The sequence below is a fragment of the Rhinolophus hipposideros genome, assembly GCF_964194185.1.
Source record: "Rhinolophus hipposideros genome assembly, chromosome: X".
Taxonomy (NCBI): Eukaryota; Metazoa; Chordata; class Mammalia; order Chiroptera; family Rhinolophidae; genus Rhinolophus; species Rhinolophus hipposideros.
The window spans coordinates 34,954,828-35,099,006 of NC_138046.1; positions in this window are offsets into that span (position 1 = coordinate 34,954,828).

The window sequence follows — 144,179 nt, forward strand, 5'->3', positions numbered from 1 at the left end:
CTTTCTGACTCTATTAGAAAGAGCAATATAAGAATAATGGGCATACCAGAAGGAGAAGAAAGAGAGAAGGGAACAGAGAATGTATTCAAACAAATTGTTGATGAGTACTTCCCAAACTATTGGACAGAATTGGATCTTCGAATCCAAGAAGCAAATAGAACACCTAATTACCTCAATCACAAAAGGCCTTCTCCAAGGCACATTTTATTGAAGATGTCTAAAATCAATGACAAAGAAAGAATCCTCAAGGCAGCCAAGGGAAAAAAAAGGTAACCTACAAAGGAAAGCTCTTTAGATTATCTTCAGATTTTTCAGGAGAAACTCCCAAAGGCAGTAGGGAGTAGAACCATATATTCAAACTATTGAAAGAGAGAAATTATGAGCCAAGAATAATATATCCAGCAAAGATATCCTTTATATACAAAGGAGAAATAAAGACCTTTCTAGACATACAGAAGCTGAGGGAATTTTCTAATACATGACGTGCACTAAAAGAACTACTACAGGAGGCTATTCGACCACCATCAACAGGGACAATGTGTGGCAACATTAAAAGGTGGAGAGTAAATGACTGAAACAGAATATGGGAACGGAGAAAGTAAGCGTGCTGAAGCAAATGGAATACTCTAAATATCAAACTTTTTTTTACATAATCTTAATGGTAACCACTCATAAAAACATCCAGAACTGAAATATATACTGTAATAAAAGAAGAAACAGAGAGAAACATCACAGAATACCACCACACAGAAATAGCAGAAAACAAGAAAAAGGCAAAGAAACAATGGAGACAAAGCCTTACAAGAAAACTAAAGATAGAATGACAGGAAATCCTCATATATCAATAATCACCCTAAATGTAAATGGACTGAACTCACCAATAAAAAGGCACAGATTACCAGATGGGGTCAAAAAACTAAATCCAACCATATGCGGTCCCCAAGAGACACATCTCAGAAACAAGGACAAGCATAGACTCAAAGTGAAAGGGTGGAAATTGACACTCCAAGCAAATGGTACCCAGAGAAAATCAGGTGTAGCTATAATGATATCAGATGAAACAGACTTCAGGGTGAAAAAGATAACAAGAGACAAAGATGGACATTTTGTAATGGTAAAGGGGACTATACAACAAGAAGACATAAGAGTCATCAATATTTATGCCCCCAATCAGGGAGCACCGAAAAATCTAAAGCAACTACTAAGAGAACTAAAGGGAGAAATTGAACAAAAACAATTAAACTAGGGGACTTAAATACATCATTGACAGCTATGGATAGATCATCCAAACAGAAGATAAATAACGAAATTGCAGCCCTAAGTGACACATTAGATGAAATGGACATAATTGACATATAGAGCAATTCATCCTAACACATCAGACTTTACATTCTTTTCGAGTGTACATGGAACATTCTCAAAGATAGACCATATATTGGGACATAAAGTCAGCCTCAGCAAATTTAAGAAGATTGAAATCATACCAAACATATTCTCTGATCACAAGGCTTTGAAGTTGGATATCAACTGCGAAAAGAAAGAAGGAAAAAACACAAATACATGGAGATTAAACAACATGCTTTTAAAGAACGACTGGGTCAAAGAAGAAATTAGAGGAGAGATCAAAAGATACATAGAAACAAATGAAATTATAAATACATCCTACCAAAATTTTTAGGATGCAGCGAAAGCAGTTTTAAGAGGTAAATTTATATAATTACAGGAATATCTCAAGAAACAAGAAAAATCCCAAATAAATAACCTCCTCTTACACCTTAGAAAACTGGAAAGAGAAGAACAAGTGGAATGCAAGGTCAACAGAAGAAAGGAAATAACAAAAATCAGAGCAGAACTAAATGAAATAGAGAACAAAAAGACAATAGAAAAAATTAACGTGACATAAACATGGTTCTTTGAAAAGATTAACAAAATTGACAAAGGCTTGGCTAGACTCACTAACATAAAAAGAGAGAAGACATTAATGGGATTTATAGACGATGTAATACAGAATTGTACACCTGAAATCTATGTAAATTTACTAACAATTGTCACCCCAATAAATTTAATTAAAAAAAAAATAAAAAAAAAACAAATGGCTAATAGACATGAAAAAATGCTCAACATCACTAATCATCACAGAAAAGCAAATAAAAACCACAATGAGATATCATCTCACCTCAGTCAGAATGGCTATCATCACCCAGACAAATAGTAACAAGTGTTGGAGAAGCTGTGGAGTAAAAGAAACCCACAGGCTGTGGGAATGCAGACTGGTGCAACTGTTATGGAAGTTAGTGTGGACGTTCCCCAAAAAATTACACATAGAAATACCATATGACCCAGCAATCCCTCTCCTGGGTATCTACCCAAAAAATTTGAAAACACTTATACATAAACACACGTGTGCTCCAATGTTTATTCCATCTTTGTTTACAGTGGCCAAAGCATGGAAACAACCAAAATGTCCTTCGATAGATGAATGGATAAAGAAGTTGTGGTATATATACACAATGCAATACTACTCGAAGGTAAGAAAAGATAAAATAGGACCATTTGTGACAACATGGATGGATCTTGAGTGTATAATGCTAAGGGAAATAAGTCAGACAGGAAAAAAGCAGATGACTATATGATTTCACTAATATGTGGTATATAAACCAAAAACAACGAAAGAACAAGACAAACAAATGAGAAACAAAAACTCATAGACACAGACAATAGTTTAGTGGTTACCAGAGGTTAAGTGGTGTGGGATGTGGTAGATGAGGTAAGGGGGATGAAATATATGGTGATGGAAGGAGAACTGACTCTGGGTGGTCAACACACAATGCGATTTATTGATGATGTAATACAGAATTGTATACATGAAATCTATGTAATTTCACAACAATTGTCACCCCAATAAATTAAAAAAATATATGAACAGACTTTTCAATGAAAGTAAAATAGGAATGGCAAAAAATATATATTTACAATTTCTGAGAATTAAGTTTGAGAACTCATCCTAGAAAAAGTGTTACATGCCTCTTTGGTGAATATCACTGTGGTCACCGTTGAAGCATTCTCCTTGGGATCAATGCACTGATGGTAGTGCTTAGTGCACCCTTCAAAGCAGTTTTGAAACTCTTTCTGGAATGGTATCAAAGCTCTCATATTATGCTTGATGTCCTGAATTTCATCAAAATATTTTCCTTTCAATATTTCCTTTACCTTCTGGTAAATTAAGAAATCATTGGGGGCAAGATCAGGTGAATATGGAGGGTGTTCCAGTAGTTATTTGTTTACTGGCTAAAAATTCCCTCATCAACAGTGCCATGTGAGCTTGTGAATTGTGAATCAAGAGCTATGAATTGTTGGCAAAAATTTCAGGTCGTTTAATTTTCATGCAGCTTTTCCAGCTCTTCCAAAGGGTAATCTTGGTTAACTGTTTTGTCCAGTTGGTGTAAATTTATAATGGATAATCCAACTGATATCAAAAAAGGTTAGCAGCATTGTTGCAACAAGTTCACAAACTTAATTGTCATACCTCATATGTTTTGATACTTTTAGGTTCAATCATTTGATTACATCCATCTTTTCATAGATAAGAATTATTTGCAATAACACACCAAATATTATTGATATTTGAATGAGGGAGACAGGAGCCAGATTATAGTGTGACTTATATGCCATGCTCAAAGCTTTATATTTTTTCCTGAAAGTCACAGGCTAATACTGAAGGGTTTAAAGTAGAGAAATAATGAGATCAAATTTTAGATTATGTTTTATATAAAGTTAATTCTGGGAACAGTGATAAAGGTGGCTTGGAGAGGGAAATACAAGTAGCAAAAAGAGAAATTTGGAGGTTATTCCCATATTCTTGTTGAAAAACAACTAATACTTGAAATTGTGCTAGTAGGAACACAGGAGAGGGGGTAGATTTAAGTGATATTAGGATATAGAATCACCTGAAAATCTATGTTAGGAGGTTGGATGTGGAAAATGAGAAAAGGAAACAAGTTTAAGATCCTTTCTAGTTTTCACATTTGAAGAAGTAGGTAGATGGGAGCTCCATTTCTGCACACTTGAAGGCCATGGGAAGAGGAACAGCTTTGGGTAATATAATTTTGGATATGTCGGCTCTACGATATCTGTGAAACGTAACAGAAAGGTTACATGTTACTTACATGTTAGATGTTAGAATTGTATTACTATTATTCTCTTCTAAATTTCCCCAGTGGAATTATATGATTAGTCTCCCACGAATCCAATCCAAATTCAGATACTGTGCAGGTGCTCAGTCGTAGTTATTGACATGATTTAATTTGTACACACTCTGCCTCAAACCACCCACAATAACCACCTAAGCAAAGAGAATGGAAAAGACAGGGGTGTTCATCTAGCCTGACAGAGCAGGGCTGTAGTCTACAAATTATCCCTGTTGGGATAATTTTGCAGCTTATTCCTTAAGCTGCAAAGCAGATGCCTGAAGAGAAGGTGAGCCTATACCATTTGCAGAGGCAATTTGGTTGTCATGACTGTGAATTGTGCTGTGGCAGAGCTGCCTTTCCTAAACTCCCTCACTTTTTTTTCTTCTCTGGAATTATGCTATGGCCAACACACATCTGTGGCCCTGAAAGAAAAATCAATGGAGTAGAGATAAAGGAACTGACTATTTCTTCATTGGAAATTTAAATAATAGGGAAAGCAGTTCTTCACTGCTGCACCCAATTACAGAACAGCCCAATCAACTTCCATTTGTTGGAGTAAATTGACTATTTAGGATGTATTTTAAAATAGTGCATGCGTCGTTTACTAAAATGTGTTTTATTGTACAATAGTGTCACATTTTTGCTGTATTTAAAGAACTCATTTTGAGTAGGCAGGGCCTGTGACAGCAACTTAGGAAAAACTTTTCCATTTGACACATCCTTCATAAAGACTAATGACCATTTTGCTTTCAGAATAGGCAAATAAACCCACAAGCAATTAACCTGATTTTTCATACTTTACAGTCCATCAGAAGCATATGTTGCCTAGATTAACTTCATCACCAAGCCATTTCATACTTCTTGACACTGGAGGTGGGTGGCCTTTCCACAAAATCAGATGTACTTTAATGGTTTGGCCTTTAAAGCCCAAAAGATGGCTTTGGTGGTCCAACGCAAAATTTTGAAGAATACAAACACCAGCAAAAGAAAAGCAGTGTGTATTTTGGAATGGTTGGGCATTTTTTTTACTCTCAGGAATTGAATCTTTATCTAGGGAGAATTGAGTCCCATTTATAGAATTCAAAAGGCTATAGTTCAGGCTATGAATGGTAACTTGATATGGAGGTTTTGGCTGCCTCTCTGTGTTTATTTCTGTGTATTAGGTAGTGATGCTATTTGTCCTGGCCTTAATAGAGTGGTGTTATGTATTAGGTGTCCTGTGGGGTCCAGTGATCCAGTCTCCGAGGTCACCTGATCCAGGTGCTACAGATGTGTCCATTGTGTGTGTTGTGTGTGTTCTGCTGTTGTAGTTGAGTTTCAGTTGCTGTTTGCATGTCAATGGAAGGGATTGATCCTTAGAATGATTGGTTGTGAGGACTGGCCATCACTATAGTGGAGGAGGTATTGTGCAGAGGCTGAGCCTACAGAGCAGGATTAGCTCTACAGTGCTCTGGTGTCTGCCCAGTCTGCCCTTTGGGTGTGTTGTCCATCAATACAGCTGGATGATTCTCTAGCTTGGTCTGAAGCTGGCCACTGGGTGTACCAGCCATGAAGCCTCCTAAGAGTCCAAGATAAGCTACACCCTGTGCCCTGCCCAGAGCCACCTGGCATGATCCTCAAAAGCAATCGGCAGATCGCGACCACCTATGCTAGTTTGAAGGAACCTTGAGAGGCCAAGCCACTATCTAAAGCTGGCTGACACTACTCTTGGGCTATGGCTGCACAGCCACAGTTTCAGGGAACACTGAAGCCAGATGGTGCTTTGTTTTTAATTTATTTTTTTTTTATTTTTTATTGGGGTGACAATTGCTAGTGAAATTACATAGATTTCAGGTGTACAATTCTGTATTACATCATCTATAAATCCTATTGTGTGTTCACCATCCAGAGTCAGTCCTCCATCCATCACCATATATTTGACCCCCTTACCCTCATCTCCCTCCACCCACCCTCACTTACCCTCCAGTAACCACTAAACTATTGTCTGTGTCTATGAGTTCTTCTTTCTCATTTGTTTATCTTCCTCTTTTCTTGTTTTTGGTTTATATACCACATTTCAGTGAAAACATAGGGTTCTCTGCTTTTTCTGTCTGACTTATTTCGCTTAGCATTATACTCTCAAGATCCATCCATGTTGTCACAAATGTTCCTATATCATCTTTCCTTACCACCGAATAGTATTCCACTGTGTATATATACCACCACTTTTTTATCCATTCATCTGTCGAGGACATTTTGGTTGTTTCCAGGTCTGGGCCACCGTAAACAAAGCTGCAATGAACATTGGTACACAAGTGTCTTTATGTATAAATGTTTTCAAATTTTGGGGGTAGATACCCAGGAGAGAGATTGGTGGATCATACGCTAATTCTATTCATAATTTTTTGAGGAACCTCCACACTGCCTTCTATAAGAGCTGCACCAGTTTGCATTCCCACCAACAGTGTATGAAGGTTCCTTTTTCTCCACAGCCTCTCCAACACTTGTTACTATTTGTCTTGTTGATGATAGCCATTCTGACTGGGGTGAGGTGATATCTCAATGTGGTTTTTATTTGCATTTCTCTGACGATTACTGATGTTGAGCATTTTTTCCTATGTTTATTTGCCATTTGTATGTCCTCTTTGGAGAAATGTCTCTTCAGGTCCTCTGCCCATTTTTCAATTGGGTTGTTTGTTTTTTTGGTGGTTGATCTTCATCAGTTCCTTGTATATTTTGGATATTAGCCCCTTAGGCACTGTTTGCAAAAATCTTCTCCCATTCAGTTGGTTGCCACTTTATTTTGTCGATGGTTTCTTTTGCTGTGCAGAAGCTTTTAAGTTTCATATAGTCCCATTCGTTTACTTTAGCTTTTACTTCCATTGCCTTTGGAGTCAAATTTATACAATGAAATTTGAACCCAAGGTCCATGAGTTTAGTACCTATGTTTTCTTCTATGCAGTTTATTGTCTCAGGTCTTATGCTTAAGTCTTTGATCCATTTTGAATTAATTTTGGTACATGGTGACAGATAGCAGTCCAGTTTCATTCTTCTGCACGTGGCTATCCAATTCTAACAGCACCATTTATTGAAGAGGCTGTCTTTCTTCCATTGCATCTTTTTAGCTTCTTTGTCAAAAATTATCTTGTCCATATTTATGTGGTTTTATTTCTGAGTTCTCAATTCTAAACCCTTGGTCTATGTGTCTGTTTTTCTGCCAATACCATGCTGTTTTGATTATTGTATCCCTGTAGTACATGCTAAAGTCAGACAGTGTAATACCTCCACCATGGTTCTTTTTTCTTAAGATTGCCTTAGCTATTTAGGATCTTTTGTGGTTCCAAACAAATCTGATGATTTTTTGTTCTATTTCTTTAAAAAATACCATTGGGATTTTGATGGGCATTGCATTAAATCTGTATATTGCTTTGGGTAATATGGCCATTTTAACTATGTTGATTCTTCCAATCCATGAGCATGGAATATTTTTCCATTTCTTTTTGTCTTCTTCAATTTCTTTCAAAAATATATATATAGTTCGCAGCATATAAATCCTTCAAATCCTTGGTTATGTTTATTCCTAGGTATTTTATTGTTTTTGCTGCAATTGCAAAGGGATTTGTTTTCTGTATTTCTTTTTCTGAGACTTCATTGTTAATATATAGGAATGCAATAGACTTTTGTACGTTGATTTTGTAGTCAGCAACATTACTGTATTCGTTGATTATTTCTAACTACTTTTTGGTGGAGGCCTTAGGGTTTTCTATATATAGCATCATGTCATCTGCAAAGCGTGATAATTTAACTTCTTTATGCCCTATTTGGATGCCTTTTATTTCTTTCTCTTGCCTAATGGCTCTGGCAAGGACTTCCAACACTATGTTGAAAAGCAAAGGTGATAGGGGACAGCCCTGTCATGTTCGTGAACGTAGAGCAAAGGACTGCAGTTTTTCACCATTAATTATGAGACTTTGTTAAGGTAGTTTCCTTCTATACCTATTTTATAAAGTGTGTTAATCATAAATGGATGTTGTATCTTGTCAAATGCTTTTTCTGCATTGATTGATATAATCATATGATTTTTGTCCTTCATTTTGTTTATGTGATGTATCACATTGATGGATTTACGGATGTTGAATCATCCTTGTGCCCCGGGGATGAATCCGAGTTGGTCGTGATGAATAATCTTTTTAATGCATTGTTGTATTCGATTTGCTGGAATTTTGTTTAGGATTTTTGCATCAGTATTCATCAGAGATATAGGTCTGTAGTTTTCTTTTTTTGTGTTGTTTTTACCAGGTTTTGGTGTCAGGGTAATATTGGCCTCATAACTGAGTTAGGGAGTACTGTCTCTTCTTCAATTTTTTGGAAAAGTTTGAGCAGGATTGGTATTAGATAGATCCTTTTTGAAGGTTTGGTAGAATTCACTAGTGAAGCCATCTTGTCCTGGACTTTTACTTTTGGGAAGGTTTTGGATGACTGATTCAATTTCGTTACTGGTGATCTGTCTGTTTAGATTTTTTAGTTCTTCACGATTCAGGCTTGGAAGGCTATATGTTTCTAAGAACTTGTCCATTTCTTCTAGGTTATTGAATTTTGTGGCATGTAGTCCTTCATAGTATTCTTGCATGATCCTTTGTATTTCTGTGGTGTCCATGATAACTTCCCTTTTTTCATTTCTGATTTTGTTAATTAGTGTCTTCTCTCTTTTTGCCTTAGTGAGTCTAGCCAAGGGTTTGTCGATTTTATTAATTTTTTCAAAGAACCAGCTCTTTGTCACATTAATTTTTTCTATTGTCTTTTTGTTTTCTAATTCATTGAGCTCTGCTCTGATTTATGTTATTTCCTTTCTTATGCAGACCTTGGGTTTCACTTGTTCTTCTTTTTCTAGTTCTTTAAGGTGTAACGTGAGGTTATCTATTTGGGATTTTTCTTGTTTCTTGAGATAGGCCTGTAATGTTATAAATTTCCCTCTTAAAACTGCTTTCGCTGCATGCCAAAAATTTTGGTAGGATGTATTTTCATTGGCATTTGTTTCTATGTATCTTTTGATCTCTCCTCTAATTTCTTCTTTGACCCAGTCGTTCTTTAAAAGTATGTGGTTTAATCTCCATGTATTTGTGTTTTTTCCTACTTTCTTTTCGCAGTTGATATCCAATTTCAAAGCCTTGTGATCAGAGAATATCCTTGGTATGATTTCAATCTTCTTAAATTTGCTGAGGCTGTTTTTATGTCGCAATATATGGTCTATCCTTGAGAATGTTCCATGTACACTTGAAAAAAATGTATAGTCTGATGTTTTAGGATGAAGTACTCTATATATGTCAATGATGTCATTTCACCTAATGTGTCATTTAGGGCTGCTATTTCATTATGTATCTTCTGTTTGGATGATCTATCCATAGCTGTCAATGATGTATTTAAGTCCCCTAGTATAATTGTGTTTTGGTCTATTTCTCCCTTTAGTTCTGTTAGTAGTTGCTTGGTATATTTTGGTGCTCCCTGATTGGGAACATAAATATTGATGACTGTTATGTCTTCTTGTTGTTTAGTCCTCTTTACCATTATGAAATGTCCATCTTTGTCTCTTGTTATCTTTTTTACCCTGAAGTCTGTTTCATCTGATATCATTACGGCTACACCTGATTTTTTCTGGGTACCATTTGCTTGGAGTGTCAATTTCCACCCATTCACTTTGAGTCTATGCTTGTCCTTGTAGCTGAGATGTGTCTCTTGGAGACAGCATATGGTTGGGTTTAGTTTTTTGATCCAATCTGAACTCTGTGCCTTTTTATTGGTGAGTTCAGTCCATTTACATTTAGGGTGATTATTGATATATGAGGATTTCCTGTCATTCTATCTTTAGTTTTCGGGTAATCCTGTGTCTCCATTGTTTCTTTGCCTGTTTGTTGTTGTCTATTATTTCTGTGTGGTTGTATTCTATGATGTTTTCCTCTGTTTCTTCTTTTATTACAGTATATATTTCAGTTCTGGATTTTCTTTTTTTTGAATTAATGTAAAAGAAAGTTTGATATTTAGAGTATTCCATTTTCTTCAGCACACTTACTTTCTCCATTTCCATATTCTTGTTCACGCCTTTACTCTCCCCCTTTTTATGTTTCGGTTGCCACAAATTGTCCCTGTTAATTGTGGTCGAATAGCCTCCTTAGCATTTCTTGTAGTGCAGGTAGTGTATTAGAAAATTCCCTCAGCTTCTGTGTGTCTGGAAAGGTCTTTATTCCTTCTTCATATCTAAAAGATATCTTTGCTGGATATATTATTCTGGGCTCATGATTTCTCTCTTTCAATAGTTTGAATATTTGGTTCCACCTACTCCTGTCTTGTAGAGTTTCGGCTGAAAAATCTGATGATAATATAATAGGCTTTGTTTGTAGGTTACTGTCTTCTTTTTTCTGGCTGCCTTGAGGATTCTTTCTTTGGTGTTAATTTTAGAAAGCTTCAATACAATGTGCCTTGGTGAAGGCCTGTTGGGTTTGAGGTAATTAGGTGTTCTATTTGCTTCTTGGATTCGAAGATCCAGTTCTGTCCACAAATTTGGGAAATTCTCGTCAACAATTTGTTTGAATATATTGTCTGTTCCCTTCTTCTTTCTTCTTCTTCTGGTATGCCCATTATTCTTATATTGCTCTATATGATGGACTCAGAAAGTTCTTCTTCATTTCTTTCATTTATTTTAGTCTCAAGTCTCTTTCTTCTTCCATCTGTGTAATTTCCAGATTTCTATCTTCGATGTCACTGAATATTTCCTCCATCTGGTCAACTCTACTACCGAAGCTGGTTATTTCATTCTTAATTTCTTCTATTGCGTTCTTAATCTCCAGAAATTCCATTTGTTTCTTTTTTAAAATTTCAATCTCTTTTGTAAAATGCTCATGTTGTTCTTTGATTGCGTTTCTGAGTTCATTAAATTGTCTTTCTGTGTTTTCTTGCATCTCATTGTGTTTTTTCAGAACTGCAATCTTGAATTCTTTATCATTTAAGTCACATATTTCCACGTCTTTAAGTACCTTTTCTGGAGACTTTTTACTTTCTTTCTGAGCTGTCTTGTTGCCTTTGTTATTCATGGCAATTACTGATTTATTATTTCTCTTCCTAGACATCTACAGGAGTGGTTTGTGTAACAGGTTGATAGGAAGAGGTCTTTCTTTTGTTTTCCAATATTTGTTGGTAGAATGTTTTATTTTCTCTCTGACTGCAGCCTTTTTTTTTCTTTCTTACACAATAGTGCTATATTTTCTCTGCACTATTCCAGCTTCTCACTCAATGAGGGGATTCCCTGGGAGACGGGCCTCTCCTCTGTTAACAATTCGCCTGGTTTATAGGGTGCCACGTCCCTGTGGAGGTGCGGAGACCTTTTGAAGTTCTAAAGGTCTTTCTGCACCAGATTCAGAGCCCGTATGTTTCAGCAGTTCTGTTTACTCCTACAGGGATCCGCCCAAATAGGTGGGGCCAGGTGTGGGGTGAGTTTTGAGAGGTGGCTCAGAGCAATGCCAGTGACCACCACCACAGCTGGCCCTGCTTCCACAGCTGTCTCCCCTATGCCGGAACTAATTAGGCTGTGAATCTGTGTCTGCGCTCCACAGTTCTCAGAACAGCAAATATTCTGTCCTTTTGATCTGACACTGCTACTGTTCTGCTTCTAGCACTGTGCATTTGGGGGCGGGGTGAGCTCTGGGAGGGTAGGGAGGGGGCAGCTAGTCTCAGTGCCTAAGGCTTCCATTCTTCGCTTGGCAGTGAGGACTTAGACCACCATTTTTAGACTTCTTCTGTCAGTCTTTGCTCCGAGGTCTCTGCCGTGAGTGTTGGGTTCAGCAATGTTATATTCTGCCCCCTCAGACCTGTGGGCCATAAGCGGAGCCCTAGCAGTCCGAGTTCTTCCCTTTTCCACAGCTGCGGTAGTTCCAGGATGCAGCGAGCTTGGAGCACTGAGCTAGGTCTGCGTCCTGTGCCCGATCTGCTCCGTCCCACACTTTTCCCTTCCCTCCTCCCCCGGTAGTGCAATTCGCCCACCTGGATTTGAATTCAGTAGTGGGCCTTTTCATCTTGTCTGTCTGCTGTGCAGGGAGTCCTTTGTGGAGTTATTGTTGTCGATTAGTTGTAAATTCCAGGGGAGCTTACAGCGGCTCACCTCAGGCCGTCATTCTGATTCTATTCCATATTCCTGATCTTAAAGAAACGGCTCTTTCAGCTTTTTATGTTGATTATGCTGCTTGCTGTGGATTTGTCCTACATGACCTCTATCATGTTGAGGTATATTCCCTCTACTCCTCCTTTGCTGACATTTTTTAGCATAAATGGATGCTTGATTTTGTCAAACACCTTTTATACATCTATTGATATGATCATGTGATTTTTAATGTTTATTATGTCTATGTGGTGTATCACGTTAACTGATTTATGATTATTAATCCAAGCTTGCTACCCAGGAATAAATCCCATTTGATCATAGTGTATGATCTTTTTAATGTATTGCTGTATTTTGTTTGCTAATATATTATTTAGAATTTTGCTTCTATGTTCATTGGAGATATTGGCCTATAGTTTTCTTTATTTTTCTAATTCTGTCTGGTTTTGGAATCAGGGTAATGGTAAGCTTGTAAAATGAACTGGGAGCTTTCCCTTCTCTTGAATATTTTGTAATATTTTGAGAGTTATAAGTGTTAATTCTTCTTAGAATGTTTGATAAAATTCTCCTATGAATCCATTTGGTCGAATACTTCTATTTGTTGGGAAATTTTAGATTACTGGTTCAATTTAATTAGTAGTAATCAGTCTATTCAGATTTTCTGTTTCTTCTTGATTCAGCCTTGGTAGGTTGTATGCCTCTAGGAATATATCTATTTGTTCCAGATTGTCCAATTTGTTGGTGTATAGTTGCCCATAGTATTTTCTTAAAATCTTATTGCTGTTGTGTCTGTTGACACTTCTCTTTCGTTTCTGATTTTATTTATTTCCGTTTTCTCTTTTTTTTCTTGATGAATCTGGTTAAAGTTTTGTCAATTTTGTTTATCTTTTCAAAAAAAACTACCTCTTATTTTCATAGTTATTTTGTATTTTTTAGACTCTATTTCATGTATTTCTTTTATAATTAAAATTTATTGGAGTTACAATGGTCAACAAAACTACATTGGTTTCAAGTGTACAATTCTATAATATATAATGTGTATACAAGGTCTGACAATTACATTCATAAACTTGCCACCATGCACTTACATTGGCAGCTCTGTACAAACAGCTCAGTAATGTTTCATAACTTTGGTATATCAATGTCTCACAACGGTATTTTGTGTTGACGTGTGGTGGTGTCTTGCTGAATGGCATTCACTCTTGCTGTTGCATGTTTTGTGTGCCATCGTGAGAATGTCTGAGCTTGAATTAGAGCAATGAACAAACATTAAATTTCTTGTTAAACTTGGCAAGAGTGGAAGTGAAATCAGGGACATGTCAGTCCAAGTTTACAAGGATAATTCCATGGGGAAAACGGCAGTGTGCAAATGGATTAAACATTTTTCTGAGGGGAGAAAATGCATCACTGATAAAGAGAGCTCAGGGAGGACAGTAACAAACATAACTGACAAAAATATTGCAAAAATTCATCGAATTGTGTGTCAAAATTGTCAGCTGACTGTGAGAAACATAGCAGACCAAGTAAACATTGAAAGAGAAACAGGAAAATCTTAACTAAAATCTTGGCATAAGAAAGGTGTGTGCGAAAATGGTCATGAACAAGCTCACTGATGAACAAAAGCAAAGGAGAGTCGAGGTTTGCCAAGATCTTTTGGAGAGGCAAGATTATGTGTTGGGTCATGTTATCACTGGTGATGAAACATGGGTGCACCAATACAACCCTGGAACAAAGTGTCAAAGTGCTCAATGGAAGTCAGCCAGTTCTCCACAACCAAAAAAATGTGCTGTCAGTCCAAATCAAGAGTCAAAATGATGTTGCTAAACTTTGTTGATATCAGAGGGACTATTCATTATGCATTTGTACCAACTGGACAAAGAGTTAACAAAGTTTACTGTTTGGAAGTGCTGAAAAGGCTGCATGAAAAAGTTACATGAAAATGACCTGAACTTTTCACCAACAAATCATGGCTCTTGCATCACAACAATGTACCAGCTCACACAGCACTGTCTGTGAGAAAGTTTTTAGCCAGTAAACAAATAACTGGTCCCCAATGACTTATTTCTTTACCCAAAGATAAAGGAAATATTGGAAGGAAGACATTTTGATGACATTCAGGACATCAAGAGTAATACAATGACAGCTCTAATGGCCATTCCTGAAAGAGTTCCAAAATTGCTTTGAAGGGTGGAGTAGGCACTAGCATCAGTGCAGAGCTTCCGAAGGGGAGTACTTCAAAGGTGACCATAGTGATATTCATCAATGAGGTATGTAGCACTTTTTTTTAGGATAAGTTTGTGAACTTAATTGCCAGCCTTATATTGCATTATGTGTTCACCACCCAGAGTCAGTTATCTTTCCTTCACCATATATTTGACCCCCTTTACCCTCTTCCATTCTCCCCTCCCTTTACCCTCTGGTAACCACTACACTGTTGTCTGTGTCTATGAGTTTTTGTTTCTTTATTTGTTTGTCTTGTTTCTTTGTTGCTTTTATTTTTATATCCCACATATCAATAAAGTCATATGGTTCTTCTCTGATCTTTATTATTTACTTCTTTCTACTCATTGTAGGCATTGTCTGCTTTTCTTTTCCTAGTTCCTTTAGGTGTAAGCTTAGATTATTTATGTGTGATTTTTCTTGCTTCTTGGGGTAGGCCTGTATTGCTATGAATCTCCCTGTTAGAATTTCTTTTGCTGTTTCCAATAGATTTTGGATCATTGTGTTTTCATTTCTCTCAAGTTATTTTCTAATTTCTTCCTTGTTCTGCTTCTTAACCCATTCATTGTTTAGTAGCATGTTACTTAGCCTCTACATGTTTGTGTTTTTTGAAGGTTTTTTTTTTCCTGGTAAATGATTTCTAGTTTCATACCATTATAGTTGGATAGGACACTTGATGTTTTCAATCTTCTTAAATTTGTTGAGACTTGTTTTGTGGCTTAACATGTGATCTATCTTGAAAAATATTCCATGTGCAATTGAAAAGAAAGCTTATTCTGATGCTTTGTGGTGAAATGCTCTAAAAATGTCAAATAAATCCCTCTGTTCTACTGTGTAATTTATGCCACTGTTTCCTTGTTGATTATCTGTCTCGAAGTTCTGTCTATTGGTTTCAATTTGTTGTGAGAGCCCCCTCCTATGACTGTACTACTATGAATCTCTCCCTTTATGTTAGTCAATGTTTACTTTATATATTTAGATATTTATGTGCTCTATGTTGGGTGAATAAATATTTGGAAGGATTATATCCTTCTGTTGGAATGATCCCTTTATCATTATGAAATGTGTTTCTTTGTCTCTTTGTATAGCATTTACTTTAAAGTGTGTTTTGTCTGATGATTGCTAGCTCAGCTTATTTTTTATTTTTGTTTGCATGAATTCTCATTTTCTATCCCTTTACTTTCAGTCTGTATGTGTTTTTCAATCTGAAGAGTATGTCCTGTAGACATGATACATATGGCTTTTGTTTTCTTATCCATTCAACTACTCAATGCCTTTGCTTGGAGGATTTAATCCATTTACACTTAAAGTGATTATTCATAGGTATTAATGGTTAGTTATTGCTATTTTTTATTCATGTTTATGTTATTTTCTTTTCCTCTTCTTAAAGCAGTCACTTTTTTTTTTTTTTGTAATACTGGTTTAGTGCTGATGAACTCCATTAGCTTCTTCATGTCTGAGAATCTCTTTATTTCTTTTCCATTCTAAACGATAGCTTTCCTGGGTAGAACAGTCTTAATTGCAGGTCCTTGCTTTTCATAACTTTGAATATTTCATGTCAATCACTTCTGGCCTGCAAAATTTCTGTTGAAAAATCAGCTGACAGTCAAATGGGAGTTTCCTTGTAGGTAACTGACTACCTTTCTCTTATTGCTTTTAGGATTCTCTCTTTGTGTATAACCTTTGCCATTTTTATTATGATGTGTCTTGGTGAGGGCCTCTTTGGATTTATCTTTTTTTGGATTCTCTGTTACCTGGACTTGTATGTCTATTTCCTTCACCAGTTTAGTTTTCAGTAATTATTTCTCTAAATATGTTCTCAATTCCCTGTTCATTCGCTCCTGCTTCTAGTACACCTATGATGCAAAGTTGTTATGCTTGATGCTGTCCCAGAGGTCCCTTAAGGTATCCTCAATTTTTAATTTGTTTTTTCTTCATTTTGTTGTTCTGAATGGGTGCATTCTGCTACTTTGTTTTCCAAATCTCTTCTCTTCATTTAATCTGCTCTTGATGAATTCTGCTGTATTCTTCATTTCGGTTATTGTATTCTTAAGTTGTGATTGGTTCTTTTGTTCGGTTTCTATTGTGTGTGTGTGTGTGTGTGTGTGTGCGCGCGCACTTGATATCAATTTCTTTCAGTTGTCACTAAGTTTTGAACTCTGTATCCTGAAGATTGCTTGCCTCCATTTTGTTTATTTCTTTTTCTGAAGTTTTATTCTGTTCTTTCACTTAGGTCATGTTTCTTTGTCTCCCTATTTTGGCTACCTCTCTGTGTTTGCTTCCGTGTATTAGGTAGATCTCCTTCATCTCATACTCTTGGCAGGGTAGACTTATGCAGTAAGTGTCCTGTGGAACTCAGTGGTTTAGTCTTCCTCATTACCTGAGCCGGGTGCTCCAAGTCTGTCCCTTGGGTGAGCTGTGTGTGTCCTCCTGTTATTATTAAGTTTTGATTGCTGTTGGCATATTAGTGGGTTGGATTGATGCTCTGTCTTACTGGTTGTGAAGATTGGACAGGACCACAGCATAAGAGTTGCTGTGTGGGGGCTGACCCCACAGAATGGATTTTCCCCAGAGGACTTTGATGTCTGCTGAGGCCACCCTTACAGTGTGCTGCTTTGGGGGCTAATTGGGTGGTGCACAGTTTTGTTCTGAAGCTGGACACCTGGTATATTGGCTCTAGTTTCTCTTGCAAAGGGTTCCAGTGCAAGCCAAGATCAGTCACTCTTTGTGACTGGTCTAGGACTATGCGGTAGGAGCTACAAAGTGATCCATCATTGGTAGCTGCCTGTGCTGGATCTGGAGGCATGTGGGAGATGCCACACTGCAAACTGAAGATGGCTTCCACCAGTACCAGGCCTGAGCTTACTGAGCCAAAGTCACAGGAGACCCCAAGACCTGTCACATCCTGCTGGCTATCCTTATGACCAGATGCTAAAAGAGCCTCAGGCAATATGTTAGTTTTGTGAAGGGGGTCTCAGAAAGTCACCAGGCAAGGGCATGTGGTGTTCACCCCGTTAATACATATTAAGATTTAATAACAGTGCCAAGCCTGAGACCACCGAGTAAGAGGCACACAGTACACTGAGGGCAATTTCCACCTCTTTGGTGCCTGTAGACATTTGAGAGCTTTTAAGAAAGATTGTAGCATGTGCCAAGAGTGTATGGCCACTTCTGAAAGAGACTCTGGCAGTGCATGACTTGGGTGGGCTGCCTTCTCAGGGAGTCATCAAGCCAATGTGAGTGATGTTCACCAGGTTAATTCAGATTTAGCTTTTGCTGTATGAGGAAGGGCTCAACACAAGAATGATGGTGCCTAGACATCAGCTGTGTTGGAGAAGAGTTCAAACATGGTTAATTGTGGCTGTCCCTCCAACTCTCACCTTGAAGTCACACAACTCAGTATCTCCCTTTGTATCCCTGGTTCTCCCTGAGCCACTGTCTCACCACTGGAACCCAGGTTGAGTGCCTGCAAGTGAGTCTTTGTGCAGGATATTTTAGAAGACACATGTGTGTTCAGCAGCCTTCTGTCTTATAGGGGGCGGGTGCCTGTAAGGCACCATCACATAACTGAGAAGCATGAGATAGAGGAAGTTACTTGGGTCTTTAGATAACACCCACATTTCTGTAGGGGCTGTCTGGATGGCTTAAGACTGCTAGCCTGCGGCAACCCTTCTTATGTTAATGCCCCTCCACCCAGCAAAAGAATGTATATAACCCCTGATTGAGCTGCAATAGAGACTTGATCAGAACTCCTGTCTTGTCTCCGGTCTTTGTGTCTCCCATTTTCCTCCCTTCTAGGTGCTTTGGGGTCCCTCGTGTAGTGTCCCACGGGTCGGGACACTGTCTCACCTGAATGAACAGAATCCTCACTAAGTTTCACAGCTGGATGTTGTGGGTGCCCCTCTTCTAGGCACTGGTGCTCTGGGTTGTGGAGCCTGATGTGGGTCTGAGACCCCAAGCTACTCAGAGGGGCCTCTGCAGCTGAGATATCGCTCCTGATTATCAACCAGCACATATGGGTATGAGGCCAGCTTGTTTCACATCTCCACTCCTCCTACCTGTCTTTATATGGCTTCTTCTTTATAGTCTTAGTTATAAAACTTCTGTTTGGCTGGTCTTCAGATGGTTCTTCAGGCTGACTCTTTTATAATATAGTTGTAATTTTGATGTGGGCATGGGAGATGAGCACAGCGTTGATCTACTCTGCCATCTTGACTGGAACTCTGCCCAATTAAATTTTTATAATGATGCCAAGTCCATTCATTGGAAAAATAATAGTCTCTTCAACAAATAGTGTTGTGAAAATGGATTTCCACAACAAAAAAGTAAAACTGGACCCTGACCTCACATAATATACAAAAATTAATTCAAAATGGCCAAAATTCATAAAAAAGTGGTAAACCATAAAATTATTAGAAAACAGCAATAACAAAGGGGTAACTCTTCATGACCTTGGATTTTTAGCTATGACACTGAAAGCATGAGTAACAAACAACAATAGATAAATTAAACTTTACAAAAATTGAAAACTTTTGTTCATCAAAGGACATTATCAAAAAAGTGAAAATACAACCCAAAGAATGGGAGAAAATATTTGCAAATCTTATACTTTGTAAGTGTTTAATATCCAGAATATATAAAGACTACAACTATTAGGACAAATTGCTCTAAATAATTCCTGTACATGAGTCATAACTCCACAGTTATATTCTCAGTTCTCAAAGTGCTGTAATCAGGTTTCCTGTGTCTACCATAAGACCGATCAGATAATAGGACCTTTAATAAGTGAGTGCTTGATGACCAGAACTAGTTAATCTTTTCCAGAATGTTATATTTCATGGCAAGAGTAAATCCTCCCATTTCATTGACATAAACAGCTTAGATTTCATGACTATTTATAGTCCCTCATTGCCTGCCTACATTGTTCTGGGCACGAAACTCCATCTTCTAAATGGTCCTAATTACAATTTTCTTAAACAATGATTACATGAGGTTTTAGTTGATTTTGATGATCAAACTCACAGGTGATACATAGATAAACTCCTGTTATACATTGAATGATGTATGCTATCTAAAATTGCCTGCACATGTTATAATTTTCAGCCAGAACCAAGATACTGCAATTTAACAGACACTGATATAGTTATTACATCATATTCAATTCTACTTTAAGAATCTCTCTTGAAAATAATCTGAATTAGACAACATTACATGTACAAAGAGGTCTATCACAATGCTTTTAAAATATGCAAATAGCTTTTTTAATGTCTAAACAATTTTTTAATTAAATGTATTCAGGTGACAATGGTTAGTAAAATTATATAAGTTTCAAGAGTACAATTCTATAATACCAACCAGAGTAAGTTCTCCTTCCATCACCATATATTTGACCCCCTTTACTGTCTTTTACCATTCCCCCCCTCTCTGCTTACCTTCTGGTAACCACTAAACAGTTATCTCTGAGTTTCTGTGAGTGAGCTTCTGTTTTTTGTATGTTTGTCTGTTTTTTGTTGTGTTCCTTTGTTGCTTTCAATTTTGTATCCTACATATGAATGAAGTCATATGGTTCTTGACTTTTTCTGTCTGACTTATTTCCATAGCATAATCTCAAGGTCTATCTATGTTGTCACAAATGGCACTATTTCATCTTTTCTTATGGCAGGGTAGTATTCCATTGTGTATATACCACATGTTCGTTAGCCAATCATCTATTGAAGGAAATTTTGGTTGTTTCCATACAATGTTGAAAGGTACAGAGTAACAATTAAATATCGCACAAAAATATTCCATGTAAAAATAATCAATGTTCATAAGTTAATGTATTGATTTCATTTTTATTACTATAATTTTTTCTTACAAAATAATTATAAATATTTAATATCTTCAATTCTGCTTTTCTTGAATAGCATAAAATTTTAGCATGTCCCCATTGCAATAAACAGACAATCACTAAAACTATGTTTTGAAGACTCCTACTGCATTCTATAATGTTATTTACACATTCTTTTAGTGTTCAGATTTGGTTTGGACTGAATATCATTATATATACATATATGTCCAAAACTCTTATTATTATCTTAGGATATATATATATATATATATATATATATATATATATATATATATTTTTATGTATTTCTTTTTTTTAATTAATTTTATTGGGGTGACAATTGTTAGTAAATTTATATAGATTTCAGGTGTACAATTCTGTATTACATCGTCTATAAATCCCATTGCGTGTTCACCACCCAGAGTCAGTTCTCCTTTCATCACCATATATTTGATCCCCTTTACCCTCATCACCCACCCCCCACCCCCTTACCCTCTGGTAACCACTAAATTATTGTCTGTGTCTATGAGTTTTTGTTTCTCATTTGTTTGTCTTGTTCTTTTTGGTTTATATACCACATATCAGTGAAATCATAGAGTTCTCTGCTTTTTCTGTCTGACTTATTTCACTTAGCATTATTCTCTCGAGATCCATCCATGTTGTCACAAATGCTCCTATATCATCTTTCCTTAACGCCGAATAGTATTCCATTGTGTATATGTACCACAACTTCTTTATCCATTCATCTATCGAAGGACATTTTGGTTGTTTCCATGTCTTGGCCACCGTAAACAAAGCTGCAATGAACATTGGAGTACACGTGTCTCTATAGAGAAATGCTTTTATATTTTTGGGGTAGATACCCAGGAGAGCAATTGCTGGGTCATATGGTAATTCTATTCGTAATTTCTTGAGGAACCTCCACACTGCCTTCCATAGCGGCTGCACCAGTCTGCATTCCCACCAACAGTGTATGAGAGTTAGTTTTTCTCCACAGCCTCTCCAACACTTGTTACTATTTGTTTTGTTGATGAAAGCCATTCTGACTGGGGTGAGGTGATATCTCATTGTGCTTTTCATTTGCATTTCTCTGATGATTAGCGATGTTGAGCATTTTTTCATATGTCTATTTGCCATTTGTATATCCTCTTTGGAGAAATGTCTCTTCAGGTCCTCTGTCCATTTTTCAATTGGGTTGTTTGTGTTTTTGTTGTTGAGTTTCATGAGTTCCTTGTATATTTTGGATATTAGCCCCTTATCAGAGGAACTGTTTGCGAAAATCTTCTCCCATTCAGTTGGTTGCCTCATTATTTTGTCAATAGTTTCTTTTGCTGTGCAGAAGCTTTTCAGTTTCATATAATCCCATTTGTCTGTTAGTAGTTGCTTGGTATATTTCGGTGCTCCCTGATTGGGGGCATAAATATTGATGGCTGTTATGTCTTCTTGTTGTATAGTCCCCTTTACCATTATGAAATGTCCATCTTTGTCTCTTGTTATCTTTTTCACCCTGAAGTCTGTTTCATCGGAAATCATTATGGCTACACCTGATTTTCTCTGGATACCATTTGCTTGGAGTGTCAATTTCCACCCTTTCACTTTGAGTCTATGCTTGTCCTTGTAGCTGAGATGTGTCTCTTGTAGGCAGCATACGGTTGGGTTTAGTTTTTTGATCCAATCTGCTAGTCTGTGTCTCTTTATTGGTGAGTTCAGTCCATTTACATTTAGGGTGATTATTGATATGTGAGGATTTCCTGTCATTCTCTCTTTAGTTTTCTGGTAAGACTGTGTCTCCATTGTTTCTTTGCCTTTTTGTTGTTGTCTGTTATTTCTGTGTGGTGGTATTCTATGATGTTTCCCTCTGTTTCTTCTTTTATTACAGTATATATTTCAGATTTGGATATTTTTTGAGTGGTTACCCTTCAGTTTATGTAAAAGGAAGTTTGAATTTAGAGTATTCCAGTTTCTTCAGTACGCTTACTTTCTCTATTCCCATATTCCAGTTCAGGCTTTGCGCTCCCCTTTTTATCTTTCGGTTGCCACAAGTTGTCCCTGTTGATGGTAGTCGAATAGCCTCCTTTAGTATTTCTTGTAGTGCAGGTTGTGTATTAGAAAATTCCCTCAGCTTCTGGATGTCTGGAAAGGTCTTTATTCCTCCTTCATATCTAAAAGAGATCTTTGCTGGATGTATTATTCTTGGCTCGTGATTTCTCTCTTTCAATAGTTTGAATATTTGGTTCCATTCCCTCCTAGCTTGTAGAGTTTCTGCTGAAAAATCTGATGATAATCTAATGGGCTTTCCTTTGTAAGTTACCGTCTTCTTTTCCCTGGCTGCCTTGAGGATTCTTTCTTTGTCATTGATTTTAGACAGCTTCAATACAATGTGTCTTGGTGAAGGCCTGTTGGGATTGAGGTAATTAGGTGTTCTATTTGCTTCTTGGATTCGAAGATCCAGTTCTGTCCACAAATTTGGGAAATTCTCGTCAACAATTTGTTTGAATATATTGTCTGTTCCCTTCTTCTTTCTTCTTCTTCTGGTATGCCCATTATTCTTATATTGCTCTATATGATGGACTCAGAAAGTTCTTGTAGAGTTCTTTCATTTCTTTTAAGTCTCAAGTCTCTTTCTTCTTCCCTCTGTGTAAATTCCAGGTTCCTATCTTCGATGTCACTGATTCTTTCCTCCATCTGGTCAACTCTACTACCTAAGCTGGATATTTTATTGTTAATTTCTTCTATTGAGTTCTTAATCTCCAGAAATTCTATTTGGTTCTTTTTCAAGATTTCAATCTCTTTTGTAAAATGCTCATGGTGTTCTTTGATTGTGTTTCTGAGTTCATTAAACTGCCTTTCTGTGTTTTCTTGCATCTCGTTCAGTTTTTTCAGAATTGCGATCTTGAATTCTCTGTCAGTTAAATCACAAAGGTCCATATCTCTAAGTTCCTTTTCTGGAGACTTTTCACTTTCTTTCTGAGCTATCTTGTTCCCTTGGTTATTCATGGCAATCACTGATTTACTATTTCTCTTCCTAGACATCTACAGGAGTGTCTTCTGCAACAGGTTGGTAGGTATGCGAAGAGCTTTTGGAGTTCCAAAGCTCTTTCTGCACCAGATTCAGAGCCCGTTTGTTTCAGCAGTTCTGTTTACTCCTGCAGGGATCCGTCCAGATAGGTGGGGCTAGGGGCGGGGTGAGTTGTGAGATGTGGCCCAGAGCAATGGCGGCGACCACCACCACAGCCAGTCCTGCTTCCACAGCTCCCTCCCCTTTGCCGGAACTAGTTGAGCTGCGAATCTGTGTCTGCGGCCCACAGTTCTCAGAGCAGCAAATATTCTGTCGTTTGATCTCACACTGCTACTTTATCGCTTCTAGCACTGGGCAGGTGGGGGCGGGGCGAGCTCTGGGAGGGTAGGGAGGGGGCGGCTAGTCTCCGTGCCTAAGGCTTCTGTTCTCCGCTCGGCAGTGAGGGCTTAAACCACTGATTTCAGCCCTCTTCCCTCAGTCTTTGCTCGGAGGTCTGCCGTGAGCGAGCGTTGGGTTCAGCGGTTTTGTATGCTGCTCCCTCAGCCCTGTGGGCCGTAAGCGGAGCCCTAGCAGTCCGAGTCCTTCCCTCTCCCTCAGTTGCGGAAGATCCGGGAGTAGCGAGCTCCGAGCACTGAGCTAGGTCTGTGTCCTGCGCCCACGCGGCTCCGTCTCCGCACTTCTCCTCTCCCTCCTCCCCCGCTCGCGCGATTCACCCACCTGGAGGTGAATTCAGTAGTGGGCCTCTTCGTCTTGCCTGTCTGCTGTGCAAGGAGTCCTTTGTGGAGTTATTGTTGTCCGATTTGTTGTAAATTCCAGGGGAGCGTTACAGAGGCTCACCTCACGCCGCCATTTTTTTTTCTCTCCAGGATATATATTTTTTAATTAAAGTTTATTGGAGTGAAAATGGTTAGTAAAGTTACATAGGTTTCAGGGTACAATTCTGTAATGCATCATGTATATATCACATTGTGTATTCACCACCCAGAGCCAGTTCTTCCATCACCATATATTTGATCCTGTTTACGCTCATCTAACATCTCCCCCAAACCTTCTGTCTGGTAACCATTAAACTATTGTCTATGTCTATCAGTTTTTGTTTGTTTGTTTGTCTTGTTCATTTGTTGCTTTCACTTATACATCCCAAATATCAGTGAAATCTTATGGTACTTGACTTTTTCTGTGTGACTTATTTCTCTGAACATAAAATCTCAAGATCCATCCATGTTGTCACAAATGCACTATTTCACCTTCTCTTGTGGCAGGATAGAATTCTGTTGTGTATATATACGACATCCTTTATTCAATGATCTAACAAATGACACTTTGGCTGTTTCCATGTTTTGGCCAAGGTAAATAATGCTGCAATGAACATTGATGTATACACAACTTTATCATATATGTTTGCAAATTTATTGGGTAGGTACAAAGAAGAGGGATTGTTGGGTCATACGGTAATACTATTTTCAATTTTTTGAGGAAACTCCACACTGTATGCAAAAGAGGCTGCATCAATCAGCATTCCCACCAAGAGGGAATGAACATTCCTTTTCTTCCATGACCATCCCAACACATTATTTATATTGTTAATGATAGATAGCCTTTATAACGCGTGTGAGGGAATATATCATTGTTGGTTTTATTTACATTTATCTGATAATTAGAGATGTTGAACATTTTTTCTTTTTTTTCATTAAAGTGTATTGGGTGAAAATTGTTAGTAAAGTTACATAGATTTCAGGTGTACAATTCTCTATTGCATCACCTATATATCATATTGTGTCTTCAGTACACAGAGACACTTCTGCTTCCATCACCATATATTTGATCCCCTTTACCATTATCTACCACCCCCTTCCCAGCTCCCACCAGAGTACCAGAGGGTACTCTGGTAACCACTAAACTATTGTCTGTGTCTATGAGTTTTTGTTTCTCATTTATTTGTCTTGTCCTTTTGTTGTATTTGGTTTATATACCACATTTCAGTGAAATCATATGGTTCTCTGCTTTTTCTGTCTGACTTACTTCGATTAGCATCATACTCTCAAGAAGCATCCATGTTGTCACAAATGTTCCTATATCATCTTTTTTTACCGCCGAATAGTATTCTATTGTGTATATATACCACAACTTCTTTATCCATTCATCTATCGAAGGACATTTTGGTTGTTTCCATGTCTTGGCCACCATAAACAAAGCTGCAATGAACATTGGAGCACACGTGTCTTTATGAATAAATGTTTTCAGATTTTTTGTGTAGATACCCAGGAGCGGTATTGCTGGGTCATATGGTAATACTATTTGTAATTTTTTGAGGAACCTCCACACTGCCTTCCATAACGGCTGCACCAGTCTGCATTCCCACCAACAGTGTATGAGGGTTCCTTTTTCTCCACAACCTCTCCAACACTTGTTACTGTTTTTCTTGTTGATGATAGCCATTCTGACTGGGGTGAGGTGATATCTCATTGTGGTTTTTATTTGCATTTCTCTTATGATTAGTGATGTTAAGCATTTTTTCCTATGTCTATTTGCCATTTGTATGTCCTCTTTGGAAAATGTCACTTCAGGTCCTCTGCCCATTTTTCAATTCGGTTGTTTATTTTTTCATTGTTGAGTGTCATGGGTTCCTTATATATTTTGGATATTAGCCTCTTCTCGGAGGCATTCTGCAAAAACCTTCTCCTATGCAGTTGATGGCCTCTTTGTTTTGTCGATGGTTTCATTGGCTGTGCAGAAGATTTTAATTTTGATATAGTCCCATTCATTTACTTCAGCTTTTACTTCCCTTGCCGTTGGAGTCAAATGCATAAAATGCTCTTTGAACCCCAGGTACATAAGTTTACAACGTATGTTTCCTTCTATGAACTTTATTGTTTCAGGTCTTATGCATAAGTCTTTGATCCATTTTGAATTAATTTTGATACATGGTAACAGACAGCAGCCCAATTTCATTCTTTTGCATGTGGCTTACCAATTCTGCCCACACCATTTATTGAGGATGAGGTCTTTCCTCCATTTCATGTATTTTGCTTCTTTGTAAAATATTATCTGTCCACTTTTATGTGCTTTTGTTTCTGCACTCTCAATTTTATTGCACTGGTCTGCGTGTCTGTTTGTCTGCCAATACCATGCTGTTTTCTTTGTGTCTTCTTCAATTTCTTTTTCCTGCAATTGAAAAAGGCATTGTGGTTGTTGTTTTTTTTTTAATTCCTTTCTCTGAGATTGCATTGTTAGTATACAGAAATGTAATGCACTTTTGTACGTTTATTTTGTAACCGGCAACTTTACTGTATTCATTGATTGTTTCTAACAGCTTTTTCGTGGAATCTTTAGGGTTTTCTATATATAGCATCATGTAATCTGCAAAGAGTGACAATTTAACTTCTCCATTCCCAATTTGGATGTGTTTATTTCTTTCTCTTGCCTGATTGCTCTGGCAAGGACTTCAAACACTATGTTGAAAAGCAGAGGTGATAGGGGACAGCCCTGTCGTGTTCCTGAATGTAGAACCCAGGGCTTCAGATTTTGACCATTAATTATGGGATTAGCTGATGGTTTGTCATATATGGCCTGTATTATCTTAAGGTGTTTTCCTTCTACCACTATTTTCTTAAGAGTTTTAATCATAAATGGATGTTGTATCTTGTCAAATGCTTTTCCTGCATCAATTGATATAATTATACGATTTTTGTTCTTTATTTTGTTTATGTGATGTATCACATTGATGGATTTGTGTATGTCGCACCATCCTTGTGCCCCTGGAATGAACCCCACTTGGTCGTGATGAATAATCTTTTTAATTCAAGGTTGCATTCGATTTACTAGAATTTCGTTTAGGATTTTTACATCTGTATTCATCAGAGATATTGGTCTGTAGTTTTCATTTTTTGTGTTGTCCTTACCAGGTTTTGGTATCAGGGTAATGTTGGCCACATAAAATGAGTTTGGGAGTACTGACTCTTCTTCAAACTTCTGGAAGAGTTTGAGCAAGATTGGTATTAGATCCTCTTTGAAGGTATGGTAGAATTCACTAATGAAGCTATCTGCTCTCGGAGTGTTGCTCTTGGGAATGTTTTCGATGACTGATTCAATTTCCTTACTGGTGATCGGTCTGTTTAGATTTTCCAGTTCTTCATGGTTCAGCCTTGGAAAGCTATATGTGTCTAAGAACTTTTCCATTTGTTCTAGGTTATTGAATTTGGTGGCATATACTCCTTCATAGTATTCTTGGATGATCTGTTTTATTTCTGTGGCATCCGTGATAACTTCCTGTTTTTCATGTCTGATTTTGTTTATTAGTGTCTTCTCTCTTTTTATCTTAGCGAGTCTAACCAATGGTTTGTCAATTCTGTTAATCTTTTCAAAGACTCAACTCTTTATAACATTAATCTTTTCTATTGACTGTTTCTTCTCTATTTCATTTCGTTCCTCTCTGCATTTTATTATTTTTCTTCTTCTGCTGACCTTGGGTTTCCTGTGTTCTTTTTCTAGTTCTTTAAGGTGTAATGGGAGGTCATTTGTGGTTTTCTTGTTTGTTGAGATAGGCCTGTAATGATATAAATTTCCCACTTAACATTGCTTTTGCTGCATCCCAAAAGCTTTGGTAAGATGTATTTCCATTGTCATTTGTTTCTATGTATCTTTGATCTCTCGTCTAATTTCTTCTTTGACCTGGTCGTTCTTTAAGCGTATTTTGTTTAATCTCCAAGTATGTGTGTTTTTCTTGCTTTCATTTTGTAGTTGATATCCAATTTCAAAACCTTGTGATCACAGAATATCCTTGGTATGATTTCCATCTTAAATTTGCTGAGGCTAGTTTTATGTCCCAATATATGGTCTATTCTTGAGAATGTTCCATGTACACTAGAAAAGAATATACAGTCTGATGTTTTAGAATGAAGTGCTGTGTAAATGTCAATAGTGTCCATTTCATCTAATGATTCATTTAGGACTGCTATTTCATTATTAGTTTCTGTTTGGATAATCTATGCATAGCTGGCAATGACATATTTAGGTCCTCAAGTAAAATTGTGTTTTTGTCAATTTCTCCATTTAGTTCTGCTAGTAGTTGCATGGTATATTTTGGTGCTCCCTGATAGGGAACATAAATATTGATGAATGATATATCTTCTTGTTGTGTAGTCCCCTTTACCATTATGAAATGTCCATCTTTGTCTCTTGTTATCTTTTTCACCCTGAAGTCTGTTTCATCTGATATCATTATGGCTACACCTGATTTTCTCTGGATACCTTTGCTTGGAGTGCCAATTTCGAACCTTTCACTTTGAGTCTATGCTTATCCTCGTAGCTGAGATGTGTTTCTTGGAGACAGTGTATGGTGTGTTCAGTCTTTTTCATCTAATTTGCTACTCTGTGCCTTTTTATTGGTGAGTTCAGGCTATTTACATTTAGGGTGATTATTGATATGTGAGGATTTTTCCTATCATTCTATCTTTAGTTTTCTGATAAGGCTGTGTCTCCATTGTCTGTTTGCCTTTTTGTTGTTGTGTATTATTTCTGTGTGGTGCTATTCTATGATTTTCACATTGTTTCTGGTTTATTACAGTTTATATTTCAGTTCTGGATTGTTTTTGAGCAGTTACCATTAAGATTCTGTAAAAGAATGTTTGATATCTGGAGTATTCCATTTTCTTCAGCATGCTTACTTTCTCCATTCCAATGTTACGGTTCAGGCCTTTACTCTCCTACTTTTCTTATTTTGGTTGCCACCAATTGTCCCTGTTGATGGTGTTCGAATAGCCTCCTTATGTATTTCTTGTAGCGCAGGTCGTGTATTAGAAAATTCCCTCAGTTTCTGTATGTATGGAAGGGTCTTTATTCCTCCTTCGTATATAAAGGATATCTTTGCTAAATATATTATTCTTGGCTCATAATTTCTCTCTGTCAATAGTTTGTATATTTGGTCCAATCCCTCCTGGCTTATAGAGTTTCTGCTGAAAAATCTGATGATAATCTAATGGGCTTTCCTTTGTAGGATACCGTTTTCTTTTCCCTGACTGCCTTCAGGATTCTTCCTTTGTTGTTGATTTTTGACTGCTTCAATGCAATGTGCATTGGAGACAGCCTGTTGGGGTTGAGGTAATTAGGTATTCTATGTGCTTCTTGTATTCGAGGATCCAGTTCTTTCTACAAGTTTGGGAAGTTCTCATCGACTGTTTGAATATACTCTCTGTTCCCTTCTCTCTTTCTTCCCCTTCTTGTGTGCACATTATTCTTACATTGTTCTTTCTGATGGAGTCAGAATGTTCTTGTAGATTTTGTTCATTTATTTTAACCCTCTAGTCCCTCTCTTCTTCCTGTTGTGTTATTTCTAGATTTCTGTTTTTGACGTCTTTCATTCTTTACCTCATCTGGTCAGCTCTGTTACCTAAGCTACCTATTTCATTCTTCATTTCTTTTATTGGGTGTTTAATTTCCTCAAATTATGTGTTTTCTTTTTAAAAAAATTCAATCTGTTTGGTAAAATGTTCATGTTGTTCCTTGATTATGTTTCTGAATTCATTAATCTGCCTATCTGTCTTGTCTTTCATCTCATTGAGCTTTTTCAGAACTGCAATCTTGAATTTTCTGTCATTTAAGTCACATATTTCCATATATTTAAATCCATTTTCTGAAGACTTTCCCTTTTTTTTGAGCTCTCATTTTGCCTTTGTTATTCATGGCAATTTTGTATTTATTATTTCTCTTCCTAGATATCTATAGGAGTCAGTTCTGCAACTGGTTGGTAGAAAGAGGTCTTTTTTTTTTGTTTGTTTCCCAGTACGTGTTGGTAGAATGTTTTATTTTCTCTCCAACTGCAGACTTTTTTTCACTCTCACACTGTAGTGTTATGTTTTATTTGCACTATTCCAGCTTCTCACCCAGTGGTGGGGATTCCCTGGAAGGTGGGCTTCTCCTCTGTTAACAGTTCACCTGTGTCAAATGCACCATGTCCGTGTGGGGATTTCGAGACCTTTTGAAGTTAAAAATCTCTTCTGGCACCAGATTCATAGCCCGTGTGTTCCAACAGTTCTGTTTATTTCTGCAGGGATCCACCCAGATAGGTGGGGACATTGGCACTGTGGGTTTTGAGAGGTGGCCCAGAACAATGCTGGCGACCACCATCACAGCCAGTACTGCTTCCAGAGCTCCCTCCCCTTTGCCGGAATTAGTTGGGCTGTGAATCTGTGACTGCAGACCACAGTTCTCAGAATTGGAATTATTCTGTTATTTTGATGTGACACTGGTACTATTCCACTTCTTGCCCTGGGCAGGTGAGGGTGGGGCAAGCTCAGGGAGGGTAGGGAAGAGGTAGCTAGTCTCAGTGCCTAAGGCTTCTGTTCTCTGCTTAGCAGTGAGGGCTTCAACCACCGTTTTCAGCCTTCTTCCCTCAGTCTTTGCTCCGAGGTCTCTGCCATGAGCATTGGGTTCAGCTGTGTTACATGTTGCCCCCTTAGTCCTGTGCGTCATAAGCGGAGCCTTAGCAGTCCGAGTTCTTCCTCTCCCGCAGCTGCAGTTGTTCCAGGATGCAGCAAGCTCGGAGCACTGAGCTAGGTCTGCGTCCTGCGCCTGCGCATCTCTGTCTCTGCACTTCTCCCTTCCCTCCTCCCCTGCTCGTGCAATTTGCCCACCTTTAGGTGAATTCAGTAGTGAGCCTCTTTGTGTTGCCTGGCTGCTTGCAGGGAGTCCTTTGTGGAGTTATAGTTGTTCTATTTGTTGTATATTCCAGAGGAGATTTCCAGAGGCTCACCTCACGCTGCCATTTTGATGACATCTTGAACATTTTTTCATATATCTGTTGGCCAATTTTTTTGTCCTCTCTGGAGAAATGTCTATTCAGGTCTTCTGGCCATTTTTAAATTGGATTGTTTGTTTTTTGTTGTTGTTTAGCTGTATGACTTCCTTATATATTTTGGATATTTGCCCCTTATCAAAGACGTCGTTTGAAAAAAATCTTCTCCCATTACGTTGGTTGCATCTTTATTTTGTTGACGATCTCTTTGCTGTGCAGAAGATTTTTAGTTTGATATATTCCCATTCATTTATTTTAGCTTTTACTCTCCTTGCCTTTGAAGTCTAATTCATAAAATTCTCTTTGAACCCAAGATCCACAAGATTAGTACCTATGTTTTCGTTTGTACAGTTTATTGTTTCAGTATTTATGTTTAGTTCTTTATTCCATTTTGAGTTAATTTTGGTACACGATGACAGATAGCAGTCTAGTTTTCATTCTCTTGCACGTAGTTTTCCAATTCTCCAAGGACCATTTATGAATGAGGATGTCTTTTCTCCATTTTATGGTTTTGACTCCTTTATTGAAAACTATCTCTCCATATATATGTGGGTTTATTTCTGGGTTTTCAACTATTTTCCATTGGTTTCTGTGTCTGCTTTTCTGCCAATACCATACTGTTTTCATTATTGGTTGTTCTGTAGTACAAGCTGAAGTCAGGGAATATGATACCTCCAGCAGTATTCTTTTTTTCTTAGAGTTGCTTTGGCTATTCAGGGTCTTTTGCTGTTCCATACTAATACAATTTTGTTGTTGTTGTTGTACTATTTAAAAAAAAATTCCTTTGAGATTTTGATGGGGATTGCATTCAATCTGTATATTGCTTTGGGTAATATGGCCATTTTAACTATGTTGATTCTTCCAATCCATGAGCACGGAATGTCTTTCCATTTCTCTGTGTCTTCTTCAATTTCTTTTAAAAATGTCTGCAGTTTTCAGCATATAAGTCTTTCACATCCTTGGTTAAGATTATTCCTAGGTATTTTATTCTTTTTTCTGCAATTGCAAGAGGAATCTTTTTTTAATTGTTTTCTCAGAATTCATTGTTAGTACATAGGAATGCAGTAAACTTTTATACATTGATTTTGTAGCCGGCAACTTTACTATTTTTTTTATTGATTCTAATAAGTTTTTGGTGGAGTCTTTAGGGTTTTCTATATAGAGCATCATGTTTTCTGCAAAAAGTGACAATTTAACTTCTTCATTCCTAATTCTGATGCCTTTTATTTCTTTATTTTGCCTGACTGCTCTGGGTAGGACTTCCAACACTATGTTGAAAAGCACTGGTGATAGGGGGCAGCCCTGTCTTAGTCCTGAATATAAAACAAAGGGCTTCTTTGTGTCCCCAAAACTGTTTCTGATTAGTTCATTCACATAGTCTTTTCTTTAGATTCCATATATAAGTGAGATCATATGGTACTTGTCTTTCTCTTTCTGACTTATTTCACTTAACATAATGTTCTCTAGATCCATCCATGTCGCTGCAAATGATAAGATTCCTTTCTTCTTTATGGTTGCGTAATACTCCATTGTATAAATGTACCACAGCTTCTTAATCCAGTCATCTACCGATGGGCATTGAGGAAGGTATTCAATAATGTTGTAAAGATTTTGTTGGGTATCCGATGGACATGCGTCCTATTTGGGAGACCACCTCAGGGATACTGTGGATACCTGATCATGGCATTGTACACCAGAAGCTAAATATTAATGAATGCCAACTATAATTTTATATATATATAATGTGATGGTTCAGTGTGAGGTCGGAGGGATAGTGGATGGGTGTAGGGGGGTTCACAGTGTGAGGGATATAGATGATGAACGTCTGAATATTACCTTGTCTTGTACACCTGAAACTAGTAAATAAATAAAAAAAAACAAAGGGCTTCCATTTTTCACTGTTAATTATGAGATTAGCTAAGTGTTTGTCATATGGTCTGCATTATGTTAAGGTGTTTTTCTTCTGTACCCATTTTATTAGTGTTTAGATGATAAATGTATGTTGTATCTTGTCAAATAATTTTTCTACATCTACTAAATCATATGTTTTTTGTCCATTATTTTGTTTATATGATGTGTCACATTGATCGATTTGCCTATGTTGAACCATCCTTGTGTCCCTGGGATGAATCTCACTTGGTCGTGATGTATAATATTTTAATGTATTGTTGTATTCGAAATGCTAGAATTCTGTTTAGGATTTTTTCATCTGTATTCATGAGAAATATTGGCCTGTGGTTTTCTTTTTTCTGTCATCCTTACCAAATTTTGTTGTCAGGATAATGTTGGCCTCATAAAATGAGTGAGGGATTATTGTCTCTTCTTCAATCTTTTGGAAGAGTTTCAGTATGAGATTCTTTGAATGTTTGGTAGAATTCACTACGAAACCATCTGGTCCCAGACTTGCTTTTCGGAAGGTTTTGGATGACTGACTCAATTTTCTTACTGTTGATCTGTCCATTTAGATTTTCTAGTTCATGTTGATTCAGCCTAGGAATGCTATATGTTCCTAAGAACTTGTCCATTTCTTCTAGGTTATTGAATTTGATGGCACATAGTCCTTTATAATATTCTTGAATGATCCTTTGTATTTCTGTGGCATTTATGGTACTTTCCCTTTTTTCATTTCTGATTTTCTTTATTTGTGTCTTTTTATCTTAGTGAGTCTCCTCAAGTGTTTGTCAATTTTATTAATCTTTACAAAGAAACAGAACTTTGTTGCCTTAATGTTTCTATTGTCTTTGTTTTTTCTCTATTTCATATAGGTCTGCTCTGATTTGTATAATGTCCTTCCTTCTGCTGACTTTGGGTTTCATTGGTCCCTCCTTTCCTAGTTCTTTAACGTATAATGTGTGAGGTTTTTTATCTCGGACTTTTGTTGTTTCTTGAGTTAGACCTGTAATGATATAAATTTTCCTCTTGTTACTGCTTTTGCTGCATCCCAATAATATTGGTAGTAAGTATTTTCATTCTCATTTGTTTCTATGTATCTTTTGATCTCTACTCTTATTTCTTCTTTGACCCTGTTATTCCTTAAATGTATATTGTTTAATCTCCACATATTTGTGCTTTTTCCTGCTTTTTTTTTTTTTTTTTTTTTTTTTTTTTTTTTTTTTTTGCAGTTGATATCCAATTCCAAAGCCTTGTGATGAGAGAATATGCTTGGTATATTTTCAATCTTCTTAAATTTGCTGAGGCTAGTTTTATGTCCCAATATATGGTCTAATCTTGAGAATGTTCCATGAATATCAGGGAAGAATGTATACTCTGATGTTTGAGTATAAAATGCTCTATAAATGTAAATTCTGTCTATTTCATCTTAAGTATCATTTAGGGATGACATTTCCATATTTATTTTCTGTTTGTATGATCTATCCATAGCTGGAAATAATGTATTTAGGTTTCCTACTAGAAATGTATTTTGGTCAATTTCTTTTTTTTTTTAATAGTTTTATTTTATTTTATTTTATAATGTGTTGGTCAATTTCTTGCTTTAGTTCTGTTAGTAGTTGCTTTGTATACTTCGGTGCTCCCTGATTGGTGGCATAAATATTGATGAATGCTATGTCTTCTTGTTGTATAGTCCCCTTTATCATTATGAAAATCCATCTTTGTGTCTTGTTATCTTTTTCATCCTGAACCCTTTTTCATCTGATATAAGTATTCTAATACCAGATTTATCTGAATTACATTTGCTTGGAGTGTCCATTTCCACCCTTTCACTTTGAATTTATATTTGTCCTTATAGCTGAGATATGTCAGTTGGAGGCAGCATATGACTGGATTTAGTTTTTTGATCCAATCTGCTACTTTGTGCCTTTTTGTTGGTGAGCTGAGTCCTTTTACATTTAGGGTGATTATTGATATATTTGGATTTCCTACCATTCTATCTTTTGTTTTCTGGTAGGATAGTGTCTCCATTGTTTCTTTGCCTTTTTGTTCCTGTCTATTATTTCATTGTGATGGTATTCAGTGATTTTTCATTATGTTTCTTCTTTTTTAGTGTTATACATTTCGTTCTGAATTTTTTCTTTTTTTTTTTTTTTTTGGAGTGGTTACCATTAAGTTTATGGAAAAGAAATTTTCACATTTAGAGTATTTCATTTTTTTCAGCATCCTTCCTTTCTCCATTCCCCTTTGTGGGTTCAGGCCTTTACTCTCTTCCCTGTTATGTTTTTATTGTCACAAATTATCCTGTTTATATTATGAATTGATTTCTGCATTGCAGTTGTAAGAGTTCTGTTCCTATTTTTTTTCTTTTTTAATTTTTTTTCTTCTTTACCCTGTATGTTATATTCAAGTGTATAGTGTCCTACTTGCTGTAGGGGTAGCCATTTCCTGCTTGTCTTTCTGTTCATAGTAGTCATCATGGTTTTGTGTTGTTTGGTTTTTTGTTTCAAGTCGAATAGCCTCCTTTAGTATTTCTTGTAGTGCAGGTCCTGTGTTAGAAAATCCCATCAGCTTCTGTATGTCTGGAAAGGTCTTCATATCTAAAGGTCATTCATATCTAAAGGATATCTTTGCAGGATATATTATTCTTGGCTCATAATTTCTCTATTTCAATAGTTTGAATATTTGTTTCCACTCCCTCCTGGCTTGTAGAGTTTCTGCTGAAAACTTTGATGATAATTTATTGGCTTTTCTTTGCAGGTTACTATCTTTTTTTCCTGGCTGCTTTGAAGATTCTTTCTTTGTTGTTAATTTTTGACAGCTTCAGTACAATGTGCCCTAGAGAAGGCCAATTTGGATTGAGGTAATTAGGTACAATATTTGATTCTTGGATTTGAGGATCCAGTTCTTTCCACAGGTTTGAGAAATTCTCATTGACTATTCATTTGAATAGACTCTCTGTTCCTTTCTCCTCTCTTCTTTTTTTGGTATGTCCGTTATTTTTCTATTGCTGTTTCTGATGGAGTGGGGAAGTTCTTGTAGAGTTCTTTCATTTCTTTTAAGTCTCAAGTCTCTCTCTTTTTGATCTGTGTCATTTTCAGATTTCTATCTTCGATGTCACTGATTCTTTCCTCCATCTGGTCAGCTTTATTTCCTAAGCTGACTATTTCATTTTTCATTTCTTTTGAGTTTTTCATCTCCAGGATATCTATTTGGTTGTGTTTTTGTTGTTGTTGTTGTTGTTTTTTAAATTCCAATCTGCTTGCTAAAGTGTTCATTTTGTTCATTAATTTTGTTTCTGAGTTTATTAAACTGCCTATCATAGTTTTCTTGCATCTTGTTGACTTTTTTCAGAACTGCAATCTTGACCTCTCTGTCAATTAATTCACATATATCCAAGTCTTTAAGTTCATTTTCTGGAAACTTTTCATTTTCTTTCTGAGTTACCTTGTTACCTTAGTTATTCAAGGCAGTTATTGAACTATTATTTCTCTCCCTTGGCATCCACAGGAGTGGGTTCTGGAAGAGGTTGATAGAAAGAAGTCTTTCTTTGCTTCCCAGTAGGTATTGGTGGGATGCTATATTTTCTTTCCCACTGCAGGCTTTATTCTTTCTCATGCTGTAACATTATATTTTCCCTTGCACTCTTCTTGCTTCTCACATTGTGGGAGGTGTCTCTGAAAGTTGGGTTTCTCCTCTGCGAGCCGGTTTCCTAGGTCTAAGAGTGCTGCCTCTATGGGGAAATGTGGAGAGCTTCTGAATTCTCAAAGCTCTTCCTACACCAGATAGAATGTCTGTGTGTTTCAAAGGCTATGTTTACCCCTGCAGGTATCCACCCAGCTAGATGCAGATGGAGGCAAGGTGGATTGTAAAAGGTGGCTCTTAGCAATGGCAGTCACTACCAGCAGAGTTGTTTTGCCCCTTTTACTGGAATTGCTGTGAGTCTGTGGTTGAGGGTATTCAGTTCTCAAAACTTTAAACATTTCTTTTTGATCTGACACTGCTACTGTTCTGCTTCTAACACTGGGAGTGTGGGGGTGGTGAGAGCTCTGGGATGGTGGGGAAGGGTCTGCTGGGCTCCCTGCCTATGTCTTCTGTCATCTGCTTGACAATGAGGGCTTAAACCACCATTCTCACTCTTTTCCCCTTAGTCTTTGTTCCGAGGTCTCTACTGTGAACATTAGGTTCAGCCGTCTTATATGCTGATCCCTCAGATGGAACTCTGGTCCATAAGAAGAGCACTAGCAGTCTGAATTCGTCTCCCTCCCAGAACTGCAGTAACTCAGGAATGCAGGCAGCTCTAAGCTGCAGTCTGCATCCTGTAGCCTGAGGCCCTCATTTCTTCACTTTCCCTCTTTCCTCCTTCCCTGCTTGCCCAATTTGCCCACCTTTAGATGATTCCAATTGCACATCTCTTAGTCTTGCCTCTATGCCACAATGGGAGTCTTTTGTTGAACTATAGCTATTCACTATTTTTGTATATTCCAGGGGAGATTTCAAGAGGCTCACCTCATGCCACCATTTCTGTGATATCATCTTAGCATATACTCTTTTTTTTTAATTTACTGGGGTGACAATTCTTAGTGAAATTACATAGATTTCAGGTGTACAATTCTGTATTACATCATCTATAAATCCCATTGTGTGTTCACCACCCAGAGTCAGTTCTCCTTCCATCACCATATATTTGATCCCCCTTACCCTCATCACCCACCCCCCACCCCCTTCCCCTCTGGTAACCACTAAACTATTGCCTGTGTCTATGAGTTATATTCTTAAAGGAGAAATTATTATATTAAAAAGTGTGCTTTTGTTTGAGGCATTTGATATATAGATGGTGCTCAACTTATAATGATTTGACTTACAATTTTTTGACTATATAATGGTGCAAAAATAGTAGACATTCAGTTGAAACCATACTTCAAATTTTGAATTTTGATCCTTTTTTTTTTTTTTTTTGCTAGAAATATGAGATGTGATACTGTCTCATGATGCTGGGCAATGGCAATGAAGCAGGCCCTGATTGGCACCCCCATAGTAGATGCCTCTCTGAGTCCCGGGCCTCATGTTTCTTAGACTTCCCTATAGCTTAACAATAAGTCATCCCTCTGTGGTTTGAGCCATCCAGTTCCTTGTTTTAGAAAATCCTTGAAATTTATGATTAATATCTTTAGACATATTGGTCACAATCTCTATGGTCTAGCATTCTTTCCAGGCTGACCCCATCATTGTTCCTGGGTTGCTGACTCTACCAGAAAATCATGTGACCAGAGGGAAGGCTCCATGCAGACCCCTGGAACCATCATATGGCCTCTGGGGGATGCCCAGATTTTTCCTCAAATACCCCAAGCTGGACTGAGAATGCTAAGGTAGTTTTTGAGGTGTTAACCCACTGCATTCTCAGACCACTTGTGCTCTGATAACAAATGCATGTGGCCCAATTCTTGTGTAGGTCTGTTGACTGAGCAGCACAGGCAGCACAAATCTTGGACTTGGTTGGCTTCCAGTTTCAGCAGTGGGCTACTGCTCACAGTCAGCTTCAGGATCACAAAGATAAACAACTGATATTCCACCAGGTACAGTGTTGTTAGTGTTTTTCGTACATTGGTTTTTGTGTTTTGATATATCATCATGTATACAAAACACTCATCTGTGTCTTCTGCTTCTGATGAAAAGAAGAGTAAGGCAATTCCTCTTGACGTGAAACTCAAGAGACTTGCTCATCTGTAGACACATTGAAAATAAGCTAGGTTAAACTGTGATGTTCAGTAGGTTAGGTATATTAAATGCATTTTTGATTTACTATATTTTCAACTTACATTGGGTTAATTGGGACACAACCCCATTATAAGTTGAGGAGTATCTGTATTGCAAAATAAATCCTCAGAAAGTTTTACAAGTTTATATTCAGTACAAAATACCTGATTTTTATTTTAATGTTGATTTTATAATTACTAGTAAGAAAGAACAGTTTATATTATGACTGTCTCATAATGTTTCCTATACATTATGCCACTAAGGTTTTAAAATATTTATTATATATTTGTGTGTTTTTTATACATTTATGAATACCAATTATTATTTAAAATGTTTTCTCACAAACACCATGTGCTATTTTTTCAAATATGATGTTTTTTGACATTCAGAATTTCTAATTTTTATGTAATCAAATATATCGGTTTTCCTTTGTGCTTTCTTATATGATTATGAGTTCTTTCCCATTCAGTGAAAACTTGATTATGTTTTCTTCTAGATGTTACTGGCATTTATTATTATATATAACTCTTTAATTCTTATGGAATTTATTTTGCTGTGCTCTGTGAGATATAAGTATAATAGTACTCTTCTTTAAAAATAGATAATATATTGCTCCAGCACATTACCTAAATATCTCAATATCAACATTATTTAACATATTTAAGACAGGAAAATTAAAAATATAAACTCTATCAAGAGGGAAATTACTAAATGCTGCTCAATGACAAATATAAATTATTGCAAAGTAAAGGAAATAATTTACCATTTTTGAAGTATTTTAAGGGCATGGAAATATTGTCTGACATAATGTTAAATAAAATAATCAGAAAATAAAATAGTTATACATGTCTTAGTCCATGTATAACTATGGACTGATATAGCAAAATATGCAGAATGGGTAGTTCATAAACAACTTAAATTTATTTCTCACAGTTCTGGAAGCTGGAAGTCCAAAATAAGAGTCTCAGCATGGTCAGGTGAGGGCCTACTTCTAAGTTTCAAACTTTTCATTGTAACTTCAGATGAGGAAAAGGGTAGGGATCTCTCTGGGTCCCATATACAAAAGCATTAATACCATTCATAAGGTCTCTGCTCACATAACCTAAGCACCACCTGACAACCTCAACTCCTGATACCGTCACTTTGGGCATTAGGATTTCAACATATGAATTTGACAGAGAGAGGGACAGGATAATTCAGACCACAGGGAGATAGACAACATCCATTATCAAAAGTAGAAGGAAATATACCAAAATATTATGACTATATAATAATGTATATTGTTAGATTATGTGGTTTTTCTGTGTATGTTCTGCATTTTACAAGTGACATTTAATAATATGCATTACTTACACTGTTTTCAGGTATTAAGAAAAATAAATTTTCTAATAACAGCTCAAAGGAAACCAAACTAGGCAGGGACTCAAGTGAAATAGATTCTTGGAGTTTTAATGATACAAGATTAATATAAAATATTTATCAATGTTAAGCTAGCTATCCAGGCATCTACATTAACAGAGATATACTATCCCATTCATGGATAGCAATAGTCTGATGCATTTCTGTAAACAAAGGTGCTGCTGCATTTGGTTCTGGGTTCTGTATCTTAAAGAGTATTAACAAATTAGAATACATTAAGAAAAGGTTTAAATAATATAAGTAAGAGAAAAATTAAACATGTGGGATTACATCAAACTAAAAAGTTTTTTTCACAGCTAAGGAAACCATCAATAAAACAAAACGGGATCCTACTGAATGGGAAAAGATATTTGCCAATAATATAACTGATAAGGGGTTAATATCACAAATTTATAAAAAACACACTGAACTCAACTCCAAAAGAGCAAACAACCCAATTAAAAAATGGGCAGAGGACATGAAGAGACATTTTTCTTAAAAGGACATAGACAGGGCAAACAGACATATGAAGAAATGATCAACCTCACTAACCATCAGAGAAATTCAAATAAAAACCACAATGAGATACCACTTCACTCCAGTCAAAATGGCTATCATCAATAAATCAACAAACATCAAGTGCTAGCGCGGATGTGGAGAAAAGGGAACGCATGTACACTGTTGGTGGGATTGCAGATTGGTGCAGCCACTATGGAAAACAGTACGGAGGTATCTCATAAATCTGAAAATGGAACTACGCTATGATCCAGCAATTCCACTCCTAAGTATCTATCCAGAGAAATCCAAAACTCTAATTCAAAATCTTTATTCACTCCTATGTTTATTGCAGCACTATACACAATAGACAAGACATGGAAACAACCGAAATGCTCATCGGTAGATGACTGGATTAAGAAACTGTGCTACATTTACACAATGGAGTATTACGCAGCCATAAAGAAGAAAGAAATCTTACCATTTGCAACAACATGGATGGACCTAGTGAACATTATGTTAAGTGAAATGAGTCAGACAGAGAAAGACAAATACCATATGATGTCACTTATATATGGAATCTAAAGAAAAGAAAAAGTGAATGAACTAATCAGAAACAGTTTTGGAGACATAGAGGAAAAATTGAGGGTAGCTAGATGGGCGGGGGGTGGGTATAAGAGAGAAGGTGAGGGAATTAGAAAATAGTTGGTAACCACAAGATGGCCACAGGGTTTTGAAAATTAATTAGGCGAATGTAATCAATAATGTTGTAAAGATTTTGCAGGGTATCCGATGGACACTTGTCCCGTTTGGGAGACCACCTCAAGAATGATGTAGATGCCTGATCACTGCACTGTACACCTGAAGCTGAACAATAATGAATGTCAACTGTAATTTTATATATCTGTATATATATATGTATATATATGTATACATATGTATATACATATATATACATATATACATATATATGTATATATATATATATGTATATACTTACAAGAAGAGGATTACAGCATTACGAATAGAGACAGTGGAAATGTAATGGCTCTGTGCGATGTCAGAGGGATATTGGATGGGGGAGGGGGGTTCACACAGTGTGAGGTATGTAAATGATAAACGTCTAAGTAAAAAAAAGAAAAGAAAAGGTTTACCAGAGTAGTTAGGGATATATATATACACGTGTGTGTGTGTGTATATATATATATATACATATATATATATATATATATACATGTATATGTGTATATATATGTATACATATGTATGTGTATATATGTATATATACACATATACATATATATGTATATATATACACATACATTTATATGTATATGTATGTACATATAAAGGGAAATTAATTTTCAAATATTTGAAGGCAGTTTTGTGTCACATCCAACCCCTAGAAAAAAAGACAGAACTGAAACTGAAGCTAGAGAAATAAATTTCACTATTGTAGTTTCAGACAGAAACTAGATTGTCACATGTCAGTACTACCGTAGAAAGATTCCTGTTGTAAGTGGCAAGGTAGACTCAATGACCAAAAATATGTATTTCAACCTTGAGATTCTCTGACTCTAAGATTATCTGATCAGTTTTACTTAGGGAAACACACTTCTTCATACCATTTACTATCGTTCAGAACATGAGAAATTCAAATTCAACTTATTTATTCATATGGCATTTCAATCTGTTTTAGGCTAAAAGTCATAATGTTCATGTCCTCTGCCATAATGACATATGTGCTCTGATGTTCACTGAAGCTTTATTTACAGAGAGCAAGACATAGAAATAACCAATGTGTACTTTGATAGATGATTGGATAAAGAAGATGTGGTATACATACACAATGGAATACTACTCTGCCGTAAGAAAAGATGAAACTGCTGTTTGCAACAACATGGATGGATCTTGAGATTATTATGCTAAGTTAAATAAGTCACATGGAAAAAGTCAACAACCATATGACTTCACTGATATGTGGGATGTAAAACTGAAAGCAACAAAGGAACAAGATAAACAAACAAAGAAACAAAAACTCATAGATACAGACAATAGTTCAATGGTTACCAGAGGATAAGAGAGGATAGTAGGTGAAGGTAAAGGGGGTCAAATATATGGTGATGGCAGGAGAACTGACCTGGGTGGTGAACATACAATGTGATATACAGATCATGTATTACAGAATTGTACACTTGAAACCTATGCAATTTTAATAACCATTGTCACCCCAATAAACTATAATTAAAGAAAAGAAAATATGAAATTAAAAAATGTAATGTTCATATGATGAACTACATCATATGAACTACTGATACTACAAAAGAGTTTCTAAGAAAGCAAAAAATTAAGTTAGAAAATGTGTTTAAATTTCATAACAAAATGCTCTGGAGAGTCGGGCCGGCCCGGTGGCTCAGGTGGTTAGAGCTCCATGCTCCTAACTCCGAAGGCTGCTGGTTCGATTCCCACATGGGCCAGTGGGCTCTCAACACACACATACACACACACACAAAAAAAAAAAGGCAAAAAAATTGTAAAAAAAAAATGTAAAAAAAAAATGCTCTGGAGAGTCATTCAGATAATGGTATTTCAATTAGTATAAGATGTATTTATTATAATACTGTTCACAGGATACTAATAATGCTCTACACATGACAGAAAATATAAATCACACACAAAACTCATAATACAATAACATCACCATGGTATCAATGGCTATGATTAGTCTCATAATTCATAGAGAATATATCATTATGATTTAAGAATTAAACGTTACTCAAACCTTTTTTATTATGATGAAAGATATGTAATTATACTTCTTGACAGGCATTCAATCTAATGACAGAGAGTGAAAAAAAACAAGGGTTCTACCAATAAGAATTTGAGTTATTTATCAATTTGGCATAAAACTTCTGTGTTCAGATCAGAACTGTGTCAGATTTGTGAATGTGTAGCCGAGGTGACAGGTTCCTTTTGAGTAATTTCAAAGCATATCAAAATATTTATGAGCATTACTGAAATTTTTTAGGGTATTTTCTTTTTTTTTTTTGATTAAAGTTTATCGGGGTGACAATTGTTAGCAAAGTTACATGGATTTAAGATGTACAATTCTGTAATACATCATCTATATACCACATTGTGTGTTTACCACCCTGAGTCAGTTCTATTTCCATCATCATATATTTGATCCCTTTTACCCTCATTTTCCTCCTTATCCTCTGGAAACCATTGTCGGAGTCTATGAGGTTTTGTTTCTTCATCTGTTAGTCTCGTTCCTTTGTTGTTTTCAGTTTTATATACCACATATCAGTGAAATCATATGGTTCTCAACTTTTGCTGTCTGACTTATTTCGCTTAGCATTATAATCTCAAGATCCATCCATGTTGCTGCAGCATTACTGAATATTAATGGATATCAGGATAATCACAGGATGGTTGGATATAGCCAATCATTCATTGTGAAAACACCTTGACTAGGCTAAGGTGGACAAAGTAATTCATTCATTAATCATTAACTAAGTTTCTAATATTTGCCATCTAGACCTTAATTATGGTACAGATATGTTATCCCTGCTACTAAGCACTTTACAGTTTAATCAACATTATGAAATTTGTGCAATCAACGTTACAAAATTTATGCACAAATAAATAATGGAGGGTACCAGGTGATAAAAACTACAAAAGAGGGGGAAATTAAAGTGTTTTGGGTATTCAGAGGAGGGAAATATTGCTTTCAGATAGGAGGAATGTGAAGGAAATGGTATTTGAGTTAAACCCAAAAATGATATTTAGGATTTGGACATGGAGAGAAAGGAGGACAAGATAGAAAAATATTCTAGGAGAAGGACTATAGCAGAGGGAGAGAGAGAGAGAGAGAGAGAGAGAGAGAGAGAGAGAGAGAGAGAGAGGAAGAGAGAGAAACTGCTGATAAGTAGAAAGCATATTCAGTAACCAAGAGTAGTGCTACATTACTGAAGTGAATGGCAGAAAGGAATGTACTGAGAGATAAGACTAGAATGATAAGTTTGAAGGAGACTGGGGGAGGGGCACCTAGAGTGCTTGGTTAAACAAATTTAAAATTATTTGGTACTGAGGTGCTTCTAGGAGTTGAGCAACTAGTGACAATAAGATGCCTCATTTTCCAGAAACGGATTCATGCTACATCTGACAGAAGGGGTAGATAAGCCAATGTTCTTTCATAGACTACCAAAAACTTCTGTTTGGCTGCAGTTTGCACTTAAGGACATCACTATTGAATGGTAATGAAATAACAAGTGGTAAACAAGGGCTGCCCTGAGAAAACTGAGATGCATAGTCATTCTAGATTTTTAAATTTAGCCTAGTTCTATGGAGATAGTATCTTAAAACTCTCAGTGTTCACAGTTGCATATGACCAAACATAAGATGATGTGAGTTGGAAAAAAGTAAGAGTTCTGAGAAGGAGCTATAATATCTGCAAAAGTAAGATTTGAAATTTGAACAGATAAGAAACTTTTGACTAGGCATAGACATCAAGGTAAAAGAGAAGTAGAAGCTGGAAGACTACTTTAAGAGTTGAAAGGCAGAACTGAAGTGGAAGTGAGAGGGAGCCTGAGAAAGTATGCCTGACCTGAGTCTATGCTTATTTTAATGGAATGGATATCTGAATAGAATTTTTTTTTTTTTTTTTTTTATTTTATTTTTTTTTTATTAATTAATTTATTTATTAGTTTCAGGTGTACAAAACAAGGTAATACTTAGACGTTCATCATTTATATCCCTCATACTGTGAACCCCCCTCCCCCCATCCTGAATAGAATTTTTAAAAGAATTACTTCATTGACTCTCATTGGCTCTCCTTGAAAAAACATTTTTAAAAGATAACACTCTTTACTTCTCCTTGTAAGAAGTTGTTTCCCTCTTTAGAAAACTAACTCCATTATGGATTTCATGCATGTCAGGCTCAATAAGCAGGGATATGATTATATCAGAAAGTAGTATACAATGTGTGTGTTTTAAAATTTCTAGGAGAATAATAATTTGCAATCTTTATTTAAATCATTAAGCTTTTCTGCCTCTATCACTCCCTCTCAGCATGACAAGAAAAGTGCAAACCTTATCCCTTTGTAAAAGAAAAAAAATGGCTGATGAAATATTAATAAAGATTACTAACAAAGTAATCACTATGACTCAGATTGTAGAGAGCCATGCGACTGAGTGAACAAAATCATTCAGCAACAGGGCAAGTTATTCAGATGTTTTAAAGCAGATGGCACCACCTCTAAAAACTGCAGGGAGCCTTTGGAATGAGGCTGTGTGGAACGTGGGGGCATTTCAAAGAAGGGAGTTGTATTATTAGGATTAAAGAGTAGGAAATAAGAAGGGGAATTTCAATGAAAAACTCATAGCATATCCACACAGTAGCATGGAGGCCATCATTTCCACACTAAAATGGTCACATTTCTCTCAGTCTTGACTTTATGACCATCACAGGAATTGATTTAAGCCATCCATGTTCCTCAGTACCAGGCAGCCGTGCTGAGGCTTTCAGATAATATGCACATGTAACTGGCTAAAGTGGACTTTATTTTAAAAAGCAAATAGTGAGACCTACTCTCACCAGGGCAGCCACACCAGAGCCCAGCAGCCTGGGAAAGTGATGCCCATTAAGCTCCTAGGAATTTTAGATTTTGAAAACATTCACTGCACAGGATTCAATATTATATGGTTCATTGGGGTCTGCGTTCCCTGGCCTTGGATATTTTTTTTTTTGTTGACTAATAGGATTAGAAGATCATGTGATGTTGAAGTAGGAGGATTTATCTTGGTGATCTTAGGATCCTGGTTCCATTGTAGGTACAATTATGCAAAGCTAAGAATACAGAAAAGAATTGCCAGACAATTAATTAAAAATAAGATTTTATATGAAAGTACCCACCTTCACCCTGAAAGAAAATCCAGACAACAACAACAACTGAACAGAGTCTTGAGCATAGAAAACCCAAACACAACTCACTGAAGTCAGTGTGAACAAAGTTGAGATCAACAATGGAAAACATTATGTGTATCATGAAAAGCCTTTTAATTAAGGATATAAAGTGTGTGTACGTTGTAAAAGAAAGAAAGAAAGAAAGAAAGAAAGAAAGAAAGAAAGAAAGAAAGAAAGAAAGAAAGAAAGAAAGAAAGAAAGAAAGAAAGAAAGAAAGAAAGAAAGAAAGAAAGGGAGGGAGGGAAGGAGAGAGAGAGAGAGAGAAGGAAGGAAGAAAGGAAGGAAGGAAGGAAGGAAGGAAGGAAGGAAGGAAGGAAGGAAGGAAGGAAGGAAGGAAGGAAGGAAGGAAGGGAGGGAGGGAGGGAGGGAGGGAGGAAGGAAAGAAAGAAAAAGAAAAAGCACATAGTGAGACTTGGGGCATTTCCCGTGATAGGTGAAACAAAGTCACTCAGAAACAATCTTACCCATTTTGGGGATTTTTGTTTTAGATTGCCTTTGTTTAAATGCTATAACAAAAGTCCATTACCAGGTAACTTAAACAATAGACATTTATTTTCTCACAGTTATGGAAGCTGGAAGTCTGAAATTAGGGTGACAACATGGTTAGGTTCTGGTGAGAACTTTCTTCCTAATGTGCAAACAGCCTCTTTCTGTGTGCTCATAAGGCCTTTCTTTGGTGTGTGCATGTGGAGAGAGGGGGCTCTGGTGTCTCTTCCTCTTTTCATAAGGCTTTGGTTCCATTATGGGGGACCTCATCTTAATTCTAATTATGTCTGAAAGGCCCTACTTCAAAATACCATCACATTGGGGGTTCTGTCTTCAACATATGAATTTTGAGAGGACACAGTTAGACCATAACAAAGATTTAGCTTGTGATAGAGTCTTGGAAAAAAGTCAGAAGGGAACCACTCTTTCTTATGTAGAATCAACACATGTCTTATGCTGCCCAAACTTCTCTAAACTCAGGGTCATTTACCTTTTACCTCTGCCAAGACACACACAGAAAGAGAGAGAGAGAGAGAGAGAGAGAGAGAGAGAGAGAGAGAGAGATTTTATGCTAACTCTAGCAATGTAGCTATCATATTCAACAAGCTGAGGGACTTATGTTTAACAGGGATGTTTAAAGAAGCCACTGCATATCATATCAAGCTTTGCAAGAATGACTTCAGGATGAGGGATTGCTGCACATGCATCTGTGGTATATTAGTTTGCTTGGGCTGCTATAACAAAATACCATAGACTGAGTGTCTTATAAACAACAGAAATTTATTTCTCACAGTTCTGGAGGCTAGGACGTCCAAGACCAAGGCATTGGCAGATTCAGCATCTCTTACGAACACACTTACTCTTTCATATATGGCTATCTTCTTGCTGTGTCCTCACATGGTAAAAGTCGTGAGGGAGCTCTCTGTGGTCTCTTTTATAAGAGCACTAATTCCATTCATTAAGGCTCATCTCTTATGACATAATTACCTCCGAAAGTCTCCACCTCCTAATACCATCACATGGTGATTAACTTTCAACTTACAAATTTTGGGGTACAAAAAAATTCAGTCTATAGCATGTGGTATTCAAGTTGTGCTATTGTTACCTTCTCCCTTCACCTTTAGGAAGGTCCTCTCATTATCAGTATTCCAACTCTACCACATAATAAATAAGCCATGTGCCAAAGGAGAGATTCTTCACATGAGTAAATTTCAACATTATTGTAGAAATAAAATTGGACAACATACATTAACCAGGTGATATAACCATTTTTATAACTGAAAAATTTGAGGCCTAGTGAGGCCTTCATAGATTTATTCAAGGTCAATAAACGAATTATCAAGGAAACACAAAGAATGATCCAGGTCTCCTGAATCCTAAAAGAGTTCCTTTCTTTAAAAGCATACTGCTGACTGGAAAAGACCCCTAGGGCCTCCTTTGATAGGTATAAGCTAGAAACGTAACTAAGGTCATTTTTATAAAGGAAAAGGAATTAAAGAAAGATAAAACTGCTGCTATTTCTCAAAGATGTGTAGTTCAGTAACATCTGCCACAGTGAATAACTCATGGAACAAAGGACATTGGTGAGAGTCCAAAGGGTAGAGTGAGGCCATCCTGACTTCAATTTTTTTCAAAATCAAAAGAGAAGCTTCATTACTATTTTAAATGATGTTGGAAGATTGATATGGTACTGTTGCAAAGTACCAGTAGATAAGAAAGCCAAAGAATAAACATTCTTTATAGCTCTGAGGGTTTAATAAGAAGGGAGACCAGGGGTGTCAAGGTACAAGTTTGCACTACAAAAAAACTGACTGACATTTGTTGTAAAACAATTAATTTCTATTAGTAAATACATTTAAAACTATATTGCTTTTACATAAAACTGTGAACCTTCTAAAGTACCCTTTATTCAATTAAACTACTGACATAGGTTCAGACCCTGATAAGCTGTGCAGTTCATATACATTGGCAATATTCAAGTACTGCTTTTCTTTTATTGACAAACACTAAAGACTAATGAATTAAGAGGAGCACAACTTCAAACATGAAGTATGTCAACATCAGAGGTGTAAACATGCCCCTAATTAATGAATTTAATAATAATTTCCATCTGGTTTAAGATATTAAACCAAATGTGATGTTTACAAAGTAATAAGATACATGTAAACAAAAACATAAACAAATAAAACAAAAAAATCTAGTTTCAACACACATATAAATGCAGTCACAAACAAGAAAATGAGACTTCCAGCAACTTCAGCCTGGAATCTAGAAATAGACAAATAATTAAATAAATAATTAATTAAATAAACAAAAACCTGAAATAGTTCTCCAAAAAGCTCAAGTAATTTATCTCATAGAAGTATTTTATCTCTTGCTCAGATTCATAAATTCATATATCTATATTAATATATCTATGGATATATCTGTGTATAAAAGCAAAATAAACTTACTCATTTTCCCATCTATATAAGATAAGAAGTAGCAAATTAGAAGCTACAAGTAAGTAAAAAAGTTATCATTTCAGGTTGACATACCACAATGAAAAATCACATTCTTGTAACAAGCGAGAGGATAAGAGCTCTAAGACTATACCCAAACTATTAAAAGCACTGCAGTTTGGGGCCATTTGGAGTATGAATGACATATTTAAATAAACACCTAGGACATGATAATGTGTCCTGATGTTTGACGGTCATATTGATACAGTCATCAACAACAACAAAAATTATATTCTGTTAGATTCTGTCTCTTATCTGGATATGAATTTATATAAAACATAATTTAATTTCTTGCTGAATTTCTAAACATTTCAGTTATTTTTTTCTGGTATGAATCTTTCTTTTTAATTAAAATTGATGTATATAATATGTCATGGAAATGGCAATGTGAGTTGAGACTATAGAACCCTCCCCTGGAATTTACAACAAATTGAACAACTATAATTCTACAAAGGACTCCTTGCACAGCAGACAGACAAGACTAAGTGACTCGTAACTGAAATTATCTAAAGGTGGGCAAATTGGGCAAGCTGGGGAGGATGATAGCGGGAAGTACAGAGACGCATGCCATGCAGGCCCAGGGTGGAGGCCAGAGCTCAGAGCCTCATGCACCCTGCATTCTGGAGTTACCTTAGCCATGGAAGAGGGAAAAATTCATACTGCTAGCACTCTCCTTATGACCCACAGACCCGACTGAGGGATCAGCATATAATATAGCTGAACCCAATGCTCACGGCAGAGATCGCAGAGAAAAGACTGAGGGAAGAAGGGTGAAAATGGCAGTTTAGGCCCAGAGCCTAGCCGCCCCCTCCTCACCCTCCCACAGCTCATCCCATGCCAACTTCCCCAGTGCTAGAAGCGGAATGGTAGCAGTATCAGATAAAAAGAACAGAATATTTGCAGTTCTGAGAACTGCTCACACCATGGACTCACAGCCCAACTACCTCCAGTGAAGGGGAGAAAGCCTTGGGTACAGGACAGGCTGTGCTGGTGCTTGCCACTATTGCTGAGAGCCATCTCTAATAACCCACACCACACCTGTCCCCACCAATCAAGGAAGATACCTGCAGGGGTAAACAGAGCGGCTGAAACACACAGAACATGAATCTGGTGCAGGAAGAACATCAGAACTTCAGAAGCTTTCCACATCCCACAATGGAGTCAGTGCCCTGAGACCCAGGCATTTGCTCACAGAGGAAAACCCACCTTCCAGGGAATCCCCCCATTGTGTGAGAAGCTAGAACAGTGCAGAGAAAATATAACAATACATCGTGGGTAAGAATTAAAGGCTACAATTAGAAATAAATTAAAGCATTCTAAAAACACCTACTGGAAAGCAAAGGAAAGACTACTTCCTACCAACCTGTGGCAGAACCCATTCCTGCGGATGCCTAAGAAGACAAATAACAATTTGTTAATTGCCATAAATAACCAAGGTAACATGGCAGTTCCGAAAGAAAATGAAAAGTCTCCAGAAAACGAATTTAAAGACATGGAAATATGTGACTTAAATGACAGAGAATTCAAGACTGTAATTCTGAAAAACTTAACAAGATGCAACAAAACACAGGCAGGCAGTTTAATGAACTCAGATACACAATCAAAGAACAACATGGACATTTTACTGAGAGATTGAAATTTTAAAAAATAACCAAATAGAATATCTGGAGATTAAACACTCAACAAAAGAAAGGAAGAATGAAATAGCCAACTTAGGTAATAGAGCTGACCAGATGGAGGAAAGAACCAGTGACATTGAAGACAGAAATCTGAAAATGACACAGATCGAAGAAGAGAGAGACTTCAGACTTAAAAGAAATGAACGAACTCTACAAGAACTTTCTGACTCCATCAGAAAGAGCAATATAAGAATAATAGGCATACCAGAAGGAGAAGAAAGGGAGAAGGGAACAGAGAGTATATTCAAACAAATAGTCGATGAGAACTTCCCAAACATGTGGAAAGAACAGGATCCTCAAATCCAAGAATCAAACAGAACACCTAATTACTTCAACCCCAACAGGCCTTCTCCAAGGCACATCGTATTGAAGCTGTAAAAAATTAAAGACAAAGAAAGAATCCTCAAGGAAGCCAGGGAAAAGAAAACGATAACCTACAAAGGAAAGCCCATTAGATTATCATCAGATTTTTCAGCAGAAACTCTACAAGCCAGGAGGGAGTGGACTCAAATATTCAAACTATTAAAACAGAGAAATTATGAGCCAAGAAAAATATATTCAGCAAAGGTATCTTTTAGATAGGAAGGAGGAATAAAGACCATTCCAGACATCCGGAAGCTGAGGGAGTTTTCTAACACAGGACCTACACTACAAGAAATACTAAAGGAGGTTATTCGACCACCATCAACAGGGACAATTTGTGTCAACCAAAACATAAAAAGGGGGAGAGTAAAGGCCTGAACCAGCGTAAGGAAATGGAGAAAGTAATCATGTTGAAGAATACAGAATACTCAAACTATGAAACTTTCTTTTACGTGAACTTAACGGTAATCACTAAAAAAATAAAAATAAATAAAAATCCAGAACTGAAATATGCAACATAATAAAAGAAGAAAAAGAGAGAAAACAAATCATAGAATACCACCACACTAAAATAGCAGACAACAACAAAAAGACAAAGAAGCAATGGAGACATAGTCTTACGAGTAAACCAAAAATAGAATGATAGGAAAACCTATCAATAATCACCCTTGTAAATGGACTGACTCACCAATAAAAAGACACAGAGTGTTAGATGGCATCAAAAAACTAAACCCAATCATATGCTGCCTCCAAAAGACACATCTCAGTTACAAGAACAAATATAGCCTCAAAGTGAAAGGGTAGAAATTGACACTCCAGGTAAATGGTATCTAGAGAAAATCAGGTGTAGTCATACTGATATCAGATGAAACAGACTTCAGGATGAAAAAAGTATCAAGAGACAAAGACGGTCATTTCATAATAGGGGACTATACAGCAAGAAGACATAAGAGTCGTCAATATTTATGCCTCCAATCAGGGAGCACTGAAATATACCGAGCAACTACTAACAGAACTAAAGGGAGAAATTGACCAAAACACAATTATAGTTTGGGATTTAAATACATCATTGACAGCTATGGATAGATCATCCAAACAGAAAATATATAAATAAATATCAACCCTAAATGACACATTAGATGAAATGGATGTAATTGACATTTATAGAGCACTTCACCCTAGAACATCAGACTATACATTCTTTTCTAGTACACATGGAACATTTTCAAAGATAGACCATATATTGAAACATAAAATTAGCCTCAGCAAATTTAAAAAGACTGAAAATATACCAAGCAAGTTCTTTGATCACAAGACTTTGAAATTGGGTATCAACTGCAAAAAGAAAGCAGGAAAAAACACAAATATGTAGAATTCAAAAAACACAGTTTTGAAGAACAGGGTCAAAGAAGAAGTAAGAGTAGGGATCAAAATATGCATAAAAACAAATGATAATGAAAGTACATCTTACCAAAACCTTTGGGATGCAGCAAAAGCAGTTTTAAGAGGGAAATTTACATAATTACAAATGTAACTCAAGAAACAAGAAAAATCCCAGATAAATAACCTCACATCACACCTTAAAGAATTAGAAAAAGAAGAACGAATGAAACCTAAAATCAGCAGAAATAAAGAAGTAATAAAAATCAAAGTAGAACAAAATGAAATAGAGAACAAAAAGACAATAGAAAAAATTAATGTGACAAAGAGCTGGTTCTTTGAAACGTTTAATAAAATTGACAAACCCTTGGCTAATCTCACTGAGATAAAAAGAGAAAAGACACAAATAAACAAAATCAGAAATGAAAGAGGGGAAGTTACCAGGGATGCCACAGAAATCCGAAGGATCCTCCAAAAATACTATGCAGGACAATATGCCACCAAACTCAATGAACTAGAAGAAATGGACAAGTTCTTGAATCATATAGCCTTCCTAGTCTGAATCACGAAGAACTGGAAAATCTAAATAGACCGATCACCAGTAAAGAAATTGAGTCAGTCATCCACAAGTTCAAAAAAAGAAAAGAAAAGTCTGGAACCAGAAGGCTCAACAAGTGAATCCTACCAAACATTCAAAGAGGATCTAATACTTGTCCTACTCAAATGCTTCCAAAAAATTGAATAAGAGACAGTACTCCCTAACTCATTTTATGAGGCCAACATTACCCTGATACCAAAACCTGGTAAGGATAACACAAAAATATAAAATTACTGACTGTCAGGCAGAGTGTCAGGCAGGGTCTCTGGTCCCGCTCCCCATATAAGAATGCAGGACACAGTGAGGCCAAAAAGGAACACCCACTGAGCCACAGATGGGGGAGCAGGGTTGGAGACACAGGAAGCAGGAGCCACTCTATCTGCAACCTGCCTGTCCACTTCTCTGCAATCCGCAACCCGCACTGCACCGTGCTAACTGCAGTTCGCGCTTGCCAGCTCAGCGACCATTTTCTTGCTAGCCCCCATTTTCTATTAGCGTAGCCACAGCAGTTATATTAGTGGTCAATGGCTCGTTGGTTACAGCTGACGGCCAACTAGCCACAGCTGATTGCCATCCAATCACAGTTGATGGCAATTTATTACCTGAGACAGCACCTTTCTATGTGAGGCCGAGAGCCTGGAAACTGCTCTCTGGGGCTCTGTCCCCACACTGACCAATAACTCAGATAAATACAGAGGCAGGGTAGGCCCAGTAACTCAGGTGGTTGAAGCACTGTGCTCCTAACGCCGAGGTCGCTGGTTCAATTCCCACATGGGCCAGTGAGCTGCACCCTCTACAGTTTAGATTGTGAACAATGGACTGCTGTGAGTGCCTGTGGGTTGCGGTGTGCTGCCATGTGCTGCATGTGTTACTGTGTGCTGCCATGTGGGGACAAAGCCCCCCCAAAAAAGTTTCCAGGTTCTCGGCCTCACATAGAAAGGTGCTGGCTCGGGTAGTAAATGGCCATCAACTGTGATCAGATAGCCAGCAGCTGTGGCTAGTTGGCCGTCAGCTGTAACCCGTAAACCATTGGCCACTAATATAATGGCTGTGGCAACTCTAGCGGAAAGAATGGGGGCTAGCAAGAAGATGGTAGCTGGCAAGCGCAGACTGCTGTTAGGCAGATTATGTAGATCCTGCTTCCTGTGTCTCCAGCCCAACCACCAGAGAGAATATATTGGTTTGACTTCCCTATCTATAGCTCTGTGGGTGTTCCTTTTTGGCCTTACCATGTCCTGCATTCTTATGTGGGGAGCGGGACCAGAGACCCCGCCTGACGTCCCGCATGACTAATGGCGCAGCGAGCAGGGTCCCCCGCACGACACATGGCGTAGTCGGCAGGATACGGTGCTGGCCAAAGCTTTCCGAAGGGCGTTGGAGCAGTTTGTGCGTATGAAAGGTCAGTCTGAGAAAGACCAGGAGTAGCAGCTGCAGGAGAGCTCGATCCCCATGGAGGGGTGGAAAGACGTGGATGGTTCCCCAACCAGCAGAGGCCGGAGAAAGGGAAGGTTGTTGCTGCCCTGTGGGCTGGAAACTGCTTGCTGAGGCTGCCCGGATGCAGAACTTGTCCTGGGAGGAAACACTTGCTGAGTCTTCCTTGGGAGATGAGGGTGAGGTCAGGGTCATCCCTCACCCCCAGGACAGCCCTGGCAAATGACTATGGACTATGAGGAATTGCCTTCTATCCCTGATTTAATGGACGCTTGACTGGGAACATATCACCATGTAGTGGGACTGGCGGATGTTTGCTTTTGTGTCTTGACTGGCCGCCATTGATAATATGTAAGCACCTTGATGTGAGCCGCTGTTGTTCCAGCACAGTACCCCGAGAGGCCCAGAGAGAGAGTGGCAGTGCCCTGAGAGGCCCTGGCTGTGTCCAGGAAGTCTGGCTGTGTCCAGAGATAGTGGCAGTGCCCTGAGAGCCCTGGCTGTGTCCAGGAAGTCTGGCTGAGCCCAGAGAAAGTGGCTGTGTCCAGAAAGTCTGGCTGAACCCAGAGAGTGTGGCAGTGCCCTGAGAGGCCCTGGCTGTGCCCAGGGAGACAGGTGGTACCCTAAGAAGCCCAGGAAGTCTGGCTGTGCCCAGAAGTACTGGTGGTGCCCTGAGAAACCCTGGGTGTGCTCAGAGAGCCTGGCTGTTTCCAGGATATTGCATTCACCTCCAGGCTCCTCGCACAGGGACACTCGCGGAAGACACTTGTCGAGTAGATTGTGAGGCGAGACCCTGTAGGGGTGGAGTGTGGGGACAAAGCCCCTAAAAAACAGTTTCCAGGCTCTCAGCCTCACATAGAAAGGTGCTGGCTCGGGTAGTAAATGGCCATCAACTGTGATCAGATAGCCAGCAGCTGTGGCTAGTTGGCCGCCAGCTGTAACCCGTAAGCCATTGGCCACTAATATAACAGCTGTGGCAACTCTAGCAGAAAGAATGGGGGCTAGCAAGAAGATGGTGGCTGGCAAGCGCAGACTGCTGTTAGGCAGACTATGTAGATCCTGCTTCCTGTGTCTCCAGCCCAGCCGCCAGCGAGAATATATTGGTTTGACTTCCCTATCTATGGCTCTGTGGGTGTTCCTTTTTGGCCTTACCGTGTCCTGCGTTCTTATGTGGGAAGCGGAACCAGAGACCCCGCCGGACGCCCCACACTACACACCGTGTGCTGCCATGAGTAGCTGGTGGCCAGCATGAATGACTGGCAGCCATCGTGAGCAGCCGGCAGCCTATGAGAGGTGCTGTGAGCCGCTGTGAATGGCTGACCGACAACTGCCAATCAACTGCTTCAGTCAGGAGGAGCGCAAGGCTCTTAATACCAGCATGGGTCAAGGAGTCGTGTCCTACACAACCAGACTGAAAAACAAGGTCTTGAACTGGAGTGGGCAGGGGGAGGTGGAAGAAGGGAGGAAAAATACAGATGCAAAAATCATGGAAAAAATTCTAGCAAATCGAATACAGCAATACATTAAAAAGTATATAAATTACGACGATGTGGGGTTCATCCAAGGGACACAAGGATGGTTCAACATATGCAAATAAAAAAATGTGATATAGCACATAAAGAAAATAAATGACAAATGTAATATGATTATATCAATAGAAGCAGAAAAAGCATTTGAGAAGATAAAAGATCCATTTGTGATTAAAACACTTAATAAAATAGGTATGGAAGGAAAATACATTAACATAATAAAGACCATATGTGACAAACCCTCAGTTAATATCATAAGTAACAGTGAAAAACAAGCCCTTTGCTCTATGTTCAGGAACAAGACAGGGCTGTCCCCTGTCACTTCTGCTTTTCAAAATAGTATTGGAAGTCCTAGCCAGAGCAATCAGGTAAGAGAAATAAATAAAAGGCATCCAAATTGGGAACGAAGGAGTTAAATTGTCACTTTTTGCAGATAGCATGATGCTCCATATAGAAAACCCTAAAGACTCCACGAAAAAGCTATTAGAAACAATAAACGAACACAAAAAATGTTGCTGGCTCCAAAATCAATGCACAAAAAAGTCCATTGCATTCCTCTATACTAACAATGTAACCTCAGAAAAATAATTCCTTTTGCAATTGCAACAAAAAGAATAAAATACCTAGGAACAAACTTAACCAAAAATGTAAAGAACCTATAAGACATTTTTAAAAGAAATTGAAGAAGACACAAAGAAACGAAAAGACATTCCATTTTCCTGAATTGGAAAAATCAACATAATTAAAACAGCCATATTACCCAAAGCAATATACAGATTTAATGCAATCCTCATCAAAGTCCCAATGGCATTTTTTCAAGAAATAGAACAAAAAATCATGAGATATGTTTGGAACCACAAAAGACCCCAAATAGCCAAAGCAATCTTAAGAAAAAAGAACAATGCTGGGCGTATCACATTCCGTGACTTTAGCTTGTACTACAGGGCAACAATAATCAAAACAGCATGGGATTGGCAGAAAAACAGACACATAGACCAATGGAATAGAACTGAGAACCCAGAAATAAAAAAAATATATATGGACAGATAATTTTTGACAAAGAAGCCAAAAACACAATGTAGAAAGACAGCCTCTTCAGTAAATACTGCTGGCACAATTGGAAAGCCACGTGCAAAAGAATGAAACTGGACTGCTATCTGTCACCATGTACCAAAATCAATTCCAACTGGATCAAAGACTTAAGCATAAGACCAGATACCATAAACTGCTTATAGAAAATAACATAGGTACTAAATTATGGACTTTGGGTTCAAAGAACATTTTATGAATTTGACTCCAAAGGTAATGGAAGTAAAAGCTAAAATAAATGAATGGGACTATATAAAACTAAAATGCTTCTGCACAGCAAAAGAATACATCAAAAAAAATAAATAGACAACCAACTGAATGTGAGAAGATTTTTGCAAACAACGCCTCTGATAAGGGGCTAATATCCAAAATATATAATGAATTGATACAACTCAACAACAACAAAAAACCAACAATCAAATTAAAAAATGGTCAGAGGACCTGAAGAGACATTTCTCCAAAGAAGACATACAAATGGCCAATAGGCATATGAAAAAGAGTTCAACATCACTAATCATCAGAGAAATGCAAATAAAATCCACAATGAGATATCATCTCTACACCAGTTAGAATGGCTATCATCAAAAAGACAAATAATAAGTACTGGAGAGGCTGTGGATAAAAAGGAACCCTCATACACTGTTGGTGGGAATACAGATTGGTGCAGCAGCTATGGAAGGCAGTGTGGGGGTTCTTCAAAAAATTAAAAATAGAATTATCACATGACCTAGCAATCCTCTCCTGGGTATCCACCAAAAAAAACTGAAAACAATTATCCATAATTATATATTTACTCCAATGTTCATTGCATCTTTATTAACGGTGGCCAAGACATGGAAATAACCAAAGTATCCTTCAAAGGATGATTAGATAAAGAAGCTGTGGTGTATATATGCAATGGAATACTATTCTGCCATAAGAAAATATGAAATAGTAGCATTTGCAACCACATGGATGGATCTTGAGAGTATAATGCTAAGCAAAATAAGTCAGACCGAAAATGTAGAGAACCATGTGATTTCACTGATATGTGGTATGTGGGGAGAAAACCCCAAAAAACAGTTTCCAGGCTCTCGGCCTCACAATAGAAAGGTGCTGGCTCGGGTAGTAAATGGCCATCAACTGTGATCAGATGCCAGCAGCTGTGGCTAGTTGGCCGTCAGCTGTAACCCGTAGGCCATTGGCCACTAATATAACGGCTGTGGCTACGCTAGCAGGAAAGGAATGGGGGCTAGAGAGAAGATGGTGGCTGGCAAGCGCGGACTGCTGTTAGGCAGATTATGTAGATCCTGCTTCCTGTGTCTCCAGCCCAGCCACCAGCGAGAATACATTGGTTTGACTCCCCTACTTATGGCTCCGTGGGTGTTCCTTTTTGGCCTTACCGTGTCCTGCGTTCTTGGGCGGGGAGTGGGAGCTGAGACCCTGCACGACATGGTATATAAAACTGAAAACAACAAGACAAACGAATGAAGAAACAAAAACACATAGACACAGACAATAGTTTAATGGTTATGAAAGGGTAATAGGTGAGGGGTGTGGTAGATGAGAGCAAAGTGGATCCAACATATGGTGATGGAATGACATCTGTGTCTGATTGGTGAACACACAATGTGATATATACATGATGTATTACAGAATTGTACACCTGAAAACTATGTAACTTTACTCACAATTGTCACCACAATAATCTTTAATTTAAAAAATTTTAAAATTGATGTACCCTGTTGATGATGATCCCAAATGCAAGTCTTTCTTACAGTGTGCAGAATAATGTAAACAATAATTTTTTTTCTGGTCATGTTAAATCTATCATTTAGAGTGTTTCAGTATAAACATATAAATACATCTTGCAATATTTTTTGAACACTCAGGCCATAATCACTACCAAATAAAATCAGAAAGTCCTGAAAATTCTCCTTCCAAAATATTTCTAAAATCTGACCACTCGGAAGAGAGGAAAAAAATGGCAACGTGAGGTGAGCCTCTGTAACGCTCCCCTGGAATTTACAACGAATCAGACAACAATAACTCCACAAAGGACTCCCTGCACAGCAGAAAGGCAAGACAAAGAGGCTCACTACTGAATTCAGCTCCAGGTGGGTGAATCGCGCGAGCTGGGGCCGCGCGGGCGCAGGACGCAGACCTAGCTCAGTGCTCCGAGCTCACTGCTCCCGGATCTTCCGCAGCTGCGGGAGAGGGAAGGACTCGGACTGCTAGGGATCCGTTTACGGCCCACAGGGCTGAGGGGGCAGCATATAGCACGGCTGAACCCAACGCTCGCTCACGGCAGACCTCGGAGCAAAGACTGAGGGAAGAGGGCTGAAATCAGTGGTTTAAGCCCTCACTGCCAAGCGGAGAACGGAAGCCTTAGGCACGGAGACTAGCCGCCCCCTCCTTACCCTCCCAGTGCTCGCCCCGCCCCCACCTGCCCGGTGCTAGAAGCCATAAAGTAGCAGTGTCGGATCAAAAGACAGAATATTTGCTGCTCTGAGAACTGTGGACCGCAGACACAGATTCGCAGCTCAACTAGTTCCAGCAAAGGGGAGGGAGCTGTGGAAGCAGGACTGGCTGTGGTGGTGGTCGCCACCATTGCTCTGGGCCACCTCTCACAACTCACCCCGCCCCTGGCCCCACCTATCTAAGCGGATCCCTGCAGGAGTAAACAGAACTGCTGAAACATACCCGCTCTGAATCTGGTGCAGAAAGAGCTTTGGAACTCCAAAAGCTCTTCGCATACCTATCAACCTGTTGCAGAAGACACTCCTGTAGATGTCTAGGAAGAGAAATAGTAAATCAGTGACTGCCATGAATAACCAAGGCAACAAGATAGCTCAGAAAGAAAGTGAAAAGTCTCCAGAAAAGGAATTTAGAGATACGGACATTTGTGATTTAAATGACAGAGAATTCAAGATTGCAATTCTGAAAAAACTGAACAAGATGCAAAAAAACACAGAAAGCCAGTTTAATGAACTCAGAAACACAATCAAAGAACACCATGAGCATTTTACAAAAGAGATTGAAATTTTGAAAAAGAACCAAATAGAATTTCTGGAGATTAAGAACTCAATAGAAGAAATTAACAATAAAATATCCAGCTTAGGTAGTAGAGTTGACCAGCTGGAGGAAAGAATCAGTGACATCGAAGATAGGAACCTGGAATTTACACAGATGGAAGAAGAAAGAGACTTGAGACTTAAAAGAAATGAAAGAACTCTACAAGAACTTTCTGACTCCATCAGAAAGAGCAATATAAGAATAATGGGCATACCAGAAGGAGAAGAAAGAGGGAAGGGAACAGAGAATATATTCAAACAAATCGTCGATGAGAACTTCCCAAACTTGTGGACAGAACTGGATCCTCGAATCCAAGAAGCAAATAGAACACCTAATTACCTCAATCCCAACAGGCCTACACCAAGGCACATTTTATTAAAGTTGTCTAAAATCAAAGACAAAAAAAGAATCCTCAAGGCAGCCAGGGAAAAGAAGACAGTAACCTACAAAGGAAAGCCCATTAGATTATCATCAGCTTTTTCAGCAGAAACTCTATAAGCTAGGAGAAAATGGAACCAAATATTCAAACTATTGAAAGAGAGAAATCATGAGCCAAGAATAATATATCCAGCAAAGATCTCCTTTAGATATGAAGGAGGAATAAAGACCTTTCCAGACATCCAGAAGCTAAGGGAATTTTCTAATACAAACCTGCACTACAAGAAATACTAAAGGAGGCTATTAGACCACCATCAACAGGGACAACTTGTAGCAACCAAAACATAAAAAGGGGGAGCGTAAAGGCCTGAACTGGAATATGGGAATAGAGAAAGTAAGCGTACTGAAGAAACTGGAATACTCTAAATATCAAACTTTCTTTTACATAAACTCAAGGGTAACCACTCAAAAAACATCCATATCTGAAATATATACTGTAATAAAAGGAGAAACAGAGGGAAACATCATAGAATACCACCACACAGAAATAACAGACAACAACAAAAAGGCAAAGAAACAATGGAAACACAGCCTTACCAGAAAACTAAAGACAGAATGACAGGAAATCCTCACATATCAATAATCACCCTAAATGTAAATGGACTAAACTCACCAATAAAGAGACACATAGCAGCAGATTGGATCAAAGAACTAAACCCAACCATATGCTGTCTACAAGAGACACATCTCAGCTACAAGGACAAGCATAGACTCAAAGTGAAAGGGTGGAAATTGACACTCTAAGCAAGTGGTACCCAGAGAAAATCACATGTAGCCATAATGATTTCCGATTAAACAGACTTCAGGGTGAAAAAGATAACAAGAGACAAAGATGGACATTTCATAATGGTAAAGGGGACTATACAACAAGAAGACATAACAGCCATCAATATTTATGCTCCCAATCAGGGAGCACCGAAATATATCAAGCAACTACTAACAGAACTAAAAGGAGAAATTGACCAAAACACTAGGGGACTTAAATACATCATTGACAGCTATGGATAGATCATCCAAACAGAAAATGAATAACAAAATTGCAGCCCTAAATGACACATTAGATGAATTGGACATAATTGACATATATAGAGCACTTCATCCGAAAACATCAGACTATACATTCTTTTCTAGTGTACATGGAACATTCTCAAGGATAGACCATATATTGGGACACAATACCAGCCTCAGCAAATTTAAGAAGATTGAAATCATACCAAGCATATTGTCTGATCACAAAGCTTTGAAATTGGATATCAACTGCAAAAAGAAAGCAGGAAAAAACACAAATACATGGAGATTAAACAACATACTTTTAAAGAACGACTGGGTCAAAGAAGAAATTAGAGGAGAGCTCAAAAAATACATAGAAACAAATGACAATGAAAATACACCCTACTAAAATTTTTGGCATGCTGCGAAAGCGGCATTACAGGCCTATCTCAAGGAACAAGAAAAATCCCAAATAAATAACCTCACGTTACACCTTAAAAAAAGTAGAAAAAGAAGAACAAGCAAAACCCAAGGTCAGCAGAAGAAAGGAAATAACAAAAATCAGAGCAGAACTAAATGAAATAGAGAACAAAAAGACAATAGAAAAAATTAATGTGACAAAAAGCTGGTTCTTTGAAAAGATTAACAATATCGACAAACCCTTGGCTAGACTCACTAAGATAAAAAGAGAGAAGACACTAATTAACAAAATCAGAAATGAAAAGGGAAGTTATCACGGACACCACAGAAATACAAAGGATAATCCAAGAATACTATGAAGGACTATATGCCACCAAATTTAATAACTTAGAAGAAATGGACAAGTTCTTAGAAACATATAGCCTTCCAAGGCTGAATCATGAAGAACTGGAAAATCTTAAGAGGCCGATCACCAGTAACGAAATTGAATCAGTCATCAAAAACCTTCCCAAAATCAAAAGTCCTGGACCAGATGGCTTCACCAGTGAATTCTACCAAACCTTCAAAGAGGATCTAATACCAAGCCTGCTCAAACTCTTCGAAAAAATTGAAGAAGAGTCAGTACTCCCTAACTCATTTTATGAGGCCAACATTACCCTCATACCAAAACCTGGTAAGGACAACAAAAAAAGAAAACTACAGACCTATATCTCTGATGTATACAGATGCTAAAATCCTAAACAAAATTCTAGCAAATCGAATACAACAATGCATTAAAAAGATTATTCTTCACGACCAAGTGGGGTTCATCCCCGGGGCACAAGGATGGTTCAACATTTGCAAATCCATCAATGTGATACATCACATAAACAAAATAAAAGACAAAAATCATATGATTCTATCTATTGATGCAGAAAATGCATTTGATAAGATACAACATCCATTTATGATTAAAACACTTACTAAAATTGGTATAGAAGGAAAATACCTCAACATAATAAAGGCCATATACGACAAGCCCTCAGCTAATCTCATAATTAATGGTGAAAAGCTGAAGCCCTTTGCTCTACATTCAGGAACACGACAAGGTTGTCCCCTATCACGTCTGCTTTTCAACATAATGTTGGAAGTCCTCGCCAGAGCTATCAGGCAAGAGAAAGAAATAAAAGGCATCCAAATCGGGAATGAAGAAATTAAATTGTCACTCTTTGCAGATGACATGATGCTATATATAGAAAACCCTAAAGACTACCAAAAAGCTATTAGAAACAATCAATGAATACAGTAAAGTTGCTGGCTACAAAATCAACGTACAAAAGTCCATTGTTTCCTATATACCAACAATGAAATCTCAGAAAAAGAGATAGAAAAAACAATTCCTTTTGCAATTGTAGCAAAAAGAATAAAATACCTAGGAATAAACTTAACCAAGGATGTGAAGGATTTATATGCTGAAAACTATAAGACATTTTTGAAAGAAATTGAAGAAGACGCAAAGAAATGGAAAGACATTTCGTGCTCATGGATTGGAAGAATCAACATAGTTAAAATGGCCGTATTACCCAAAGCCATATACAGATTTAATGCAATCCCCATTAAAATCCCAATGGTATTTTTTAAAGAAATAGAACAAAAAATCATCAGATTTGTTTGGAACCACAAAAGACCCCGAATAGCCAAAGCAATATTAAAAACAAAGAACAATACTGGAGGTATCACACTTTCTGATTTTTGCTTGTACTACAAGGCTACAATAATCAAAACAGCTTGGTATTGGCGGAAAAACAGACACATAGACCAATGGAATAGAATTGAGAACCCAGAAATAAAACAACATAAATATGGACAGATAATTTTTGACAAAGAAGCTAAAAACATGCAATGGAGGAAAGACAGCCTCTTCAATAAATGGTGCTGGCAGAATTGGATAGCTACATGCAAAAGAATGAAACTGGACTGCTATCTGTCACCATGTACAAAAATTAATTCAAAATGGATCAAAGACTTAAGCATAAGACCTGACAAAATAAACTGCATTGAAAAAAACATAGGTACTAAACTTATGGACCTTGGGTTCAAAGAGCATTTTATGAATTTGACTCCAAAGGAAATGGAAGTAAAAATTAAAATAAACGAATGGGATTATATGAAACTGAAAAGCTTCTGCACAGCAAAAGAAACTATTGACAAAATAATGAGGCAACCAACTGAATGGGAGAAGATTTTCGCAAACAGTTCCTCTGATAAGGGGCTAATATCCAAAATATACAAGGAACTCATGAAACTCAACAACAAAAAAACAAACAACCCAATTGAAAAATGGACAGAGGACCTGAAGACACATTTCTCCAAAGAGGATATACAAATGGCAAATAGACATATGAAAAAATGCTCAACATCGCTAATCATCAGAGAAATGCAATTGAAAACCACAATGAGATATCACCTCACCCCAGTCAGAATGGCTTTCATCAACAAGACAAATAGTAACAAGTGATGGAGAGGCTGTGGAGAAAAAGGAACTCTCATACACTGTTGGTGGGAATGCAGACTGGTGCAGCCGCTATGGAAGGCAGTGTGGAGGTTCCTCAAGAAATTACGAATAGAATTACCATATGACCCAGCAATCGCTCTCCTGGGTATCTACCCCAAAAATATAAAAGCATTTCTCTATAGAGACACGTGTACTCCAATGTTCATTGCAGCTTTGTTTACGGTGGCCAAGACATGGAAACAACCAAAATGTCCTTCGATAGATGAATGGATAAAGAAGTTGTGGTACATATACACAATGGAATACTATTCGGCGTTAAGGAAACATGATATAGGAGCATTTGTGACAACATGGATGGATCTTGAGAGTATAATGCTAAGTGAAATAAATCAGACAGAAAAAGCAGAGAACCCTATGATTTCACTGATATGTGGTATATAAACCAAAAACAACAAAAGAACAAGACAAACAAATGAGAAAAAAAAACTCATAGACACAGACAATAACTCAGTGGTTACCAGAGGGTAAGGAGGTGGGTGGTGGGTGCTGAGGGTAAGGGGGATCAAATGTATGGTGATGGAAGGAGAACTGACTGTGGGTGGTGAACACACAATGGGATTTATAGATGATGTAATACAGAATTGTACACCTGAAATCTATGTAAATTTACTAACAATTGTCACCCCATAAATTTAATAAAGAAAAAAAATGATGGCAAAAAAAAAATCTGACCACTCTCCTCTGACTCAACTTCTACAATCCTATACCAATCTACCATCACTTCTGACTTAGGATACTGGCACCAAATACCCCACAATGGGTTTCCCCAATTTTACTCCTGTTTATATTCTTTTTACATAGCAGTCAAATATTCTTTAAAGATATCAGGCCACACCCATGCTTAAAGGTGTCTAATGACTTCTCATAATTATTTGAACAAAATTCAAATTCTTAACAATGTGCAAAAAAGACCCTGATGATCTGCTCTTGCCTACCTCCTTAACTTCTTTTCTTATCTCACTTCAACCCATTCTACACTCTATACATATTTATTGTGCACACCACTACAGATCCTTTGCAATCTCTGTTTCTTCTTTTATTTTTTTATTTTTTAAAATTAAAATTTATTGGAGGTGACAATGTTTATTTAAATCACATTGGCTTCAAGTGTACTGTTCTGTAACATATCATCTATATATCCCATTGTGTATTCACCACCCACAGTCAGTTCTTCTATCATCATGTATTTGACCCTGTTTACCCTCATCTACCACTCACTCCCCTCCTCGTTACCCTCCGGTAACCACTAAACTATTGTCTGAGTCTATAAGATTTGTTTCTGTGTTTGTCTTGTTCTGGAGGTATCACACTCCCTGACTTCAGCTTGTACTACAGAGCAATAATAATCAAAACAGTATGGTATTGGCAGAAAAACAGACACACAGACCAATGGAATAGGATTGAGAACCTGGAAATAAATACACATAAATATGGACAGATAATTTTCAACAAAGGAACCAAAAACATACAATGTAGAAAAGACAGCCTCTTCAATAAATGACGCTGGGAGAATTGGAAAGTGACATGTAAAAGAATGAAACTAGACTACTATCTGTCACCATGTACCAAAATTAACTCAAAATGGACCAAAGACCTAAACATAAGACCTAAAACAATAAACTGCATAGAAGAAAACATAGATACTAAACTTACGAATCTTGTCTCTTTTTCACTCCACAAATCAATCTGTATTATATTCCCTTTTACTTTCTTCATAGCACTCATCACTTACTGAAATGATCTTGATTATTAAATTGCTTACTGTTTATTTCCTTCTTTACCACTAGATGTAAAGTCAATGGGAGCAGGAATATGTATCATGCCCACTGTGGTTTTCCCTGTAACTATGGTAAAGTTAGAATTAGAACCTAGATCTGAAGACTCAGTCCAATTCTTTTTTTCAAGAGGCTTAAATTCTATTTTGAGTGTCATGGAACACGTTAAGAATGATGCAGTATTGTCCTCAGTTAGCTATTTATTGTTCGAAATTAACCAAAAGTGATAAAAGATGCCAAAAAAGAGTAAGATTAATATAGCCAGGCCTCTTAATGGTAGATATTTTGTCCAGAGGAGATGGATTAAATACCTTCATTGCAGAGAGCAAGACAAAAGTAAAAGATAAAAGTAAAATATACATGTGTGGTATCATTATTTTGTATATGGACAAAATTTGCTTTATAACAATAACTCAAGTAAAAATCCCCCAAAATTTTGATTCTTGCCATTAACTCAGTGCTGTTCTATGTTTTCAGCAAAAAAATTCACAACTCAAACACTTATAATCTGAAATATATTAATTTGCAAGAAGGACCATTTGAAAAATTTGTTTTCTTTTGCCCATTGGATTGCCAGAAGTGACTGTGAACTAGGAAATGACCCTGGATAACTTTAGTCTCCAATATGTTACAATTAAACATGATCTTAACTACATTCAAATTTATTAGAAAGGGCCATGAAAGTTTCACAGAGAAAATGATGTTGTTATTAACGTGTAAACCAACCCTGTGGTTTGCATCAATCTGTACAAAAGACATGTGCTATAAATGCATAGGGAATTAATTATCAGTTGGACTGTGTGGGCTGCTTACAACAGGAGACAGAGTAGTAAAGAGCTAAGAGAACTTTTTATAAATCTGATCAAGCAAGAAAGACTATAGAAACAATAGAATACACTGTTCTGGGGTATATGCAGCCAGAAACAAAGACCCAAGACAAGGGCAGAAAAGATGAGAGAGGGAAAAAAAAAATTCCAAGGTCAGAGTCAGACTGACAGAGGCAATGAAAATGGGAGAGAATATACAGTTGCATTAAGAAAGCTGAGAATTATGAGTTTTCTCTTGTGATTTGACTCAAAATACATCAAAGTTTCTGATGAGGTATTTATGTTGGATTGTATATTCATGTGAATTATTTGTGCTGAAAATTTCAAATCATATGTGTTAGGCATAATGGATTAACTTCTGATCCTGAAACAGGAAAGGGAACCTATGCTCAAAGCCTTCAGGCTGCTTGGGGTGATGACTGTGAGATGAAGTGTACCATCTCACCAAAGACTTGTCTGACTTTCCAAACTAGGACAGCACATGTACTGAGGTATTTTTAAACAAATATATTGGAGTGTTTTACTTGATTTTAAATATTATACAATAAGAATACATCACTTTTATAGAGAAGAAAATACTAACTGAGAGATAAACACCACTAACAATTGGTATGTTTCCTTCCATTTTTTGTATTCCTGTTTACCAATATGCCATGTCATCTGGTTTGGAGTACAAAGTAAAGGCACATGTCTTCTGATATTTAAAGTAATACAAGTCTGGATCTCATCTCTCAATTTTAATCAGTCCTTTTTTTTTCTCTTATACATTGCTTTCTCCAATATTCCTCAGAATCCTTGTGGTGTGCCCAGTACTTCTACTGACTACTTGATTCACACTGCATGCAATGAGATACAGGCAATTTTCCAAATGGAAACCAAATTGCTATTAAAAAGAATGAATAAATACTGACTGGTCAGTGGGTGGCCAAAACAAATGTGTACTATATTTCCAAGGATTCTCAAGAAAAAGGGACTCTGAATTTCAGGCATTGTATTTTTTGGTGTATCACATAGTGGCTGCATCTTTCATCCGAAGAATTGAACTGTATAAAACAAATAAAATTAATATTAGGCAAATGTTTACCTCTCCTTTATCCTATTTTAAAGTATATTCTTTGTTTTAGGTATGGTTTTTCTCCTCCTGATTGTAATTATTTTCTTAAACTACAATTTAAAAATGAACTAGGCTGTAGGATGGGGGGAGGGGTGTTCACAGTGTGAGGGATATAAATGATGAACGTCTAAGTATTACCTTGTCTTATACACCTGAAACTAATAAAAAAAATAATAATAAAATAAAAAAAATGAACTAGGGCTTGAGCTAGTCTCCCTTTATGTCTTTTATGAAGCATTAACCACCTTAGTTACATTTGGTTTTGACCATTCACTTATTTCCATAATGATTTCAAAGAGCTGCTGAAAGGAAGCAGAAAATGATAATCTTAAACAAAAGTAGGGGTGAGGAGAGAAAGCATTAAAGTAGACTTGCATAAGTGTGGTTGAGTATGTGTGATGCATTATGTTTATGGTGATCAATGCCAATGTTGACACTATAGAATTACCATTCTCTGAAGGAAGTAAAGTGGCATTTGTAGGACAAATGCTAAATCTCCAAAAGGTGTGATGCATTGTGAATGCATTATAGACTTCTGGCAAGAATTAGAGTATCTTCACATTTAGAGTACATGCCCATATGCTGGCCACCTCATATCAATAATTTGGAGTATAGGATCCTACCAAACCCAGCCATCTAGAGCAAAATTGTTAAATTTGTAACATGTAATGGCAGAGTTCACCATTTTTGCTTCCATGTATCCATCCTCCTTTGTGACTTACCAAAAACCTTAATAATGCCCTCATAATAACTGGGACTCCTTGCTGTGGTACCATTTTGGAACTAAATATGTTCCACCCTTTTGAAGTTTTCTCATATATTTCTTTAATTGCAAACATTTCTATCTATATTTCATTTTCTTGGGATCCTCCAAGAAAATGGGCAACATTTCCAAGAAAATGGAGGAATGTTTTCATGGCAACATTTTTGATAGTGTTCAAAATCTAGCCAATCATTCTCAACTATTTCTTAATCTCAGAACACTTTGCTCAAATAATGTTTTACAGATTTGCTAGTACTGTGAAAGTGGACTGCATATACGTAATTGAGAAATTTGTAGTAAATTTTGTGCACTTGGAAAATTTTCTGATTATAAAAGCAACACATGATTTTTGCAAAATAAAACAGGGAGTGGAACGCAGAAAGTATAAGGAAGCAAATGAAGATCATCCATATCTCGTCACCTAAAGGTAGCCACTGTTAACATTTTAGTGTGTATTCTTTAAAACTATACAGCTTAGATAAAGAAGCTGAGGCTGAAACTTATATGAACACTGTAGAGATTAAGTAATTGAATAATATAATTAGTGCCTACCGTGATGCCTAGCATTCAGAAGAAACTAAATAAATATAACTATAGTTTGTCAATTTCGCATTCTATGTCTCATTTGATTCCCCATGCCATCACCCTGATGTAAATGAAATAAAATCAACAGTGTTATGGACTGAATGTTTGTGATATCACAAAATTCATATGTTGGAATCGTATTCCGCAATATAATTGTATTTGGAGGCGTGGCCTTCAGGAGATGATTAGGTCATGACAGTGGAGTCCTCATGAATGAGATTAGTGTCCTTATAAAATAGACCACAGAGAGCTCTCTGGTCCCTTCCACCATATGAGGACACTATGAGAAAATAGCACATATCAACCAATTAAAACAAGCAGTATTAGCATTATTTTCTCTAGATGTAGATGATTCTTGTTAAGAATAGAAATTTCCAGGCCCTGAATACTTGAAAAGTTTTTAATTCAATAGGTCTGGGTAGGTACCTGGCCTTTTGTATTTGCCAATATTTCAACACATTACTTTGGTACACAGATTTAGGAATCTTTGCTTTAGAGATATCACTGAATGAACTTTCAAAGGACATGCCACAAACCTTCTGAAAATATTTACTAAAATTCAAAAAACTCACTGCAAGGTAGGTATTGGTGGTGATTCTGAGCCATCTTGATGCACAGCCTTGAGAATCCTTTCCCTACACCCAATATGGTTTTTATTCTCAGTAAATATTTTACTTAAATTTATTTATTGGGGTGACAATTGTTAATGAAATTACATAGTTTCGGGTGTACAATTCTGTATTACATCAACTATAAATCCCATTGTGTGTTCACCACCCAGAGTCAGTTCTCCTTCCATCACGATATATTTGATCCCCCTTACCCTCATCTCCCTCCCCCCACCCCCCTTACCCTCTAGTAACCACTAAAGTATTGATGTGTCTATGAGTTTTTGTTTCTCATTTGTTTGTCTTGTTTTTGGTTTATATACCACATATCAGTGAAATCATAGGGTTCTCTGCTTGTTCTGTCTGACTTATTTCGCTTAGCATTATACTCTCAAGATCCATCCATGTTGTCACAAATGTTCCTATATCATCTTTCCTTAAAGCCGAATAGTATTCCATTGTGTATATATACCACAACTTCTTTATCCATTCGTCTATCGAAGGACATTTTGGTTGTTTCCATGTCTTGGCCACCGTAAACAAAGCGGCAATGAACATTGGAATACACGTGTCTCTATAGAGAAATGCTTTCAAATTTTTTGGGTAGATACCCAGGAGAGCGATTGCTGGATCGTATGGTAATTCTATTCCTAATTTCTTGAGGAACCTTCACACTGACTTCCATAGCGGCTGCACCAGTCTGCATTCCCCCCAACAGTGTATGAGGGTTCCTTTTTCTCCACAGCCTCTCCAACACTTGTTGCTATTTGTCTTTTTCATGATAGCCATTGTGACTGGGGTGAGGTGATATATCATTGTGGTTTTTATTTGCATTTCTCTGATGATTAGTGATGTTGAGCATTTTATCATATATCTATTTGCCATTTGTAAGTCCTCTTTGGAGAAATGTCTCTTCAGGTCCTCTGCCCATTTTTCAATTGGGTTGTTTGGTCTTTTGTTGTTGAGTTTCATGAGTTCCTTGTATATTTTGGATATTAGACCCTTATAGGAGGAACTGTTTGCAAAAATTTTCTCCCATTCAGTCGGTTGCCTCTTTATTTTGTCGATGGTTTCATTTGCTGTGCAGAAACTTTTAAGTTTCATATAGTCCCATTTGTTTATTTTAGCTTTTACTTCCATTGCCTTTGTAGTCAAATTCATAAAATGCTCTTTGAACCCAAAAAAGGTCCATAAGTTTAGTACCTATGTTTTCTTCTATGCAGTTTACTGTGTCAGGTCTTATGCTTAAATCTTTGATCCATTTTGAATTAATTTTGGTACATTGTGACAGACAACAATCCAGTTTCATTCTTTTGCACATGGCTATCCAATTCTCTCAGCACCATTTATTGAAGAGGCTGTCTTTCCTCCATTGTATGTTTTTAGCTTCTTTGTCAAAAATTGTCTGTCCATATTTATGTGGTTTTATTTCTGGGTTCTCAATTCTATTCCATTGGTCTATGTGTCTGTTTTTCTGCCAATACCATGCTGTTTTGATTATTGTAGCCCTGTAGTACAAGCTAAAGTCAGGCAGTGTGATACCTCCAGCATTGTTCTTTTTTCTTAAGATTGCTTTGGCTATTCGGGGTCTTTTCTGGTTCCAAACAAATCTGATGATTTTTTGTTCTATTTCTTTAAAAAAATACCATTGGGATTTTGATGGGGATTGCATTAAATCTGTATATTGCTTTGGGTAATATGGCCATTTTAACTATGTTGATTCTTCCAATCCATGAGCATGGAATATCTTTCCATTTCTTTGTGTCTTCTTCAATTTCTTTCAAAAATGTCTTATAGTTTTCAGCATATAAATCCTTCACATCCTTGGTTAAGTTTATTCCTAGGTATTTTATTCTTTTTGCTGCAATTGCAAAGGGAATTGTTTATTGTATTTCTTTTTCTGAGATTTCATTGTTAGTATATAAGAATGCATTGTATTTTTGTACGTTGATTTTGTAGCCAGCAACTTTACAGTATTCATTGATTGTTTCTAATAGCTTTTTGGTGGAGTCTTTAGCGTTTTCTATATATAGCATCATGTCATCTGCAAAGAGTGATATTTTAACTTCTTCATTCCCAATTTTGATGCCTTTTATTTATTTCTCTTGCCTGATGGCTCTGGCAAGGACTTCCAACACTATGTTGAATAGCAGAGGGGATAGGGGACAGCCCTGTCGTGTTCCTGAACGTAGAGCAAAGGGCTTTAGTTTTTCGCCATTAATTATGAGATTAGCTGAGGGTTGTCATAGATGGCCTTTATTATGTTAAGGTATTTTCCTTCTATACCTATTTTTGAGTGTTTTAATCATAAATGGATGTTGTATCTTGTCAAATGCTTTTTCTGCATCAATTGATAGAATCATATGATTTTTGTCCTTTATATTGTTTATGTGATGTATCACATTGATGGATTTGCAAATGTTGAACCATCCTTGTGCCCCAGGTATGAACCCCACTTGGTCGTGATGGATAATCTTTTTAATGCATTGTTGTATTCGATTTGCTAAAATGTTGTTTAGGATTTTTGTATCAGTATTCATCAGAGATATAGGTCTGTAGTTTTCTTTTTTTGTGTTGTCCTTACCAGGTTTTGGTATCAGGGTAATTTTGGCCTCATAAAATGAGTTATGGAGTTCTGATTCTTCAATTTTTTAGAAGAGTTTGAGCAGGATTGGTATTAGATCCTGTTTGAAGGTTTGGTAGAATTCACTAGTCAAGCCATCTGGTCCCGGACATTTGCTTTTGGGAAGGTTTTGGATGATTGATTCAATTTCTTTACTGGTGATTGGTCTGTTTAGATTTTCCAGTTCTTCATGGCTCAGCCTTGGAAGGCTATATGTTTCTAACAACTTGTCCATTTCTTCTAGGTTATTGAATTTGGTGGCATATAGTCCTTCATAGTATTCTTGAATGATCCTTTGTATTTGTGTGGTGTCCGTGATAACTTTCCCTTTCTCATTTCTGATTTTGTTAATTAGTGTCTTCTCTCTTTTTATCTTAGTCTAGCCAAGGGTTTGTCCATTTTGTTAATCTTTTCAAAGAACCAGCTTTTTGTCACATTAATTTTTCTATTGTCTTTTTGTTCTCTATTTCATTAAGCTCTGCTCTGATTTTTGTTATTTCCTTTCTTCTGCTGACCTTGGGTTTCACTTGTTCTTCTTTTTCTAGTTCTTTGAGGTGTAACATGAGGTAATTTATTTGGGATTTTTCTTGTTTCTTGAGATAGGACTGTAATGATATAAATTTCCCTCTTCAAACTGCTTTTGCCGCATCCCAAAAATTTTGGTAGCATGTATTTTCATTGTCATTTGTTTCTATGTATCTTTTGATCTCTCCTCTAATTTCTTCTTTGACCCAGTCGTTTTTAAAAGTGTGTTGTTTAATCTCTATGTATTTGTGTTTTTTCCTGCTTTCTTTTCGCGGTTGATATCCAATTTCAACGCCTTTTGATCAGAGAATATGCTTGGTATGATTTCAATCTTCTGAAAATTGCTGAAGCTGCTTTTATGCCCCAATATATGGTCTATGCATGAGAATGTTCCATGTACACTCGAAAAGAATGTATAGTCTGATGTTTTAGGATGAATTGCTCTACATGTGTCAATGATGTCCATTTTATCTAATGTGTCATTTAGGGCTGCTATTTCGTTATTTATTTTCTGTTTGGATGATCTATCCATAGTTGTCAATGATGTATTTAAGTCCCCTATTATAATTGTGTTTTGGTCAATTTCTCCCTTTAGTTCTGTTAGTGGTTGCTTGGTATATTTTGGTGCTCCCTAATTGGAGGCATAAATATTGATGACTGTTATGTCTTCTTGTTGTATAGTCCCCTTTACCATTATGAAATGTCCATCTTTGTCTCTTGTTATGTTTTTCACCCTGAAGTCTGTTTCATCTGATATCATTATGGCTACACCTGATTTTCTCTGGGTACCATTTGCTTGGAGTGCCAATTTCCACCCTTTCACTTTGTGTCTATGCTTGTCCTTGTAGCTGAGATGTGTCTCTTGGAGACAGCATATGGTTGGATTTAGTCTTTTGACACAATCTGCTACTCTGTGCCTTTTTATTGGTGAGTTCAGTCCATTTACCTTTAGGGTTATTATTGATATGTGAGGATTTCCTGTCATTCTATCTTTAGTTTTCTGGTAAGGTTGTGACTCCATTGTTTCTTTGCTTTTTTATTTTTGTCTGTTATTTCTGTGTGGTGGTATTCTATGATGTTTCCCTCTGTTTCTTTTTTTATTACTGTATATATGTTTCAGTTCTGGATTTCTTTTTGAGTTTTTACCCTTAATATTATGTAAAAGAAAGTTTGATATTTAGAGTATTTTATTTTCTTCAGCACGCTTACTTTCTCCATTCCCATATTCCAGTTCAGGCCTTTACACTCCCCCTTTTTATGTTTTGCTTACCACAAGTTGTCCCTGTTGATGGTGGTCGAATAGCCTCCTTTAGTATTTCTTGTAGTGCAGGTCGTGTATTAGAAAATTCCCTCAGCTTCTGTATGTCTGGAAAGGTCTTTATTCCTCCTTCATATCTAAAGGAGATCTTTGCTGGATACATTATTCTTGGCTCATGATTTCTCTCTTTCAATAGTTTGAATATTTGGTTCCATTCCCTCCTGGCTTGTAGAGTTTCTGCTGAAATATTTGATGATAATCTAATGGGCTTTCCTTTGTAGGTTACCGTCTTCTTTCCCCTGGCTGCCTTGAGGATTCTTTCTTTGGTGTTAATTTTCGACAGCTTCAATACAATGTGCCTTGGAGAAGGCCTGTTGGGATTGAGGTAATTAGGTGTTCTATTTGTTTCTTGGATTCGAGGATCCAGTTCTGTCCACAAATTTGGGAAGTTCTCATTAACAATTTCTTTGAGTATGTTCTCTGTTCCCTTTTCTCTTTCTTCTCCTTCTGTTATGCCCATTATTCTTATATTGCTCTTTCTGATGGAGTCAGAAAGTTCTTGTAGAGTTCTTTCATTTCTTTTAAGTCTCAAGTCTCTTTCTTCTTCCATCTGTGTAATTTCCAGGTTTCTATCTTCGATGTCACTGATTCTTTCCTCCATCTGGTCAACTCTACTACCTAAGCTGGTTATTTCATTCTCAATTTCTTCTACTGAGTTCTTAATCTCCAGAAATTCTATTTGGTTCTTTTCTAAAATTTCAATTTCTTTCGTAAAATGCTCATGTTGTTCTTTCATTGCCTTTCTGAGTTCATTAAATTGCCTTTCTGTGTTTTCTTTCATCTCTTTGAGGTTTTTCAGAACTGCAATCTTGAATTCTCTATCATTTAAGTCACATATTTCCATATCTTTAAGTTCCTTTTCTGGAGACTTTTAACTTTCTTTCTGAGCTGTCTTGTTCCCTTGGTTATTCATGGCAATTACCGATTTATTATTTCTCTTCCTAGACATTTAGAGGAGTGGCTTCTGCAATAGGTTGACACGAAAAGGTGTTTCTTTTGTTTTCCAATACTTGTTGGAAGAATGTTTTATTTTCTCTCTGACTGCAGCCTTTTTTTTTTTCTCTCTGACACAGTAGTGCTATATTTTCTCTGCACTTTTCCAGCTTTTCACACAATGGGGGGATTCCCATGGAGACGGGTCTCTCCTCTGTTAACAGTTCACCTGGGTTATAGGGCACCACGTCCCTATGGGGGTGCGGAGAGCTTTTGAAGTTCCAAAGCTCTTTCTGCACTCGATTCAGAGCCCGTATGTTTCAGCAGTTCTGTTTACTCCTGCAGGGATCCGCCCAGATAGGTGGGGCCAGGGGCGGGGTTAGTTGTGAGAGGTGGCCCAAAGAAATGGCGGCGACCACCACCACAGCTGGTCCTGCTTCCACAGCTCCCTCCCCTTTGCCGGAACTAGTTGGGCTGTAAATCTGTTTCTGCAGTCCACAGTTCTCAGAACAGCAAAACTCCTGTCCTTTTGATCTGACTGCTACTTTATCGCTTCTAGCACCGGGCAGGTGGGGGTGAGGTGAACTCTGGGAGGGGATGGAGGGGCAGCTAGTCTCAGTGCCTAAGGCTTCCGTTCTCTGCTCGGCAGTGAGGGCTTGAATCACAGTTTTCAGCATTCTTCCCTCAGTCTTTGCTCCGAGGTGTCTGCCGGGAGCGTTGGGTTCAGCCCTGTTATATGCTGCCTCCTCAGCCGTGTGGGCCATAAGCGGAGCCCTAGCAGTTTGAGTCCTTCCCTCTCCTGCAGCTGCAGTAGTTCCGGGATGCAGCAATCTTGGAGCACTGAGCTAGGTCTGCGTCCTGCGCCCGCGCGGCTTCGTCCCCGCATTTCTCCCTTCCCTCCTCCACCGCTCGCGCGATTAGCCCACCTGGAGGTGAATTCAGTAGTGGACCTCTTCGTCTTGCCTGTCTGCTGTGCATGGAATCCTTTGTGGAGTTATTGTTGTCCAATTAGTTGTAAATTCCAGGAGAGCTTTACAGAGGCTCACCTCACGCCTCCATTTTGATCTGGAGTCATTCAATATGTTTTATTGTCATGTGCATATGTCCTTGTATGTGCTCTATTGTCTTCTTCTACCTATGTGTTGTCCTCAATTCATGCTCTTTAGTAGCAGCCCCAGGCAAGTAAATTTGCATTCTTGATGTTTTTGTGTAGCCCTAAGTTATTTGACATAATGTGTTGCACCCAGCCACAGATCAATGAATATTACTGACTCACAAAATGGTGAATTTGAAGCAACCAGTCAATACTACATTTTTTTCTAAGGGAAAAGATATGGAATATACTTGTTTTAAACAACCTCCATTTGCCCATTGTTGTTGAAATGAGTACTTCCCTCTGGACAGAGTGAAAAATGGGTCCCTGCATCCTCTATCAGATTCATCCTTCTCTAGTCCTTCCTGAATGTAGTTCACAAGTCTCTGGCTAACATTATTTTTTAACCACTATAATGTGAGCCATTGCAAAATTCACAGAAATGGGCCTAGAAGTTAAACTAGTCTATCTTTGGTAGGCCACTGGTTAACTCACCCACAGAAGTTCCTTTACTATTCTCTTCTAGAAGTTCTGAAATGATATAATATCCAGAACTCTCTTCAACTTCCAATTCTTACACTGTAGTTTTTATTAGTGTGCTCTCTGGAATCAGACTGCCTGGAGTACAGTGCATGCCCTGACATGCTATCTGTTTAACCTTGAGCAAGGTTCTTACCTTCTCTATGCATCAGCTTTCCCATCTGTTAAAAAAAAAAGTGGGGGCATAATATCGGTATCTATCCCACAAAGGTTTTGTGAGGGTTAAATTTCGTAACGCTCATAAATAACTTAGTTAGCATTGTGACTGACACATGATAAGAGCTCTGCAACTGTTAAGGAAGGATGGTTTTATCATTGGCAGTGGCAGAACTGTGAAAAATATCTGGACCATGAGAGCCAAGTGATCGCATACAGCTGTTCTGACAACAGAGGTCAGAGTGGAGTAAAGGTACTGCCGAATGTAGGGCACCAGCAGCCAAGCACTGAAGAAGGAACCTGATAGAGAGGTTAGGATCTCAATTTCCTACTGGGTTCTTACATACTTTCAACAAGCAGTAATTACTACTCTTGTCAAAATGCAAGAGTGGGAATTAGTCTAACATTAGTGTTTCCTTCCCAAAATGTGTTGTGAAAGATTTTGGATTGCTGGTGCTTAACTTATTGACTTTGTTTTATTTTTTACCCCCAAGTATCAAACTGGTACATTGAGTCGCCAATTAGCTCTCCCTGTGTGCATGTGAGAGGAGAGAAGAAGTCTAAAATAAACTGATAGTGGCCTTTCTTGGTGGAACTGTAAGGACAATATCAACTCCACCACTATTTATGGTCAGTGCCACTCTGCAGCATCTCTGTGGACAACAACTCTGTTATGCAGTCTGAAAGGAATAGAGGTGGCAGCAAATAACGTTGGTCATGAATCCTTCTGTTTGTATTTTTATACTCTCCACAATACAAATAAATCTCCCCCCTTCATCTTTGAAAGCATCATTATGCAGGGTGTGTTAACTATTCTTATTGTGATAATCATTCCACAACATATACATGTATCAAATCATCACATTGTACACCTTAAACTTACACAATGTTATATGTCAATTATATCTCAATAAAGCTGGGACAAAAAAGAGCTGTGTTGTCAGTAGTCAATGAGACTCTCAGCTTCAAGGATGATTTTTCTCTTCAGGCTAAATCAGAACCTACTTTTCAGTGAGAATTTGGGAAGGTACATTTTCACTCTTCCATATTCAGGAAGAAAAAAAAAATATCAAATAACATTGTAAATGTTGGAAATCACAGTGCTGAAATGTGAGTCTCTTGTACTGTACAGCTAACCTTTGTAACCCTGACCACTCATTGTTGTCTATGCTTCAATTCCAGAATCACAACCCAGCAAGAATTCTGGCCAACTATATGATGTTTGTACTGAGGATATGAGTAGCATCTTACCATTGCCTCTTTTCCTACCCTATTACCAGACTCCATTCTCTCCCAATGTAAAGGCACTGAGAGCTTTGCAGCTCCATCAATAATTTATCTTCATCCTATTTCTCCCCGAATCTTTTCCTCATTACCACCAATGTACACTATAGATTATTTTCTCCATGATTTTACTTATGCTGTTTCCTCACCCTGGAATGCACTCCCTCCTCTTCCCTGACTCTTCAAGTTTTACTCATCTTTCAACACCCAGCTTAACTTTTCCCTTACTAATTAAGACTTTCTGTTGTTCTAGCACACACTGGCACACAGGTCTTAATTTCATGATATAATATGTATAATATGCATATATATGTATGTATATATGCATATATGTGTATGTATATATATGTGTGTGTGTATATATATATATATATATATATATATATACATACATATATATTTATTTATTTATATATATTCTGGTCTTCCTGGTATTAGTTAAAAATTCTGAAGGGTAATTTTACATTCAATACTTCATTTATACTTCTCACAACATTTTTTCATATGCTGTATGTATAAAGACTTACAATCCCCTGGGATCCCCAATTATTTTTATCCAGATGATCTTCAGTACCTACGTCCTTCTCCTACTAAATATCTAACACTCATTTTATTTTCAATTTTTAAAAACAGAGCAAACTATAAAAGAAGAGAAAAAGGTAATATTACATTTAAGACACTTAAAAGAAAAAGAAGCAAAAGAATAGAAAATAAAAACAATTTGCCAACATTATCTAGTATCACTTCTTATGGCTACAAAACTAATTCTGGACCATTCTTATTCATCCTGTGACTGAACTGAAATGTATCTGCTGCTCTGATTGTGTTTGTCTCAGAAAATTAGATAAAAAGTATTGGATTAGCATCAACTGAGAGCTTTCCAGACTCCAGATGTTCTATATGCATTTACTTCTTGAAGCAACAATCCTCCAATTCCCATTTTAAATATAAGGAGAATGAGAGCCACAAAAGTTTAGCAATTTCCTCTTATTTGCAGTATGTGTGTTACAGAGCCATAGTTTGAACCCTGATCTGGCTTTATTCTAGTGTCCATATTCATAATTATTATGCTTTGTGGTCTCTCTGTTTCTCTGGGCTGACTGAGGGCTCAATTGGACAAATGTGCTCCCTGTAGCTAATAAAGGCTGGCGAAGGCAGGATCTCTACAGGGTTATGTGATGCCAATGTATTTAATACTGCATGTAAAATTTACTATAGGTAAGGCATCACTGCATGGCATAAAAATTGTAGACTTTGAAGTCAGACATGCTAGTTTATAGTTCCTGACACTGCCACTAAATACTGTATAACAGCAGGCAAGTAATTTAATTTCTTTTAGCCTCAGTTTGTTTTCCTCATCTGAAAAATAAGGGCGTTAACTAGGTAATCTCTAAGGTTTCTTCTAACACTTATGTTCTATGAATTAAATATAAAAATTATTACCATAAAATAAAAGAGACAATTGCTTTAAGATCTGCAACAGAATCAACCAAAAGAAAAAATTGGCTCACTATAGTTAAGTATATGTGTTAAGCTAAATTTAGTCTTTCAGCACTCACAGACAATTTTGTCTATCAAGTTAATACAGAAATCAGTGTGAATGGTAAAGTTTTATGGTGATGGAAGGAGAACTGACTCTGGGTGGTGAACACACAATGGGATTTATAGATGATATAATACAGAATTGTACACCTGAAATCTATGTAATTTCACTAACAATTGTCACCCCAATAAATTAAAAAAAAGAAAGTGTCTCATTATAGTGTCACGGAAATAAATCCATCAGTTAAAAAGTCCACGGACGTTGTAGGAATCCACATTTACATCTGTGATATAGAAAGTAGGATATCACTACATGTCTCAGAGGTTTGAGCTGAGAACTCTGAATGAATAAAACATTAAAACGTAATGTGAACTCCAGTCTTTCACCCTTCCTCAGTCTCTCAGTTCAAGAAAAACAATTCATCTAAATCCCCTTGTGTTGATTCTTGCTATTTATCTGCAGTTATCTTGTCTGAGCATTTAGACCATAAGCTTCTGGGACAAAACTCTTCAGAAAGAAAAAAAAATAATTTACAACCAGATTTATAGCCAGTTGCCTTTAGACATGATTTAAGGTGACTTCTTTTATAGCTTGATACCTGCAGTAAACTTAAATCACACTGCTTTCTCAGTGGTAAAAATATTATTAAGTTTCAATGTTTTTTTAACCACTGACCTAATATTTGATGGGAATAAAATGAAGATTGAAGTACAATGGATAGGAAGAATAACTCCATCTGTTTACATTTGACTCATGATTGAATAGAAGTTGTTACCACTACTCAATATCTTTCATTTTAAAGGCTCTCAGACTGAAATTTGTGAATGACGGAATATTCTAATTGGACAATTTTATAAAATGTAAATACTATCTGACATACAAAGGCATAAGGGAAGGGACTCAAGGAAAAAACAAACAAACAAACAAACAAACAAAAAACCTTCTGCTGCCCTACTCTCTTGGTGCCTCATTTAAATCCAAGTTTTCAATGTGTTTAAGGGTGAGATGTTTATGAGTGTGTGTGTGTGTGTGTGTGTGTGTGTAAAATTAAAAGAGAAAAGAAAGAATAGAATAAGGAGAAGGAGAGGAATAAGAGGAGTGAAACAGAGGCACAGGTTGAAAAAGACAGAGAGAGGGAACCAAAGAATATCATATATTAGCTTCTGTTACAAAGTATGTTCAACATCACATGCAGCTTTGGGGACTGTGGCAAATATTGTCTTTTAATTTACCCCATTGCCGTTTACTCCACTTCCTCCCTATAAGATTTTGTTTGCTAAAATGTGCCTAGGCCCTGGAAATAAATCATGATAGGTCTAAGGAGTTATGACAATCTTGTTTCCCTTTCCCAGTGAATGGACTAGTGGGGGAGATATAATGCAATTCTGGCTGGCTAATGGAATTCCAAAAAAGTCTACTGGGAAATTCTGGAGAAGATTTTCCTTTCCTACAATTTCCCAGCAAGCTTAGATGTATGATTATTCATCTTCTGGTACCAGGCATATTTTAGCTTTAACTAAACCCAGGCTTTTGTTTTCCTGTGTTTCTTCCTGCTTTGTACATTCCCATATGAAGACATGCATGGAGCTATTTCAAACATCACCCACTAGTGACCACAAGGGGAGGGCAAAAATAATTACACTGATGCCTACTCAGTGCCCTGGCATCATCATTCTGTTAAATTAATTTCAGCAACAACTACTTCCAGATTTCTCATTTAGAGAACACTAAATATTCTCATGGTTAAAACCACTGTTTGTCTGATTTTCTGTTACGTGTAGTCATAAACATTCTCAATAATACAGGAAATCCACCCCAAAATGTGAGCTACTTCTCAATAGTTAGAATAAAAATCAAACACCAATATTTATTATGTTGGGAAACACATAAATTTCCAAATCTACCTCTCTTTCATGATTCATCTCTCTTTTGGCTCAGCCTTAAAGTGTCCCCACTCTTGGTCATGTTTGTCCTGTGTCTCTCCAGACTATCTCAATGTACAGACAACACACTCTGACACTCTACCATGCACTTTATTTCTGTCTTCTAAATTCATGACATCTCTCCAACAAAATTGTAAACTCTTTGAGGGTTGTGTTTGGCTCTTATAACCAAAACAACACATAGAAGAGTGCTGCTTTTACTTGTTAATTGAATTGTAATCCTTTTCTCTGTCCTGCTTATCATTGAGACTCTGAAACTCAGTGTCCCCCTTGTCAACAACAACAAAAAAAATCCATCCTAAGAGAAAGCTTATAAGAGTTTATTTGAGCCAAACCGATGACAACTGTTGGGAAGCAAAGTCTCAATGGATTAAGAAAATGCTCCAGAAAATGACGGTTTTGATACGGGCCAAGTGAGTAGCCCTCCCACTGAAAAACTTTTAAGTCTTCTTCCCTATAGGATTTTAAGTTTCCCTTTCCTTAGGTTTCCTTTCCCCCAGTTTCTTAGCTCCCTAGATCCTGGTCTTAATCACCCTTCAAATCAGCTTTTTAATCTTAAACAGAAGATTGTTCCTAACCTGAATTATAGGCAGTCCCCTAAACCCTGCTCAAGGCCATTCCAGGCCCAGGTCCTGGGTGAACACTGACACCTGAATAACCAGATTAACCAGAGGAGAAGATCACAGGCTCCACGAAACTAAACAGAATTTCTGTCACACTTGCATCGATGGCTTTGGGTCCTGCTTCTTGGGCCAAAACTTTTAAATCTGTTTAACCAAAATCTATTTTTTTCTCATTCAGGGGCCTTGGGGATATGGATGATACCCCAGCAAGATTACCAGTCCCAAGCAAAGAAGCCAACATGGTCTTCCAGGCAGATCTTGAGACCCCCTTCCTCTCATCTAAGACGAGATAGGGTGACAGTTCCATGAATCCCCAATAGGTAAGGACAGCTCTATGCCCCTGCCAAGAAGGAAGCAGTTACAGAAGAAAAGACCTCCTGTCCCTAAACTTCCCATAGAGATTTTATGGGGATCACGTCTCTCAAGGAGGAAAGAAGGCACGCAGTTAGAGACAGGCATCGGGTCTTTGCATTCATGTACAACTCACAGAATGTGACCACCCAAAAGACCCCCCCTCCACCCAAAACATCCCCTTTCACTATAATTGTCTACCCCAATGAGGAAACAAATGGGTACAAAATACCCATTTGATTAAACAGGCCACTCACACCTGTGCAGTAAAGGCCACAACCACCTTCATTTCACCTGGACCTCATTATAACGTCATTATAACACCATGCATATGCTCAGAAGTTCATTAATATCATTATAACAGACTGAATTCTGGGAAGGAACCTGCACAGTTTAAAAATATGAGATAATAGCCTCTTGTCAATCACAGGTGTCAATCAAGTGGTCCCATGCCTGGAAAAGAACAGCCCATTGAAGAGTAAAAAAGAGATAAAAACTCCAAGTCCTCGCCAGTCAGCACCTCTTGAGCCTTGCCTTTTCTTGGGCCCACTCTGAACTCTTTAGAACAGGGGTGTCCAAACTTTTTTCAATGGTTTTTACCAAGGGCCATATGCAGTAAAATACACAAACAGTCGGGCCACTCACTCAGGTAGAGTACGTATTGCCTCACCTGGTTTATTTAAGTAAACTAAACATATTTTTGGAATTTGCTGCAGGCCAATTAACAATGGATTGCAGACTGCAGTTGGCCCGCGGGCCGCAGTTTTGACACCCCTGCTTTAGAGTATACTTTCTCTTCTAATAATGGCTCTTGAGCCACTGCTTTCTGCTCAGGCCTGCTTCAATTTCTTTGAAGTGTACTTTTTCTTCTAACACACTGTTTTTTTTTTTTTTTCCCAACTTTACCTTGGTATCTCATTCAATTCTTTGCTTGAGACACCAAGAACCTGAACACCGTGCCGAGGAGGGCCCACTATCCGGTAATAGTTTTGCAACTTATTTTATACATTAGAATCAAAGGAGGAGGGTTACATGAAATCCATTGGTTGTAGAATGAGGTGGTGGAAGAAAGCAAAGCAGGGAAATCTCTGGGATTGGATAAAAGATAAAAGGGAGAGATACACACTTCTTTTACATTCATGGGTACAGGATAGTTAATAGCATTTTACAGCACATAGAGATGGTATTGGGGAACAAGACGGGTTGTGCCTCTTGGGGGAGTCCAGAAAAAAGGATTACTCTGACATTCCAAGGTTATATTATCTTAGATGCAAAAAATACAACAGATAGGCTCACTTAAGGTAAAGATTGACCTTTATCGAGGAAGCTACAGGACAAGCATGTGACTACCAGCCACAACTTACTTTTAATTAGGATTTTTTATGTTCATACCATCTTATGTGGTTATTTTCATTCTTCTGAGCTTGTCAGGTTTAACTTGTGGCCCCTTTTCTGTCCACACTCTTCAAAATGGATGTTAGTAGGAGTATGGTCCTTTCCATCAGAGTTTGGAGGGAGAGTCTTCTACTTCATTCCCCATTCTCCAATCCAGCTTCATATAAGTAGGTTTTAAATGAATATTGCCATCAGAGTAAATGTCAGTATTTTTATTATCTAAGGCTTCTGCTTTGCCAAAGTTAATCTGTTATTTTTGTAACATATCATTTTTGTACACAACAACTTGAGAATGTAATCAAAGAAGGGCATATGAGTGGATATTTTAATGATCGAAACAATGGCATAGCTACCATGTCAAGTCAATTTAAAAGCCTTGAATAAATTCACCAATGTTACAATTACCATTATTACAACTAATAGCAAGGCCTTGAAGATTATGAAGAAACTCAAATCCTTTTGAGTATTTGCTTGCACTTTTCTTTGGCTTTAGGTCATAGATTAATTAAGCAATTGTGCAAGAACTAAAATAAATAAAACAAGTAATGCATACACAATCACATTTCTTCTACAGGCTGTGCAACATTTTGAGTCTAAGAAAATGTGAAATCAGAATCATTTTTTTAGAATTTCCGGGTTGACTCATAAACATTTTTTCCCTGAAAACACTCAGGTTTTGCAAATATATAGATAATACCAAATCTACATCTTCAACTGAAACGCTGGATTTTGGCCTCACACAAAAGTAGATGTTTTGCCTTCTATTCTTCTTACTATAAACTAGGTACATATTTCACCCCCAAATTTTCAGTAACCTAAAGTGGATTCATTTGAGAAATGATGATTCATCCTCACCAATCAGGGCTTGAGTCCATGACTTCCAAAAGACCTTTATTTTGCTTTTGATTATTTCTTATTCAATGTATTCCTTTTACCATGATGATTATTTCTTATGTAAATGAATCAAATATGTCTTTGAGCAAGTCTAAAATGAATATCAGTAAAAACAGGCAATTAAAATTTTAGCACCTGCACAATTCAGTTGCAAAGCACTTTAAACAACAGTGCTAAATTTACTATATAGACAAGCAGATGCTTATATTAAATGTGGTTTAATCCTCTTTTCCAGGAAGCTTACACAACAAAAAATACAGCTGGAGGCTATAGTGACCCATTTATAACCGCAGTTGGATTTGTTACCAGGGAACCCATCAAAATCAGCTTAGCTTTTTTGAATGGCTCTTTCTGTATCTCTGTGTCTTTCTTCTCAATTGATTTTAGGGGCACTAAGTGGTTTAGTGATGCCAGCAAGGGGAAATGTTTTTCTTTCACTTTACCAACTCTGCAGGACTGGAATAAATGGAATACATGGCTATCCACATATTGTGATGGTTTGGGGGTTTCTCATTTCTCTCTTCCTCTTCCTCACACTTTCTTTACTGGAATGGTTTTCTATTCCCTTCTCCAAGTCATCCTTTTGGGATAAAACAAACCTATAGCAACTACATATTGCATGTAAGTATATTTCTCTTGTAGGAAATAAGCGAATGTGTTAAACAGATGTGGGGACAGAGCCAGGAGTGCAGTTTCCAGGCTCTCGGCCTTATGTGGAAAGGTGCTAGCTCAGGTAGTAAATGGCCAACTGTGATTGGATGGTCATCAGCTGTGGCTAGTTGGCTGTCAGCTGTAACCAGTGAGCTACTGGCCACTAATATAACTGCTGTGGCTATGCTAGCAGCAAATAGGGGGCTAGCAGCAGATGGTGGCTGAGCTAGCAAGAGCAGATTGCAGTTAGCATGGCGGATAGCAGCTAGCAAGTGAGGTTGGTTCGCAGAGAGAAGTGGACGGCAGGTTGTAGATAGTGTGGCTCCTACTTCCTGTGTCTCCTACCCAACTGCCAGCGAAACTATAATGGTATGACTTCCCTATCTGTGGCTCCATGGGTGTTCCTTTTTGGCCTCACCATATCCTGTGTTATTACGCGGGGAGTGGGAGCTGAAACCCCGCATGACACCTGCATGATAACAGATTATGCTTGACCAGCAGAAAGAAAAGGATTTTAGGTTAGTGTGAGAGACTCAAATGCCAGCACTCAACCAAAATTTGATCAGGTATACTTTGCTCCCTGCTTAAAAGAGGCAGGGCTGGAGTCAAATTAGCTATAGCTGATATTGCTTTCATTTATGTTCTTCAAAATTTGGCACCATTATACTCCTTGCTCATGATTCATTTCCTTATTTATTAAACAGGGCCATTTAATGACAATCTGATGTATTAGTGTTCTACTGTTGTGTTACAAATTACCACAGATTTACAGGCTTAAAACAACATTCATTTATTAGCTCACAGCTCTGTAGGTCAGAAGTTCAGGCAGGCTTGCCTAGGTTCTGTATTCTGAGTCTCACAAGTCTGAAATCAAGGTGTGTTGACAAGAATGGGCTCTTATCTGGAGTATGTGGGGGAAAACTTCCTAGCTCATTTAAAATTTTAGCAGAATTCAGTTCCTAGTAGTTATAGGACTAAGGTTCACATTTCCTCTGATCCTTTCACATGGTGCCCTCCATTTCAGAGCTAGCAGTAGCATGTAATTGGAAATCCTATGAACTCTTTTGGTACTACCAGCCTGAGAAAATTCTGCTTTTAAAGAAAATCATGTGATTAGATTAGGCACATCCAGATAATCTCCCTTTTGCTATGTAATGTGACATAATCAAAGGAATAACACCAAGAAACTCTAATTCATTGCTGATGAGAATGCAAAATAAGACAATGTCTTTGTAAAGCAGCTTGGCAGCTTTCTACAAAGTTAAGTATATTAGTAGACTTACCATTTGATTCAGTCAGTAATCATTCTCCTAGGAATTTTCCCAACTGATTTGAAAACATGTCCACAGAAAACCTCTGCATAAATGTCTATAGCAGCATTATTAATAATGATCAAAACCTGAAAGAAACCAAGATGTACTTCAATAGATGACTGTGAGACAGGTTACTTAGTATGATTACTAGGTAGATAGGGAGGATCCCTGATGGAATAAACAAAAAGCAGCCATATCCTGAAAATCCAAGTCCTGGAATGTCTCTTTCACTCCAGGACAGAGACATTAAAATACACCTTAAGGTTAATAGATAATCTCATATCCCTTCTGGTCAGACAAAGGAGCAGATATGATAGATAGGAATGGGTTGGTTCATTAATCCCTTCAGGATGAGCAAACAGGACAAACCTGATAGATGAATCCAATTGGAAATCTCCAGCCCTTTTCCCCAAGCAGGCAAGGGAAGGTATAAAAGAAAGAGCTTTTGCCTCAGTCATTGGGCACCGCGATTGGGGACCCCCTCCCACTCGGGAGCTGCAATCTCTTCTCCTGTCTCTAATAAACTATCCTCTTTTTAAAACTTTTTGCCTCTCCCTGGTCTGTGTTTCCATTCTTCGGCTTCACAAGACACGATCCAGGCCCGCACTCAGAAACTGCTGGCAGATCCAACATCACCCCCATCATTTGGGGAGTCACAGGAAAATATCCCCACATCAACTGGGTAAGCAAACTGTGACTTATACAATGGAATACTACTTAATGATCAAAAAGAACATATTATCAATCCACACAACAATATGGATGAATCGTAAATACATATTCCTAAGTGAAAGAAACCGGTCTGAAAAGACCTCATACTGTATAATCCCATTTACCTGACATTGTGGACAGTAAACAGATCAGTGTTATCAGGGGTTTATACAGGAGGGAAGGTTAAAAAGTTGAAGCAAAGGGGACTTCTTAGGTGGTGAAACTATTATGCATAATACTGTAATGGTGGATACATGACACTATACATTTCTCAAAATCCATAGAATTTTACAACACAAAAAGTGATCCTTAATGTATATAAATTTTAAAAATAATTCAAGATGTCAGGGGATACAAGGAAGGGATGCACACTGTGACAAGATAATTTAACTGTATTACAAATATGATTTAACCTCGCTGAAGGGAGTGAAGGAAAATGTACTTACCTAAGTAACTGAAAATGAGTAAGTTCTCTAAACTATAAGCAAAAGAATATGCACATTAGCACTATATTCTAGTTAGTAAAGTGTTGTCCCATGAGAGTAAGCTAGCAATTATAATAGTACTATACATATATGATGGGCTTGGAAAATTAAGTAAATGGACGGTGGGTAGTGGGAGTCAGGTTTTTCACTGTTGTGAGAGTTTACAGATAAGTAATAGGAAGAGGCAGGAATGATGCATGTGGTAATTAATTAGAGTTGAAGACATCAATATGAAGTCATGTTTAGTTTAATATGGTTACACATAGAAATTTTTTAGCCATATATATATATATATATATATATATATATATGTAATAGTATGCACACATTTATTTTCTTGCACTGTTAGCTAAGAGGGCCTATAAAAATTAACCCCAGAGTGATGTTGCAGGAATGGCCGCAGCGGGGCACACTTTTTGAGTTCTCCTCCGGAACTTAACACAAACGAGACACCTATAACCCATCAAAGGACTCTATGTTCATCATAAAGAATGGCTAAGAGACTCGTGCAAGGATTACTTGAAGGTGGGCAAATTGGGCGAGCAGGGGTAGAGGGAAGAGAGTGGAGTGGAGACATGGCCAGCATCTGTGGAGGTGGAAATGCCACAGGCATCTGCAGCTGCAGAGATGCAGGGGATCCCAGGACAGAACAGAGAACACAAAAGGTAGGAGGTGGGCTCCTTCCCTGCGTCCCACAGTTGATCTCTCCCGCCAAGAGTGCAGCCAGTTGGTCCCTAGGTCGGACAAAGGACACAAACTCTATACCTGGACCCCTCCCCCCACTCTTCCAATCCTACCCCTGCACTTCCAGAGGTTTAAACTGGTCCCTGAACTGAAGAGTAGTGTCAGATTACAGAGGAGCCTTAGTACTCAGGCTCTGGGAAGACCAGCGTGCAGCTCTGACCCAGGGAAGAGGCTGGGAAGAGTGTGATTTTTGCTGGGCTAGGACAGAAGAGACTCCTCCACCCCCAGACATTAACTTTTCTGGCTTGGGGGAAGCGTGTGACACTGCTGGGCTGGGAGAGAGAAGACCCCTCCATCCCCAGCCCCCACACTTTCTGGTCTGTCTAGGGCAGGGCAATTACAACGGTGGAGTCACTCCCAGGGATCAGCAGTAGGCGACAGAAGCAGCTCTGGGCTTTCAGTACCTCAGAAATCTCCCGCCCGCCACACACACACACACACACATACACACACACACACACACACACACACACACGGAAGAAGTGCCCTAAGACTCAGGATAACTGGACACAGGGCTGGTGGTGCTACTCTCAGTGTGCATATGTGCAGGCAACAGCAGAAACTGCACTGACTTTGTAGAAACTATCATCCAGACCCCTAAGCCCCATGCATCTAAATCTGCAACCCCAACGTCACTCTGGGCACCAGGTGACCAACTCTGCCTGCAAAATACACAGAGGACTCTTTGGTAAAGAAGAGGACAACCTGGAGTTTACTTAATGGGCTTAAGCCAAGACTGGCACTGCTATTTTGTCTGTTTGTTTTGTTTTATCTTTATATCTTTGATATCTTTGCCTGTGTTGAGTGTGGGTTGTCGGTTGTTTTTACATGTGAGTGTATTTGATTTTTTCTTTGTTGTTGTTCTGCTTGGTGATTTGCTTTGTTCTGAAATTGCCCTACCAAGGCTCAGCTTAAGAGGCACAAGATTCAACAAACCCAGAAACCGACTCCAGACCAAACCAGGGTACTACCGGGTTTGACCTACAAGTGACACACCCTGAGGGAATTCTTTACAGGCACAAGCGCCCATAAAGGCCAAACCACATTTAAGTGGTCAACCCTGATGCAACAGAACACCCTACGGTGGGCAGAGCCAAGTCTCACAACTAGTCAGCCTAGAAGTTAACCCCACCTACTCACAACCAAAAAGCAATTAAAGATCTTCTTTAACAAGACAATATACACAATGCAAGAGTCACCTTTGGAACACACACAGAGTAGAAGAGCAAAGTAGTGCAAGTCAAATAGAAAGGACGCATACTAAATAAGATAACCCACCAAGAACTAAGAACACAAGGGGATCTACCTAATACATCAAAGCAAACACAGAGAGTCAACCAGAATGGGGAAACAAAGAAACAGGTCCCAAATAAAAGAACAGAAGAAATCTCCAAAAATGGAACCAAATGAAACAGAGGTAACCAACCTATCAGAGACAGAGATCAGAACACTGATGATAAGAATGTTTAAGGAGCTTAGAGACGACATAAAGAAGGATAGAGTAATCATTATGACAATGAGTTAGAACTAAAGAACACAGTTACTGAAATAAAGAACTAACTTGAAGGAATTGACAGCAGGCTAGATGAAGCAGAGTATCAAATCAGCAACTTAGAAGACAAGTTAGCAGAGATCACCCAAACAGAACAACAGAAAGAAACAAGAATAAAAAAAACAACGAAGATGGTTTAAGAGACCTTTGGGAAAACATCAAGTGCAACAACATGCACATCATAGGAATACCAGAAGGTGAAGAGAGGAAGCAAGGGATTGAGAACATATTTGAAGTAATAATGTCCGAAAACTTCCCTAACCTGATGAAGGAAACCAACATACAAGCCCAGGAAGTACAGAGAGTTCCAACCAAAATAAACCCAAACAGGTCCAAACAAAGACATATTATAGTTAAAATGGCAAAGGTTAAAGACAAAGAGAGAATCCAAAAAGCAGCAAGAGAAAGACAGAGGCTTACATACAAGGGAACACCCATAAGACTATCGAATGACTTTTCTACAGAAACATTGAAAGCCAGGATGGAGTGGCAGGAGATACTCAAAGTGATGGAAAACAAAGACCTACAACCTACATTACTTTATCCAGCAAATCTATCATTTAAAGTTGATGGAGAGTGATATAGGAAAAATGGCGGCGTGAGGTGAGCCTCTGTAACGCTCCCCTGGAAGTTACAACGAATCGGACAACAATAACTCCACAAAGGACTCCCTGCACAGCAGACAGGGAAGACGAAGAGGCCGACTACTGAATTCACCTCCAGGTGGGTGAATCGCGCGAGCGGGGGAGGAGAGAGAGGAGAAGTGCGGAGACGGAGCCGCGCGGGCGCAGGACACAGACCTAGCTCAGTGCTCGGAGCCCGCTGCTCCCGGGAACTACCGCCGCTGCGGGAGAGGGAAGGACTCAGCCTGCTAGGGCTCCGCTTACGGCCCACAGGGCTGAGGGGGTAGCGTATAGCACAGCTGAACCCAACGCTCGCTCACGGCAGACCTCGGAGCAAAGACTGAGGGAAGAGGGCTGAAATCGGTGGTTTAAGCCCTCACTGCCGAGCGGAGAACGGAGCCTTAGGCACGGAGACTAGCCGCCCCCTCCCTACCCTCCCAGAGCTCGCCCCGCCCCCACCTGCCTGGTGCTAGAAGCGATAAAGTAGCAGTGTCGGATCAAAGGACAGAATATTTGCTGCTCTGAGAACTGTGGACCGCAGATACAGATTCGCAGCTCAACTAGTTCCGGCAAAGGGGAGGGAGCTGTGGAAGCAGGACTGGCTGTGGTGGTGGTCGCCGCCATTGCTTTGGGCCACCTCTCACAACTCACCCCGCCCCTGGCCCCACCTATCTGGGCGGATCCCTGCAGGAGTAAACAGAACTGCTGAAACAAACGGGCTCTGAATCTGGTGCAGAAAGAGCTTTGGAACTCCAAAAGCTCTTCGCATACCTATCAACCTGTTGCAGAAGACACTCCTGTAGATGTCTAGGAAGAGAAATAGTAAATCAGTGATTGCCATGAATAACCAAGGCAACAAGATAGCTCAGAAAGAAAGTGAAAAGTCTCCAGAAAAGGAACTTAGAGATATGGACCTTTGTGATTTAAATGACAGAGAATTCAAGATCGCAATTCTGAAAAAACTGAACGAGATGCAAGAAAACACAGAAAGGCAGTTTAATGAACTCAGAAACACAATCAAAGAACACCATGAGCATTTTACAAAAGAGATTGAAATTTTGAAAAAGAACCAAATAGAATTTCTGGAGATTAAGAACTCAATAGAAGAAATTAACAATAAAATATCCAGCTTAGGTAGTAGAGTTGACCAGATGGAGGAAAGAATCAGTGACATCGAAGATAGGAACCTGGAATTTACACAGAGGGAAGAAGAAAGAGACTTGAGACTTAAAAGAAATGAAAGAACTCTACAAGAACTTTCTGACTCCATCAGAAAGAGCAATATAAGAATAATGGGCATACCAGAAGGAGAAGAAAGAGGGAAGGGAACAGAGAATATATTCAAACAAATCGTCGATGAGAACTTCCCAAACTTGTGGACAGAACTGGATCCTCGAATCCAAGAAGCAAATAGAACACCTAATTACCTCAATCCCAACAGGCCTTCACCAAGGCACATTGTATTGAAGCTGTCTAAAATCAATGACAAAGAAAGAATCCTCAAGGCAGCCAGGGAAAAGAAGACGGTAACTTACAAAGGAAAGCCCATTAGATTATCATCAGATTTTTCAGCAGAAACTCTACAAGCTAGGAGGGAATGGAACCAAATATTCAAACTATTGAAAGAGAGAAATCATGAGCCAAGAATAATATATCCAGCAAAGATCTCCTTTAGATATGAAGGAGGAATAAAGACCTTTCCAGACATCCAGAAGCTGAGGGAATTTTCTAATACACGACCTGCACTACAAGAAATACTAAAGGAGGCTATTAGACCACCATCAACAGGGACAACTTGTGGCAACCAAAACATAAAAAGGGGGAGCGTAAAGGCCTGAACTGGAATATGGGAATAGAGAAAGTAAGCGTACTGAAGAAACTGGAATACTCTAAATATCAAACTTTCTTTTACATAAACTCAAGGGTAACCACTGAAAAAACATCCAAATCTGAAATATATACTGTAATAAAAGAAGAAACAGAGGGAAACATCATAGAATACCACCACACAGAAATAACAGACAACAACAAAAAGGCAAAGAAACAATGGAGACACAGCCTTACCAGAAAACTAAAGACAGAATGACAGGAAATCCTCACATATCAATAATCACCCTAAATGTAAATGGACTGAACTCACCAATAAAGAGACACAGAGTAGCAGATTGGATCAAAAAACTAAACCCAACCATATGCTGCCTACAAGAGACACATCTCAGCTACAAGGACAAGCATAGACTCAAAGTGAAAGGGTGGAAATTGACACTCCAAGCAAATGGTACCCAGAGAAAATCAGGTGTTGCCATAATGATTTCCGATGAAACAGACTTCAGGGTGAAAAAGATAACAAGAGACCAAGATGGACATTTCATAATGGTAAAGGGGACTATACAACAAGAAGACATAACAGTCATCAATATTTATGCCCCCAATCAGGGAGCACCGAAATATACCAAGCAACTACTAACAGAACTAAAGGGAGAAATTGACCAAAACACAATTATACTAGGGGACTTAAATACATCATTGACAGCTATGGATAGATCATCCAAACAGAAGATAAATAATGAAATCGCAGCCCTAAATGACACATTAAATGAATTGGACATAATTGACATATATAGAGCACTTCATCCTAAAACATCAGACTATACATTCTTTTCTAGTGTACATGGAACATTCTCAAGGATAGACCATACATTGGGACACAAAATCAGCCTCAGCAAATTTAAGAAGATTGAAATCATACCAAGCATATTCTCTGATCACAAAGCTTTGAAATTGGATATCAACTGCAAAAAGAAAGCAGGAAAAAACACAAATACATGGAGATTAAACAACATACTTTTAAAGAACGACTGGGTCAAAAAAGAAATTAGAGGAGAGCTCAAAAGATACATAGAAACAAATGACAATGAAAATACATCCTACCAAAATTTTTGGGATGCCGCGAAAGCAGTTTTAAGAGGGAAATTTATATCATTACAGGCCTATCTCAAGAAACAAGAAAAATCCCAAATAAATAACCTCATGTTACACCTTAAAAACTAGAAAAAGAAGAACAAGCGAAACCCAAGGTCAGCAGAAGAAAGGAAATAACAAAAATCAGAGCAGAACTAAATGAAATAGAGAACAAAAAGACAATAGAAAAAATTAATGTGACAAAAAGCTGGTTCTTTGAAAAGATTAACAAAATCGACAAACCCTTGGCTAGACTCACTAAGATAAAAAGAGAGAAGACACTAATTAACAAAATCAGAAATGAAAAAGGGGAAGTTATCACGGACACCACAGAAATACAAAGGATTATCCAAGAATACTATGAAGGACTATATGCCACCAAATTTAATAACTTAGAAGAAATGGACAAGTTCTTAGAAACATATAGCCTTCCAAGGCTGAATCATGAAGAACTGGAAAATCTTAACAGGCCGATCACCACTAACGAAATTGAATCAGTCATCAAAAACCTTCCCAAAATCAAAAGTCCTGGACCAGATGGCTTCACCAGTGAATTCTACCAAACCTTCAAAGAGGATCTAATACCAATCCTGCTCAAACTCTTCCAAAAAATTGAAGAACAGTCAGTACTCCCTAACTCATTTTATGAGGCCAACATTACCCTGATACCAAAACCTGGTAAGGACAACACAAAAAAAGAAAACTACAGACCTATATCTCTGATGAATACAGATGCTAAAATCCTAAACAAAATTCTAGCAAATCGAATACAACAATGCATTAAAAAGATTATTCATCACGACCAAGTGGGGTTCATCCCCGGGGCACAAGGATGGTTCAACATTCGCAAATCCATCAATGTGATACATCACATAAACAAAATAAAGGACAAAAATCATATGATTCTATCAATTGATGCAGAAAAAGCATTTGATAAGATACAACATCCATTTATGATTAAAACACTTACTAAAATTGGTATAGAAGGAAAATACCTCAACATAATAAAGGCCATATATGACAAGCCCTCAGCTAATCTCATAATTAATGGTGAAAAGCTGAAGCCCTTTGCTCTACGTTCAGGAACACGACAAGGTTGTCCCCTATCACCTCTGCTTTTCAACATAGTGTTGGAAGTCCTCGCCAGAGCTATCAGGCAAGAGAAAGAAATAAAAGGCATCCAAATTGGGAATGAAGAAGTTAAATTGTCACTCTTTGCAGATGACATGATGCTATATATAGAAAACCCTAAAGACTCCACCAAAAAGCTATTAGAAACAATCAATGAATACAGTAAAGTTGCTGGCTACAAAATCAACGTACAAAAGTCCATTGCTTTCCTATATACCAACAATGAAATCTCAGAAAAAGAGATAGAAAAAACAATTCCTTTTGCAATTGCAGCAAAAAGAATAAAATACCTAGGAATAAACTTAACCAAGGATGTGAATGATTTATATGCTGAAAATTATAAGACATTTTTGAAAGAAATTGAAGAAGACACAAAGAAATGGAAAGACATTCCGTGCTCATGGATTGGAAGAATCAACATAGTTAAAATGGCCATATTACCCAAAGCCATATACAGATTTAATGCAATCCCCATTAAAATCCCAATGGCATTTTTTAAAGAAATAGAACAAAAAATCATCAGATTTGTTTGGAACCACAAAAGACCCCGAATAGCCAAAGCAATATTAAAAAAAAAGAACAATACTGGAGGTATCACACTCCCTGATTTTTCCTTGTACTACAGGGCTACAATAATCAAAACAGCTTGGTATTGGCGGAAAAACAGACACATAGACCAATGGAATAGAATTGAGAACCCAGAAATACAACCACATAAATATGGACAGATAATTTTTGACAAAGAAGCTAAAAACATACAATGGAGGAAAGACAGCCTCTTCAATAAATGGTGCTGGCAGAATTGGATAGCTATGTGCAAAAGAATGAAACTGGACTGCTATCTGTCACCATGTACCAAAATTAATTCAAAATGGATCAAAGACTTAAGCATAAGACCTGACACAATAAACTGCATTGAAGAAAACATAGGTACTAAACTTATGGACCTTGGGTTCAAAGAGCATTTTATGAATTTGACTCCAAAGGCAATGGAAGTAAAAACTAAAATAAACAAATGGGATTATATGAAACTGAAAAGCTTCTGCACAGCAAAAGAAACTATTGACAAAATAATGAGGCAACCAACTGAATGGGAGAAGATTTTCGCAAACAGTTCCTCTGATAAGGGGCTAATATCCAAAATATACAAGGAACTCATGAAACTCAACAACAAAAAAACAAACAACCCAATTGAAAAATGGACAGAGGACCTGAGGAGACATTTCTCCAAAGAGGATATACAAATGGCAAATAGACATATGAAAAAATGCTCAACATCGCTAATCATCAGAGAAATGCAAATGAAAACCAAAATGAGATATCACCTCACCCCAGTCAGAATGGCTTTCATCAACAAAACAAATAGTAACAAGTGTTGGAGAGGCTGTGGTGAAAAAGGAACTCTCATACACTGTTGGTGGGAATGCAGACTGGTGCAGCCGCTATGGAAGGCAGTGTGGAGGTTCCTCAAGAAATTACGAATAGAATTACCATATGACCCAGCAATCGCTCTCCTGGGTATCTACCCAAAAAATATAAAAGCATTTCTCTATAGAGACACGTGTACGCCAATGTTCATTGCAGCTTTGTTTACGGTGGCCAAGACATGGAAACAACCAAAATGTCCTTCGATAGATGAATGGATAAAGAAGTTGTGGTACATATACACAATGGAATACTATTCGGCGTTAAGGAAAGATGATATAGGAGCATTGGTGACAACATGGATGGATCTCGAGAGAATAATGCTAAGTGAAATAAGTCAGACAGAAAAAGCAGAGAACCCTATGATTTCACTGATATGTGGTATATAAACCAAAAAGAACAAGACAAACAAATGAGAAACAAAAACTCATAGACACAGACAATAATTTAGTGGTTACCAGAGGGTAAGGGGGTGGGGGGTGGGTGATGAGGGTAAAGGGGATCAAATATATGGTGATGGAAGGAGAACTGACTCTGGGTGGTGAACACACAGTGGGATTTATAGACGATGTAATACAGAATTGTACACCTGAAATCTATGTAAATTTACTAACAATTGTCACCCCAATAAAATTAATTAAAAAAAAAAAAAAAGTTGATGGAGAGACAAAGATCTTCCCAGAAAGAATAAGCTAAAGGAATTTATTACCACCAAGTCAACATTGCAAGAAATACTAAAAGGACTTCTATAAACAGAAGAAAGATGAAAACAATCTAACTACAAATTTAAAAATGTCAGTAACTATGTACCTATCAATAATCACTTTAAATGTAAACGGATTAAATGATCCATTCAAAAGACATAGGGTGGCAGAATGGATAAGAAAGCAAGACCATTGTATATGCTGTATACAAGAGACTCACCTCAGTTCAAAAGACACACAAAGGCTGAAGTGAAGGGTTGGAGTAAAATATTTCATGCAAATGGTAATGAGAAGAAAGCTGGAGTTGCAACACTTATATCTGACAAAATATACTTTAAAATGAACAAGATATTAAAAGACAAAAGTAGGCACTACATAATAATAAAGGGATAGATCCAACAAGAGGACATAACCCTAGTAAATGTCTATGCACCCAACATAGGAGCACATAAATATATAAAACAAATACTGACTGACATAAACACAGAGATCAACAGTAACAGTATTATAGTAGGGGACTTCAACACACCTCTGACAACAAGTGACAGGTCTTCCAGACAGAAAATCAATATCGAAACAACAGCCTTAAATGACATATTGGTACACTTGGATTTAATCGATATCTTCAGAGCAATTCACCCCAAAGCAGCAGAATACACGTTCTTCTCAAGCGCACATGGAACATTTTCCAAGATAGACCATATGTTAGGCCACAAAACAAGTCATGATAAATTTAAGAAAATTGAAATCATACCAGTTGTCTTCTCTGACCATGAAATTAGAAATGAACCACAGGAAAAAAACTGGAAGACCCACCAATTCATGGAGGCTGAATAGCATGTTACTAAATAATGAATGGGTCAACCAGAAGATCAAGGAAGAAATCAAAAGATATTTTGAGACAAACAAAAATGAAAACAAAACGACCCAAAATCTATGGGAAGCCGCAAAAGCAGTCCTAAGAGAGAAATTCATAGCATTGCAGGCCTACCCAAAAAAACAAGAAAAAATTATTAATCAGCAGTTTATCTTCACACTTAAGGAATCTGGAAAAAGAACAGCCAAATAAGCTCAAAGGGAGTACAAGGAAGGAGATAATAAAGATCAGAGTGGAAATAAATGAAATAGAAACGAGAAAAGCAATACAAAAGATCAATGAATACAAGAGTTGGTTCTTAGAGAAGATAAACAAAATTGACAAACCTTTAGCCAGACTCACTAAAAAAAAGAGAGGACCCAAATTAATAAAATCAGAAATGAAAGAGGAGAAGTGACAACAGACACTGCAGAAATACAAAAAAATTTAAGAATTACAATGACAACTATATGCCAACAAATTTGACAATCTGGAAGAAATGGACAATTTTCTAGAGGCGTACAACCTTCCAAAGCTAACTCAAGAAGAAACAGAAAACAGGAATAGACTGATTACGACCAGGGAAATTGAATCAGTAATCAGCAATCTCCCAACAAACAAAAGCACTGGACCAGATGGCTTTACAGGTAAATTTTACAAAACATTCAAAAAAGTATTATTACGTGTTATCTTCAAGCTCTTCCAAAAAATCCAGAAGTGGGGAAGCCTCACAAACACCTTTTACGAAGCCTCTATCACCCTGATCACAAAATCAGACAAAGACACCACAAAAAAAGAAAACTACATGCTGATATCTCTAAAGAACATAGATGCAAATCTCATCAACAAAATATTAGCGAACAGAATTCGGCAATACATTAAAAAGATCATATACCATGATCAAGTGAGATTCATCCCTGGTATGCAAGGGTGGTTCAAAATCCGCAAATCAATGTGATACACCACATTAACAAAATGAAAAATAAAAATCACATCATCATATAAATTGATGCAGAAAAAGTATTGGCTAAAATCCAGCAGCCATTTATGATAAAAACCCTTAAGAAAGTGGGAATAGAGGGATCATATCTCAACATAATAAAGGCCATATATGACAAACCCACATCTATCATCATACTCAATGGGGAAAAGCTAAAACCATTCCCCCTAAGATCAGTAACAAGGCAAGGTTGCCTACTTTCTCCACTTCGATTCAACATAGTGCTGTAAGTTCTAGCCACAGCAATCACCAAGAAAAAGAAATAAAAGGCATCCAAATCGGTAAGGAGGAAGTAAAATTGTCATTATATGCAGATGATATGATACTATATAGAGAGAACCCTAAAGACTCCACCAAGAAACTGTTAGAGATGATAGATGAATGTAGTAAAGTAGCAGGATACAAAATTAATATTCAGAAATCAATTGCATTTGTATATACCAATAATAAAACATCAGAAGGAGAAATTGAAAAAAAAATCCATTTACAATTGCTTCCAGGACTATAAAATACCTGGGGATAAATTTAACCAAAGAAGTAAAAGATCTGTACTCAGAAAATTATAAGACACTGAAGAAAGAAATGAAAGAAGATACAAATAGATGGAACACATACCATGTTCATGGATAGAAAGAATTAATATACTTAAAAGGTCCATACTGCCTAAGGCAATATATATATTCAATGCAATTCCTGTGAAACTATCAACGATGTTTTTCACAGAAGTAGAACATGTAATCCTAAAATTTATATGGGACCATAAAAGACCCCGGATAGCCTCACCAATCTTGAGAAATAAGAACAAAGTGGCAGGTATAACAATACCTGGCATCAAATTATACTACAAGGCTACAGTAATCAAAACAGCATGGTATTGGCATAAAAACAGACACATAGATCAATGGAACAGAATAGAGAGTCCAGAAATAAACCCATGCCTATATGCCCATTTAATCTACGACAATGGAGCAAGAATGTACGGTGGGTTAAAGACCGTCTATTCAATAAATGGTGCTGGGAAACCTGGACAGACACATGCAACAAATGAAGCTGGACCACCTCCTTACACCATACACTAAAATAAATTCAAAATGGCTTCAAGACTTAAATGTGAGATCTGAAACCATAAAATTCCTAGAAGAAAATATAGGAAGAAATTTCACAGATATTACCCGGAGTAAGATTTTTACTGATATATCCCCTCACGCGAGGGAAGTAAGAGAAAAAATAAACATGTGGGATTACATCAAACTAAAAATTTTTTTTCACAGCAAAGGTAACCCTCAATAAAACAAAAAGGGACCCTACTGAATGGGAAAATATATTTGCCAATGATGTATCTGATAAGGGGTTAATATCGCAAATTTACAAAAAACTCACTCAACTCACTCCAAAAAAGCAAACAACCCAATTAAAAAATGGGCAGAGGACATGAAGAGACATTTTTCTAAAAAGGACATACAGATGGCAAACAGACATATGAAAAAATGTTCAAACTCACTAACCATCAGAGAAATGCAAATAAAAACCACAATGAGATACCACCTCACCCCAGTCAAAATGGCTATCATCAATAAATCAACAAAAATAAAACAGTGCTTCCGAGGATGTGGAGAAAAAGGAATGCTTGTGCACTATTGGTGGGATTGCAGGTTGGTGCAGCCACTATGGAAAACAGTATGGAGGTATCTCAAAAATCTGAAAATGGAACTACCTTATGATCCAGCAATTCCACTCCTAGGTATCTATCCGGAGAAATCCAAAACTCTAAGTCAAAAAACCTTTATGCACTCCTATGTTTATTGCAGCACTATACACATTAGCCACGACATGGAAACAACTGAAATGCCCATCGTTAGATGACTGGATTAAGAAACTGTGGTACATTTATACAATGGAGTATTACACAGCCATAAAGAAGAAAGAAATCTTACCATTTGCAACAACATGGATGGACCTAGAAAACATCATGCTAAGTGAAATAAGTCTGACAGAGAAAGGCAAATACCATATGATCTCACTTATATGTAGAATATAAAGAAAAGAATAAGTGAATGAACTAATCAGAAACAGTTTTGGAGACATAGAGGAAAAACTGAAGGTTACTAGATGGGAGGCGGGTGGGGATAAAAGGGAAGGTGCGGGGATTAGAAAACAGTCAGTAACCACAAGATGGCCACGGGGTTCTGAAATTAATTTGGGGAAGGTAATCAATAATGTTGTTAAGATTTTGTAGGGTATTCGATGGACACTTGTCTCATTAGGGAGACCACCTCAGGCATGATGTAGATGCCTTATCTCTGCATTGTACACCTGAAGCTGAAGCTGAACAATAATGAATGTCAACTACAAATTTGTATGTATGTGTGTATGTGTGTGTGTGTATGTATGTATGTATGTGTATATGTATGTACTTATAAGAAGTGGAGTACAGCTTTAGGAATAGAGACAGTGGAAATGTAATGGCTCTGTGTGATGTCAGAGGGATAGTGGATGGGGGTGGGGGGTTCACACAGTTTGAAGGATATAAAAGATAAACATTTAACTGTTGCTTTGTCTTATGTACCTGAAACTAAAAAAAAAAAAAATGTAAATCATATAGAAAAAAATAAAGCAAGGTTTAGAATTAGATAGAAGTGAGTTTCAACTCTGCCTCTATCTCTCAGTAACCTTGAACCAATCAATTTTTCTCAGATCATGGCATTTCCAGAACCAGTGAATAAAAAATTATAAATCAAAAAAAAAAAATTAACCCCAGCAGCAATAAGCATACCTAGTATCAAGTTTTGGGTTTCTGTGGAAATAAGTAAATACGTAAAGTGAAGGTTACTCAGAGCCAGCTAGGGAGTCAGCCCCCATTACTTACATTTTGAGAAACTCAGAGGCTGGCAGAGAAGTAGGAAATCTTTATAGTGGAAAAAAGGGAACTCTTTAGCTAAGCCTTGATTGGAGGCTGTTGGTATGGGGAAGCTACATGTAGGCAGACTGATTAGAAATGGGGTATCCTATGTAATTATTTGGAGGTGCATAGTCATAGTTATTTCTCCCTGGTTGATTCTAAGTTGGAAGTGCAGACAAAAATTTGGTAAGTTATCAGTTATTAATCAAGTCCTGGCCACTTTAGGCCAATTGCTACTGAGAATTTTGTTTAGTTTCCTGAGCTAGCTGCTAAAGTTGTGGTCTGACTTTCTGGAAGGCGGACTTTTAGATAATAGGCTGGCTTCCGGAGCTGGTTTCTGTACTAGATAATGGGTTGGTTTTCTGGGCAGGTCAATATAGCTTGTGAGTCAGAGTTACATTTTTATATATGATCAGGATGTTGTCTCTTGGTATATTAAGTCTTTCATTTTTAATACAATTCTACAATAAAAAGAACAAGAGCTCATTGTATAAATACCATCACTGATTATAGAACTGTGGAAAGAAATATACAAAATGAGCATGGAGCATATTTTAGTGTAATAAGCTAAGGGAGTGATGATTATGATGAAGATGATCATCATCAGGATAATGATAACAACCACCCTATAATAATGATAGTATGTCAAAGGGACACAGGAGCCAATTGTAGGAGCGTCCAGTGGTTAAAGCTGGAATAATGTGAGCAAAAAAAAAAACAACAGTATTTGATATAAATAAAAACAAGTATTAGATTATGACTCAAATTGTAAAATAAATACCCAAAATTTATATGGGTGTAAATAAATCATTGAATAAACAAATAAGTAGGGACTATGTTAAACTTCCTATTTTCATATTTTATCAATATTTATTATGTTTTAAAAAAACATTTAAAAAACAATATGGATGTCATCAAAATGGTGGCATGAGGTGAGCCTCTGGAAATCTACCCTGGAATTTACAACAAATTGAAAAACTATAACTCCACAAAGGACTCTATGCACAGCAGACAGGCAAGACAAAGACACTCAGTATTAAATTCACCTAAAGGTGGGCAAATTGCTTGAGCAGGGGAGGGGGGAAGGGAGAAGTGCGGAGACGGAGCCACGCGGGCACAGGACACAGACCTACCTCAGTGTTCTGAGCTCGCTGCATCCCGGAACTACCTCAGTTGTGGGAGAGAAAAACTCAGACTGCTAGGGCTCCACTTATGGCCCACAGGGCTGAGCTGACAGCATATAACACAGATGAACCCAAAGCTCACTGCAGAGACCTCGGAGCAAAGACTGAGGGAAGAAGGCTGAAAACGGTGGTTGAAGCCCTCACTGCCACAGAGAATGGAAGCTTTAGGCACTGAGATTAGCCGCCCCCTCCCTACCCTCCCAGAGCTCGCCTTGACCCCACCTGTCAGGTGCTAGAAGCAGAAGAGTAGCAGTGTCAGATCAAAATAAAACTACATTTGCACTTTTGAGAACTGTGATCTGCAGACACAGATTCACAGCCCAACTAGTTTCAGCAAAGGGGAAGGAGCTGTGGAAGCAGGACAGGCTATGGTGGTGGTCGCTGCCATTGCTCTGGGACAATTCTCACAACTCACTACACCGCTATCCCCACCTATCTGGGTGGATCCCTGCAGGAGTGAATAGAACTGCTGAAACACACAGGCTCTGAATCTGATGCAAAAAGAGCTTTGGAACTTCAAAACCTCTCCACACACCCCCTAAGACACAGGTAAACTGTTAACAAAGGAGAAGCCCAACTTCCAGAAAATCCCCTCATTGTGTGAGAACCTGGAATAGTGCAGAGAAAACATAACACTACAGTGTGAGAGAGAAAAAAAGGCTGCAGTCAGAGAGAAAATAAAACATTCTACCAACAAGTACTAGAAAACAAAAGAAAGATCTCTTCCTATCAACCTGTTGTAAAACACACTCCTGTAGATGTCTAGGAAGAAAAATAATAAATCATTGATTGACATGAATAACCAAGGCAAAAAGACAGCTCAGAAACAAAGAGAAAAGTCTCCAGAAAAAGAAGTTATATATATGGAAATATGTGACTTAAATGACAGAGAATTCAAGATTGCAGTTCTGAAAATACTCAACGAGATGCAAGAAAATACACAAAGGCAGTTTAATGAACTCAGAAACACAATCAAAAAACAACATGAGCATTTTACCAAAGATATTGAAATTTTTAAAAAGAACCGCATAGAATTTTTGGAGATTAAGAACTCAATAGAAGATATGAAGAATGAAATAGCCAGCTGTGGGGACAGAGCCCCAGAAAGCAGTTTCCAGGCTCTCGGCCTCATGTGGAGAGGTGCTGGCTCAGATAGTGGATGGCCGTCAGCTGTGTCTGGTTGGCCGTCAGCTGTGGCCTTTAAGCCATTGGTCACTGATATAACTGCCACGGCTACGGAGGGGAGCCGAGGAGAGTGAAGGAGGAGACTGAAGGAGAGTAAGGAGAGTCAAGGACAGTTGGTCGGTTGGCAGCAAAGCGGACAGCAGGTCGGACGTCGTGTAAATCCAGCCTCCAGTGAGACCATAGTGGTATGACTTCCCTACCTATGGCTCCGTGGGTGTTCCTTTTTGGCCTCACCATGTCCTGCGTTCTTATGTGGGGAGCGGGAACAGAGACCCCCGCAGGCCGCCCCGCCGGACACCCCTCACGACACCAGCTTAGGTAGTAGACATGACCAGATAGAGGAAAGAATCAGAGACATCAAAGACAGAAACCTGGAAATGAAATGGATGGAAGAAGAAAGAGACTTGAGACTTAAAAGAAATGAAAGAACTCTACAAGAACTTTCTGACTCCATCAGAAAGAGTAATATAAGAATAATGGGCATCCCAGAAGGAGAAGAAAGAGAGAGGGAAACAGAGACTATATTCAAACAAATAGTTGATGAGAACTTCCCAAACTTGTGGAAGGAACTGGATCCTCGAATCCAAGAAGCAAGTAGAACACCTAATTACCTCAATCCTAACAGGCCTTCTCCAAGGCACATTTTATTGAAGATGTCAAAAATCAACTACAAAGAAAGAATCCTCAAGGCAGCCAGGGAAAAGAAGACAGTAACATACAAAGGAAAGCCCATTAGATTATCATCAGATTTTTCAGCAGAAACTCAACAAGCCAGGAGGGATTGGACCAAATATACCAACTATTGACAGAGAGAAATTATGAGCCAAGAATAATATACCCAGCGAAAATATCCTTTAGATATGAAGGAGGAATAAAGACCTTTCCAGACATCCAGAAGCTGAGGGAATTTTCTAATACATGACCTGCACTACAAGAAATACTAAAGGAGGCTATTCGACCACCATCAACAGGGACAATTTCTGGCAACCAAAACATAAAAAGGGGGAGAGTAAGGCCTGAACCAGAATATGGAACAGGGAAAGTAGGCATTCTGAAGAAAATGGAATACTCAAAATACCAAACTTTCTTTTCCATAAACTTTATGGTAGCTGTTCAAAAAACATCCAGAACTGAAATATATACTTTAATAAAAGAAAAAAAAAAAACAGAGGGAAAATTCGTAGAATACCACCACACAGAAATAACAGACAAAGTTTAGTGGTTACCAGAGGGTAAAGGGGTGTGGGGGGTGGAAGATGAGGGTAAGGGTATCAAATATATGGTGATGGAAGGAGAACTGATTCTGGGTGGTGAACACACAATGGGATTTATAGATGATGAAATACAGAATTGTACACCTGAAATCTATGTAATTTTACTAACAAATGTCACCCCAATAAATTAAAAAAAGAAAACCAAGAGGTAGAACAATACCAAAGCTTATGAAAAAAAAATATATATATATACGTTTACCTCTTCATCCCTACTCCTAAATACACACACACACACACACACACACACACACACACGCACACATTCACGAATGAAGATTCCCTTTATTTATAAGTTACAGAAATTTCCAACTAACCAATATCTTAAACAAAACTTGGAATTTATTATTTTCTCATTTAACAAGAAAAACGGATATAATCACTCTAGGACTGAACTAATGTCTTCATAATGCCATCAGTGATTCAGTCTCCTTCCACCTTTTCACTCTGTCATTTGTAGTGAATGGACTTCATCCTCATATTTGTCCCTTCATAGTACCAAGAAATGTCCTCACGTCAATTATACATCCATATTCCCAGCAAAGAAAAAGACTAGGACAATGGATAAAATAATATTAATAAACTAAATTTGTTCTTTTATAGGGGTATTTGCTGGGAATTTATCCAAGATTTACTAACATTTCTTTGGTCTGAATTATTGGATCTGATATTTATTCTTAGCTAAAAATGTAGTAATAATTTCCTCCTGGCTTGAGGCCCTGGTGTCCTTTGCCAGTTCTCATCCCACCTGGGTGACTTGGAGGTAGTGAAGGACCTGCTGTTACAGGCACCACCTTAGTGCACCTAGTTAATCTCCAGTGCACTATGACCAAAAAACGGGGTAAGGTGAGCTGGTCACGGGGTTGCCAGGCACCTTGATCAGGAGTTGGCACCTTTTAGGGCAAATCTCCAGTGTTGATGCTGTTATGGCACTTTTACCTCTAGTGATGCCTTGTGGGCAGGGCTGGACCCTTTCTCTCCTGTCTCCAGCCCTCTCTGCACATCTGTCTAATGTTTTTATTTGACAGAAATTGCCATATACCAGAAGCAATGTATGACATGGAGCATTGTCATGAGGGAGGATGATTTACAGCACACTTTAAAACACACCTCTCAGATGTAGCTCACACCTGACTGACTGCAATGAACAAGTTGAAACTTGTCACACTGTTACTAAGGTTTGACGAGCTGCTTCCCATATTGAAGATTCCTGCCTTTCTGTTGGATGGCACTCGGCAGCAGCATGCACTGTATTTGTTAATCACAAAGTAAAGGCTCTGTGAACGCTGAAACCCTCATCCAAAAGCCCTTGTGATTGATGTATGACCTGTTCTACCAACAATTTTCTTACAAATGTATGTTCCAAGGAATTTGTCACTGCAGGATATAATTGCCTTTATATAATTCCCTGTCTTGGCTATACATTAGTCTAGCACATTCTGTAATAAAATTGTCTACTGGTTAAAATGTGTTAAAAGTTTTTTGAAGTACTCACACAAAAGTTTTATCTTAGAGTTTTAAGATTTGTTGTGTATCTGTGTAATTCTTAGTATAACTCAGACGCTAATAATGATTTTGCAGCTTTTTTTGATGCCCTCTCTTGACCTTTGACCCTTCATATAAAAGAGTAATATTATTTTCTATCTTTCCTTATTCAGCATCTACAACTCTCTCTCTGTCCATTATCTCTGTGTTGTGTATGTGTGTGTTTCTCACTGGTCTTTCAATACGTATTGTTGCGTTTTAATTTTCTGAAGGGGCAACATTCAGAATGACATAGAGCATTCCATACTTTTACTATTTATTTAGGAAAGTTAAGCTCTTTTTTTTTCAATAAAGTACTATGCCAGACCTCTTAATATTTTGTCTTTTGTTCATACTTATCTCCAAACTTGTTTTGAAAGCTATTGCTGTAAATTAGGAATACTTTATTGACTCGTTCTAATTATCATATATTTACTAAAGAAAAAAATGTGTTTTTTTGAGATCAGCAATTTTCTAGACACTCAGATTTCAAAATTACTATATGTCAAATATATTTTTAAATGACTTCCAAATAATAAAAATTCCCAAATTTTCAATCAACTTTTAGGTAGGTAATTGTCTGAGGCAAATATCTACTTAAAATACTTACTGTACTGAATTTATATCTGCAAATATATACATCATGTCATCTATATAAAATTATTAATTCTTACATATTGTTTACATATGATAAAGTTAAATTACATATCTAATTTTAAACATTTTTTTCCTACAATGAATTTTTAGGATAAATACTTATTCAAAGGCTGCTGGCATCTCTGTTATCAGTTGTTTATTAATTCAATGCAGTATTCCAGAACCACAAAAGACCCCAAATAGCCAAAGCAATCTTAAGAAAAAAGAACATTACTGGAGGTATCACACTGCCTGACTTTAGCTTGTACTACAGGGCTACAATAATCAAAACACCATGGTATTGGCAGAAAAACAGACACATAGACCAATGGAATAGAATTGAGAATCCAGAAATAAAACCACATAAATATGGACAGATAATTTTTGACAAAGAAGCTAAAAACATTCAATGGAGAAAAGACAGCCTCTTCAATATATGGTGCTGGAAGAATTGGATAGCCACATGCAAAAGAATGAAACTGAACTGCTTTCTGTCACCATGTACCAAAACTAATTCAAAATGGATCAAAGTCTTAAGCATAAGACCTGACACAATAAACTGCATAGAAGAAAACATAGGTACTAAATTTAGGGACCTTGTGTTCAAAGAACATTTTATGAATTTCACTCCAAAGGCAAGGGAAGTAAAAGCTAAAATAAACAATGGGACTATGTGAAACTTAAAAGCTTCTGCACAGCAAAAGAAACTATTTTGTTTTTTTTTTTATTATTTGATGAAAATGTATCACTAATTTATTTGCTTTATTGGTTGTTTTAGAAAAGTTTTTAGTGAGGTAAATTTCCTGGGTCCTTCTCTGTCTGAAGTTCTTTTTCTTTTATTCTTAAATGATTTTTTTTGTTTTGTTTTTTTGTTTGTTTTGTTATGTTTTGTTTTGTTTTAAAGAAACCATTGACAAAATAAAGAGGCAACCAACTGAATGGGAGAAGATTTTTGCAAACAGTGCCTATGATAAGGGGCTAATATCCAAAATATACAAGGAACTCATGAAACTCAACAACAACAAAAAAAACAAACAACCCAATTGAAAAAAGGGCAGAGGACCTGAATCTGACTGGCTTCGCCCACTTGCCACACTACCTTAAAGTTTCAGACAAAGTATTTTGAGTGAGTACACAATACAGTCAGCAGTGATGCTTTATGTAATTAGAACTGAAATAGGAGGGAAATCATTTAGGCTATGGCATGAAGTGACACCTGATTGTTTCCTCCTGTCAGTATGACCTGTTACTTGAAGCAGCTCATAGCATCTATCTACTGATACCACTTTGGGGGAAATTGGCTAGAGATGTGTCACAAGGACTTGGGTGAAGATGCACTTTCAACCTGAAATGTCAGTGATATAAGGACTTTTTTTTTTTCTAATGCCATTCCATTGACAGAGTGGCAGCATGAGCTAAGCCATCTCAAGGGTTCCAAATCAGGTTTGACATCAGGAAGACTTAGTCAAACCAGGATATTCAGTTCAGCATTTGAGTAATTAGATACCAATGATCTTGTTCTCAGGGTATTCACAGGTTTTTGCTTAATTTATCTCCATTAGTTAAATGGAAATTTAGTATCATGGAAGGTAAGGGATAAGGAAATGAGGAGAGGCACAGCCCCTGTAACTGGATGTAATACAGAATTGTACACCTGAAATCTATGTAAATTTACTAACAATTGTCACCCCAATAAATTTAATTTAAAAAAAAAAGAATCTGGACCAGAAACTTTCTGGCAAGAGTAGACAATATATAAACACATGAATAAAAGAAAAAATAAATGACTAGGAGCTGAATGGAAAAAAAAATCATCTCAATTACCAAATGGCTCCAGACCTCTTCTTTGCTCTTTCATATGAGGAAAATAATCTGGACAGCAAAATCAGTGATGCTGAGAGAAATGATGGCTATCTACAAGAGGAAAGCAGGGGCATCAGACCCAACATTTAGAGTAAAAAAAATTTTTTTGATAAAAACTCCAAGTCTAGAGTGATCTCAGGTTTGATTTTATTGTTATTGTTGTTGAAGTAGTTAGTTTCAGATATTTTAAATGTCTAATCTGGATACCTCAGCTAGCAATGCTATGTCAAATTACCCAGAAGATTTGACCTATGTAAAGCAAACTACAATAAAAAGTAGAGAGTTGAATACCAACATATATGGATTTTTATGTTTGTAAGCAATTGTTTCAGCATCATGGTGATAGCCAACATGATAATAGATTTAAAATGCATGTGGCTCTGGCTGGTAGAATTGTGGGTGATTTTTCGAAATATGTTTTGGTTATTTGTTTTCTATTTTTGGTCAATTAAAATATACTGTTGTGTAACTTTTTTAAATGTAAAAAAATAAGGTAACACTTTATCATCAAATTATATACCAGAAGTTTGGACAACCTTCAAAGTTTTTCAAGAGATTCTCTGCTGTATCCCCCTGTTTTTAGGCAGACCTGAGTCAAATTTACTCAAGTGGTAGCCTTTGGCATTACAAAGCACTCCATTGCTTAAATCCCTTTATTTTTCAATGAGGCAACAAAAACCAAGGGCAGATAAATACCTTTTTCCCAGGCACATAGGTCATTGGTGGCAGAGACTAAAAAGGATCACTGAAACTTGACACCATTGACATTTCATTTTTTTCTTACTCTCCCTCTCTGCAAACTACTTATGACCATCACCCTTTCTATGACTCCACCTTCCTCAGGGTCTATGTTTGAGGAATTTTGCTATGGGCAAGTGGTTTGAAAATACTATAGCCCTGAGAACACACTGTTTGGAAAAATTTCTATTTATCAGCCTTATCTGTATACATAAGCAGCTTATATTACATGTTATAAAGAAAAGGGTACCCTCTCAAAAAAATACCCTGAATAAAAGATTGCCCTCATTATTCTGCCACAGTACCTGTCATATCCCCATTCTGTCATGTCTGTAGAGCCATAGATGCAATATTCCATCAATCATGCATAAGAAGTTTATTGACAACAAACTATATAATGGGATCTACTTGTAATATATAAAAATTCAGAGATAAACAAACCCTGGCCCTTTTTTTTGAGGAGCTGACATAAGAGCTGTGAAGAAAAGCAAGTAGACAAGACTATTAAAAATTGTGATATAAATGTCTTACCACTATGTTGTTTTGTACATTTGAAACTAATTTTAAAACTTGTGGTATATTAATAGAATATTAATAGAATGAAATCTTACCATTTGCAACAACATAGATGGACCTAAAGGGTGTTATGCTGATGAAATAAGTCATACTGAGAAAAACAAATACCATATGATCACATTTATATGAGGACTCTAAAGAACAAAACAAACAAACAAAACAGATGTCTATGCAAATGTCACTTAGAGAGGTCTTGCTTTATTTTTCTTTTTTTAAATTAGTTTCAGGTGTACAAAGTAAAATAATAGTTAAATATTTAAACCCCTCATAAAGTGATAACCCACACCCCAAGCTACTACCCCTCTGACATAGTTGTTACACTACCATCAATTATCTTCCCTATGTTGTACTCCACATTCAGAGACTATATATACATTTATATTTAGTTATAGTTGACATTCAATATTATTCTACTTCAGATTCATGTGTATAGCACACTGGTCATGCATCTACACAGTCCATGAAGCGACCCTCCTGATAAGTCCAGTGCCCACCTAGCACCTTACATGATCTTTACAACATTGTTGATTATATTCCCCATACTGTATTAATTACCAATTTGTATTTCTTAATACCTTCACTTTTTTCACCCTGTCTCCAACTCCATTCCCATCTATCACCCTGATAGATATATACCTATCTGGTACCATACCTAGTTATTACAACATTAATGACTATATTCCTTATACTATACCCTACATCCCCATGACTACTATGTAACAACCAATTTGTACTTCGGAACCCCTTCCCTTTTCACACACCCTTAACCACCCTCCCATCTTAAAGAAGTCCCTCCAAGATTCTTTGTAATACTGGTTTGGTTGTGATGAACTCCTTTTTCTTGTCGGAGAAGGTCCTTATCTGTCCTTTAGTTATAAATTGTAGCTTTGCTGGGTAGAATAATCTTGGTTGCATGTCATTGCTTTTCATAACTTGGAATATTTCCTGCCACACCCTTCTTGCCTGCAAAGTTTCTGTTGATAAATGAGCTGCCAGTCTCATGGGGGCTCCCTTGTAGATTACTAAGTGCTGTTCTCTTGCTTCTTTTAAGATCCTCTTTTTGTCTTTAACCCTTTGCATTTTAATGATGACGTATCTTGGTATTGGCCTATTTGGGTTTATCTTGTTTGAGACTCTCTGCACTTCCTGGGCTTGTATGTCTATTTCCTTCACCAGGTTATGGAAATCTGTCATTATTTCTTCAAATAGGTGTTCAATTCCTTGCTCTCTCTCTTCTCCTTCTGGTGCCCCTATAATGAGAATGCTGGTACACTTGATATTGTCCTGGAGACCCCTTAAACTCTTCTCAGTTTTTTGGATTCTTTTTGCTGTTCTGGTTGGGTGTTTTCTGCTACCTTATCTTCTACATCGCTGGTTGAATCCTCTGCTTCATCTAATCTACTGTAGATTCCCTGTAAGATGTTCTTCATTTCCATTATTGTATCTTTTATTTCTGACTGGTTCTTTTTCATGGTGTCCATCTCCATTTTTGTGCTTCCAATCTCACTGTTGAAGTTCTTGCTGATGTCACTGAGCATTCTTATAACCAATGTTTGGAACTCTGCATCTGGTAGCCTGCTTATCTCCATTTTGCTTAGTTCTTTTTCAGGACTTTTGTTCTGTTCTTTTATTTAGGACGTGTTTCTTTGTCTCCCCATTTTGGCTGCCTCCCTGTGTTTGTTTCTATATAATAGGTAGGGCGGCTGTGTCTCCTAGTCTTAGTTGAGTGGCCTTATGTAGTAGACGTACTGTCGGGTTCAGTGGCACAGTCTTTCTGGTCATGTGAGCCATGCATGCCAGGTGTGTCCCTTATGTGTGTTGTGTGTGCCCTCCTCTTGTAGTTGACACTTGGTTGATGATTGCATATCAGTGGGAGAGTCTGACCGTTGGGCTCACCGGTTGTGAGGACTGGCCTTGACTACACTGGGAAAGTTACTGTGCAGGGGCTGACCCTACAGAGCAGGATCTGCCTCAGCAGGACTCTGGTGCCTACCCAATCCACCCCTTGGATGTGTCATATTTAGAGGTGGCTCGGTAATGCTCCAGCTCATTTTGAAGCTGGCCAGTGGGGGTGCCAGCCCCAGCAACACCTTGGAGAAGACCCACTATAAGTCATGTTCAGCCATAGCCCATGCCCGACGCGGGACCACCCAGCAGGAGCCACAAAGAAATCTGATGGCTGCCACCTGAGTAGTGTTTGAAAGCACCCTAAGACGTCAAACAGCGAGCCAAGGCTGGCTGCCACTAGTGCTGGCTTAGGGCTGCTCAGCCAGAGGTACAGGACACACTCAAGCCAGATTCTCCTTGTCTGGGTTCCAAGAACCTTTCAGAGACCCTAGGAGATTGGAAATGGCGGCATGAGGTGAGCCTCTGTAACGCTCCCCTGGAATTTACAACGAGTCGGACAACAATAACTCCACGGAGGACTCCCTGCACAGCACACAGGCAAGACGAAGAGGCCCACTGCTGAATTCACCTCCAGGTGGGTGAATCGCGCAAGCCGGGGAAAAGGCAGAGGAGAACTGCGGAGACTGAGACGAGCGGGCGCAGGACTCAGACCTAGCTCAGTGTTCCGAGCCCGCTGCTCCCCGCTGCTCCCGGATCTTCCGCAGCTGCGGGAGAGGGAAGGACTCGGACTGCTAGGGCTCCGCTTGCGGCCCACGGGGCTGAGGGGGCAGCATACAAAGCCGCTGAGAGAAGAGGGCTGAAATCGGTGGTTTGAGCCCTCACTGCCGAGCGGAGAACAGAAGCCTTAGGCACAAAGACTAGCTGCCCCCTCCCTACCCTCCCAGAGCTCGCCCCGCCCCCACCTGCCCCGTGCTGGAAGCGATAAAGTAGCAGTGTCAGATCAAACGACAGAATATTTGCTGCTCTGAAAACTGTGCACCGCAGACACAGATTTGCAGCTCAACTGGTTCCGGCAAAGGGGAAGGAGCTGTGGAAGCAGAACTGGCTGTGGTGGTGGTCGCCACCATTGCTCTTGGCCACCTCTCACAAGTCACCCCACCCCTGGCCCCACCTATCTGGCGGATCCCTGCAGGAGTAAACAGAACTGCTGAAACATACCGGCTCTGAATCTGATGCAGAAAGAGCTTTGGAACTCCAAAAGCTCTTCGCATACCTATCAACCTGTTGCAGAAGCCACTCCTGTAGATGTCTAGGAAGAGAAATAGTAAATCAGTGATTGCCATGAATAACCAAGGCAACAAGATAGCTCAGAAAGAAAGTGAAAAGTCTCCAGAAAAGGAACTTAGAGATATGGACCTTTGTGATTTAAATGACAGAGAATTCAAGATTGCAATTCTGAAAAAACTGAACGAGATGCAAGAAAACACAGAAAGCCAGTTTAATGAACTCAGAAACACAATCAAAGAACACCATGAGCATTTTACAAAAGAGATTGAAATTTTGAAAAAGAACCAAATAGAATTTCTGGAGATTAAGAACTCAATAGAAGAAATTAACAATAAAATATCCAGCTTAGGTAGTAGAGTTGACCAGCTGGAGGAAAGAATCAGTGACATCGAAGATAGGAACCTGGAATTTACACAGATGGAAGAAGAAAGAGACTTGATACTTAAAAGAAATGAAAGAACTCTACAAGAACTTTCTGACTCCATCAGAAAGAGCAATATAAGAATAATGGGCATACCAGAAGGAGAAGAAAGAGGGAAGGGAACAGAGAATATATTCACACAAATCCTCGATGAGAACTTCCCAAACTTATGGAAAGAACTGGATCCTCGAATCCAAGAAGCAAATAGAACACCTAATTACCTCAATCCCAACAGGCCTTCAGCAAGGCACATTGTATTGAAGCTGTCTAAAATCAGTGACAAAGAAAGAATCCTCAAGGCAGCCAGGGAAAAGAAGAGTAACCTACAAAGGAAAGCCCATTAGATTATCATCAGATTTTTCAGCAGAAACTCTACAAGCTAGGAGGGAATGGAACGAAATATTCAAACTATTGAAAGAGAGAAATCATGAGCCAAGAATAATATATCCAGCAAAGATCTCCTTTAGATATGAAGGAGGAATAAAGACCTTTCCAGACATCCAGAAGCTGAGGGAATTTTCTAATACACGACCTGCACTACAAGAAATACTAAAGGAGGCTATTAGACCACCATCAACAGGGACAACTTGTGGCAACCGAAACATAAAAAGGGTGAGCGTAAAGGCCTGAACTGGAATATGGGAATAGAGAAAGTAAGCGTACTGAAGAAACTGGAATACTCTAAATATCAAACTTTCTTTTACATAAACTCAAGGGTAACCACTCAAAAAACATCCAAATCTGAAATACATAATGTAATAAAAGAAGAAACAGAGGGAAACATCATAGAATACCACCACACAGAAATAACAGACAACAACAAAAAGGCAAAGAAACAATGGAGACACAGCCTTACCAGAAAACTAAAGACAGAATGACAGGAAATCCTCACATATCAATAATCACCCTAAATGAAAATAAACTCAACTCACCAATAAAGAGACACAGAGTAGCAGATTGGATCAAAAAACTAAACCCAACCATATGCTGTCTACAAGAGACACATCTTAGCTACAAGGACAAGCATAGACTCAAAGTGAAAGGATGGAAATTGAAAGTCCAAGCAAATGGTACCCAGAGAAAATCAAGTGTAGCCATAATGATATCAGATGAAACAGACTTCAGGGTGAAAAAGATAACAAGAGACAAAGATGGACATTTTATAATGGTAAAGGGGACTATACAACAAGAAGACATAACAGTCATCAATATTTATGCCCCCAATCAGGGAGCACCAAAATATACCAAGGAACTACTAACAGAACTAAAGGGAGAAATTGACCAAAACACAATTATACTAGGGGACTTAAATACATCATTGACAGCTATGGATAGATCATCCAAACAGAAGATAAATAACGAAATCGCAGCCCTAAATGACACATTAGATGAATTGGACATAATTGACATATATAGAGCACTTCATCCTAAAACATCAGACTATTCATTCTTTTCTAGTGTACATGGAACATTCTCAAGGATAGACCATATATTGGGACACAAAATCAGCCTCAGCAAATTTAAGAAGATTGAAATCATACCAAGCATATTGTCTGATCACAAAGCTTTGAAATTGGATATCAACTGCAAAAAGAAAGCAGGAAAAAACACAAATACATGGAGATTAAACAACATACTTTTAACGAATGACTGGGTCAAAGAAGAAATTAGAGGAGAGCTCAAAACATACATAGAAACAAATGACAATGAAAATACATCCTACCAAAAATTTTGGGATGCTGCGAAAGCAGTTTTAAGAGGGAAATTTATATCATTACAGGCCTATGTCAAGAAACAAGAAAAATCCCAAATAAATAACCTTATGTTACACCTTAAAAACCTAGAAAAAGAAGAACAAGCAAAACCCAAGGTCAGCAGAAGAAAGGAAATAACAAAAATCAGAGCAGAACTAAATGAAATAGAGAACAAAAAGACAATAGAAAAAATTAATGTGACAAAAAGCTGGTTCTTTGAAAAGATTAACAAAATCGACAAACCCTTGGCTAGACTCACTAAGATAAAAAGAGAGAAGACACTAATTAACAAAATCAGAAATGAAAAAGGGGAAGTTATCACGGACACCACAGAAATACAAAGGATTATCCAAGAATACTATGAAGGACTATATGCCACCAAATTTAATAACTTAGAAGAAATGGACAAGTTCTTAGAAACATATAGCCTTCCAAGGCTGAATCATGAAGAACTGGAAAATCTTAAGAGGCCGATCACCAGTAACGAAATTGAATCAGTCATCAAAAACCTTCCCAAAATCAAAAGTCCTGGACCAGATGGCTTCACCAGTGAATTCTACCAAACCTTCAAAGAGGATCTAATACCAAGCCTGCTCAAACTCTTCCAAAAAATTGAAGAAGAGTCAGTACTTCCTAACTCATTTTCTGAGGCCAACATTACCCTGATACCAAAACCTGGTAAGGACAACACAAAAAAAGAAAACTACAGACCTATATCTCTGATGAATACAGATGCTAAAATCCTAAACAAAATTCTAGCAAATGGAATACAACAATGCATTAAAAAGATTATTCATCACGACCAAGTGGGGTTCATCCCCGGGGCACAAGGATGGTTCAACATTCGCAAATCCATCAATGTGATACATCACATAAACAAAATAAAGGACAAAAATCATATGATTCTATCAATTGATGCAGAAAAAGCATTTGATAAGATACAACATCCATTTATGATTAAAACACTTACTAAAATTGGTATGGAAGGAAAATACCTCAACATAATAAAGGCCATATACGACAAGCCCTCAGCTAATCTCATAATTAATGGTGAAAAGCTGAAGCCCTTTGCTCTACGTTCAGGAACACGACAAGGTTGTCCCCTATCACCTCTGCTTTTCAACATAGTGTTGGAAGTCCTCGCCAGAGCTATCAGGCAAGAGAAAGAAATAAAAGGCATCCAAATTGGGAATGAAGAAGTTAAATTGTCACTCTTTGCAGATGACATGTTGCTATATATAGAAAACCCTAAAGACTCTACCAAAAAGCTATTAGAAACAATCAATGAATACAGTAAAGTTGCTGGCTACAAAATCAACGTACAAAAGTCCATTTCATTCTTATATACCAACAATGAAATCTCAGAAAAAAAAAAAAAAACAATTCCTTTTGCAGTTGCAGCAAAAAGAAAAAAATACCTAGGAATAAACTTAAGCAAGGATGTGAAGGATTTATATGCTGAAAAATATAAGACATTTTTGAAAGAAATTGAAGAAGACACAAAGAAATGGAAAGACATTCCGTGCTCATGAATTGGAAGAATCAACATAGTTAAAATGGCCATATTACCCAAAGCCATATACAGATTTAATGCAATCCCCATTAAAATCCCAATGGCATTTTTTAAAGAAATAGAACAAAAAATCATCAGATTTGTTTGGAACCAGAAAAGACTTTGAATAGCCAAAGCAATATTAAAAAAAAAAAGAACAATACTGGAGGTATCACACTCCCTGATTTTTGCTTGTACTACAGGGCTACAATAATCAAAACAGCTTGGTATTGGCGGAAAAACAGACACATAGACCAATGGAATAGAATTGAGAACCCAGAAATAAAACCACATAAATATGGACAGATAATTTTTGACAAAGAAGCTAAAAACATGCAATGGAGGAAAGACAGCCTCTTCAATAAATGGTGCTGGCAGAATTGGATAGCTACGTGCAAAAGAATGAAACTGGACTGCTATCTGTCACCATGTACCAAAACTAATTCAAAATGGATCAAAGACTTAAGCATAAGACCTGACACAATAAACTGCATTGAAGAAAACGTAGGTACTAAACTTATGGACCTTGGGTTCAAAGATCATTTTATGAATTTGACTCCAAAGGCAATGGAAGTAAAAACTAAAATAAACAAATGGGATTATATGAAACTGTAAAGCTTCTGCACAGCAAAAGAAACTATTGACAAAATAATGAGGCAACCAACTGACTGGGAGAAGATTTTCGCAAACAGTTCCTCTGATAAGGGGCTAATATCCATAATATACAAGGAACACATGAAACTCAACAACAAAAAAACAAACAACCCAATTGAAAAATGGACAGAGGACCTGAAGACACATTTCTCCAAAGAGGACATATAAGTGGCAAATAGATATATGAAAAAATGCTCTACATCTCTAATCATCTGAGAAACGCAAATGAAAACCACAATGATATATCACCTCACCCCAGTCAGAATGGCTTTCATCAACAAGACAAATAGTAACAAGTGTTGGAGAGGCTGTGGAGAAAAAGGAACTCTCATACACTGTTGGTGGGAATGCAGACTGGTGCAGCCGCTATGGAAGGCAGTGTGGAGGTTCCTCAAAAAATTACAAATAGAATTACCATATGACCCAGCAATTGCTCTCCTGGGTATCTACCCAAAAAATCTGAAAATATTTATATATAAAGACACGTGTACTTCAATGTTCATTGCAGCTTTGTTTACCGTGGCAAAGACATGGAAACAACAATAATGTCCTCGATAGATGAATGGATAAAGAATTTGTGGTATATATACACTATGGAATACTATTTGGCAGTAAGAAAAGATGATATGGGAACATTTGTGACAATATGGATAGATCTTCAGAGTATAATGCACCCAAAATTTTGCTAACAATTGTCACCCCAATAAATTTTAAAAAATGGATTTGTGATTTAGCAAAAGAATTACTTGTATTTGGATAAATACATACTTTGTTGTCACTCAGCAACCTAGCTGTCTCTCCTCTCGTGCCTTTCCCTAAAGAAAGAAGAGTCAGTGAGATTTTTCCTTTCAGGGTCTTTGTTTTACCTTTGTTCTTACACTTTATGTCTCTTAGTTTGGCCCCCAAGTGATGGTTGGTCAGCCAATGACGGATAAGATTTCTCATGGAAGCAACAACCTAAGCCAGGCGGAACTGTGTGGGGACCACCAGGAGACCTCACGGGGTCGATAGAGGTGGGCACAGCCCCCACCTTCCTCCGACTAAAGAGAGCTTCTGCCTATATGGCTATATTCCTTCCCACAACCTGCTTGGGAAGAGAGACAATGATGTTATAACATTAGTTCTCCTTCCATTCTTAATAATAAATTTTAGCATAAAGGATTTGTTCCTGGGGATGCACATATCATAATTGTTAAGACATCATGGGACTTTTTGTTTCGGCTGTTTGCAGACAATGGTGATTGGTTTGAATCAGTTTTCTGGTATGATGTATGAGACTCACAGACCGTGGAAAAAACAATGCTATTTCCTTGTATGTTTATCAATAAAAGCCACAAGACAGCCCAATTTGGGGCTCTCAGTCCTTTGAGGCTGTGAGACCCTTGGACCTCTGATTCAAAAATTTCTTAATTTCTGTTTCTTTTTTAACCCAACGCTGCCCCTTCTCATTCCCTCACTACCCATGGTGTGCTGGACACAACATCTGGCACCGAACGTGGGTCTTGAGAAGGGAAGAATGATTACAAGTCATAGGCAAGTTGCAGTATGGCTGAAGGGCTCCGAGCATCCATCACATGACAACTGCCGGGTAAGGAGGTAGGGAAGGACATGGAGAATTTAACCAACATAAAGGGGGAAGGGAAGAAAACAATATTACTAACATTACTGTGTGAGAGGGTGTGATTGTGTGAGTGATTGATCTTAACTCCACCGCCTTTGGCTATGGAGTTTGCTTGGGCTCCAATCTGCAGTGCCATGATCACATCATATGGCATAACGGTGATTTGGCACTCGCCAACCAGGCTCGGGAATTATACAAGCACACCTTCATCAAGACGGATATTAAAGTCCCATGAGGGACGCGGCCAGAGGAGCATCAGAGTGGAATTGGAGTGAAAGTTATTCTTTTCTTTTTTCTTTTCTTTTACTAACATGGGCAATGCTGAGAGTAAGTATAGACCTTACATTTGTCTGCTTAAACAACTGCTTAAAAAGGGAAAACATAAAACCTCAGAAAAGAAAATAGAGGAACTTCTTAAGGTAATTGAATCTCATTGTTCCTGGTTTCCAGACCTTGGAACACTTGATTTAGATAAATGGGAGGAAGTCAGCCAAGACCTCTGTTATTTACACTCCAATGGAGTGTCTTTGCCAGGTTCAATCTGGAAAAGTTGGGAACTGGTTCATTCAGTTTTAGAACCTCTTCAGACATACTCAGAAGAAGAGACAGAGAGAGAGATAAAAGACCAGATAAGAGAAAGGGATGATAAAAAAAACAGGAAGATAATGAGTCTGAGACAGCTTCAAGAATAATTGCAAAATCATTATATCCAAACTTGGGAGACTGTTTTAAGACTTGTCCCCCTCCCACACACTTGTCTCATTTGCCTTTACTGCCACCTTCTTTTGAAGCACAGGCCTGGGGACCTTCAAGATCAGTGGTCAAAAGTAATAATCCATTTCTTTGCAAAAGTGTGCCTCCCATGCTGAGGAAGCGCACTTGCTCTTCATTATCAGCCATAGAGTGTGGCATATACCAGGCCAGGTTACAAGGAGATGTAGATGCCTTTTCCTTCCCTGTAGTCATTAGGGAAAACAAGCCCCTACTACAGAATACCCCGATGGGATTCATGAGGCAGTTCATGAACATTTTTCTTTTAAATTACTCAAAAAATTAGTTCAGACAATTACAGGATTTACAAAAGGAAAAAAATAAGTTCACAGGCACCTGCTATAATTGTAGAAAGGCAGGGTACACTAAAAAAGAGTGCCGAGACTCCTGGAAGCGGAGCACAGGCCGTGCAGCAACGGCTGCGCTGCACGGCTCCCAGGTCGGACGGAGGCTCGTGGAAGGGCCCAGCTTAAGAGGCACAAGATTCAACATTTTCCAGAAGCCAACTCTGGACCAAACCAGAGTACTACCGAGTTTGACCTACAAGTCACACACCCAGAGGGAATTCTCTGAAGGCACAAGAGCCCATAGAGGCCAAACCTCATTTAAGTGGCCAACCCTCACCCAGCAGAACACCCTGTGGTGAGCAGAGCCAAGTTTCACAACTAGACGGCCTAGGAGTTAAGCCCACCTACTCACAAGCAAAAAGCAATCAAAGTTCTTCTTGAACAGGACGATATACTAAACACACGAGCCACCTGTGGAGCACATGCAGAGAAGAACGAAGTAGTCCAAGTCAAATATAAAAGACACATACTACATAAGATAACCCAGCAAGAACTAAGAGCTCTAGGGGATCTTCCTAATACATCAAAGCAAACACAGAGAGTCAGTCAGAATGGGGAGACAAAGAAACATGTCCCAAATAAAAGAACAGAAGAAACCTCCACAACTGGAACCAAATGAAGCAGAGGTAACCAACATGTCAGAGACAGAGTTCAGAACACTGGTGATAAGAATGTTTAAGGAGCTTAGAGAAGACATAAAGAAGGATATAGAAATCATAAAGAACAACCAGTTAGAGCTAAAAAAGGATGTAGAAATCTTAACGAACAACCAGCTAGAACTAAAAAACACAATTACCGAAATTAAGAACTCACTTGAAGGAATGACCAGCAGGTTAGATGAAGCAGAGGATCGAATCAGCGACTTAGAAGACAAGTTAGCAGAGTTCACACAAACTGAACAACAGAAAGAAAAAAGAATAAAAAACAATGAAGATGGGTTAAGAGACCTCTGGGATAACATCAAGCGCAACAACATGCGCATCATAGGAATACCAGAAGGCGAAGAGAAGAAGCAAGGGATTGAGAACATATTTGAGGTAATAATGTCCGAAAACTTCCCTAACCTGATGAAGGAAACCAACATACAAGCCCAGGAAGTGCAGAGAGTTCCAACCAGGATAAACCCAAACAGGCCCACACCAAGACACATTATAGTTAAAATGGCAAAGCTTAAAGACAAAGAGAGAATCTTGAAAGCAGCAAGAGAAAGGCAGAAGGTTACATACAAGGGAACTCCCATAAGACTATCAAATGACTTTTCTACAGAAACATTGAAGGCAAGGAGGGAGTGGCAGGAGATACTCAAAGTGATGGAACACAAAGGCCTACAACCTAGATTGCTTTATCCAGCAAGGCTATCATTTAAAGTTGATGGAGAGATAAAGAGCTTCCCAGAAAAGAACAAACTGAAAGAATTTATGACAACCAAGCCAGCATTGCAAGAAATACTAAAAGGACTTCTGTAAATAGAAGAAAGATGAAAACAATTTACTACAAATCTAAAAATGGCAATAACTATGTACCTATCAATAATCACTTTAAATGTAAATGGATTGAACGCTCCAATCAAGAGACATAGGGTGGCTGAGTGGATAAGGAAACAAGACCCTTGTATATGCTGTATACAAGAGACTCATTTCAGATCAAAAGACACACACAGGCTGAAAGTGAAGGGTTGGAGTAACATATTTCATGCAAATGGTAGCAAAAAAAAAGCTGGAGTTGCAATACTTATATCTGACAAAATAGACTTTAAAATGAAAAAAATATTAAAAGACAAAGATGGGCACTATATAATAATAAAGGGATCAATCCGACAAGAGGACATAACCCTAGTAAACATCTATGCACCTAACATAGGAGCACCTAAATATATAAAACAGGTACTGATGGACATAAAGACAGAGATCAACAGCAACACTATCATAGTAGGGGACTTCAACACACCTCTGACAACAAGGGACAGGTCCTCCAGACAGAAAATCAATATGGAAACAACAGCCTTAAATGATACTTTGGAGCAGTTGGATTTAATTGATATTTTCAGAGCATTTCACCCCAATGCTGCAGAATACACGTTCTTCTCAAGTGCTCATGGAACATTTTCTAAAATAGATCATATGTTAGGACACAAGACAAGCCTCGATAAATTTAAGAAAATTGAAATCATACCAATTGTCTTCTCTGACCACAGTGCTATGAAATTAGAAATGAACTACAGGGGAAAAAAACCAGGAAGATACACCAATTCATGGAGGCTGAATAACATGTTGCTAAATAATGAATGGGTCAAGCAGCAGATCAAAGAAGAAATCAAAAGATATCTTGAGACAAATGAGAATGAGAACACGACGACCCAAAATCTATGGGATGCTGCGAAAGCAGTCCTAAGAGGGAAGTTCATAGCACTGCAGGCCTACCTAAAGAAACAAGAAACATCACTAATTGACAGTTTATCTTCACACTTAAGGGATCTGGAAAAAGAACAGCAAAATAAACCCAAAGGGAGCACAAGGAAGGAGATAATAAGGATCAGAGCAGAAATAAATGAAATAGAAACCAGAAAAACAATACAAAAGATCAATGAATCCAAGAGTTGGTTCTTAGAGAAGATAAACAAAATTGACAAACCTTTAGCCAGACTCATTAAAAAAAGGAGAGAGAGGACCCAAATTAATAAAATCAGAAATGAAAGAGGAGAAGTGACAACAGACACCACAGAAATACAAAAAATTGTAAGAAATTACTATGAGCAACTATATGCCAACAAATTTGACAACCTTGAAGAAATGGACAATTTTCTAGAGGCGCACAACCTTCCAAAGCTAACTCAAGAAGAAACAGAAAGCCTGAACAGTCTGATTACCACCAGGGAAATTGAATCAGTAATCAATAATCTCCCAACAAACAAAAGCCCTGGACCAGATGGCTTTACAGGTGAATTTTTCAAAACGTTCAAAAAAGAATTATCACCTATTCTCCTCAAGCTCTTCCAAAAAATCCAGAAGGAAGGAAGACTCCCAAACACTTTTTACGAAGCCACTATCACCCTGATCCCAAAAGCAGACAAAGACACCACAAAGAAAGAAAACTACAGGCCGATATCTCTAATGAACATAGATGCAAAAATTCTCAACAAATTATTAGCAAACAGAATTCAGCAATACATTAAAAAGATCATACACCATGATCAAGTGGGATTCATCCCTGGTATGCAGGGGTGGTTCAACATCCGCAAATCAATTAATGTGATACACCACATTAACAAAATGAAAAATAAAAATCACATGATCATATCAATAGATGCAGAAAAAGCATTTGATAAAATACAGCAACCTTTTATGATAAAAACCCTTAAGAAAGTGGGAATAGAGGGATCATATCTTAACATAATAAAGGCCATATATGACAAACCCACAGCTAACATCATACTCAATGGGGAAAAGCTAAAACCATTCCCCCTAAGATCAGGAACAAGACAAGGTTGCCCACTTTCTCCACTTCTATTCAACATAGTGCTGGAAGTTCTAGCCACAGCAATCAGACAAGAGAAAGAAATAAAAGGCATCCAAATTGGTAAGGAGGAAGTAAAATTATCATTATATGCAGATGATATGATACTATATATAGAGAACCCTAAAGACTCCACCAAGAAACTATTAGAACTGATAGATGAATTTAGTAAAGTAGCAGGATATAAAATTAATATTCGGAAATCAGTTGCATTTGTATATACCAATGATAAAATAGCAGAAGGAGAAATTAAAAAAACAATTCCATTTACAATTGCTCCAAAGACTATAAAATATCTGGGAATAAATCTAACCAAAGATGTAAAGGATCTGTACTCAGAAAATTATACAACACTGAAGAAAGAAATGAAAGAAGACATAAATAGATGGAAACACATTCCATGTTCATGGATAGGAAGAATTAATATAGTTAAAATGTCCATACTGCCTAAGGCGATATACATATTCAACGCAATTCCTATCAAACTACCAACGACGTTTTTCACAGAAATAGAACATATAATCCTAAAATTTATATGGGACCATAAAAGACCCCGGATAGCCTCAGCAATCTTGAGAAATAAGAACAAAGTGGGAGGTATAACGATACCTGATTTCAAACTATACTACAAGGCTACAGTAATCAAAACAACATGGTACTGGCATAAAAATAGATACATAGATCAATGGAACAGAATAGAGAGTCCAGACGTAAATCCATGCCTATATGCCCATCTAATCTACGACAATGGAAGCAAGAATGTACGATGGGGTAAAGATAGTCTGTTCAATAAGTGGTGTTGGGAAACCTGGACAGACACATGCAAGAAAATGAAGCTGGACCACCTCCTTACACCATATACAAAAACAAATTCAAAATGGCTTAAAGACTTAAATGTAAGATCTGAAACCATAAAATATCTAGAAGAAAATATAGGAAGAAACTTCATGGACATTACCCGGAGTAAGATTTTCACTGATATATCCCCTCGCGCGAGCGAAGTAAGAGAAAAAATAAACATGTGGGATTACATCAAACTAAAAAGTTTTTTCACAGCAAAGGAAACCATCAATAAAACAAAAAGGGATCCTACTCTATGGGAAAAGATATTTGCCAATGATATATCTGATAAGGGATTAATATCACAAATCTATAAAAAACTTACTCAACTCAACTCCAAAAAAACAAACAACCCAATTAAAAAATGGGCAGAGGACTTGGGGAGACATTTCTCTAAAAAGGACATACAGAAGGCAAGAAGACATATGAAGAAATGCTCAACCTCACTAACCATCAGAGAAATGCAAATAAAAACCACAATGAGATACCACCTCACTCCAGTCAAAATGGCTATTATCAATAAATCAACAAACAACAAATGCTGGCGCGGATGTGGAGAAAAGGGAACGCTAGTGCACTGTTGGTGGGACTGCAGATTAGTGCAGCCACTATGGAAAACAGTATGGAGGTATCTCAGGAATCTGAAAATGGAACTACCCTATGATCCAGTAATTCCACTCCTAGGCATCTACCCGGAGAAATCCAAAACTCCAATTCAAAAATCTGTATGCACTCCTATGTTTATTGCAGCACTTTACACAATAGCCAAGATATGGAAACAACCAAAATGCCCATCGGTAGATGACTGGATTAAGAAGCTGTGGTACATTTATACAATGGAGTATTACGCAGCCATAAAGAAGAAAGAAATCTTATCATTTGCAGCAACATGGATGGATCTAGAGAACATTATGTTAAGTGAAATAAGTCAGAAAGAGAAAGACAAGTACCATATGATCTCACTTATATATGGAATCTAAAGAAAAGACTATGTGAATGAACTAATCAGAGTCAGTTTTGGGGACGCAGAGAAAAAACCGAGAGTGGTTAGATGGGTGTGTGGGAGGGGGTTGGGGATAAGGGGAAAGGTGAAGGGATTTGGAAGCAGCTGGTAACCACAAGATGGCCTCAGGGTTTTTCTTTTGAAAATTAATTTGGGGAAGGTATTCTATAATGTTGTAAAGATTTTGTTGGGTATCCGATGGTCATGCGTCCTATTTGGGAGACCACCTCAGGGATACTGTGGATACCTGATCATGGCATTGTACATCAGAAGCTAAACATTAATGAATGCCAACTATAATTTTATATATATAATGTGATGGTTCAGTGTGAGGTCGGAGGGATAGTGGATGGGGGGAGGGGGGTTCACAGTATGAGGGATATAAATGATGAACGTCTAAGTATTACCTTGTTTTGTACACCTGAAACTAATAAATAAATTAATTAATTAAAAAAAAAAATAAAAAAATAAAAAAGAGTGCCGTAAGAAAAACAAAAACGGCTCTCAGCCACAAAATTCCTCTACTCCCCAGGGTCCTAAACAACCCAGAATTTGCCCCTGATGCAATAAAAAAAAAATTGGACATCAAAATTATATCACAAAGATGGAACATTCCTTCAGGGAAACAGGAGACAGGGCCTGCCCCAGGCCCAGACATCAACTAGGGTGTATGTGAGTCAGGCGATGCCTCAGAATTATGAGGCCATGCCTCCTCCTCAAAATTATTAGTACAACAATTAACTTCTGCCACAGAGGGAAGTGCTGCAGTTGATAACTGTACAGCTCAAGATTTACTGCTGCTTCCAGGGGAAACCCTCCTTCACATACCCACAGGAATAATTGGACCAATTCCTCAAAATACAGTTGGACTTCTCCTTGGTCGTTCGAGCTTAACATCAAAAGGAGTTACAGTCCACACCGAAATAATGGATCCAAACTATGAGGAAGAAATTCAAATTATGACATCCTCTTCTGTTCCCTGGTCAGCTAAAGAGGGAGAATGGGTTGCTCAATTCCTTCTGATTCCCTATATACCTCCAAGAAAGAGGGGCACCCCCCCAAATAAAGACTGGCAGATTTGGAAGTTCTGCTCTGGCAGACACATTTTTAGCAGAAAAAAATTCAAAAATCCGTCCTGTTTGTCAAATTAAAATATGAGACAAAAAATTCAGAGACATTATTGATACTGGTGCTGACGTCTCTATAATTAGTTCCCAAAGATGGCCAGTGAACTGGCAAGTCCAAGAATCCAACATTAATACCGTTGGGGTGGGTCAAGCCTCAGGTCTATATCAAAGTGTTTGCATTCTTCCTTGCCTTGGGCCTGAGGGACAAAAAAGATTTTTATAACCTTATGTTGTTGACATTCCAGTAAATTTATGGGGCTGTGATCTGCTCACTCAATGGGAGGCAGAAATCTGGATACCCCCGGGAAAATATAGTCCCCAAATTCAAAATATGATCAATAAAATGGGCTATCAGCCAGGAAAAGATTTAGGAAAATTTAATCAGGGAGTCATTCAAGCTATATAGCCCTCGTCTCAACAAGGGCATAAGGGACGGGAGTTTAATTCAAAAAATCAAGAGCCTTTTATGTAGGGGCCACTGTTGCGGAGTTACAGACTCCTATAGCTCTTAAATAGATTAATAATAAGCCTCTTTGGATAGAATAGTGGTCCCTTTCAAAAGAAAAGTTGGAGGCTTTGACAAAATTAGTACAGGTCCAATTAAAATAAGATCATATAGAATCCTCAACTAGTCCTTGGAATTCACCTGTCTTTGTAATAAGAACAATATCAGGAAAATGATGAATGCTCACTGACTTGTGAGCTATTAATGCTATAATTGAACCTATGGGTCTTTTACAGCCTGGACTCCCACAACCATCCATGATTCCTAAAATTGGCCATTAGTAGTAATAGACTTACAAGATTGTTTTTACACTATTCCCTTACATCCTCAAGACTGCCCTAGATTTACATTTTCTGTGCCTTCTATAAATAATAAAGAACCTATCAAAATATATCAATAGAAAGTTCTTCCACAGGGAATGCTTAATAGTCCCGCAATTTGTCAGACTTTTGTAGCCAGAACTGTTTTGCCAGTCAGAAAAAAATTCCAGACTGTTATATCATTCATTATATGGATGACATTCTCTGTGCTGCATCGACTACAGAGATTTTAGCCAATTGTTTTAAGTTACTCCAAGAGCAGCTTGAGTCAGCAGGTCTCTGTATTGTTCCTGATAAGATTCAAACTACAACTCCTACAAAATATCTCAGAGCTATATTCGATAGACAGACCATCAGGCCTCAAAAAGTACAAATTAGGAGAGATAAAATCTCCACATTAAATGATTTACAAAAATTATTAGGAGATATTAATTGGCTACACCCAACTCTGGGAATTCCCACTTATATACTTAATAATTTATTTGGTCTTTTGCGGGGCCCTCCACAATTAGATAGCCCCTGCACTCTAACTCTTCAAGCTAACAAAGAGTTAAAATTAGTTTTAAAAAATTCCAGATGCTCAAATTCAGCACATAGATCCATCTCAACGTTTACAAATTTTAATATTCCCCACTCCACATTCACCTATGGCGGTCATTATTCAACAAAATGACCTGGTAGAGTGGCTGTTTTTGCCTAATAATTTTGTAAAATCACTCCCAAGTTGTATAGAATTAATTTCAGAACTCATATCACGAGCTCATACCAGAGTACTTCACTTAAATGGACAAGAACCAAATAAAATAGTAGTTCCTTTTGAAAAACAACAAATAATACATTTAAATATTCATTCCGAATCTTGACAAACTGTTATTTGTAGAATTTTTGGAGTAATTGACAATCATTATCTAAAAAATAAATTATTACAGTTTCTTTTAAAAACTAATTGGATTTTGCCTAAAAAGTTCAGATCAACCCCTATTTCACAGGGTATTACAGTTATCACTGACAGATCTAGTAATTGCAAGGCAACAATTGTCAGTGAAACAGATCAACAAATCATACAAACTAATTGTACCTCTGCACAAAGAACAGAGTTAGTTGCTGTTCTAACTGCTTTAGAAAATTATATGGCGCTTTTAAATATTGTCTCTGATTCTACTTATGTTGTACACACAGTACAATACATTGAGACCGTATTTCTGTCTTATAATTCCAATCCGTCTCTCCAATTTCTTTTTAACCAGCTCCAACAAGTTGTCAGAAACCATCAACATCCATTTTTTATTACACATATCTGCGCTCATACCCCTTTACCAGGACCAGTGACGTGTGGCAATGCTGTTGCTCATTCATTACTGACAAATGCCCTTGTTACCGAGACAAATCATTTCCATTATTTAACTCATACAAATGCTGCGGGTCTCTGGGATCATTTTCCTATTACTTATAAACAGATTCAACAAATTGTTCAAACTTGTCCAACTTGTCAAATCTTCACAGGAGTGTCCTGAAGGGGTCAATCCCCGAGGTCTAGTCCCCAATGCTATTTGACAAATAGATGTAACTCATGTCCCCTCTTTTGGGTGTCTGTCTTTTGTCCATGTCACCATGGACACGGCCTCCGGTTATCTCACTGCCAGAACACAATCTGGCGAGACCGCCACACACTCCTGTCACAATTTACTTGTCTGTTTTTCTATTATGGGACTCCCTCAAGCTATTAAAACAGACAATGGCCCTGCTTATACCACCTTAAAGTTCACAAACTTTTGTGAACAGTGAAAAATTAATCACACCACAAAAATACCTTATAATCCACAAAGCCAAGCCATTGTTCGACGTGCTAGTTATACTTTTTAAAAAAACAACTTCAAAAACAAAAAGTGGGAGACAACATGGATCCTCTGCAAGTACAACTAGCTAAAGCCATGTTCACTTTAAGTTTTTTGAATTGTTCAGGCTCTAGCACAGACCCACAGTTTGGGCGCATGGCTGCTGAAAGACACGTTAAAAATCTGCGACTACCATCAAAATGGCGGCGTGAGGTGAGTCTCTGTAAAGCTTTCCTGGAATTTACAACTAATCGGACAATAATGACTCAACAAAGGACTCCCTGCACAGCACACAGGCAAGACGAAGAGGTCCACTACTGAATTCACCTCCAGGTGGGCGAATCGTGCGAGCAGAGGAGGAGGGAAAGGAGAAGTGCAGGGACGCAGCCGCGCTAGCGCAGGACGCAGACCTAGCTCAGTGCTCTGAGCTCGCTGCATGCCTGAAGTACCGCAGCTGCAGGAGAGGGAAGAACTCGGACTGCTAGGGCTCCACTTACGGCCCACAAGGCTGCAGGGGCAGCATATAACACAGCTGAACCCAACGCTCCCGGCAGACACCTCAGAGCAAAGACTGAGGGAAGAAGGCTGAAAACTGTGGTTTAAGCCCTCACTGCCGAGCAGAGAACGGAAGCCTTAGGCACTGAGAATAGCCGTCCCTCCCTAACCTCCCAGAGCTAGCCCCACCCCCACCTGCACGGTGCTAGAAGCAATAAAATAGCAGTGTCAGATAAAAAGGACAGGATTTTTGCTGTTCTGAGAACTGTGGACCCCAGAAACAGATTCGCAGCCCAACTAGTTCCGGCAAAGAAGAGGGAGCTGTGGAAGCAGTACCGGCTGTGGTGCTGGTCACTGCAATTGCTCTGGGCCACCTCTCACAACTAACCCTGCCCCTGGCCCCACCTATCTGGGCGGATCCCTGCAGGAGTAAACAGAACTGTTGAAAAATATGGGCTCTGAATCAGCTGCAGAAAGAGTTTTGGAACTTCAAAAGCTCTCCTCACTCTCACAGGAACGTGGCGCCCTGTGACCCAGGTGTACTGTTAACAGAAAAGAGGCTCATCTCCCAGGGAATCTCCCCATTGTGTGAGAAGCTGGAAAAGTGCAGAGAAAATATAGCACTACTGTGTCAGAGAGAAAATAAAACATTCTTCCAACAAGTATTGGAAAACAAAAGAAAGACCTCTAGCTAGCAACCTGTTGCAGAAGCCACTCCTGTAGATGTCGAGGAAGAGAAATAATAAATCAGTAATTGTCGTGAATAATGAAGGTAACAACACAGCTCAGAAAAAAAGTGAAAAGTCTCAAGAAAAGGAACTTAAAGATATGGAAATATGTGACTTAAATGATAGAGAATTCAAGATTGCAGTTCTGAAAAACCTCAAAGAGATGCAAGAAAACACAGAAAGGCAATTTAATAAATTCAGAAACGCAATCAAAGAACAACATGAACATTTTACGAAAGAGATTGAAATTTTAAAAAAGAACCAAATAGAATTTATGGAGACTAAGAAATCAAAACAAGAAATTAAGAATGAATTAACCAGCTTAGGTAGTACAGTTGACCAGATGTAGGAAAGAATCAGTGACATCGAAGATAGAAACCTGGAAATTACACAGATTGAAGAAGAAAGAGAATTGAGACTTAAAAAAAAAATGAAAGAACTCTACAAGAACTTTCTGACTCAATCAGAAAGAGCAATATAAGAATAATGGGCATACCAGAAGGAGAAGAAAGAGAGAAGGGAACAGAGAACATACTGAAAGGAATTGTTAATGAGAACTTCCCAAATTTGTGCACAGAACTGGATCCTCGAATCCAAGAAGCAAATAGAACACCTAATTACCTCAATCCCAACAGGGCTTCTCCAAGGCACATTGTATTGAAGCTGTCTAAAATTAATGACAAAGAAAGAATCCTCAAGGCAGCCAGGGTAAAGAAGACGGTAACCTACGAAGGAAAGCCTATTAGATTATCATCAGATATTTCAGCAGAAACTCTACAAGCTAGGAGGGAGTGGTACCAAATATTCAAACTATTGACAGAGAGAAATTATGAGCCAAGAATAATATATCCAGCAAAGATATCCTTTAGATATGAAGGAGGAATAAAGACCTTTCCAGACATACAGAAGCTGAGGGAATTTTCTAATACGCGACCTGCACTACAAGAAATACTAAAGGAGGCTATTCGACCACCATCAACAGGGACAATTTGTGGCAACGGAAACATAAACAGGGCGAGCGTAAAGGCCTGAACCGGAATATGGGAATGGAGAAAGTAAGCATGGTGAAGAAAATGGAATACTCTAAATACCAAACTTTCTTTTACATAATCTTAAGGGTAACCACTGAAAAAAAATCCCGAACTGAAATACATACTATAATAAAAGAAGAAACAGAGGGAAACATCATAGAATACCACCACACAGAAATAATAGACAACAACAAAAAAGCAAGAAACAATGGAGTCACAGCCTTACCAGAAAACTATAGATAGAATGACAGGAAATCCTCACATATCAATAATCACCCTAACTGTAAATTGGCTGAACTCACCAATAAAAAGTCAGAGTAGCAGATTGGATCAAAAAACTAAATCCAAGCATATCCTGTTTCCAAGAGACACATGTCAGCTATAAGGACAAGAATAGACTCAAAGTGAAAGGGTGGAAATTGGCACTCCAAGCAAATGGTACCCAGAGAAAATCAGGTGTAGCCATAATGATATCAGATGAAACAGACTTCAGGGTGAAAAAGATAACAAGAGACAAAGATGGACATTTCATAATGGTAAAGGGGACTATACAACAAGAAGACATAACAGTCATCAATATTTATGCCCCCAATTAGGGAGCACCAAAATATACCAAGCAACCACTAACAGAACTAAAGGGAGAAATTGACCAAAACACAATTATAATAGGGGACTTAAATACATCATTGACAACTATGGATAGATCATCCAAACAGAAAATAAATAACGAAATAGCAGCCCTAAATGACACATTAGATAAAATGGACATCATTGACACATGTAGAGCAATTCATCCTAAAACATCAGACTATACATTCTTTTCGAGTGTACATGGAACATTCTCATGCATAGACCATATATTGGGGCATAAAAGCAGCTTCAGCAAATTTAAGAAGATTGAAATCATACCAAGCATATTCTCTGATCACAAGGCTTTGAAATTGGATATCAACTGCGAAAAGAAAGCAGGAAAAAACACAAATACATGGAGATTAAACCACATACTTTTAAAAACCGACTGGCTCATAGAAGAAATTAGAGGAGAGATCAAAATATATATAGAAACAAATGACAATGATAATACATTCTACCAAAATTTTGGGGATGCAGCAAAAGCAGTTTTAAGAGGGAAATTTATATCATTACAGGCCTATCTCAAGAAACAAGAAAAATCCCAAATAAATAACCTCATGTTACACCTCAAAGAACTAGAAAAAGAAGAACAAGTGAAACCCAAGGTCAGCAGAAGAAAGGAAATAACAAAAATCAGAGCAGAGCTTAATGAAATAGAGAACAAAAAGATAATAGAAAAAACTAATGTGACAAAGAGCTGGTTCTTCAAAAAAATTAATAAAATCGAGAAACCCTTGGCTAGACTCACTAAGATAAAAAAAGAGAAGACACTAATTAACAAAATCAGAAATGAGAAAGGGGAAGTTATCACGGACACCAGAGAAATACAAAGGATATTTCAAGAATACGATGAAGGACTATATTCCACCAAATTCAATAACCTAGAAGAAATGGTCAAGTTCTTAGAAACATATAGCCTTCCGAGGCTGAACCATGAAGAACTGGAAAATATAAACAGACCAATCACCAGTAATGAAATTGATTCAATCATCTAAAACCTTCCCAAAAGCAAAAGTCCGGGACCAGATGGCTTTACTAGTAAATTCTACCAAACCTCAAACAGGATCTAATACCAATCCTGCTCAAACTCTTCCAAAAATTGAAGAAGAGTCAGTACACCCTAACTCATTTTATGAGGCCTACCTTACCCTGATACCAAAACCTGGTAAGGACAACACAAAAAAGAAAACTACAGACCTATATCTCTGATGAATACTGATGCAAAAATCCTAACAAAATTTTAGCAAATCGAATACAACAATGCATTAAAAAGATTATTCTTCATGACCAAGTGGGGTTCATCCCTGGGGCAAAAGAATGGTTCAACATCCGCAAATCCATCAGTGTGATACATCACATAAACAAAATAAAGGACAAAAATCATACGATTATATCAATTGATGCAGAAATAGCATTTGAGAAGATACAACATCTATTTATGATTAAAACACTCAATAAAATAGGTATAGAAGGAAAATACCTCAACATAATAAAGGCCATATACGACAAGCCCTCAGCTAATCTCATAATTAATGGTGAAAAACTGAAGCCCTTTGCTCTACGTTCAGGAACACGACAGGGCTGTCGCCTATCACCTCTGCTTTTCAACAGTGTTGGCAGTCCTTGCCAGAGCCATCAGGCAAGAGAAGAAACAAAAGGCAACCAAATTGGGAATGAAGAAGTTAAATTATCACTCTTTGCAGATGACATGATGCTGTATATAGAAAACCCTAAAGACCCCACCAAAAAGCTGTTAGAAACAATCAATGAATACAGTAAAGTTGCTGGTTACAAAATCAACGTACAAAAGTCCATTGCATTCCTATATACTAACAATGAAATCTCAGAAAAAGAAATACAAAAAACAATTCCCTTTGCAATTGCAGCAAAAAAAATAAAATACCTAGGGATAAACTTAACCAAGGCTGTGAAGGATTTATATGCTGAAAACTATAAGACAGTTTTGAAAGAAATTGAAGAAGACACAAAGAAATGGAAAGACATTCCGTGCTCATGGATTGGAAGAATCAACATAGTTAAAATGGCCATATTAACAAAAGCAATATACAGATTTAATGCAATCCCCATCAAAATCCCATTGGCATTTTTTAAAGAAACAGAATAAAAAATCATCAGATTTGTTTGGAACCACAAAAGACCCCGAATAGCCAAAAGAATCTTAAGAAAAAAGAACAAGGCTGGAGGTATCCCACTGCCTGACTTTAGCTTGTACTACAGGGCTACAATAATCAAAACAGCATGGTATTGGCAGAAAAACAGACACATAGATCAATGGAATAGAATTGACAACCCAGAAATAAAACCACATAAATATGGACAGATAATTTTTGACAAAGAAGCTAAAAACGTACAATGGAGGAAAGACAGCCTCTTCAATAAATGGTGCTGGGAGAATTAGATAGCCACGTGCAAAAGAATGAAACTGGACTGTTATCTGTCACCATGTACCAAATTTAATTCAAAATGGATCAAAGACTTAAGCATAAGACCTGACACAATAAACTGCATAGAAGAAAACATAGGTACTAAACTTATGGACCTTCGGTTCATAGAGCATTTTATGAATTTGACTCCAAAGGCAATGGAAGTAAAAGCTAAAATAAACAAATGGGACTATATGAAACTTAAAAGTTTCTGCACAGCAAAAGAAACCATCGACAAAATAAAGAGGCAACCAACTGAATGGGAGAAGATTTTTGCAAACAGTTCCTCCAATAAGGGCTAATATCCAAAATATACAAGGAACTCTTGCAACTCAACAACAAAAAAACAAACAACTCAATTGAAAAATGGGCAGAGGACATGAAGAGACATTTCTCCAAAGAGGACTTACAAATGGCAAATAGACATATGAAAAAATGCTCAACATCACTAATCATCAGAGAAATGCAAAGAAAAACCACAATGAGATATCACCTCACCCCAGTCAGATTGGCTATCATCAACAAGACAAATAGCAACAAGTGTTGGAGAGGCTGTGGAGAAAAAGGAACCCTCATACACTGTTGGTGGGAATGCAGACTGGTGCAGCCGCTATGGAAGGCAGTGTGGAGGTTCCTCAAAAAATTACCAATAGAATTACCATATGACCCAGCAATTCCTCTCCTGGGTATCTACCCAAAGAATTTGAAATCATTTATACATAAAGACGCGTGTGCTCCAATGTTCATTGCAGCTTTGTTTACGGTGGCCAAGACATGGAAACAACCAAAATGTCCTTCGATAGATGAATGGATAAAGAAGTTGTGGTATATATACACAATGGAATACTATTCGGCATTAAGGAAAGATGATATAGGAACATTTTTGACAACATGGATGGATCTCGAGAGTATAATGCTAAGCGAAATAAGTCAGACAGAAAAAGCAGAGAACCTTATGATTTCACTGATATGTGGTATATAAACCAAAAACAAGACAAACAAATGAGAAACAAAAACTCATAGACAGAGATATTAGTTTAGTGGTTACCAGAGGGTAAGGGAGGTGGGGGGAGGGATATGAGGGTAAGTGGGATCAAATATATGGTGATGGAAGGAGAACTGACTCTGGGTGGTGAACACACAGTGGGATTTATAGATGATGTAATACAGAATTGTACACCTGAAATTATGTAATTTTATTAACAATTGTCACCCCAATAAATAAATTTTTAAAAAAAGGTTGGAGAATCTTTAATTGATATCTTGTCCAGTGGACAAAATCTCCTGGTTGTGAGTCATGGTCTTTGAAGTCTTCATCTCCCAGGAGCACACTGCAGTGAATCAGTTAATAATTTATTAATTTATTTAAGATAATTGATAAGTCCTTGATAATAATGTAGAATATCTCATTTTAGTATGGTTGGTTCACCTGTCCCTTCACATAGTGTGAGCAATGACTAATGAGGAGAAAGCCTGTATTTACCAAAAGGAGTACCTCAGATTGAGAATCACTATAAGGAGAGCTTTTGGCCAAGGGAGATTAAAAGCTTCTGAAAATTTACCTGGTGGAGTTTTAATTGTCCCATTTGTACATTCCACTGATCCAGAAGACTGGGGGTATAAGAACAGTGAAAATGTTGTAAAATAATCCAAATATTACAAATAGATTATATTGTTGGCTCAGTGACATGAGTCTCTCAGTTACTATGTAACTTACAGGGAATTCTCCAATTGGAGATGGAGATGATGATGATTACTTTTATAAATAACTTATCTACCATTAAGGCTGTTGCTCTCCTGCAAGAGAATATCTCAACCTAGTGAGACAACATACAAATCATGACTAACATATTCGTATTCTTGAGATAGTGGCATTTTGGTAAAACCCAATGACCATACCTCAAATGGACCTAAAGGAAATGGGAAATCTCTTTGAGCCCCTTTGAAAGATTTTCCAGAGTTACATTTTGGACAGATAGAACATCTGCTATACACTTTATAAGTTACAGTGGGAGGTTTCCAATAATATTCTACACTCCATGAAACCATCTTTCCAAGACCTCAGTGCATTAGCTCGTGTACATGCTAAGCTATATCTGTTTGGATCACAGTTTCACCTTTTTTGTTGCCGTATTTTCTTTTCTTCTTCTGCAGCTGTCCATTGGAACTGTAAAAGAGAGTCTGTTATTGATTTAATAGGGAGAATAAACATTCTCAAATCTGGAAAATTTGGCTATTTATTACTGCCAGTCTAGCTGTAGTATTAACTAATTTATTTTGCTTCCACGGTGGCAGCCTTAGAATGTCCTGAAATTTTTATAATTGCCAATTGTTTCAGTTGCTGTATATCTAATTTAAATCCTGTTTAAATTAAATTTAAATTCTATTTTCTGTTTTTATGGCCTGCCCTGAGGAAGTTAAGAAGCCTTGCCGTTTCCACAACATTCCAAAGTTGTGAGCTACACAAAAGGTAAAGCAACAGCCAGTGTAAATATTGGCTACTTGATCTTTGACTCATTTATTTCCAAGCTCCTGTTCAGTTAATTTAGCTTGTTGGGTAGATTTTATTCAGCTAAATAAGGAACTTAAATTTATGTTTGCCATGGAAGTTACTGTATATCCAGCTTAGTAATATCCCTGTTCATCTTCAGATAAAAGTCAGTATTATCAATAAGGGTTTCCTGTAAATCATTCCTAGGAACAAGAAGGTGGTCAGTAAGCACCTTCATCCTGTAAAGAGGGTAATAAAGTTGCTGGGTTAGACTGTTACATTGAATTAAAGTAATACTAGGTGCAGAAAGCAAAAGTACCTTATAAGAAGCCAGTTGTCTGACAGAAGTGTTGAATGTGATTCAATAGGATGAGTAACATAAATAAAGGAGCACTTATAACTATCTCTTCTGTTTGCATAACATGACTGTAGCAGAGATGGCTGTCATTCAGGGAGAGAGCCCTTTAACTACTGAGTTTAATTGTCTAGAGCTTCTTTACCTTGTTTCCTTAATAAGATATATAGAGGCTGGGCCTTAATGAAAAATTTGGAACCAGTTGAGACAGCATTTAGTCAGATGTAGGAATCTTTTAAGCTGGTTTTGTTCTTTGAAGAGGAAAGGATATTATTCCTCTAAGCCTAGGTTAATTAGTAGCCTATCTGTACATATTAAATAACCAAGGTATTTTAGTTGGTGTAAACAGAATCAAAGCTTATTTTTTGAGTCCCTATGTCTTTTATGACTAGCTATTTTAATAGGTAAGTTGTGTCCTTTTAGGAGTCTTAATATCTCCTACAGCATAAGAGTAAATCATTCACATATTGAATTAGAGTAGACTTTCTGGGAAATCCAACATTATTTAAATCAGCTTTTTGTATCTAAGAGAAATAGGTGGGACTCTCTGTATACCCCTGGGGCATTTTTGTTCAAGTAAACTCTGATTGTCCAAGCAAACTTTTCCTAGGTAGAAAAACAAACAGATTTTTCCTTTTTTTTTCTTTTTTACAGGAATGCTGAGAAAGGCACTACATACATCTATCATTGGAAAATATTGGCAATACACACAGGAATAGCTGATAATAGGGTATGTGGATTTGGGACCACAGGATATCTTTGTAGCTCTGAGATCCTATGCAAATTTCTATCCTTTCCCATTGGGTTTCTTTACTAGAAGGATGGGAGAATTACAGGTGCTCATACATAGAATTATAAGCCCCCCTTTAAAGGTTATATTGTATAATGAGCTAATTCCAGCTAGTGTATCAGGCCTCAAAGGATGTTGGAAAATATAAGGTAGAGGCAAAATATTATCAACAGTTATTTAAATAGGAGTGGCTGACTTAACCTTGCCAATATTTGTACTGGAAAAAGCCTAAGTTGCATTGGAATATCCTACAACAAACATTCACTCAGTCTCAAGTTTTGTCTCATGTATTTTCTTTTAAATTCATTTTCCCAATCTGATTCATTTAGTTATAATTGCACTTCCCCCTTCCGGGAGAAGGATATGTGAGCACCACTAATTAGAAAGTCTCACACTATCAGGTGAGTTGGGGCAGATTTGAGTAGTGAAAATGTATGTTGCCCCTTAACATTTCCTAGTTGGAAGGAAACAGGTTAATTAGATATCCCTGCCATTTGTGTAGAAGCTTTACTCCAAGGGAGAGGGCAACTTAGTTGGGTGGTGTTAACAGATAAAGTAGCCCTAGTGGTAGTAAGAAGGGGAAACGACCTCAGAGTCTTTGGAGCAGCCCTATGCTTGCTCCTATTTCTTTTCTTTTTCTAAATCCCATTTCAGTTTTCCTTAAGGTGACCTGACTTTTTACAATAGAAGCAGACTCCTCTACAGGAGTTTCCCTAGCTAAACTTATTTAGCAATTTTGTTGTTTTTTTTTCTCAGAACCCAGTAGGTGAACTAATTGAAATAAATCCGAAAAAGCCAGGATTATATATGGTAACAGTTAATTCAAATTCCTTTGTGAACTTATCAGAATCCTAGAGAGGGTTGGGGGAATCTTCAGTAGACTCCAGACTTCTGCCTGCATACAATCGCTGATTCCCATCCACCCAAGACCAGCTCCTCTCCAAAAGGAGCTGTAACAGAGGTGCAGGAGAGAGGTGGAGGAAAAGGAGAGCAAGTCCAGACAAAGCAAAGCATAACGTAGGACAGCTGGAGAAGAGGGAAAAGTGGGGTGATAGCATTGAGCAGCTTCAGAAACCTTCTTTAGTTCAGAGACAGTCTCTAAAATTTTCTTACTAACTTCCTGGAGAGAAGAGCATCTCTCTGCAGACCATTTCAGATGCTTCTTTCTGTTTTCCAATTGAGGTAAGCCTCCCATTTCATTCAGTACGATTTTTAAGCCAGATTTTTTCTAATTGTGCACACAAAAATTAATTTAGATATTATAAGAGCTCCATTTTGGCCGTCTTAAGTCGATATCACTTCTAGTTAAATCTTTCCATTTCTGTAAGTACTTGCAAGATTCAGGAACTGTACATCTGCAGGAGTATTAGTGAGGCTGGAGTCTGAGAGCTTGTCAGCCTTTGAGACATGGTTTCCCATGTTTATTTTTAATTTTCTTTTGAGATCTGCAGAGTTTGAACAAATTTCTAGTGATATTATATTGTGGGTTGAAGTGTGCTGCTTATGGGTTGAGCTCCAAGGGGCTGTAACCTCGTGAGATGCTTCAAACCTCTTATGTATCTCAGTTTCTCTCCCTGGCTGTCTAGAACAACCATGAGACTTGGAGCACTAGGTAACCAGTGTGTCGCCGAACAAGTCAAATATTTAATTACAGTTGTGCTGGAATTCCCTATGGGGCCACTGCATGTTTTGAGAAGTACCGTCAAACACATCCACATAGATTCTTAGTCACTTAAGAATACCAAAAATTTAGGCTGGAGGGAGTAAATACCCTTTATCTTCGGAGCTGAACAAGTTCAGACTCTCATTTATCCAGCAAATGGTTCTGTTCAGACTCGCAGTAATCAATTCCAATTGAAAAGCCAAAATTAAAACCAGACACCCATTTTTTTCTCCTGTCCCAGAGTTATCTTGATTCTTGTCCTTAACCTTGGTTATCCTAACACTTAACCTGTAATGACACCTCGAGGATTTTTTCTTTTAAGAAACAGCTCAACTAAAGTAATGGCCTTCTATCTTAAAACAGAAAGGTGCAGAATTCCAAGAAAAACTCACCCGAGTTCACCTGATGCAAAGCAGAGAGCCAGTGGGGCACAATGGACCCCTGCTAGTACCTAGCACTGAATCTGGGTCCGCAGGGTAGACCTGGGTGGGCTTCTTTGGTATCTGGCTTGACTACACCAAGTAATGTCAATGAAAAAGTTCCCAGCCTAAGAGAAAGCTTGTAAGAGTTTATTTGAGCCAAACTGACGACAATTGCCAAGAAGTAAAGTCTCAACGGATTGATTAAATGCTGTGTAAAATGGCCATTTTGCAACTTATTGTATACATTAGAATCAAAGGAGGAAGGTTACATGAAATCCATTGTTTGTAGATTAACGGGGTGGCAGAAAGGAAAGCGGAGAAATTTCTGGGGTTGAAGAAAAATTAAATGTAGAGACACATACTTTTTTTTTACATTGGTGGATACAGGATAATTAATAGCACATGGAGATAGTATTTGGGGAACATGATAACAATGAGGGATTTTGTAGTTTCTTGCTCTCCTGTGGTGGGTTGTGCCCCCTGGGAGGCCTGGGAAAAGGGAGTACTCTGATAGTGTAAGGGTATGTTGTCTTAGATGCAAAAAGATGAGACAGGTTCACTTAAGGTAATGATTGACCTTTGTCAAGGAAGCTACAGGCCAAAGATGTGACTTCTTATCATGGCCCACCTTAGTTAGGAATTTTTATGTTCATGCCATGCTATGTGGTTAATTTCAGTCTCCTGAGCTTGTAAGGTTTAACATGTGACCCTGTGGTGACAGAGTCCCAGAGAGCAGTTTCCAAGCTCTCGGCCTCCCGTGGGGAGGTGCTGGCTCGGGTAGTGAATGACCATCGACTGTGATTGGTTGGCCATCAGCTGTAACCAATTGACCAATTGGCTACTGATGTAACCGCGTGGCTGTGTTGATTGGTTGGTTGGCAGGCAGAGAAGTGAATGGCGGACTGTGGATCTGTGGCTACTACTGCATGTGTCTCACCTGGCCGCCAGAGAGAATATAGTGGTATGATTCCCCTATCTATGGCTCTGTGGGTGTTCCTTTTTGGCCTAGCCATATCCTGCGTGAGTATGTGGGGAGCGGGACCAGAGGCCCCACAGCCCGTCCTGCATGACAAATGGCGCAGTATGAATGAAATAGATATATTGAGTATATTTCTATCTGCATACTGTATGCATATTATAAATATATTTTACTTACATGCCCTTGTCAAAGCATATTTACCTCTCTCAGGATATAATTCTATGATAATTAGTTTATCTTATTAAAGCTATAGGAAATTAAAGGAAGCAAATGAAAAATCTAGAGTGGTGATATTTAGCAACTTAATAGCAATGGGAGGTGCAGGAAAAGGGAAAAATCGACAAACTAAAAAATGTAGAGGAAAATAGTCTACAGATATTATAGTAGCCTCTTGGGTATGGCTGCTTTATAGCACTGAAAAATTATTGAATAAATGAGTTAATATTGATAAAGGAATTTATATATGTAAAGCAATTAGAACAGTGTCTGGCACATGGTAAGCACTAAACAAATATAAGCTGTTGGGTTTATCATGATAATTTTGTGCTTTCACACAAAGGGTACATTCAGCTCTCTCGTATTTCTAGGAAGGCAAGAAACTTTGCAATATATTGTGCGGGATGAACTGTAGA